The sequence below is a fragment of the Nelumbo nucifera genome, chromosome 7 (genome assembly GCF_055504915.1).
Source record: "Nelumbo nucifera cultivar China Antique chromosome 7, China Antique-T2T, whole genome shotgun sequence".
Taxonomy (NCBI): Eukaryota; Viridiplantae; Streptophyta; class Magnoliopsida; order Proteales; family Nelumbonaceae; genus Nelumbo; species Nelumbo nucifera.
In genome coordinates, this window is record NC_142655.1 from 3,286,350 (window position 1) to 3,394,348 (window position 107,999).

The following is a 107,999-nucleotide window of genomic DNA, read 5'->3' on the forward strand; positions in this document are numbered from 1 at the left end:
TCAAGGCGATTTAGGGTTTTGTACAGGTTGAGCGTCCCGCAAAAAGATGAAGGCATCTCTCAAATTTCGAGAGGATCAAAAGCCCCTTTTCAGGGCGAAGGTCCCTCTTAGTGTATTGGGGCTTCCTTTCCAATCCAGTATCTCGGCCGGCGACTCCAAGGAGCTCTGCTTGAACCTTGGTACTTTGTTTGAACGGGGGCCCTCCTTCAGGATCGCTTATCGCCCCAACGATTCATGGAACCCCTTCAGTATCGTCGTCAAGACCGGAATTGGAAGCTTCGGTTCTCCTATTTCTGCCCCCATGACAATGAGCGCCGAGTTTAATCTGCTTGGCCATGGTAATCCGAGTTTCTACATCCAGTTCAAGCCTCGGATCGGCGACTTCTCAATCAAGAAATCCACTAGTTCGCACATCTCTCTGTCGTCACAGCCTTCGGTTTTCGGCTCAAAAATCAAGCCAAACGGGATGAATGTCGACTCCGAAGTGGAAGACTCGGGTTTGGGCGGGGAGGTACCGATCGCGAACGGCACTTACAGGCCTGAAAATGGCGTCTTTTTTCACAAGAAGATAAATGGTTTGTTACCGGAAACTCATGCCACCAATGCGATCGACGGTCTGTTTTCGGGATTAGAGTTTAGCGCAAGCACCGTCCTGCCGGTGAGAAATCGAGCACTGCTGAAATTCCGGTGGGGCCTCAAGTTCCCGCCGGAGCTCAGGGCTGCATTCATCGAGGACGGGATCGCAAGCTTTACAGATCGGATTTCACTGCGCAAGTTTCCGTTCCTAGCTATGAAAAAAATCTCTATCGAACACGTGGCGGAAGATGATCGAAAGAATGCGACGAAGTGGGGTCCGGGTTCTCTCTTCCAGGCAAATGCTGATGTGACCGAATCGTGCTTCACTATAAAGCGTCAGCTCGAGGTGATGCAGGCAGAGAATCGCTCGTTAAGAAAGGCAATCGAAGACCTGCTATCGGAAGTCGGTGCCGGGAAGCAAGCCCCGGGTACTAGAATCCAGGAATCATTGAAGTACAGAGAGACGGAGAGGAGTGGGAGCGGGAAATCCTCGGGCGATAGAAATGAGCGACGGAAAGGGGAGAGAAAGATACCGGAATTTGGTGGTGGGTTCGTCACCGGCGATAAAGGGTTGGATGGGGATATCAATGCAGAATTGAAGAATATGGGTGGTGCAATCTGAGATCAGCGGCGGAGCAAGCATTCTCCACCATTACTATATAAGTAGGTTTCGTAAGCTAGATATACACAGTTATATAAATGGACTGTAATATGGTATAAGTTGCATTAGCTTGTGCGCATTGTGGATTGAAGAAATCAAATTTGTTATTCTTTTCTGGTAAAAAATGTTTTAAACTAGTAAAATATAAGATGTTTTATATTTGTTTACATGTATTTTCTAAAGTCTAAATTGTTGGCTTGGCTCCTCCCAAATTATTCAAATAGGAAATCAAGAGAGAGGCAGAGATCCAACATGTTAATAGTGCTCAAAAGATATTTGGAAAATAATTTCAGTTTCAGGGGAAAATTTTCAATTTCCGGTTCATTTGCCGTCTTCGTATTTACAATTTGAAAATAAAATTCTAAATGCAGAGTTTTAATTAGGGTTTAAACCTTTAGAGGTTATATTTCTCTTCTGAATCTGATTGTAAAAACTTTTGTTATTTGGGGTGGCTCGGTATTCATCGCTGGGATGGTCGATGTATTTGCTGGTCGGGTGGCAACTAGGATAGACCGGTCCATCAAAACTACTCTTCTGTCACATCAATCATCATCATCATCATCAAAACTCAACTAGTGTAGAGTAAAAAAAAAATCAAATTTTCTTAACCCGCCACAAATATCTTTTGCTTTCGTCCACTCTGGAGTCTGGAACTCGTCTCTCACACTCCCTCTGCTTTGTTTCGTCTCCCTCACCTCTGCTGCAATCAACCGCCGAACATTTTCAGCCCATAGAATATTTCCGCTGCCGCTCATTCCTCTCCCCTAAGATCACTTTCAAATTGTTGCTTGTTCCTCTCACCGAAGACCACTCTCAAGTCTCAACCTGTTCCTTTGCAACCACTAATTCACTTCCACAAACAGACTCTTCAGTCTTCAAGGATGATACGAGTTTGGGATTGAGGAAAAAAGTGTAGGAGATCCAGACCCCACTGCAAAACGGCATGTCCGCATCTCTATTTTGTCAAGTATGATGCTTGGGAGATTTTGGCATGGATGCCTATTGCCCAAGTAAAATTTGAACTTGGACTTAGTAGTCTCAGTTCTACCAAGCCTCTCCTTAGGTTGTAGCTTGCAGGTTGGTGGTGTTAAAACCTTTCTTAACGCAACACTAACCAAGAAACTTGCTTGGATAGGGAGTATTCTCTGCATAGTATGTCCTGCTAGGAGAAAAGGAGGTTGGGATCCTTTTCTTTGTCTCAATGTCTTCCCACTTAGCGAGGGAGTGGCGTACATCACACAAGTTCTGATCTCCATTTCTATCGTGTGAGCAAGTGATACAGAGTTTAATCTTCTCTGTCTACATCATTCCCTCCTCCTCTTCTTATTCTTTTTTCTCTTTCTCACCATTACTATTCACTGTTTGGTCGGAACCGATATGGTCCACTCCGGCCGCTTCAATGGACTAATCAACCATCCTTCTTTCTGCCTATTATCATGTCGCCAATCATTCTGTTCCGTGTCGGGCTCGAGGGCTATTGCAGTCTGCAGACATTCACTGCTGCATCTATGGAAGAGCAACTAATCCATTTCAGTTTTGACTTTGACTTTAGAGGCAAAACACCCATCCCCATTGAAAGAAACTCCATGTCCAACCACTTTTTTTAATTTGCTTACAAGTTGAATCAATGCATCGAATGAATGCATGGTATTCTGCGGGGATTTGGGATCCTTTGTCTCCCCATATTGACATTTTATTCTTCATGTTTCATTTCAATCAAGTGGAAAAATTATATCAACAGAATAATCGCTGAATCATTGGAAGTTGAGCTTAGATTTTCGACTCTTTAAATTAGGTTGACGTGCATGATAGAGAAAAATAGAGGAAAAGTTGAAGGGAAAGATCGAAGAGTATTTGCGGGGAATAGAAAAAAAAAAAAAAAAAGCGGAAGAGGGAATGAGGCAGAAGGGGAATTATCCAAATGTGAATTCGAATTTGATCCCCATTAAGGGAGATCCACATTAGATTCATTTATAATTGTATTAATTGTTAAATATGAATTCAACCCTACCCAATCATATATGCTCATATACATTGAAAATTTACAGTAGAGTTGATTTGAATATTGTATTTTTTTCCCCGTTTTCATAGCTTCAAGTTTCATATAAATAATTTTGTTCATAAAAATATAATATTAAAGTAATTTTTGTTCACTTTTATTTATATCATTTTTATTTTATTTATTTATACAATTCAATATCCCTACCATTATGGTTCCAATCTGGATCTACTATCCGATCCTATGGAATCCATTTGCAGAATTTGCAGCATGTGAATAACAAAGCAAGTCGTTTGTGCCCTGGTTAATGATCACAGGAAACCTGGTTGTGGCCAAATCACTTTAGCTAATATGGTATATGGTACATGCAGTAATTTTTGTTGTCTTACAAGGAGTGGGATCTGCTCAACAAAAATTGGAGATCAATTCAGCCCCCCACAAGATTGCCACCCACAACGTCCCACAGTACATTCCCGCCATGTATGGGAACATCTCCCGATGATAACATCAGAAATGATGATGTCATCATTGGTTAATATTCCCAATATATGGCAGGGATATGCTGTGAGACGTTGTAGGGGGCAATATCATCTATGCCCTACTCTGGATCTGCTACCCACCAAAACTCTATTTATACCTACTCACAAAACATCACACATAATAACATACATGCACAGGAAATGTTATGAGATGTATAGTGTTCCAACACAATTTATTTTGTTGGCACAAAGCCCCGTGTTTAGATCTTTTGCAGTAAAGTGCGGCTGAAGGCTGAAGCATCTTGAGGATGGAGTGAGTGTTGGTATAAGAGCGTAGATGGAGAGTCGTTTGTTTGTAGTGTGAAGAAATCAAAGAGTTGAACAAATTCAGGGCCTATTTGATACGTGGGAACAGGGGTCTGGAATTGGAATCAGAATGGGCTATTCTGATTCTAACTGTTTGATTGGGTGGAATTGGAATCCCATTCTTATTTCTGCTGGAATGATATTCCCATATTTGAGGGAATGGTCATTCTCTGCCCCTCGGAATGAAATCCCATTCTTATTCCTGTTGTAATGGTATTTCCCTATTTGAGGGAATGATCATTCTCTGCCCCTCTCTTGGGAATGAAATCCCATTCCTGCTGACTCTCATTTCTATTTCCATTCCTGTCTGAACCAAATACACTATGGGAATGGACCAATCCAATTCCAATTCCAAAGGATTTCGATTCTGATTCAGACTGCAAAACAAACGGGGCCTCATTATTTACTAGCATTTTTCTTAATGTGGTTATTAACTTGTTATTACTGTTTTTATAACAAACCACCTTCATATTGAAAAAAAAAAAAAAAAAAACTCCAGGCATGGATGTGTGTAAATATTCCAATATTAAGAGCTCTCTGAAATCAAGGAAAGCAATGCCATATTCGGATAAGCTTTTGTATTTATTCTTTTCACTTTCAAAAACAAAATCAGGCAATTAATAACATTGATAGGAAAAAAAATCAGGCAATTAATTTTTTTAATGGTTGGTAGTGAAAACAGTGATGGTTTTCCAAAGCACGAGTATAAAACAGAAGTCGTATAAAACACATTAAAAAACAGTGTACCAAAAAATAAAAACACATACTACATTTTACCCAGTAAAATAAACAAAGCAAACGCAAAACCCCATATTAAAAGTAAAAACCTAATTGATTAAAGGTCAGTTGAAGTTAAAACCCACAAGGGTATTTGGGGGTGGGTAGTCGCACTCGCACATATGCGTGGAAAGCAATTGCAACTGCTGAAGAACTGTGAAATACATTGCAAAACAAACCTACGTCTGTCCTAGAAGGAATGAATTGATAGAAAACGATTCAAATCTGAAAAATCGACCTCTTGTCATCCACACAAGATTTGAAAATTAAAACGACTGTTGCAGAGATCTACGCTGTGTTTGGAACCGTGGGCTGCCATCGTCACTTCAGCATTTAGCCCATCATGCTGATCTGTACATATAGAGACTTGCAAAAGCAGGCCTCCATTTCTGTAAGCGCCTACCATTGGTGGAAGCTTCATGATGAGGGTAAATTTGGCCCTCCAGTGAAATTGTGACATGTGGCACCTCGTGACAACTACGCAAATACCCAGGCAAACAACTTACCAAGTTGGTGTCCCACCCGGGCAACGGTCTGGCTGGCCTGGCGCGACCTGCACGCGGCCTACAGGCGGCCTGCACGCGGCCTGGCGCGGCCAGTGCGGCCTGCGCGTGACCTGGCCGGATCAGCCTGGCACATGATCCAACCTGGCTGACCTAGCAACCTATAAGACGCCCACCGAGAACCATTAACGTCATACCCCGTGAGCTCGGTAGCTCACCAAGGAGCTCGCTAAGGAGCTCGGTAGCTCACCAAAGAGCTCGCCAAGGAGCTAGGCAGCTCTCCAAGGAGCTCGCCACCAAGGAGCCAGGCAGCTCGGCATAGCTCCCCCGGGCTTCTCGCCACTTGTCGGGTAGCTCGGTACAGAAGAGTAGTTTGGCGTATCGAAGGAAGATCTCCTGCCTGACAACCTGGCCCAGACACCGACCCGCCGACTGACATAAGCGCCGACCTAGCAACCTAGCCCGGACACAGGCGCCGACTGACATAAGCACCGACCTAGCAACCTAGCCCGGACACAAGCGCCGACCTGATTACCTGGCCCAGACACCGACCCGCCGACTGACACCGGCGCCGACCTGGCAACCTGGCCCAGACACCGACCCGCCGACTGACACAGGCGCCGACCTGACAACCTGGCCCAGACGGCGACCTGGCCGCCTGACACAAGCGCCAGCCTAACAACCTCGAGGAGTTCATCACCGTACCCTGGTTCTGACGGGATATGACGAGTCTTACCGTTTGAAGGCTTTTCACCCACCTAACCCGCGAGGACACCACTATATAAGGACTCCGACCCAAAGCCAAGGGGGTGAAAAAGGCTTTTCACCCACCGTACCCTGCTCTCTAGCTCTCTCATTTCTCTCCAAGCTCTCTGTAATCAGAATGCTAACTTAGGCATCGGAGAGTCCCCGCCGAGAAAATACCCCCGGGTCCTCTGATTCAGTTCTCGCAGGTCCCTCAGCTCCTGCCGCCTACAAAGGAGAGGAAATCACCTCACACGGAGGGTAGTCAGGTTGCGCTGCACCAGAGAGCTCCACCATCCTCTGAGTTGCAAGCCACCTAGGAGCAAGTCAAGTGACGAGTCCACCAGGCAGTTCGCCACCAGGGAATTCGCCACCAGGCAGTTAACCACCAGGCAGTTAACCACCAGGTAGTTCGCCACCAGGCAGTTCGCCACCAGGCAGTTCGCCACCAGGGAGTTTGCCACCAGGCAGTTCGCCACCAAGCAATTCTCCCCCAGGCAGTTCGTCACCAAGTAGCTCTCCACCAAGGAGCTCGCCAACAGGCAGTTCGCCACCAGGGAGCTCGCCAACAGGCAGTTCGCCACCAGGGAGCTCGCCACCAAGTAGCTCGCCAACAGGCAGTTCGCCACCAGGGAGCTCGCCACCAGGCAGTTCACCACCAAGCAGTTCGTCACCAAGTAGCTCTCCACTAGGGAGTTCGCCACCAAGTAGTTCGTCACCAACTAGCTCTCCACCAGGTAGTTCTCCACCAAGGAGTTCGCCACCAAGTTGCTCATCACCAAGGCACGTCACCACCGGGTCAAATAACGAGGTACTTAGCCAAAAAAAAAAATTTATACATCACAAAAAATTGGTGCGTGACCAAAAACGGTTATATCACTTCACTTTAAATTTTCTCCCAATGGGTAGGTGTTTATTCACTGTTTGATGTGGTGCCTAATGGTGTCTAATTGTCAATAAACAGTTTCGTTATTGCTTTTCTCCGTTTTGCAAACAAATCAAACACAAAAGTTCAGTGAATAAACAATAGCTATACCAAATACATACCTAATTGCAGAAGAGTTAACTTGCCACACAACTAAGGCATTACTATCATTATCATAATAGTAACAGATTGGAGGCTGTACTTCCATTCACTCCAAGTGGAAGTGGTTGCCATTCAAATATGATCAACAACCAACCAGTGTGTTAGTAAGGTCTCCTGCTGGTCATAGAGACTTGGGATTGACTTCCGTCTACACCTGGGTTGGGGGATGCTAGGATGGGCTACCCCCGTTGTGTAGAATTCGATTTTTATTAGGGCAAGTTGGTGCTTGCACCGTTCGTGCAGTTCCTTGCAATACTGCATTAGAAATATTTTCCATTAAATAAATCACATAAGTACGGAGATATTCCTAACGTAAGGATGTAAAGGCTGTCAGAACGACCTTCGAGTGATTTTTGAACACTTCAGTGTTCTAAATGGGCACCAATTTGATTTGATATTTTGTCTTTTTCACCAAACAAAAGTGTATTCAAAATTCATTAGGGCATGAGTTGTTCTACAACCCCACTCGCAGGCAATGTTTTCTGTGACTGCTTGAAGTAAAAAGGTGGTGTAGTAATAGTTTTCCACTTGACATGTTGGACATGCCAAATCCAGAGCCAATTGTATATTGGGCTTATCAATCTGGATATCCGATCTTATTCTTTGGATCCACACTTAATATGTTTAGTTGACTCAAAAAATGGGCTTGGATTTGCTACCCACAATTTATTCTCATATCTCTACCGACAGGACATTACAATTGTTTATTGGGAATATGTCTCTTTTTACTCATAGGAGATGTTCCCAATACATAGTCGTGGTGTTCGATGGACAGAGATGTAGGAACATTTTGTGGGTAATGGATCGGGAGTGTCAAAAAAAATAGTTCTGCGTGAAATTATCGAATGGGAATTTGAGCATATACTTGTATCTAAATCCATCCATATGATTATGTAGGGAAATTTAGAGTTAAATCCATCTCAGGCTGCTTATTAGGTGATACATGCATAGGTGGCAAGGCCCAGGATGATGCCATGTGGCATCGGCGGGATGCAATCCTAGCTGTCCACTGCTAACCACTTCCAACTGCTCCGAGGGAAGGTCAAGTATAAATAGGGGTGCCCTTTCTAGGTAAAGCATCTTGTTCACTCTTGCTCTCTTACTTATTAGCTCTCGAGTGACCTCTAAGCCCTCGTATCTGGCCTCGTCCGACCCTTCCCATAAGTTTGACTAACTTGACCGTCGAAGTCTCCACCCCTGAGATAACACCCGAGGCCTGTGATGCATACTCTCTTACTCTCAAATTAGACACATCAACATCGACTAAGGAAATAGATTTACCTTGTAGCCCTCAGCCCCATCTTTAGCATCAACATTTGTGTTTGGGTTTTATTTACTAACACCTTCACCCATGATTTACCACCCCTTAGTTTTAATTAATTCCCTCACCAGTTACTATTCTAACTGCATAAGTTGGAACTATTCAAGAGAAAGAGGGAGAGTGAATGGCAACGAGTGGGGAACCTTGTCCTCGATTTCTCGGCCCAAGGTAACCATCTAAAGTTATATCTAATCCTAGGATATTTCTTTACCAAAAACAATCTCAGGATATTTACTAAAATACAAAATTTAGAAACATCTTAGAAATGGGAATTTAGGAGTATTTTAAAAATAGGATTATGACAAGATATTAGGATTTTGAGAATTTGGGAAAATTCAAGGATATTTTAGAAATTTATATTAAAACTAGGTTCGAGATGGATTCATGTTTTCTAAAAAAACAAGATGATTCATGAAATTTTATGCAAACCCCATTCCTATCCCATCTCCAATTTGGAGCTAAGATATTTTCTTGCCCCTGTTTAGGATCACAGAAAACTCGCCCATTTGAGATAGGATCCCAATTTTAAGGGAAAAATTATCGAGAGAGAGAGAGAAGTGAATTTTAAGGGAAGAGGTTTGCGAGTATGCTAAGTAGAGAAGTGAATTACACGGAACGAAATGCAAAAACTCAAGAATGGGCTTTCACCATTTTTGCTTGCAGGAAGCCAGCAACTACAAGGGTGAACAAATAAGTAGAGATCTGTGATCAATATTTATTAATGTTGGGGGAGATATGTTCGGTGGTTCGGTGGAGGAAGGATATAAATAGTGTTCCTACCCTTATTTGATATTTTTTTAAAAAAAGTTAGCATATTCTAGAAATTATGTTAAAAAGATTATTTTTAATGATATTAGGGTCCAAAAGTTTCCTTTACCTGATAGAATCCCTTTAATAAACCCCTATTGAATGTTGATGAGTAATTTTAAAATTAGAAAAATTTAGAAACTAATAAATATTAAGCAGACACATATAATATTTATTATATATAGTATTTTGTATTATATAAATTCTATCATACAATTTTTATGTAATATAAAATATTATTTATTTTATAAAATAAATTGGTCCCTTGCGCCCAATGCTCGGACAGGCCCATGTTCGCCTTTTTAGAAATTTTGCTTTTGGAGTCCAGATCTGCTCCTCACAAATTGCTTCTCATACCAACCTCACAAGACATTCCGGCTGCACATGGGTACTTGTCTATTATTTTCATGAAGAGATGTTCCCAATACATGATGGATATGTGCTATGAGGTAAGAGTGAGGTGCTCTATGTGAGAATCAATTCCGATTCTTGCTTTTGTTGCAAGGTTCAAAAATTCAAACCATGGTTTTCAAAACTAAACCGGACCGGACCGTCAAACCCAAAAAACCGGGAACCGGTCACCTAATTGGTTCCATTTTTCCCCAAAATTGCTTTTTCTTCCAAAACCGTTGATTTTGGTCAGCAAACCACTGAACCGATTGGTTAACCGTTCAAACGGTTTTGACCGTTTTCCAATTTTTTAATTTTTTAATTTTTTAATTTTTTAATTTTTTTTGTCAGAATGGGCCGGCTGTTTAGGTCAAACGGTCGGACGGTTCAAACCGGTAACTGGACCCCTGACCGGTTTGGTCACCGGTTCATTTTTAAAAACCATGATTCAAACAGCTCATTCTCAGTTTCAGATGCCGTTAAATAATACTCCTGGTTTTGAAAATCATTAAAAAAAAAGGCCTTTAGAAACAGAAAATCACATTTTCTCCTTATGGGGTCTTGCATTGCGTGATGACCTTTTTCAATATTTTGTGGAAACATCACCAATTAAAGATGGCGATGTGTGGCTGAAATTCACGATGAAGTAGAGGGTGTGCAGAGTAGTGGGCAGGAAATCTAGTTGGTATTTTGTGGAGCTATAACAAAACTTGAAATTTACAACAAGTGAAAATATGCCACGTGAAAATAGAATAAAAATAAATAAAATAAAAGAAAAGGCGATTTTGTGAATACCGGCACAATATTTTTTTTAAGAATGAAAATGAGCAACATAGGACATTTGTTAGTCTCAAAAGAATTTAGGAAAAAAATGTTTGGTTCATAGCAATATTTTCTCATTTTTCCTATTTTTACCCATTTTTTTCCATTTTAGAATTTCATATTGGGTAAGAACGAGAAAGAATGAGAATTGTACCAAACATGGCCTTAATCTCTTAGCATAAAGTCTCAAGGTACAAATATGTATCTTAAAAAAAAAAGAACTCCTAGGCCTTGTTTGGTTTGCATGAATAAGGGCCTAGAATTGGAACCGCAATGAGTTATTCTGATTCCAACTGTTTGATTAGACAAAATTGGAACTCCATTTCTATTCTTGGTGGAACGGAATTCCCCCATTTGAGGGAATAGCCTTTCCCTGCCCCTCCCTTGGGAATAAAATCTCATTCCCGTTGAATCCAATTTCCATTTCCATTTTTGTATGAACCAAACAGAATATGGGAATAAACCATTCTGATTCTGATTCTGATTCCGATTCCGATTCCGATTCCGATTCCGATTGTAAAACAAACAGACCCTTAATTTTCTATATTAAAATCTACCATTTCTTAAGAAAATTATTCTCAAATCTCTCACTCTCTCTCTCTCTCATATTCAATGTTTGTTACATCCCCTCCCCTCATTAAGGGTACATTTGGTTCACAGTCTCATAATAGTCCATTCCTATAGTTTGTTTGGTTCAGACATGAATGGGAATGTAAATGGGAGTCAGTAGGAATGAGATTTCATTCCCAAGGGAGGGTAGGAAATAATCATTTCCTCTATTGAGCGAATACCATTGAGATTCCGATTCTACCCAACCAAACAGTTGATATATATTTACCAATTGGCATAGATGCTTTATAAAAGTACTTTCGCAAAAGTGCTTTTATAAAAGTACATTCGTAAAATGCTTTTATAAAAGTACTTATGTAAAAGTGCTTTTATAAAAGTACTTTCATAAAAGTGTTTTAATAAAAGTACTTTCATAAAAATGCTTTTATGAAAGTTTTTGTAAAAGTGCTTTCGTAAAAATTCTTCCATAAAAGTGCTTTTGCAAAAGTAAACATATATGACAACAATTTTATAGGTAGAGTTTCCTTATAGAATGAAACTAGCAAGATAGGACATGATTATTTTTCATGCTATAGGCTAGTCAATTTTTGTGCTATGTGCTGATTTTTCATTCTAAAAAGAATGTGGTCTTTGGCAAGAATTTTGTAACCAAACACTCTAATGTTATTCATTCCTGCCCATTCATACTTAAAATGAGTAAAAATTAAGAGAATGAGGCCGAAAACAATAAATCAAACATGACCTAAAATGCTTAAATTTAATGTTTTTCTTTTCAACATACGAAAATTTATATTTCTAATTTTGACATGTAGAAAAGAGAAGAGGAGTGAGGCTAGTGGTGAGAGACTTTTTACTTCCCCACCCTGGAAAACGTCCAACACAATGATGGCCAAGAGATGACATGGCTGAGATTTCACAAGGTTCAAATATGTGCCAAACATATCCCACGTTTAAAACATAAACATATGGGCTATATTTTACGCAAGATCATCTCATCAATTATAATAAAGCCAGATATTTAATTACTCTTAAGTTTGCTTAGGGCTTGTTTTTCATAGACAATTAAACACTTTTCCGGTTTTTCAGGAATGTAGGCCCCACAAAAGTTAGCCTATTCCGATTCAGACCTCAGACCCCATTTCCACAAACCAAACGGGGCCTAAATTCCTCTACTTCCTTTTACATATCTATGAACCTCTTTTGACCCTCTCTAATAACACAATGGACATTGTCTAGAACCAAATTAATGTCATAATCCAAATTTGATAGTTTAGAGTAGATGGATGAAAAGATTCTTTTATTGCCTTTTGTCGTTGATAATTCCACTTGTTAGTGCCTATCTTTGTGGTAAATACAAAAGAATTTCCTTTTTAATGACCAATAACCCCAGGGTCAGGATTTGTAAGTTCAAAATACATTTGGGGTAGGTGTCAATTTAGAATTGATGTTAATTCACGGACGGGTATGGGTGCATAAATTGGTTTTTGAACCTTCTAAATGTTTATAACTTTGCAATGAGAATAAAAAATCTGCATTAAGCCTGTTCGTACTTTTCCATTATTTTTTTCAATTTTTTGCTTTATTTATTGGTGGGTTACGCTTTACATGGAATGTCTTATTTCTGCAATGTGGACGGATTATATGTCCAATTTTGCAAAACCAAATATTCTGGGACATGGAACAAAGCTGGTTTGGATAAGTGAGAAGTGAACATTTGAATTTGAATGACCCCAAAACATCATTTATTCAACATGGTGCTAACTCAGTTGGTAAGGAGTCCGTTTGAAAGCAATTCAGCTTTGATTGAGCTATGTTCATTGAGTTGCATTGAAAAAACTACTAAAATTAGCTTAATTCAAAGGTCAACTTATCAGCTAAGTTAAACGACATTTCACCAAACAAAACTTAATTTCTAATAGGAGTGCAATTTGGGCGGAATAGGGATGAGAAATTGTTAAAATTTGAATCAACTCCCCCCACCCAGTGTATTGTAAATTCTTCAAATCAGATATCCCATTTGCACTCCTAGTTTCTAGGCTTTTTATATGGGGGGTCCAACTTGCATGAATGTCCTCTCAAACGGGTATAAAGTCTGGTCACTGTTAGGTTGCTCGTCTTTTGCAGAGATTTGAGATCAAATTCCACATTCACCCGCCTCTGTAGGATTATGGGTTTGCGGGCTATATCCATCACGTAGGCCCAAATAAAAATAGAAGAAAATAAAGGAAAAATATCTTGTACTCAATGGTCAAAGAACACGAGGTGTAGTGCGAACTTGTGCGCAGCAATCTGGTTTGCTTCATGGAAGATATCATGGTCCATTTCCCAACAATTCATCAAAAGGGAAGGACCATTCTTTGTCTGGACATGTTGCAGAGTTGGAGCCCTACTTGCAATTTTGGGCCCTCATATCTTTTCGGACCCGCACCCACTGCCCATAAATCTTCGTGATGGGACTGTTTCAAAAGTGGGTGGGTCTAGATCTTCTGTATGTAAAACAAGTGACAAGTTATAGGGCTCGGATTAGCTGTATTTCTCATTCTCATATGTGGTCTCAGTCTCTAGACCAATTTTGATTCCACGCCCGATTCCTTGAGTAAATCCGAATCCAATTTAGATCCGTATATAGGGTCTGGGATTTGACATAATCCGATCCAAATTTGGGCCTTTTACATATTTAAGCTTTTAGGATGTAAATGATTTAATCGGATTTGAATTAAGATATATTTGAATCTTTATATTATAGATCCGATCTAATCATTTAATTTGAATTGGTATTCGATTTAATTTCTGAAAATTTTAAAAAATTATTAAAAAAAACATAACAATTTATATAAAAAAACAAGTATAAACATATTGACACAAGCTTCGGGCTTCTTATGATTATAAGTAGTATCGCTATGCATGTTATTAGTGTAAAGGATTATGAGCGATCAGAGTTGATCATGGGCGTTACATTATCCGATGCTGATGCAGACACACGATATCATCTTTTCCGTAAGTGCTGCCGTGCTGGCGCAATCCGCAACAAAAACGCTTAATTTAATATGTTCTCCTACACGGTTGCTGCGGACCCACAAAATGGGTGTTGATCATCTGATGTGAGACACGTGTTATGATGTTCCACTGAGAGAATACGGATCGTCTCTTTTTAAGAACCAACGAATGAGAAATTGAGGTCCCTCTCCCTCCGCCCTATCAAAATTAACAAAAAAGGGGAAATTCACGAGAACTGCGCCTTTGAATTATGCATGACTCAGAACGAGTCGTTTCGGCAACTCATGGACGAAGATTAGGTTTCCGCGTTCCCAAGTCCCAACTGAAGCGCACCTAATAAAAAAGGTAGAACGGCAAAATCTATTTAGGGTAATTTCGTCAAACTACCCGCAGGCGCTTGATGGAATATTTAAAATTTCAGGTAGAAGCTGTAGTTTCACAGATTCGTCCAGGGGTAATTGAGTAATAGCGCACTAGTTGGAGAAATCCAAGAATGAGTAGGTGCTGCAGAGTCGAGATCCATCCAACCCTTATATTACAAGCCCTGAAGCCCATCTCAGAGAGAGAGAGAGGAGAGAATGCGTATGTGTATATGTGCTTCTGCTGTGTGAAAAAAGAAAAGGGAAACACAGCCAAAATCCAAGAGAAATAAAAGGGAAGAAAGAAGACGAAAACAAAAAAGAAAAACCCTAGTTTTGAAAAAAAAGGGAGAAAAAGATGGCAAATTTGCAGAGTGGTTGAAAGAAGAGATGAGAAACCATGGCGAATAACGGGGTTACAGAGACGGAAACATGGGGTACTTGGGAGGAGCTATTGCTAGCATGCGCCGTTAACCGGCACGGGACCAATAGATGGGACTCCGTCGCCATAGAAATACAAAACCGAAGCTCTACCCTTCATCTACTAACCGCTCAGAACTGTAAACAGAAATATCACGACCTTAAACGTCGATTCACGTCGAAAGACGACAAAACCAACGAAAAAGAAGACGAATCTGAAACGAACGATAAGAAAGATGTCATGCCGTGGCTCGAAGAGTTGAGAAAACTTAGAGTCGCTGAGCTTAGACGTGAGGTTGAACGATACGATGTTTCGATCGTGTAAATTTCTTCTCATCATCTTTTGGTGCCATTTTTGTATACGTTAGATTTTCAAAGATCTGAATTAAAAATATCGGTTGTTTCCTATTTTCTCATTTTGGTTGTGCGTCGAGGGAAGGGATCTTTAGTTTTCATTATGATCTGAGATTTTTCTTTGCCGTTTCATTTTACAGGTCTCTGCAATTGAAAGTGAAAAGATTGAAAGAAGAGCGCGAATGGAGCTTGAGAGAGAAAGAGAATAGTGTAGAGAAACCAGATCTGGAAAAGGACTCGGAGAAATTCAGAGCTAAAGAGGAACAAAAGGAGAGAGATGATGAGCCGGAAAAATCCTCGCCGGAAAACGTCGACGGCGAACCTGTTACCGGCGAAGAATCCGACCGTGAAAACCAGTCGTTCAACGAATCCAATTCGACGGATCCGAAGGGTGGCACTCGCGATAACGGCGTTGAAGAGTCGGAGAAGAAACGGGAACCGGTGGAAACCATTACCGGAAGACCGGATCCAGTTTCTGGTGACTTAAAGCCTACCGGTGAGGGGTCTTGCAACGGTAGTTCGGATACAGTGCCGAAAGAATCTGCTGCCCCGCCAGTGGGGAAGTCGTTGGGATCAGTTAAGGCCAGGGAAGCGGGTGACTCGCCCGAGTTATGGGAATCGATGGCCGAGTCAAAAGGTGGCGGGGATGAGGAGACGAAAGAGAACAGTGACGTGCAGAGTTCGGCGAGTTTGTCGAAGAAGAATCGCCGGAAGGCGATTTCAGGCAGTAGTAGTGGGGACGAGCCGGAGACCGAAGAGGTTTCTCCCGCCATCAAACGGATTTCTGTTAAATCTGAACCGTTGATGTCTTTCCTCGAGATTATCCGGTCGCACAAATATGGCTCCGTATTCGAGCGCCGGCTCGACAGCCAGGTATTTGCACAACAAATTACAAAATATTTTTGTTCTTTTATTATTTTGTTTTGTTTGAATTTGTCGAAATACATAAATCTTGATCTTAAGGTGGAAAAGGTTCCAATAGGTAGCAATTTCATAGTCGTATCCTCACATCCATCAAGCAACGTTGCTCTAGTGGGGTCCTCTAGATCTTCGATCAAATGTGTTATAACACTTCCACCTACCATCACAAATTTGATGATTGATTGATAGACGGTTGGGAACGCTCCATGGAGGTACCCAACAAATTTTCCGTCGTGTCTTCGTCGCCCGTCGCTATTCCAGCGTCCCTTTCTCGCCCTCCACTCACAGTGGTAATCGCTCTCTGTATAAGCCGTTGGATCTGCTCTCCCTTTCTCGCCCTCCACTCACAATGGTGATCGTAATCTGTATAAGCCGTTGGATCTTCTCTTGAGATTTTTGCTGGTCAAGGTATTTCTTACAATTCTATCAATTATCACGAGGTTGGCCACGGACTTTCCCCGAGGTTTTCCAAACAATTCCCTCTTTAAGTATGCCGTTGGATGGCCCTCGGAATATACAATCAACGGTGGAAAGTAAAGGAACGCCATGATATCTTTCATAACTTTTGATTTGTTTTTTGATTTTAGGAATATATGCATATCTCTGTTCATATTATTGCATGTATGGTTTCCGTTTCACGTTCTCTCTATTCCACGATGAGGTTGGAGTAGTCTCTAACGTGTAAGGTGTATGTTTATCCCATCTCTGTCTCAAACGTGGCGCGTGTGGGTCCTGATGTTAGGTGTGGTTCCCGCAATCCTGATTGCATTGGATTGTATATATGGTTAATGGACGTCTGATCTCTGATCAATGACATTCTTTTGTACAGTTGTGTAGTCTAGGAGAACAGCTGCTCAACGGTTGGCCGCGGTCTGCTGGTCCCTCGGGGTGTCGGTTTGTCACATGACAGATCTTATCTAATGGCGGGTCCCGCTCTCTTCAGTTTACCTTGCCCGTAGGACCACCGTGAGATCGCGGTGGTTACAGTGTACCGTTCTCTATGGTAATATGAAGCCCAGTCACGGCCAGCGTTCTTTACATGCTTAAAAGTTAAAATGATAGATACTCGTTTGTTCACTCATAGATCATACATGATAGACCTCCCTCTTTAGAGAGATCCTATGATACTGTGGAACAGCAACCGGAGAAGGATCTCTACATCACAATCTAACGCCTCGTATGCGACGTGTCGCATTTCTTCTTGCCAGTTCCAAGAACGCCGTATGGCCGATAAAACGGGCCATTGAGTTTTTGGGTGCGGAACCATTCATAAATTGGTGGGACCCATTTCTCTTTCCAGCAACTTGTAATTTGTCAGACCGTCTTTTGCGTCTATGAAAGTCTCAGTAGTGTCACGGAGCTCTTAAACCACAACAGGACAAAATGTAACGTAGCGGCGTAGCGCCCGTTCTTGATTACTTGTGTTGAATAAAAACGAGAAGGAGAGAAACAGTGAGTCCCATGACATCCTTGCTTACGTGTAAAACTTTGCATCAATATGATGCGCCTTTTCTTTCCTCTCGATCGAAGACATTTGCAAGTTTGATTTTATTTGTAGTAGGTACTCCTGAATGGAGACCGCATCTGCTACTTACATATTGGCGCCTCACATAGACATCCTATCATGCATTAAGAATATCTCCCGCACTTATAAGTTATTATTCTCGGGAGATGTTTCCAATGCACGGTAGATGTGCACGTGAGGCGCCCAAGTGTGAGGAGCTGATCCCGTTCCCCCGGAATGCCGCTCGAAAACCACTTTGTGATTACTGATAAACTGCTTTATGACTTTGCAGGATACGACTAAGTATACGAGTTTAGTGCGGCAACACGTAGACCTCGAACTAGTGCAATCGCGGCTGGACGAAGGGCGGTATAACAGTTGCAGCAGCAAGTTCTTCCGCGATTTGTTGCTTCTCTTCAATAATGCCATCGTCTTCTTCGCCAAGTATTCCCCAGAATCTGTCGCTGCCATTGCATTAAGAGAGCTTGTCACTAAAGAGATGGCGAACAGAAATACTAAAAAACCAGATACATCAGCTGATGAACCACCCCAGCTACCACCCGTTCCTCTTCCAACTAAATTGAGTTCAGAACCGACGGATTCGTTGTTTGCAAAACCTAAATCAATTGGTCCCATCATTGCTTGCCGAAAACGCAGCTCCATATCAGCTAAGGCGTCCACGGCAGCTATCGATAGGAAAGGTGATCTAAAGCCGTCAACAATAGGAGCAACGGCAACGGCAGTGATTGATGAGAAGCCCCTTATCGATGCGAAGCAAGCCGATAATGTGGCCGACGAAAAAAAGCGGATGAGAGATAGATTGACAACGTCCGGTACTAGAAGCTTAAGAGCAGGCAATAAGAGCCGGGCAACCACTACTACCAGCAAAATTTTAAATGCGAATTCTAGCCAAAGCCCAGAACGTAGCTCGAGCCCTCCGTCGGGCAAAGGTGGTGTTGCTCCTGAAGACAGTCCAGAACCCAAGGTGGAGAAAAAAAACAATAACACAACCGCTGTTGCCAAGAAGCGTAGTGCGGCGAATTTTTTGAACAGGATGAAACGGAACTCTTCGTCTAACGGAACACTGTTAGAGACGTTGAAGAGTTCTGTAAATGGTTCGAACAATAACAAAGGAGTTGCAGGAGGAGTTGAACAAAAGAAAAATAGCGGAAAGAGTGATGGACGGAAAGATCAGTCTCCCCAACAAAGGTCTGGCGGCAAACATGCTAGAGAACAGAGGAATCCGGCGAAAAGAAGTGTCGGGCGTCCGCCTAAAAAAGCAATGAGACAGACATCTCTACCCCCTCCCGTACCATCAAAGCGGGTGAGAGAAACGGTAGAAACGGAGGCGATGACATCTAGGCAGGCGACGAAACGAAAGAGGAGGTGATGGCAGGTTCTGTAAATTATGTAGCGCTAAGGTTAATTAATTTTGTAACGATGTTATCTTTTTCGTTAACTTTTACCTCTTTTCTTCTGTTCTTTTTCATCCATTTGATATTACTGGTTTTCTTCATTGTTTTGCCTGTGATCATTTGTGATTACAGTTTATATGTTTTTATTTTTGGTAATAATTTGTGATTAAGTTCAGGTGGTTCAAAAAGTAATAATTTAACTGAGTTGGCGTTGGATTGGAATCAAAATTAAGAGATCACAGTTGCTCCCCACAAAGGGCGGATTATCCTGCCATCCGATCGTTTAGGATGTGGTGTTTGGAATGAATGAAAAAGGTGGAGAAAGCAAGGAATATAGGGTAAATTTTTAAATTATCCTTATGGTTTAGTTAATTTATTAAATGTATCATTAGTATTTGTTTTTGAAAATTCACAAACGCTATCTTCATAGTGAACTTTTCGTCTTCGTCCTCTTTCTTCTTCAACAGTGGGGGTACTCTGTTAAAAAGCCGAGTGTACCAATAAGGGCATCGGTAGTGACAACGACAACTGAGCGAACTGAGCAGGGGCGATGGGAGTGGCAATCCCCTTTGAACTTCGATCTTTCTTTTTCTCTCTCTTCTTCTTCTGGGTGACGGCAGTAGCAACTCTCTTTGAACTCCAATCTCTCCTCTCTCTTCTTCCTCTAGGTGACGACGGCAGCAACCCCCTCTGAACTCCGATCTCTCTCTTTCTCTCCCTCTAGGCAACAGTGGCGGCAACCCCTCTGAACTCTGGTCTCTCTTTTTCTCTTTCTTCTTCCTTTGGGCCACAGCGGCAACAACCCCCTCTGAACTCTAATCTGTCTTTCTCTCTCTCTCTTGACAACGGCGGCGGCATTGCTCTGTAGCTCCACCCTATGGCGAGATCACCCGACCATTCTCCCCTCTTCTTTCCTCCTCTCTCTATTCTCCTATGTTCCATCTCCCCTTTCCAATTGAAACTGACCATCCAAGTTGCAACGACAACTCTTGATTTCGTTGTTGACCAGTTGGCAAAGGACCACCTATGTTTGATTATTAGGGGCCCGAGATCGGAAAAAGACTTGAGAGATTCTGCCATGTTTTCATGGTCTTGTTGTAGGGTTATCTTTGAGCTCTGCATTTTTCAAGCTGTAAGGCTCTGGACGCCATTGCAAAATCGAATATTTTGGACCATAAAAGGGTAGTTTAGGCATTTTACAGTATTTTGAGAGATTAATGGAAATAATAGAGTTAGTCAATTGTCAAAAACAATAAAGAATAATATTAATCAATTTTCAGACAGTAAAGATATAATTAGTCAATTAACTAAACCATAAGAATAAGTTAAGAAATTCACCCAATAACCTATATGAAGTTCGTACAAATTTCCCTTCCTTTCTTATCTTTTCCTTATCCTTCACAACGAAGTAAATCTTTACGGCAAAGTCTATTAGGTAGTTAAACCTTATCTGAAATCAAATGTCCTTCCTCACTTTTGGCTTTGGGCTGTGCGAAGTTAGTAGCCCTCAATCTCCGCACTCGTTCTGGAGACTGGACCCATTGAGTTTACAAAGAACAAAAAAAAAAAAAAGTAAAAACCGTGCAATTTGTATAAAATGACACTAGAGAAGCTCTGGGCTGGCCAATTAAATTGCCACGTTTTGGATATCTGGAGTACGAGTATGGCAGGACAGCGAAGTCTGTGTTCGACGACTCCGGATGTTTTGTATGGGTAACCACTAACCAATGACCAGGAGTTGGCATAAAATAAAAGCAGGCAGAGTCCAAACTCCAAACTCGTTTTTTTTTTTTGTGTAATTTGACATGATTTGAGACTTTTGAGTAGTTCAAATCAGCCCCTTACAACGTTTTACAGCATATTCTTGCCGTATAGTGAACATTTTCCAATAATGATATCATCATTTCTGATATAGTCATCGAGAAATATTTTCAATACATGATTTGTATGTGCTTTAAAACGTTGTGGGAGCAATTTTGTACGAGGCTGATTTGAGACCAGAATTCTACATATGCAGCTAAGCTACGAGCCTACGAGCTGAGACATTAACGGCCGGTTGGAAGATGCTGTGTGGCATGAACTGGTGGCAATGTGGGAATCTTACCAACGTAGCTGGTGAGTAACGTGGAGACAGATATTTACGTGCATATTAGGCAGAAACAGGCGATCAACTAAATAGACCGTCTGGGATGAGTTCGGATCACTTATTAAGCCGCATTCATCCAGCCAGCCGCTTTTATATCACTGATTCCTGACTTCCACTAGCTGAATGTGAGCAGCAATATATTGTGATCAGCAGATCTCGACTTGGGTGATAAGGAGACTTGGGCCGACCAAGAAGACCATTACTCCTTTACCATTGCCATGGCTCTTCTTCTATATAAAGTCGCCTGATGCACGACACAACACATGAATACGAGACCGGATCTGCTCCTCATAGAGGGCGTTTCACATGTACATCCTATCATGTATTGAGAACATCTCCCATATTTTTAAGTTGTTATTTATGAGAGATATTCTCAATACATGAGGGATATGCATGTGAGGCACCCAAATGTGAGGAGCAGATCCCATCTTCATGAATACATGCAGGCTCATACTCTACACCGGGCCTTTCTTCTTTTTTATGTCCTTGTTTGACTTATGCATCAGAGGCTCTACGGTTCCACACAAGAGAAGAACTTTAGGCTCCTTTTGAAAAGAGTATAAATACAAATATGTAGAGTATAAAATGTTATATTTTGCATGATTTTTTTATATATTTGCATTTATACTCTTTTCAAACTGAGCCTTAGGGTTTCTGAACATCTTTCTATGATTATGGGTCATTGGAACATTAGGTTTTTTAATCATCCCCTTGTTGCAGAGATTTCCAAGTGCCTCTACTTGGAAGGCACTGTCAGAAAACCATGGTTTTTGAACTGCTGTTGATCAGGATGATCGGACCATTCAGCCTGGGAACTGCTTAAGAAACCAGTTTTGTTTTACTTCAAATCCATTCCTTGGCAAAAAACCCTTGAATCCGTCAATGACCTGTTGACTCAAGTGGTTGAACCGTCAATCCATTTAACAGGTTTTGACCATTTTATTTTAATTATATTTTTAATTTTTTGTGAGAACGGACCATACATTTGAACCAAACAGTCAAACTGTCAACATAGAAACCGATGCCAGAATGATTCCGTTCTAGATCGATTTTTAAAACATTACAGAAAACAAAAGAAACTCTGTGGCCTTTGACACCCTCTTTTTCTTTATTTTTTTCTTTTTCTTTTTCTTTTTTTTGTGATTACGGTTCTGGGATCTACAGTATTTTCGGTTATCTCCTCGTTAAAGATCCAAACAGCAACAATTTCTACTTATCAATGCAACATAGATTTTTCCTGATGCTACCGCCATCGACCTCGCGTCTGTTAGAAGATGTTGCCACCTCAACAGAGTTGCCTTTGTCGAGGCAAGACATTATCCTTGTTCATGCCAACCCAATGCCATTTCCACCACCAGAGAAATTCTTGGAGACAATCAAACTCTGTTTTCTGTGATTGGTTCATCCCGGATCAGCATTCGCCCTGCCAGTTAAATTCACAGTGGGTTGATTCTTTTTGACTGCAAATCAATTCCGCCAATTTAGCAACCTTACACCAGAAACTTTGAAATATTGTCGCGGCGTTATACTGGATTACTGAGAATTGCTGCGGCTGCTAAAGATAATGCTGTTATCGGGTTTAAAATGCTCCGGCTGCCCCTCATTTCGAATTTGCTTTCACATAATACACCTCACACTCAACCCCGCAGGCCACAGCACATTGCTGCCATTCATTGGGAATATCTCTTCTGATATGTTTTAAATAAGGATGTAATTCCGGTTGGCCAGAGTTAACAGTTTACGATGTTTTGTAATCAGCTAAAGTTGCAACCCTAGTTTTAAAGGGTAAATTGCTGAAACCTCCACTGAAGTGCCTAAGTTACATTGATAAAACATTAAAATATTCCCTGAACTCTGGTAATTACAATGACTTCTGCCGAAGCCTACGATACAGTGGGAAGTAGACTCTCCTTTGTTAGAATCCTCTAATAGGCGCTAAAATATCCAAAATATCCATATAGTTAGACCTCTGTATTATGGGTTAGTGACAAAGACTTCCCTATACATTTTTTTTTGTGGGAAAGACCCCCTGAACTTGGATCATTAGACAAAGACCCCCTAACTGTTAAATCAGATAACAAAATGATTCAAATTACCACAATAGGCATTTTAAGTTTTCTTTCTTTCTTTATTTTTTTTTGTCATTTTCTCTTAAACCTAATCTAAACTACATTCATGCATTAAATTACCAAAATCAGCCACAACAATGATTGATTTCCAGCATGAAGGAAATTGGCCCCTTCTTTTTTTTTTCGTGTTTTTTCTCTTTTCTTTTCTCCCCAGTTCCTCGCTTCTCTTGCTAGAAAATGTTTCCTCAATGGAAGTTTCCTGAGACGATTCATATCGCTGCCCAAGATAGGGTTGAGGGCAACAAAGGAAATTCATTGATGTCCGAGCCTGATGGATCCAACCTGTGAGTAGGAGAAGAGAACACGCCAAAGGCCCCAGGAGTTAGCCCAAGGGCGGATACTCCAATGGTCAAGTTAGTTAGGTGCTAAAGAAGAGTTGGACCATGTTTGAGATAAGGGCTCAAAGCTTACTCCTTAAAAGCTCGGAAGAAGTCTGTTGAGATTCCGAATGCAAGAGAGCAAGAGTGAATAATATGGCTTTACCTTGAGATGAACACCCCATTTTGTAACTGACCTTGCCACGGAGTAATTGGAGGCAATTAGAGATGGGCGGTCAAGATTCCATTTTGCCAATGCCACGTGGCACAATCCGGGGCCTACCATGTACACCTACAACAATTCAGTTGTAGAAACTGAGAATTGGTTAAGGTGTACTAGTTAACTACAAGTCAGATGAAATGAAATGAATTTGCGATTAAGAGAGGCATTTATAATTTTCATTGAATTGGAGATTAGGAGTGTTGGTCATATGGATGGTGAGCCACCGAAACCCATAAAGTATCAGGGTGCTCGTACATGACTGGGACATTCATGCATCCACCGAAACCTTATCCCTTTTCAAACTAAAATTGTTCTTTTTTTTCTTCCTTTTAAATTTGTTAATAGAAGAAACCTGTATCATACTGCTCAATCCGAGGTGGTGCACGAATTGAGAAGGGCAACCAAATAGTCCTTACTAATAGGGCGGAGCCGAAATTTAAGGACAATAATGCCCTTCAAGACCTATGATCAAGGATGAAGTCAGAGGTCCAAGGAGTTATCCCTGGGTAAGTACTCCGTCGCTCAAGTCATTAGGAGGTGGTAGATGGTCGGGCTGAGGTATAAGGGTGCTAGTCCGAGCTAAGTGGCAATATGGGTGTCAAAAGTTGGGAGATGCCTTACCTTGAGTATGGAATACCTTTTTATAGTCGGAGGGTCCGTATCCTGGTCGGAGTAGGGTTCCGGGGAAATAGGGATAGAGTTCCCCGTCGAGATTACAGGGGAGTAAAGTCCTATTCCTCGGCGGAGTTGTCTTCCCATCCCTATTCGCTAGGCGAGCTTATCCGTGAGGCACGTAGCTAACGTGGTCGGTGGGATTATGGTAATGCCATAACTTGGCCGGACTACGCCGACGTGGCCGAGTTGTAATAGGTAGCCGTGGGCCTCTGGGCCAACTAAGCCATGTCCCCGACATTACTCCCCCAGTTCCAAAGTCGAGGGACGAGGTCTTCTAGGTTCGTTGCCCAGCTGAGGAACTCTCAGGCATGCGTATTGTCCGCGCCGTGTTGGTCGTTGCCAAGGAATTCTCCGATTGTCGACTGCATAACTTAAACAAGAAACAAAATTTTGGTTCCCGAGCCACTCTTCCAATTCTGTTGTCGAGGAGTGGGAGTGCTTGACCAGACTACTACACGGCTCTGTAGCCTTAAGCGGCCTAGCCGAGGATTTGAGTGGCGTAGCTGAGGATCCATGTTAAACGCTGGACCGGTACTGCGGGTCTCTGTGTCGAAGGTTGGACCAGTATTGTAGTCGAACTGGCTTAATTAATGGGCGTAACCGCTGCTTGCCGTGGGTGCCACTTTGGTTTTCGAGGCTTCCCGTCGTACGTATTGGTTGCGTCAATTGGTCTTCCGAGGCGTTGTTAGAGGTGCTTCATCTGCACCATCGATCTCTCCTTGGTCTGTGCCCCTAATGGTTATAAAAGGGAAGACCGGGGGGCCCTATCCTCAGTATTGCTTGCAAAAAGGTGTTTGGACTTCACTGTTCGGCTGGTTTTTTGGCAGATAGTTCGGTAGATAGCTCGACAAATAGTTCGACAGATAGTTTGATGGCTTTCGCTCCTCAGCTCTGTAAATTTCCCAGTATGTCCTTTTCATCTCGTCAGTCCTCTTTGTCTTCTAGGTCATCTAGTAGTTCCGGTTCCAGCTCTTCTCACGACTCGAACTGCGCCTGAGTTGAGAGATTTTGTGGCTACTGAAGTTGAGGAGGCTGAGGCTGGTCCCTCCGGGATGGAGGCGGAGCTTCCTCTACGGGCACTTCAACAAAGGTAGGAGCGAACCGGTGTATAACCGGAAGTTCATCCTGAGACAGAAGAGCGGCCACGATCCGTAGATAGGGCGGCTCATCGGAAAAGGAGAGTCCAGCAGCGGAAGGCCGAGGAGGATGATGTCATCGTGGTTGACCTTGAAGGGCTTCATCGTCCCGTAGGTGCATTGGTAACTGAGACAGGCAGCAGCTCGGGCATGCACGTGCCGAGGTGGTCGATTCGTGTGAATGACAATCTGGAGACATCTGGGGTTCCCGAGTAATTACTGCGGGGAATCATGACAGTGTCAAAAGCTCGAGAATCGGTCAGGGTCGGCAGCGGAGCCTTGGAGTGTGCACTACTACGGTCTGTTGCCCAGGTAAGTCCCCTCCAGTTATTCCTTGTGTTTCGCTCTCTTTTTCGATATACTTATCATGTTCATCTGTAGAATGCTTGTGTGTCGGTTGCCCTGGTTGATCGTCTTCGAGACCTCCGGACATCGTACGAGCAGAAACACTACGAGTACCTACGACAGAATGCTCAGTTGGCCAAGCTTCAGGCTACTGGGGAGCGACCGGCCACGCAGGAGAGGGAGGTGGCCGAGCTGAAGGTGCAACTAGACGAGCAGGCCAGCCTAGTCTGGGGATTGAAAAGAGAGATCGCGGAACTTAGGGCGGAGCAAGACAGGTTGAGGTGGGAGACCGCTGAGGAGGCTGTCAGTGAGTATAAGGCGTCAGAGGAGATGCCGTTGCTAATGGACGAGTACGTCAAGGCTTCTTTTGTGGCTGGGTTCAATCTCTTCCGACGAAGGATCCTTCGCCGCCATCCGGAGTTGGCCGATGAGTCATAGGGTTGGAGTGCTTTCGACCCGAATTCTTCGCAAGGATCCGTCGAGGGAGCTGATGCTGAGGTTGAAGTCGTCGATGGTGCTACTGACTCTGCCACCGAGGATTGAGCGGCTGCCTTCTATATTATTTTTTTTGGGCTCGGTATGCTGAGCCTTAAACAATGTAATGAACGATTGAGTTGAATATTAGTGTTTCTTTGTCTGACCATATGTCGCTATACTTGTGCCTTTCTTTTTTAGCTGAACCATGTCTGGTCGAGCTGTTGTGTGTGCTGGGTTGGGCTATGTTTCTGCATCTTGTGCAATTTTCTTCTGTTGGCTGGGGTGTGGCCGGTCGGGCTACTGCATGGGTCAGGGCCGATTGTGCCTTGCATGGTCTTTTTGTACTTCTACGATCATTTGCCGAGGCATTGCCGGCTGGGCTATGCCTCGGCATCCCCAGTCTTCTGCCGACCGAGGTGTAGTTGGCCAAGGCATAGCCGGCCAGGCAATACTTTGGTGTCCCCAGTCTTGTGCCGACTGAGGTGTATTAGGCTGAGGCATAGCCAGTCGGGCTATGCCTCAACGTCCCCAGTCTTGTGCCAACCGAGGTGTAGTTGGCCGAGGCATAGCCGGCCAGGCTATACCTCGCCGTCCCCAGTCTTGTGCCGACCGAGGTGTGGTTGTCTGAGATCTTTCGGTTCCCGAGCTCTCAGCCATGGGATGCTTAGTTTCTGGTCTTAGGAGCCTTCGGGGCCCTTCTAGTGCTAGTCGTTTCCCAACTTGTTCAGTCATTAAGACGGTGGTTGGGCGGAGTTCCTCGATCGCCCTCAGGCCTTGGTAGGCAGGGACGTTCTTCCTCCACATTTGGGCTCAGTCGTTGTCAGCTGAGTCGGGTAGCTTGGTCATCGATACGCTGCCGAGCTGTGCGTGATGGACTTAGTCGTTTGGGGATCGGCGAAGTCAACTTGGTTGGCAGTTCGGCTTTCTTTTTTAGCCGAAGCATGTGCGTGTGTGGTGTGTGTGGTGGGCGTGTGCGCGCCTCGAGGACGAAAAATTAGCTTAAAAGAGAAGAGACATTTATTGCTTGTAGGTCTACTGGTAGTACATCCTAAGATTTTCCAAGTTCCAACTCCTTGGTATCAATCGGCCTTCGAGGTCTTCAAGTTTATAAGTACTCGTTCCAAGGACTCTGGTGATTCTGTACAACCCTTCCTTGTTCGGTATGAGCTTCCCTTCTCCTGGTGCGGGGACTATGACTCTACGCAGGACGAAGTCGCCTGTCTTGAATTTGCGTCTTTTCACCTTAGAATCGTAATGTCATGCCATCTTCTGTTGTTGTGAAACTATCTTCAAATATGCTCAGTCCCGAGTTTCTTCTACTAGGTCCAACTTCGCGCGTAGATCTTCGTCATTCTGCCCCTCATTGAAGAGTTTGGTCCAAATGGTTGGGGAACATATCTCCACGGGGGTCATGCCTTCGGCCCCATAGGTCAGACTGAAAGGGATCTCCCCAGTGGCAGTCCGCGAGGTTGTCCTGTAAGCCCAGAGAATGCTCGGCAGCTCCTCGACCCACTTTACCTTGGCTTGATCTAGGCGTGTTTTCAGGTCGTGTAGTAGGATGCGGTTGGTTACCTCGGTCTGTTCGTTGCTCTGGGGTCGGTGAACTGTGGTAGTCCGGTGATCGAACCTCAGGTCGGCACAGAGGGCCTCAAATTTCTTGTCGGTGAATTGTGTTCCGTTGTCTGTGATGAGCACACGCGGGATACCGAAGCGACAGACAATTTCCTGCCATAGCAAATTTCGGGTATTGTGGGCGGTGATGCATGCCAGGTCTTCGGCTTCTACCCACTTCGTGAAGTAGTCCACTTCGTAGCTAACTGGGCGGTGATGCGTGCCAGGGCCTCGAACTTCTTGTCGGTGAACTGTGTTCCGTTGTCGGTGACTGTGTTCCGTTGTCGGTGACTGTGTTCCGTTGTGGGCGGTGATGCATGCCAAGGCTTCGACACTAACCCACTTCGTGAAGTAGTCCACTGCTACGAGAAGGAACGTCTTCTGCGCAACCGCGGTGGGAAGGGGGCCAAGGATGTCCCTTCCCCATTGTGTGAACTACCATGGACTGGTGATCGGCTTCAGAGGGGTTGCAGGAGGGTGATGTAGATTAGAGTGACCCTATCAACTATCGCACTTCCGAATTAACTGGGCGGCATCCTGCTTCATCGTCGGCCAAAAGTAAAACTACCGGAGTGCCTTATGGGCTAGTGTGCGCACGCTGGGGTGATCTCCACAAATGCCCTCATGTATCTCCCTAAGAACGTAGTACGCTTTGGCTGGGGGGAAACACTTCAAGTATGGAAGCGTGTGGGAACGGTGGTAGAGTTGACCCTTTACGAAAGATGGGCCATGCTGCACTAGAAGGATGAGGATGGTTGTTGGTGCAATGCTCGACTGGGGTAGTGTGTCTAACCGGACGGCTGAGTAAAGGTCAGTTTGCGGCGAGCTAGCCAGCTTCGAAAGGGCGTTGGCTCGGGCGTTCTCGGCTCGAGGGATCTGCTGGATATCGAATTGCTCGAGCTCCTGGATGAGTTGCTGCACCTTTTGTAGGTAACTCTCCATAGAGGGAGTCCAAGCATCATACTATCCGTGGATTTGGTTGACCACAAGCTGCGAGTCACTGAAGGCCTTGATTCGTCGAGCCCTGAGGTCCAAAGTAAGGCGGAGCCCAGCAATTAGGACCTCAAATTTGGCCACATTGTAGGAGGCTTTGAACTCAAACCTAAGGGCGTGCTCCAACTCCATGTTGTCCGGGCCGAGGAGGATAACGTTGGCGCCACTGCCTTGATGCTTTGACGAGCCATCTACATAGAGAGTCCATACTAGGGACAGTGGGGCCGGCTCCTCGATTGTGAATGTACACTCTATGATGAAATCTACCAAGGCCTGGGCTTTGATCACCGGTCGGGGTGCGTACTCAATGTCGTATTCACTTAGCTCAACACTTCACTTGACTAGGCACTTGATACTCCATACTTTGTAGCACTTGCTTAAGGGGCTGGTTGGTGAGTACTCGAACGTTGTGGGCCTGGAAGTAGGGTCTAAGCTTTCTGGCCATGGTGACGAGGGCCAAAGCCAAATTTTCAAGATAGGAGTACCGGGTCTCTACGCCGCAGAGGACCTTACTGGTATAGTAGATCGGCCTCTATACCCGGTCCTCTTCTTTGACCATTACTGAGCTGACTACCTCATCTCCGGCCGAGAGGTAGAGCAATAGCTCATCCCCTGGGCTCGGCTTAGTGAGGAGGGGCAGCAAGCTCAGGTACTGTTTCAGTTCCTGGAAAGACTGCTCACACTCTTCTTTCCAATGGAAGTCCTTTGGCCATTTGAGAGCTTTGAGAAAAGGGAGGCACCGGTCCGCGGATTTGGACAAAAACCTACCAAGGACAACTATCATACGGTGAACCGTTGCACCTCTTTATGGGTCTGGGGGGATGGCATGTCAAGGATGGCCTTTATCTTCTTCGGATTTGCTTCAATTCCTCTCTATGTTACCATGAACCCCAAAAACTAGTTGGAGCCCACCCAGAAGCCGCACTTGGTTGGGTTTAACCTCATTTTGTACTTTCTGAGTGTGTCGAAAACTTCATGGAGGTCGGCTAGGTGATGTTCTGCCTTTTTGCTCTTCACGAGCATGTCGTTGACATATGCCTCAACGTTCCTATCGAGTTGTTATTTGAATACCTCATTCACCAGTCGTTGATATGTGGCGCTAGCGTTTTTGAGGCCAAAGGGCATTACCTTGTAGCAGTACAAACCGCAATCAGTGATAAAGGCCGTTCGCTCCTGATCATCCGAGTCCATCCAGATTTGGTTGTAGCCTGAGAAGGCGTCCATGAAGCTTAGGAGCTCATGTCCTGCTGTTACATCAACGACCTGGTCGACCAAATCGATCCTCGACAGGGGAAAATTGTCATTGGGACAGGCCATATTCAGGTCGGTAAAGTCGATGCAGATTCTCCACTTTCCGTTGGCCTTCTTCACCATTACTACGTTGGCCAGCCAATCGGGGTATTTGACTTCTCGAATGAAGCTGACGTTGAGCAGCTTCTGCACTTCATCGGCGATTACTTACCACCGCTCTATGGCGAAGTTTCTCTTCCTCTACTTCATAGGTTGGTAACGGGGGTCAACGTTTAGCCGATGTGTGATAACTTCGGGATCGATCCCAGGCATGTCCTCTACCGACCAAGCAAATACGTCGCCATTATTCCTCAATAGTTGCACAAGCTCCTCTCAGAGGTGGTCGCCTAGCAAGGGGCTGACTTGGACCGTCTTTTTGGGATTATCTTCAAATAGGGGGACCTAAACAAGGTCTTCCACAGGTCGGCCACGCTGCACCTTTACCTCGTCATGCTGGTCATATGCTTCCGCCATCAACGTCTCATTCATTAGACGCGGTCCTTGGCAAGATAGCTGATAGCAAAGTCGCATTATTTTCTGGTCTCCGCGTGCCACCCCAACGCCATACTTGTTTGAAAATTTCATGGCGAGGTGGTATGTTGAGACTATGGCTTGCAGAGCGTTGAGGGTCGACCAGCCGAAGATCACATTGTAAGAGGAGGGGCAATGCACCACGATGAAGTCTACCATGCCTGTCGCAGTAACATCGTCATCTCCGATCAAGAGGGGAAGAGTTATCCTCCCAATGGGCTGGAGGGACTCTCCCGAAAATCCCATCAAGGGAGTGCTAACTGGTGTAAGTCGTTCTCCAGCAATGCGGAGCTTTTCAAATGCATCTTCAAACAATACGTCGATAGAACTTCCTGTGTCAACTAGGATCTACCGCAACTCGAAGTTGGCCACTTTGGCTGTGATGACAAAAGCGTCGTCTTGTGGTGTTTGGACCCCTCGAAGTTCGTCGTCAGTAAAGGTGATAGATGTGTTGTGCCTCATCTCGTGACCTCGGCCGTCGATCCCACACAGTTAAGCATATCTTTTCTGACCCAAGCTGCTCTCCCCTCCGGCGGCGGCTACTCCTGATATAACGTGGTTGACGCCGGTTGGGGGGCCCCAGGGCGGTGGTTGTCGAGCTTCCTTCACTCTTCATTCCTCTTGGGCTGGCTTCTCCCTTTTGTCTATGAAGTCGCTAAGATAACTGCGCCAAATCAGATCTTCAATATGGTTGTGCAGGTCAAAGCAGTTCTCCGTGTCGTGATCGTGGTCCTTGTGGAACTCGCAATATTTGTCTCGGTTGCTCTTGTTACTTTGCGTCTTCATCTTCTTGGGCGGTCAGGGATTTGCATCAGGATTTCAGACCGCAAAATATTAGGCAGCGTGAAATTCCAATAGGTCGGCGGAGGGGTCTGAGGTCTATGGTCGGTCCGGCGATCCAGTCTCTTGTGATCTTTGTCCGACCTCTCGGAATTTCGCTCGTTGATCTCTCTCCTCTTTCTGTTGGGCTTCTCATCCTCATCTCTAAGTTGTGCCTGGGCCTCTTCAGCGTTGATATACTTTTGCGTGCGGCTTATTAGCGCGGCCAACATTTGTGGAGGATTTTTGGAGATGGAAAAGTAGAATGGGGAAGGGTGGAGTCCGTGTTGTATAGCCATCACCGCAACTGATTGATTTAAGTCCCTGACTTGGAATGCTTTTTGTTGAACATCGCTAGGTAATCTCTAAGGGACTCCGCCTTTTTCTGGCAAACCTGCATAAGACTGGCTGAAGTTTTCCAATGCTTCTGACTAGCGGTAAACTGTGCTACGAATTGGGTCTCCAGCTGGGCCCATGATGTTATGGAACTCGACAGCAGAGAGGAGTACCACGCCAAGGCTGGGCCCTATAGTGTGGTTACAAGGGCTTTGCACATTAGTCCCTCTGACGCGTCGTGTAGCATCATTTGGGCTTTGAGCACCGTGACATGGTCGAAAGGATCGGAATTCCTGCTGTACTTGTTGAATTGGGGGGCTCGCCATCCAGCAGGGGGTATCTCGTCTACGATGTCCTAGACAAAGGGCGGCTCCTTGGTGATATGCGCAGTGGCCTGCACAGGTTGGTCTACGGCGAGAGTTACGCTCTTGTGGGTCTGAGTGCGTTCTAGCTCTTCCAAACGTTGCCAGAGCTCTTTGATCTCGGCATCTCTGTTGTCCGGGGTCGTAGTATGTATGGCCTCCCTCTTGGGTCGTGCGGGGTGATCCTTGACCGAGCTTGACTCGGTGACAGAGACCACAAAGGGCGGTGTCCTTTTGCCGAGCCTTTCTTTGGCAGGGATGCACGCTGACGGGCATGTCTGGTTATGGTGGTCCTATCCACGGGAGCGGGCAGTAGAGGCGGGCCTTCGGGTAATGTCTTGCCTCATACACTCAGACCGCTCTCCCCTTACATTTGACCGTTGCGCTTTGGAATTCTTGATCCAAGGATTGTCATTCGTGCATGTCGGGGTGTGAGGGGGGACAACCCGGTTGGGTGGCACAGCGGACCCTAGTGTCTGCATGAACTCGAAGATCTTATCGACCTTCTCTTGCATGGCTCGAAATTGCACTGAATCTATTGCGGCCGAAGGTTGCAGGGCTTCTTGATGCGAGGAGTCGGTTCTCCCAAGATGGGGAACGACCTACAGATCGTTCAGAATGTTTCTTAGGGATCTTAATTGACTTTGAAGCTGCGTAGGAGGAATTTTTTGGGAGAACTTTTTGTAAGTTCCCACAGACGACGCTAGTTTGATGCTGCTCAATCCGATGTAATGTACGAACTGAGGAGGGCAACCAGATAGTCCTTGCTGGCAGGGCGGAGCCGAGCTTTAAGGACGAGGCCGCGCTTCAAGACTTGTGATCAAGGAAGAAGTCAGAGGTCTGAGGAGTTATCCCCGGGTAAGTACTCCAACGCTCAAGTGAGTAGAAGGTGGTGGATGGTCGGGCCGAGCTATAAGGGTGTTGGTCCCAGTTAAGTGGTAGTATGGGTGTCAGAAGTTGGGAGATGCCTTACCTTGAGCATGGAGTACCTTTTTATAGCCAAAGGGTCCGTATCTTGGACGGAGTAGAGTTCCAAGAAAATCGGGATAAAGTTCCCTGCCGAGGTTACAAGAGGGTAGAGTCCTACTCGACGGATTTTTCTTCTCATCTCTATCCACTAGGTGAGATTATCCGTATAACGCGTAGCTGACGTGGTCGGTGGGATTACGATAATGCCATAGCTCGGCCGGACTATGTCAACGTGGCCGAGCTGTGATAGGTGGCCGTGGGCCTCTGGGCCAAGCCATGTCCCCAACACTGTGTGATGCGCGAACTGATGTTAAAAAGATGCCCATATTCATGGCTGCAATACATTGAAGACCTTCTTGATTTAATTTCCATACGATTTGATAGAGACAGTTAAATCATAATAATTGGCATTTAGTAAAGTAACCCTCCTTCATTGTTGATTGTGTAGAATTGCAAAATGCAGTTGTAGTGTGCAATCCCTCTGTCTTTGAAAAGGAAAAGAGAGAGTGGAGCGAGCATGTATGGGCTGAGCACATTGAGCAAAGTAGCAGGGATGAGCACTTTCTTCTTCATCTTGTATTCCTACATTCTCTTCATCTGCATTCTATTCTTACACGCCCCTTTCACCTTCTCCATCCTCTGTAGACTTTTCCTCATTTCCGCTTTGTGTACGGAGAACATTAGATTAAACATAGATACGTTCCTTGCAGTTGCATTTGTCATATGCTTCAATACCAAGGCATTCTCTCACCAACTAACAGTTGCATTTGTCATATGCTTCAATACCTTGCAGTTGCATTAGATTAAACATAGATACGTTTCCAACTCTTTAACTCACCAACTAACAGCATTCTCTCTCTCTCTCCCGGAGAGGGATGGTCTCTGCTGAAACGTTGCTACCAGGGAAAACCCCCCTCTCCTTTGCTTTGAAGCTTGAACACATCCGAAAGAAGAAAACAGGAGATAACTCGGTAAGGCCATGTTTTAAAAGTGTATGAAGGGTAAAATGGTTTGAAAATGAAAAATTAAAAAAAAAGGGTAGTTTGAGTATTTAAAAATAATATAACTAAATGCTAATTTTTTCCGATGATAAATGAACGCTAATGCAGGGGGTCTTTATCTAACTGTCAAAATTTAGAGGGGTTTTTGTCACAAAAAAATAGGAAGGGGGTCTTTGTCACTGAACCCGTAATATGGGGGGGCGTATAATTTATCCCCAAGAAAAAAAGCAGAGAATTTGAAGTTGCATTTTTTAGGGTGTTTGGTTCCGTGGGCATTTATTCAATAAATGTTGCCACATAGGTGCCATTTCAATAGTTTCCATCTCATGCTCTTCCATATGCATCGAAAATAGCAAAAGGTGACTTCAGTTTCTATGCATACCTAACATTTGACAAAATTATTTTTTAAAGCTTCATCAAATGGTTAAGCATTTTTCACTGTTACGTTCATGTGGTGGTGCCTAGTGGCACCTAATTGTTATAAACGGTTGTAATTATTACCTTTTTCGGTTTTATAAGTAAATAAAGTATAAATGTTGAATGAAAAAACGTAAACAAAACTAAATATATTCTTTATCTTTGATTCATTGATTTAAAGGACAAATTTGAAAAATAAATCCATTTAAAAAAAAAGAGATAAAAAGAGTTTGGACTAACGAATCATATGAAGAAAAAATTTGAAAAATAAACATTGATTAAATGTAACTGCTTTGATATTTAAGGGGACGTTTCAACAATTTACCCTCTTTTAAAAGCCATTTTACACTGACACAATCGGTTGTTGATCGTCCATTAACTCTACATATTGCTGATGTGGATTTTTGGAATATATGTGGAATCGTTAGAACGAACATTTGACAATCCATTATGTTTCCGTGTTCTACTTTCGAATGTATAATGTCAGAAATCAGAATGGCTTTATAGAAAGTTGCAGGTTGCAATACCCCAGGATTCTCAAAAAGAAAAAAAAAAAAAAAAGTCAAAAATGTGATTTCGTTGCATTGCTTTTCTATAGTAAACAGTAAACACTTTCATTTTAAGCTGTTTCTTCAACATGCCAATGTGGCAAATTGATGCAAGAACAACATTGTATAAAACGCAGCCACGCTAAGAGTACAAATAGAAATATGTACAGTACACCAATCCATTTCCATGCCAAAACTTACCCGGATTTACAATATTGATAACTTTGAGTTGTTCAACCTCCTTATCAACACGCGGAGAAAGTTGTCAAAATATTACTCGATAAAATAATGAAACATAAGCTAATCCTTATATTTTCACCAATCTTTTAAAAACTGACCCGAAATTGGAACTGAAGAGGGCGGATTTGGCCCTCCAATGATATTGTGACATGTGGCGCCTCGGAACAATTAGGTGGTGTCCCACCTGGCGGCCTGGCCCTGGCGTGACCTGGCAGCCTGACACAAGCGGCGACTTGCAATATGTGCTCGTCGACGAATTCGGCATGCATATTCAAACACTCCCACGATCCTTGGAAGTTGGCCCATATACCGAACGATCCAGAGGGTGGTCAATGTGCATGGTGGTTACCTCAAGGAATCTCGAACCACTTGAACGACTTCTCAGAAATCTCGGATATAATGCATGAAACCCACGCCAAACAACGCCTATATAAAGACTCCAACCGCAACGACATGGGGTAAAGTAAGCATATTCTAGCTCTCATACTTTATGATTTTTAGCTTGCAGTCTACTATGAGAGTACTAACTTCAGCATCGGAGCAACCTCGCCGGGTTAGCCACCCCGGGTCCTCTGACATTGGTTCCTCGCAGGTCTCTAAAGAGCTACGAAGCTCAACAATTAATCCAGCTCGACACTTTGGTCAACTCGGCACCTAATAAGCAGCTCGACACTCTAGTCAACTCGTCACCTAACCTGCCTAGCTCGGCCCAATCAGCTCGTCACCTAACCTGCCTAGCTCAGCTCAGTCAGCTCGTCACCTAACCTATCTAGCTCGGCCCAGTCAGTTCGACACCTAACCTACCTAGCTCGGCTCAGTTAACTCGGCACCTAATCTGCCCCCAGCTCGTCCTAGTCAACTCGACATCCAGGTCCTCATCCAGCAAAAGTTCACTTTAGCCTCTGAGTCATCGGCCACTTGGAAACAGACCAAATGACGAGGTACTTGGCACAAAAAATTGATACATCAGAAACCACTTTGTCCAACAATTTTTGGATCAGCAGTTTGATTGTACGGTTCGAATGAATGGCTTGTTCCAATAAAAATAAAAAATAAAAACGATCAAAAACCATTATCAGAATTAAATGGGCCAGCAGTTTAAGCACCCAGATCAGTGGGTCATTGACTAATCAATAGTTTTTAGACAATAAACGGGTTAAGGGTGAAATAGAAATGGTTGCTTGGATGATTCCTATACTGAACAATCTAACCGTCCAGGTCAACAACGGTTCAGGAACACTGATTTGCACTATGCATATTTATATTTATATTCATTTACTAAAGGGAATGGTTGGACCCATCTTATTATATCTCGATTTAATCAGTTGGATTTACGTTTTTCCTGGATTGCAGCTGATCAATTTCTAGTGCCAATCATCTCGCATTTATCTCTGGAACTGTTATTTGTTTTGTGGCTTGTGGGTTTGTACAGTGAAATGGAATGAGATGTTGATTCTGATACAGGGCTGTGTTTTTGAAAAATAAGATCATACACACATTGGCAAACACACCCTATTCGATAAAAGATTTTTTTGGGGGGGATAACAAGCTTCTGTGTTGAATCTGGTTAATATATTCGGCTAATAGGCTTCTCTCCTTAAAGCTTTCATAAGAGATTTTTTTTGGGGGAATTACAAGTTTCTGTGTTATAATATATATAAATTAATAAGGAAGCATATAGATATAGCCGAAAGGGGGTATTCATCACAACTCTTCACGCAGCATTCAAAGCTACCATGCATAAAAAATTCCTTCCCTCAGTTTTAATGGCAAACCCCCATGTTATCATTCCTCCTTGTGTTGATTCCCAATTAACAGCTTATTGGCAGTTGCGCTTGCAAACAAACAGTAAACTGCTATCGAGAGCAGACTTGTTTTGTTCATCCTTATTTTTTCTAGCATATTGTACATCCTCTGTAGAGTTTAAAGCCTGGCTCCTCTGGTCCTTTCTCTTGTTTGTTCTTTCACAACCTTCAAGGAAAGCCACATGAACAATTTGGTTTAGAAGGATTTATCAAACAAAAAGAATATAATCAACCTCAAATACAACAATGCACCAGTGAGTGCCAGAATTCTGCATGGTGCCTTTTTGGAGCCAAAAGTTTATTAATCTGGAAATTTGTGGAATTTTGGGGTCATAAATTCCCTTCCCTGATTCCTTTGCCTCCCTAACCCAAATGCAGCCTTAAAGCTTGTGGGTGGAAATTTTGACCCAACAGCTAGCTCTGCTTCCAAACTTATCTTATAATACAGGCTATTTCTGTGTAATAGGTTGGATAAATTTGATAAGAGGAAACCTTACCCATGACCTGAAAGCATCCAAGTCATCAACTGAGGCATTCCAAGCTGGGAAAAGAGACGCACACCGTGAAATGCAGGGTGTGTTATACGCAGTGTTGTCAAGAACTGCAACAGACAATGATAACAATACAGCATACCTTTAAAAAAAACAATAGAAAAGGAGAACTTAATCACCAAACAAGTCCATATTATTTCCAATGACATGGGACCAAAGATATTACAGTAGCAACCGAGGAATGAATGACTTACAGAGAGAGGACCTGGTGAAAAATTCAAATAAGGTTGGTACTTGGTAACCATTCTTGATGCCATCCGTGACAATGTATGTATCACACTGACTCGAAACATCCTTTTCTTCTCATATCTGCATAAAGCATACAATCCAGGCATGTTTCATTCACAAGCAACTCACAGAAGAAAATATAACAAGATACAAACTTTGGACAGAGACCTTTTGGTTCAGCCATCAACAGAATGGTCATCCAGCAGTTGCATCCATTGGATCTTGATTTGCAATTCACTGGGTACAAATTGGGAGGCCCCTAATACTAAACTGACTCTATTGGACAGTACTACCCAAACATGTGACTGCTTGGACCAATTGATAGAACATTCTTCTGGTTTACCAGTACCAGGATTCTATACAAGATGAATTCATTCTACTTTTACTACTTTGTTACCAACATGAACTATACCTTTTAAGTGCAGAAGCAATTTCTTCAAACACTTGAGCGTCATTGATATGCTCAAAAACCTTCTCAAGCTCAAGTATAAGTTGGTAGCAGTCCTGAAAAAGATTATTATGGTCATTGTTATCTTATTTCTTTCTCAATTCAGAATTAATCACATGCACAGAACTAAATAGGGTAATAATGTCACACACCTCAATTGCCATGCAACCCCCCTGGCCAAGATTTGGCTGCATTGGATGGGCAGCATCACCTAACAAAGTCACACGCCCTCTTCCCCAGGAGTAAATCATGTCTCTATCATAGACGTCTCTTCTTAGTATCATATGTTCTTGTGTTTCTGATATTAGAGTGGTGACTTCATCACACCAGCTCCCAAACAATTGAAGAAGCCTCTTTTTCTTGCCTGTATCATTTAAGGAAATGCATCTTCTTAATGGGGCTATCCAATTCTGGTTCATGGGCCATTTAGTTAATCACATAACCTTGGGTTTTAGGGCAAGAGGAGCTTGCCTCGGGGAGGATCAGTGTTCCCAGGATGTTCCTTATGGAACCCGTACCATTGCATGTTCCCATCTCCAACGTCTGAAGCAACAAAATATTGGTCCAAGCCCAAGAACACCCGATACCTTCACCAGAAAACATCAAACATGAAAGCAAGTATTGAATTAACATGGGGCACAATTCTGTAAAGATATTTCAGATCACATACCCAACAGTGTTAATATAGGGAGGAACATAGTTCACTAATCCACTGTAGCATGTATAATTTGAATATTTTGCCTCTTGCCCCCCAAATAATTTTGCACGTACCTAACAGAGTGAAAGAAAAGATAAGAGAGGGGCTTCAAAGTAAACATATAATGATTGATAACCAAGTGAAATGATATAGGAGAAAAGTAACTTACTGTTGACCACATTCCATCTGCCCCAACTAAAATGTCACCTTCATGCTGCCGGCCATCTTTAAGAATTACAGTAACCTGATGTTCCATGAAAAGTATGCAGCTAAGAACATTTTGAGCTTAACTGAAAAATGACTGAGTAGACTGGCTTCAAACCTTATCAGAGTCTTCCACAAAGTCCACAACATTAGATCTGTTAGAAACTATATCTGACCCCACGGCATCCAGTAATATGTCTTGCAGTGTCATTCTGCAGATTACTTGAGTAACAGGGAGACCCCTCTCTACAGCAGGGGTCAGTAGATCAAACTTGGTAAACCTGAGGCAAGAAAAAGAAAAGAAGCCAATGAAATTCTACTTTCCAGTTGCAAAGAGTTATTCATTCTTAGCCACAGTTATTGATGCACTGGTACTATTATTAGTCTGAAAATCATTCTTTTCTCACAGTGGTTTCAGGAAAAAAAAGTAAAAACGTTTAGTCCTTTTTCCTTCATCCAGTTCATCTTTGAGTCAACTCCAGTTAGCAAAAACTTGGCCTTGATAATAATCTCCATGCGCAATATTTTCAAACATCCAAGTTTAGTAAGAAACTGAGAATTCTGGTCCTGAAAACGTTCGCTAAGGTTGCAGTTTCATATGTTTCTATTAAATTATCCTGACATTTTCTTTATGACAAGATCAGTGAAATTTTCCATGAAAAGGAAAAGTTTACAATGAACAAATTCTTCCTCATAAGTTTTCTTTTCCCTATTAATACTGGGAGCAAAGAAGAGAAGACATTTGGGAAAGAAGAATTAGGATTGATGATATCTTTCAGAAGTTAGAATACACCATCAGATCACGTGATACCTTTTGGGCTTTTACATGTTTAAAAGCATGCATGATTAGGAACAGGAACCAAAGACTGTTCCAATGTTTCTCACTCTGAAAACCAGAGTTTTAACTAAATACAACCTAAGCAATTTGAAAATTTGCTTTCATACATTGCCTCTTCCAAAATAAATGATCAACTTTAATCTAAGCAACTTAGATAACAGACTATCGTGTTGACATTTTATAGAGATACAAACTATCAACAACAGCAAGCCTGGCTAAGAGTTGATATTTCCTTATGATTTTAAATAGTATCTTTCACAAGGGAGTATAATTTATAAATATATTTTTATTACTAGAAGCATAAAATCGATATAGCTTCAAATGAGAAAAATATATAAATAAGCAGCATTATGTGAGAGTCAAAATTACAAATACGCAATGGAACACTGGTCAAGCCTCACCAAATAAATCTTCTGGATATTTTTTTTTTTATAAGACGTGCCCAACTATCTGGGCATCCCTGGCATTGATTTGAATTTGACATTTGAGTGGTCAGTTTACAAGCATCCACATAACAGTCTATATGATAAATGGTTCAGAAAAATCAAGTAATCACTTAGGCTGAGCTCATCAAAATGGTGTTCTGGTACCCCGCCCTCGGTACATGTAAAAAGGTTGAAAAACCAAAGAATATAGTTTCATTTACAGTAGAATTTCAGTTCTGCTCCGAATCTGAAACCCCAAAAATAATCTTCTCAACTAATCTATATTTGACCCTTTTGATTCCCTAAAGAAAAAATGGAAATCCTGTCTGTAATAAGATCTATTAATAGTAATGTTTGAGATGGTTTGCAGCAGAGTCTGAAAACAGAAATATACCATTCACCTGAGAGGCCATCCGCAAGGCCATTGATCCGATCACCAGTGACGCAACCAATTTCCATGATTTTCTTTGCGACATCCTTATCTATGGCTTCCAGCACTGCCAACGCATTGCTCAGGAGCTGAATTGGGCCTCGATGCTGACCCTCCCCTCTCACCGCACTCAAATTCTTCTCAAACACCTTGACATCAAATCCTCTGTTTTTGGCTGCTAGAGCCAGGACTAACCCGCCAATACCACCGCCGGCTATCATAATGCGAAGCTTCTTCTTTCCATTCTTCCCTCCGTCCAGACTCGGCGATCCTCCTTCACACCGGAAGACGCAGTTTCTGAAACCAAATCTTTTCGATCTAAATTCAGGAGTTCTAATGAAAATCTGATATTGATTGCAGAAACAAACACCTTGCAGAGACGTCATGGAGCAAAAGTGCGTATGGAAATATAAAATATAGGTACTTCGACTACAGGAAGAAAATACCAAGAACGCTAATAGCTGGTTTTAAACTTATAATCAGCAGAAATATAAGCTAACACTAGACGAATTGAAGAAACGAGGAAAAAGGGACGTGCCCGTAGGGTCGAAATCGTGAAGCCGTCGATGAATATAGAGCAAAGTAAATGGGATGATCATAGCAGAAAAGGAGAATTTTTTCTAGAACTACAGAGAAATGCAGAAAAAAATGTGCAGATTATGGTGAAATCACGACAAAGAGGGAAAGAATTGTTTGATGTAGAGATTTAGAAAAAATGAACCAAATCAGGGATTAAACTGAAAAAAAAAAAAAAAAAAAGAGTAGATAACGGGTTCCATTCAAGTGAAGAAAGCAAATCCTGGAGAGCAGTTCTAACAGAAACAGCCAACGGAAACTCATTATCACTGAAGTGGAGCGGAATTGTTTGATGTAGAGATGTTGAGCATGTAGCTCTCTCTCTCTCTCTCTGTGAAGAGTGTAGCCATCAATGGGGACTCGACAGATAGCGATGGAAGCGCTCTGTAGCCATTACCAAGAACAGTACACCATATCAATCGCTGGTCATTTTCTACAGTTAACAATATTTTATGTTTAAAATGTAGAACAACTTTTCATCTTACAAATCTGATTGTACACGTATATGATGATATCTAAAAGATCTTATAGTGGACATACACGTGCAAGCAATAGATCTTTCAACTTTAGTATATAATATTTGTACGGTCCTGATTGGTGCTTAATGGGATTCTACAATCTACACTAGTTTACAGAGCTTTATTTATTATTTAATAAAGATTCTATACGTAGATCTCTTATGTTTAGCCCCTTTTTTCAATTAAATCGAGAAAAATAGTATTATCAGTTATAATGAAAAGCCGAGAATAGCCCTGACAGTTTGTAGATTCCCATTAGCTCTCGAGTTCAGATTGGCGCCCCACATGCCTTTAAACGTAATTTGGGATTTGGGAACATCTCCCGATTCTTTGGTTCTCGAATTGGGATCTGCTGTTCATATATCGCGCTTCACACCGACCTCACGGGTACATCCCACGTTGTATTGGGAATATCTCCTTATAAATAATATTGGATATATTCTCGATGTACAGCTTAAACATGCTGTAAGGTCGGTGTGAGACACGTTGTGTGAGGAATAGATTCGAACTTATGGTTCCCATCTGAATCCTTTAACTCCCACAATCACCCCCACTACCCTAGTCCAAGACAATTAGGGCCGTTGATCAAATTCATCAAACCGATTAATCCAATCCAATTTGACTTGAATTGATCAATTTTTAGTATTTTTTTATTGGTTTCCGTTTAGTTATTATATTAATTTTAGAGGTTGGATCAGTTTTAGTTTTATATTTTAAATTTAATTTTTTTAATATGAAAAAATAGAAAATTATTCATATTTTTTAATTTAAAATATTTTATACTATTAATTTAGAATTTTTAATAATATAACTATATTTAAATTTAAATCTTTTGAATCAATTAATCAAGTCGATATAATCCAAATTAATGGGGGATAATTCAGCGATTGAGATACGAAGGATACGTGGGCAAGAGGGAGAAAACTTTGGCTGTTTACAGAAAACAGCTCAGGCTGTTTGATTTTCTCTATATGTGACACACGTATTTACCACCAAACGTTAAAAAAAGTTTAATATACATTTTTAATTATGAATAAACAAAAAAAATAAAAAGAATAAATAGACTGTACTCCCTCTCAAAAGTCTGAAATTACAGTCTCCTCCTAATTTAATCATAGAATTAATTGCACGTTTGACAGTAAATACGTGATTTTCTCTCTATATGTGACACGTATTCACCACCAAACGTTAAAAAAAGTTTAATATACCTTTTTAATTATGAATAAACAAAAAATAAATAAAAAGAATAAATAACCAAACCAGTTGATTCGAAGGTACCGTTTGATTTCAATTAATCAATATAAAAAACGACAGTTAACTAAACCGATTAGCATACATGCTTTTCTAAAAGATGATAGTACCGGTTCCGGTTCAATTCCGATTACCAGTTTTCCAAAAGATGATAGCACCGGTTTGATTCACAAAAAAGGCTAGAACTCTTCATACGACTCCAATTCGGTCATCACTGTTGCTGCTTAGACGGGAATGGATCACTGGCGGCCCTACTCATTGCTGCCCTTCTCGTTAGACAATACACCAACCAGTCTTGTTGGATGAGAAATAAAAGGTCTGATCAAATAAATTAAAAAAAGGGTAATTTAGGCATTTATAAAATTTTAAACAGTTAAATAAGAATTTTTTATTAAGTTAATTGACTGAACGTTAATGGAGGGGTTTTTGTCTAACGGTCAGGGGCCTTTGTTGTAAATTAAATTTCATGAGGAGGGTATTTGTCACTAATCCCATAGTACAGGAGGTCTGTATAATTTACTCAAGAAAGTAAAAAATGCGACAAAAAAGGGTGAAACCGGAAAAGAAGATTCAGGAAACATCCAATCCAAATGTATCAACAACTCTCGTCGCCCTGATCCGACAAACTCTATTCTCTTCTCTATTTGCCTTGGCATACTTTGCTCATGGTCATGGAGTTAATATTTCAAAAAAAATAAAATAAAAATTCATACTTTATTTACAGTTAGGGATATTGATGATGGCCTATCAGACCATGATCGAAAAACAGTAACGTCTGCCTCTCTCTCTCTCTCTCCCCTCCTGCCCTCCTCCTTCCTTGCCTGTCTGGAAGGCGGTAATATCTGCTTCTCTCTCTCCCCGTTGTTCTTCAGCCCCATTCTCTCTCTCAATGACGAGGAGTTGTTATGTGGAATCCTGCACGGTTGAAACCAACGATGGAATTAAGCTCCACACGCGACTGTTCAAGCCAAGAGAGGAGATGAAGGACAATCTGGTAATTGTCCTCGTCCATCCGTACTCCATTATGGGTGGTTGTCAAGGCCTGATGAGAGGAATCGCAAGTGGGTTAGCAGGGAGAGGTTACAGGGCCGTTACCTTCGACATGAGAGGGGTTGGCAAATCAACTGGAAGACCTTCTCTCATGGGGTTTTCTGAAATCCGTGATGTTGTTGCTGTGTGCAAATGGGTCACCGAGAACTTGTCTGGTGACAGGGTTTTGTTGGTGGGTTCTTCTGCAGGTATGACTTTCGGACGAATTTTCTGGAGGGTTTCTTTTTTTATTATGTTGTTTGTATCTTTGATTATAATGGATGAATCCTGAGTTCTATGAAATGATTATTTCTATAGCAGAAGTAGTAATCTAGCTTATATTCTTTTGTGTGAACAGATTGCATTTTTGCTCGACCCTTGAGCTGAAATTTTTTATTTGATGGATTTTTTTGTCCATTTCCGTCACTTTTTAGTGTTGGGACATGATCAACTTTGTATGATTTACAAGGAGTTGAGTAGCCATGCCCTTTTTTTCCTTCTAATTTCATTCTTCCTTACTATTCATGTAGATCTGCTTTGTTGATCTTTCTCTTCTTTATTGTTTTAATCTTTATTTATATGCTCTGTGGGTTCGTGTGATTTGGGGTTGATAGTCAAGCTTGAGATCTTGCTCCGATGATATCGATTAAAAAATTAGGACTTGGATGATATGCTGTATATCAAAATCCTTGTTATATATTTGTTAGTACAGAGAGAGCCCCTCAACAGACGCCTAAGCTCATGATTGTTGTGTATGTTCTAGTTTTATGATTCAGGACATTTACTTGTATGATCAAAAAAATATTACCGATTACTTTAGGAGATGATGAAGGTTGCAGTGTTATGAATCTGTGCAAATACTGGTATGGGCTATTATAATCCTGAAAAGAATAATGACATCTCAGTTAAGCACGTTGACGAAGCGCTTCTGTTTTTTGTAGTTTTGGGTCTATATATTTATCTGGTGTAAGAAGAAAATAGATTTTAGTTGTAGAATATTCTAGCTTGATTTCTTTGAATGTTAATATGCAAGAACCAGTAATTCTGAATTCTGTAAAGCGGAGTTGTAGTGGTGGAATTAAGAAAGTCTTTTATTTCATGGAACCTTAATATGTTGCACACTGAACCTCAATCGAACTTCATGGAAGTCAGATTGTTTACACTCAAATGGTGTTGGATAGACCATTGTAGCACCAATCCTACAGCTCCCCCTTGCCTCTGTATACCAAATTCTATTTGTGGTGCATTTTCTTGTTTAGATTGGTATTACAGGTTTGGCATTAGCACGAAAGATATCCTAATGCCTCTACATTGGTGGCGCTTTGTCTCAGGCATTGTAATTTTTAATGTAAATAACGTGTCCCTTACATTACCCTGGCATGCCCTTGCTGTATCCAGAAATCATAGTCAGCCATTTGCAGATAGGGAGATGGATCGGTAGAGGTCGAGGCTTTCAATAGATTTGAAGAGGTGGAAGCCTTTGATAGATTTTGAAAAGGGGAGAAAGGTTATTAATTGAATTGGAGTGTGGAGTGAAAAAAACATATGGAACTTTGTAGCTGTAATCACTAGGCATGGATATTTTGTTACCTGAAAGCTTTGATGATGAAGTTTTGCTCAAAACTTGGTTTGGGGAAAACAATGTAGGAAAATTATTTGGAGAACAAATATACTTAGGGTCCACAATTAGATGTTCAATGGATATGGCTGCTGTAGGCTTTGGAAGGCCATCTTTGGAGTGATCCATTCGGCTAACGCAAATGGCTTGTGGACATGAAATCTGGTTTTGTAATGGTTCACTGATTGAAGTTGCTTCTTAATTCCCAAGAGGTGGCCCTCTTGGATGGATTTTAGTCTGAAGCTTCTTGGGAGTTGATGCCTTGATTATTGCATAAATAACACCACACAGAGGTGTGGACACTTGATTTTTGTATACAGGGGCAAATCATTTTGTACATTAAATTGTTCTAGTCCTTTGACTATTTTTGTATAGGTCATGTATACACCTTTTTACCTTTCATGTGTCCACTTTTCCTTTAGGTGGCGGAACAAACCAATTGATTTTATGCTAAACTAGTTTTTGGTTCTGTCTACAGTATGTAAATGCATGCTTCGTATGAACCAGACTGGTATGTGAGCATGGTCACATCCATGCAAACAGGAATTATTCTGGCTTAGCCATGCGGTAGCAGCTTCTCAGTAGGGTGACTTGGCCAGATGTCTTGTGCATGAGCTCCTTCATATTTCCTACTAATATTCTCCAATGACAAACACTGTCATTGAATGGTTGCTAGGAAGGAGTAGATAGACCTTGCATTTGAATGGGGATCTCCATGCCCAGGATCAAGGCCCTGCGGTAGTGTTTTTTTTTTCATTTAACTTGCTATTGCAGTGTCCTCTGTTTCTTGAACATTTCCCGGGGCAGGGTCGCCTTTATGACTACATTTTTTTTATCATCTATAAAATGTTTTGATAATATCAGTGCTTAATTATATTATTCGAGGATTAGCACATAATTGTTAACAATAAACCCTCTTATGCAGTTGCTTTGGCACAGGTGCTCCGATTTCGGGCTCTGCAGTTGATCTGATAGAACAAGTCGTGGGCTATGTGAGTTTGGGATATCCTTTTGGTTTGACTGCCTCAATCCTGTTCGGGCGACACCATAAGTCCATCTTACAGTCCCCAAAACCAAAATTATTCGTTATGGGCACCAAGGATGGGTTTACAAGCGTGAAACAATTAGAGAACAAGCTCAAATCTGCGGCTGGGCGTGTTGAAACTCATCTAATTGAGGGAGTGAGCCATTTCCAAATGGAGGGGCCTGATTATGATGCTCAAATGGTAGATCTTATTCTCAAATTTACTGCATCATTGTAGTTGTAGGCCCAACTCTCTTTCACCCATCCTTAAAATGCTAGTAAGAAAACAAACAAGGCATTGTCTTATACATGGTATGGTAAGTTGGTAACCCGGTAGGATTGATTGATTGACTATTGGGCGATTGATTGGCCTGGCCTGGTCCGACGCAGCAGCATGGCTTGTTTGGCTGTTTTTCACGATTGTGTTTGTTCAAGCACTAGAAAACTAAAAACCCACCTACCCATAGGATTCTTACTGGTTAGTGATTGACTGGTTGTACACCTACACCTATACTGCATGCGGGGAAGAAACATTATAACAGATAAGAAGCGGCCCCACACCATGTTGCTTTTGTTCGTCCTGTGGCATGCAAATGCATTGGTTTGTATGCATTATATGCACCATGAGGTCCATGACAATGAAATTCTGGTCTGGAGGTGGTTGGCAATTGGCATATAAACAAGGATGGATTTTCCAACTCAATAATCAAATAAAAATCAATAATCTTGTAATTGCAACCTACAAAAAACAAAAACCAACCATTTTATCAGACACTTGTTAAAGTTACATTTGCTGCTGCTTAAATAATTTTACATAAGCGTCCCAACCTTCCATTTTTTACTAGCATCATCATCATCAATGATAAAAAGATTACACCCATCCATGCGCTCTCCGCCATGATGTTCATAAAATTAAATGATGAGGATGATGATGATGATGATGATTCATGTAATATACAAGGGGGAGGAGGGCCTTTCTCGTTGTACAAACCCTGGAACGCCAAACATTTAGATTTCATCATCACCATCTTGCTGGTCATCACCATCACCAACGATGCGATGATCCCTCTCATCGCCCCTGCCATCTGCAGCCATTTCATCATCAAAGTCGGAAGCGCGCTGGTTACCACCATAATGCCGATTTCTCCACCCTCGTTCTCGGTCCATTGAATGCCCATGGGAGAATTGGTGCTCACCGTCATCTGTTTTGAGGCAAAAGGTTAAAGGACCACATCCAATCAAACTAATTCTTCAGAAGCCTTTTTGTATATTCTTTTTTTTTGGGTAATTTTATTTCGGAAAATATAAAAAATAAAACATGCCAAAAATTTTCACAAATTAAAAGGTTCCACACAGGGCTGCAACGAGCCCTAGCCACTCACAAAAGCATAGTTATTCACATAAGTAGTTAATTTTAGCAAAAATGCCAAAGGGCATTTCATAACAGGTTAAATAAGAACATTGAGAAATTGGTAGGGGAAAGGAAAAACTGATAAGAATCTGATTTGAAGACCCTTTTTTCAGTGAATTTGATCTGAGACATTTAATCAAATGCAATACAAAAAGACACAACTTATACAAATTACCGTGGACCTGATCTGACGATTTTATACAAAGCCAAAGGTAGGTAATCTCAAAGCTTTTGAGAGGAGGAAAAGAAGGGTGTAAAATACAACATGGCAAAGAGTCAATTTTTAATTACCACTTTCACCATCAGATGCGTCTGCGAGCCTTGCAATGGCATCAATCAGCGCTTGTTCATGTTCCTGCCATTTGTGGGGGAATCAAGTTCGTATTCCTAAAGGACAATAAAAATATTAACATCATGATAAGATGCATTGCGTCCTTACTTTCAGCACTTTCTTTGCCTTCTCAATCTCAATAGGATCTGGATGAGTTGCACCAAAAACCCTCTCCACCTGTCCAAAACCATCAGAGAAACAAAGTCAACATTTAGCATTTCATTAAGGAGCTCTTGTTGTTTGCCCATACCTCTTTAATTAGAGTTTCTGTATGGAGTATTTCAATATCATCAGAACTCTTTTTCCCAATGCCATTTTGCGATGGTGGAAAATCTTTCTTGGGTGGAACCTTTGTTGTCCCTCTCCCTCTTACTGCACCCGGAACAACACCACCACGGCCAATGGACTTCTTAACCCCACGACCTGGTCCACCACGGCCAGATCGACTAATTATTCCTGGATCCTCACCTTCCCATCGGATATCTTCAGGTGAAATCTGGCATTGATAGATATGCAGTAAATCAACCACTTGTTTAACTTCCAAATTTGAAACAAATTAACTAAATCCCAAGAAAAAAAACAATCATATAACTCATGGTCTACAGAATTCCTGCAACTACCATCTCCAGTTGATCATACTGTAAGTAATTTATTAGATATTAATCATTTTTTAATTACTAGAGACTAGAGAGATGAACAATTGCAACTTCATATTAAATAGAATTTCTTTTGTAAAATGCGTAGAAGATTGAAAGCTCAAAAACTCTTAAGACCATGGTTTGATAAAGACAGTTTTGAACTAACAATACTCCTGTTTTTTATTGTTTTGATTTGACAGTTTGATAAAGACAAACTGTTCGATAGCAGCTATTAACTATCTAATAGTTTAAAATATCAAATTCTTAAGAAACAACATATTGATACTTTAACTTTTCTCAAGGAAAAGGATATGTAGATTACTTGCTAAAGGAGATATGATGCCTGGTGGTGGTGGTGGTGGTGGTGGTGGTGTGGGGGGGAGGGATGAAACAAGTACACGTTAACAAAAAAAAAAACTTAAGAAGCAGGCTAAATTAACCAGGTTTTATGCATATAACACTCTCGTGTTGCCTGGCCTCATTTTAATACCTTGACAACTATGGTCACTTCAAAAAAAAAAAAAATGAAATGCTCCACACAAGTGAAGAACGTGTTCATGCACAATCACCCACTGTCCCTTGATTTTCCTTGCAAAAAGATCTGTTTGAAGGGGATCCTCCCTGTACCACTTCCTCCCAAAACTCATTCTGTTTCATTTCCCACACCTAGGAACTTACTTTGACTAAAATTATTGCACACCTCAGGAATACCTAGGCTCATTTTGCGGGGTGTTGCCAGAATTGACCTACCTACCATTCTCATTGCCATGTTTTGATGAATAAATCTTCAATTTGATGCTTGAATAGGTAACTTATTGTATTATAGGTTGTAGCTTATGACTGTTAAAGTTTAAACATTTTAGCCTATGCAAGACTTGGAACCTACAAATTTCTAGGAACCCTTGCACTTAAATTCAAGTCAACATTCCTCGCTTCATTCAAGAATGTGCATGCCTTGCTTTGCACAGTTGCGCCCAAAGCTCTGGGGACCCCTTCCACTTTTGCTTTTTTAGATTGGTAAAAAGCTTTTATAAATTATGATAAAAGAATGTTGTACAAGAGTTTGAATCTGTTAAACAACATAAAATAGCTCTGGTACTATGTCAACCAACATAAAATAAAATAGCAACTCAAAGGTTCGGCTTGGTAGCCTACATACTCAGGAGAAGAGGAAACATATCCACTGTGAGAACAAGAGACAGAACTCTCTCTCTCTCTCTCTCTCTCTCTCTCTCACACACACACACACATCTTACTCTCTTCTTCACTCGCTCTTCCTCACTCCCTAATCTCACACAGCCACTTGCTTATTAAATAAGCAAAAGGCCAAAATACATCAGAATTACACATAAGCCTGTTTTTCTAACATAAATACATATAGGTCCCCATAACTTATCAATATTACAAATACAACCAAATACAATATATCTCTCAACAGAATCCATGCCCAACAGCCCAGCACCCCTTTCTGACAGGTTATCTCTTGTTACCTGTCCCTTTTGTTACCTCTATAAGATATATATACTGTAGAATGGAGTGAACTATTCTCATTTCTCAATATATTTGTCTTGGACAGTGGGCTACTAATGGGTAGTTATTTCTTATCATGTTTAATCTTTTGAAGGCACTAATGCATTACACCCCTCACCCCCAAAACAAAAAAAAAAAGAGTGTAAACCAAATTCAAGCCAAATAGCCAGTTCTCATTCCTGCTCGGGCTTGAGTCTCAAAATAATGCCCATTGTGACAGTAGGTTGTTAACTAGTAGAAACAAATTTAAAAAAGTAGTTTATGCTTCCTTGAACTCCTTGCACGTGGGCATCCTTTCTTTTTTTTTTTTTGTATTACTTGAGACTTTTAGGTTCTTCCAGAAGTTTTTCCAATATCCATCCTTGCAGTTTTCCCAATAATCAGAGTCAAATTGGTCTCTATACAGAAGCACATTTGCATGACAACTTGCCTATTTAATTTGCTTTGCACAATTGAACCATGACAGAGACACACAACAAATGTAGATGCATAATCAGGACAGATGTGAACCACTCAAGGAGAAAAATAATGAAACAAAAGATAGAAAACAGGGAAAAGAAGATGGAACTAGTGCTCTAACAAGTAACACCATGTTAGAATTAGAAGCCAAAAAATGCATTTAAGTATATTTGTAAATCTACATGAACAACAAGCAAATGCAGACACACTAACATCACACATGCATGCAAGCAATGATATCTAATAAATGAAATAGGATAAAGCATATTAATTCAAGCCTTACCTCTTTGAGGTTAACCCATTCCCATGTCTCATTTGTTGTATTTATATCATAGACCAAAGCATGTCTTCCCTAATAAAACAGAAATTGTAAGATTAATTACATACTCCACTAAGGTTAAAATCAATTCAACAACCAAATATACCTTTTTTTGAAGGTAAAAATAAAATTTATTAAATGGAAAAAAGAAATTACAAGAAAGGTGACCAGTAGTCACCAGAAAGAGAAAAGAAAACAAACTCTGAACCCCACCAAAACCCTTAAACAGCTCGACCAACTAAGAAAAACCAAGAACACCCTCAACAGCCAAATATACCTCAACAGGGTTATAGTCAGTTATAACAGCCTCATAGAAGTTGTTATCTTCAGGCCACCTTGTCAGCACTTTCCGCCCAATTAATGGATCAAATGTTGCTGCTTCAGCAGGTTCATTTGCTACAAGGGCACCGGAGGAACCCCGATTAGCAACTTGACCCCTTCCAGCTGCACCTGTGGAAGTGTATTGCATGGACTTGATTGAAGATACACCAGGCAATGCCTGACCCTGTTAGAGGAAAAAAGCAAAGAAAAAGTGACATTAATTATGATCTTTCCACAATAAATATAACCCAAAATGCTTTTAACTTACTGATTTAGACTTCTTGCCCCTGGCTCCTGCTGCAGCCCCTCGTTTTGCAGCCGATGATGATGGCTGCATGGACACAGCTACCGCTTGAGGGTGTAAAGCTGGGGATGGTGCATTCAAGGACAAAGGAGGTACCGATTGTGATGTTTTCTGTTTCTTGCGTGATGCTGAGATACTAGGGCTGGGCATTGAATCATGAACAGGTTGAGCAGTACTGAGAAAACCAGGTTGAAGTCCACCAGCCTGTCTCCACTCCCTAATGGCATTACCAAGTACAGCTTCCAATTAAAAGATAGAAGTTTCCAAAAGTAGTTGTGTATCAAATAAATATGACCCCATAAAATCAAAAAAGCATATTCCATAACATTATTAGACCTTATCCGCCTAATGATGTCATCTGCATTGACTTTGCTCAGAAGCTCTCTGTGTTCCTCATTTGATACTCTGAGCTCCTTCCTAAGTTCTGTTATTAAACCTTCCTTCTCCTGTAAGAAAATGAAATTTCAAGCAATCTTAATTCTAGTCAACAGAAAGCATAATGAACTTAACATGATTTTGCACAGACAAGGCAATTTTAGATACCCAGGTAATGGCATCTGATTGAGCTTTGAATGCTCTCAACACTGAGCTATATGCTTCCTGCTCAAGGAGGTGGATCTGAGTCTCCATATCTGTATGCATCCTCGGGTATGGGACAGAACCTAAAACAGATGATCTTCCATTTCCTGCAACACGACCTCCTCTAGGAACTCCTCTGTTCTGATGTGATGGAGGAAGATCATCATCAGTTCCTGTGGCCATTTAAGAAATAAATATAACATGAGTAAAAGCATGGAAAAACAGTATGGATAATAAACTCAAGAAAATGCCACATTTAATCATAATTGAATGATCTTCTCATTCAATTGAGGAACATTCATGGAACACTGACGAAACAACCATTTTCATGTCATAGATGATGACGTTGCGACAACAAGTGGCGGTAACAAGATGAACCTAAAAGAAAAGCCTAGATAAGAAGATGATGGACTCAAAGAGTTCATATTGCATCTAAAAAAAGCTATAGAAAACTATAACCTACAGAAAGGTTTAAACTCTTTGTTCCTATATATAGGCAAAAAGAATTCATATTAAGAAGACAATCCAACACCAGGAACATTTACTTGCTTTCTCTTGAGGATAAAGAAAAGTTAAGATACAGAAACATTTACTCTTTTAGTTCCCATATGAACACAAAAGAATTCAAATTAACCTTCAGTTCAAAGTGTACTGCATCCGCCATCCAGTCTCTTTCCCTTGTATTACTTTAAGACTAGACATAGGTGATGCCTTGTTTATAGCAACAAGGCACCCATCTAGGTGACTAGGCGGCCACCTAGGTGATAAGGCACCTTCCTAGGCAAGGCGTACATACATACATACATAAGTTTTGAGAAGGAAAAAGGAAAGAAAGAATAGAAATGTAAACGTTTTTTACTACTCTCTTTCTTACATTAAATAAAACAGCAGCTCCACCCTTGCTATTTTTCTCTTTTACTTACTCTCTCCTAAATTTTATCATATAAAATAAAAATATATTCTTCTTTAGTTGCAAGTTTGATAACTTTCTTTTTGGATGGGTACATTTTAAATGAAATTGCTCTATTAAATACTTAGTATATCATAATCATTTTTTAATGTACTGAAATTATTAAAATTGAAATGCTATTATCCTAGGAAAAAATGGAAGAAAGAAAAGAAATTTCAGAAAATAGAAGGGCTGAGCCTCTATTTTTGTCCGAGGAAAGGAAGAAAATAAAAGTAAGGATGAAAGAAGAATATAAAAGGATGAAACGAAATTTTGAGTTCCTTCATGCTTATTTGTCCAAGTTTTAAAGTTTTCAAGGGTTTAAGACAGTAATACATCTTGATTGAACCCTAACAAATACGAAAAATAATAAAAAAGAAGGCCAACTTAAACATACCGTCAGTTTTCACAAATTGACTTAAACATACCCTATGTTTTTAAGTTGGATTTAAATATACCTTGTAGACTGACCCCACTGTACTTAAATATACCCTCTATGAGTAGAATGTTAAGAAACATTAACACGGGACATTACCTGATCAATTTAAATTTTCAACAACCCTGTTTTGCCCTACAAAAACCCATTGGTTGATAACATGTCATGTTTCATTGAAGGGTTAAAAGAAAGTGTTGTGACCATGGGAACTCATTGCTCCACATGTTAAGTTATCTTTGTATGTTTTACATTGTCAAAGTAAGGCGGTGAACCCTAGACGCATAGTTTTCTAGGCATCAAAGCGAGGCCAGGTGATGGGTTTTTCTGAATAAAAGCCATGATCCTAAGGTAATTCCTTGGGTTTGCAAGCAACAACCATCTTCACTATTAATTATCTATAATCTTCATAAAAAATTTATAAGTTTCATTTAGAACATAGAAAATCAACATATTCATGAAAATGGAAGAAAGAAAAGAAATTTCAGAAAATAGAGGGGCTAAGTGTGATCTAAGGTATCGACACACCTTTGTGTATCAACAGGAGTATATCGGTACTTTAATCCATGCACATTTTTTAGCTTTTTTTTCAAATTTTCATTTTTATAAACATTTTTATATTATTTAATAAATAAAATAAAGGGTTTCCTGAAAACACCTTTAAACAGGTGTATCAGAACCCCCACGATACGATAAAACATGATACACCCAATACGGGGCATATCATATTGATACTTTGAACCTTAGATAAGCCTCTATTTTTGTCATAGGAAAAGAAGAAAAGAAAAGAAAGGAAGAAAGAAGAAGATTATGAAAACAATCAATATGTTTTGATTGGATAAAATTTTGAGTTATTCCATGCTTATTCATTCAAATTCATAAGTCTTTGAGGGTTCAAAGCAGTATACATGTTGGTTGAACCCTAACAAATAAGAAAAATAATAATGCATTTTTTATTATTATAATCTCAAAAGGTTAAGAATATAAAAGTATCCAAAAGCAACGTGTCAAAAATATATTGGTGATTAAGCGTGGCGACCCTTCATGAATGCCTTATCACCTAGGCGCCCACCTAAGCACCGCCTTGACAACTAGATGCTATGATACTTTTAAATAAGAAACAACATAACTCAAAATGTTTACAAATACAGACACATAATAAACATGCATGTCAAACACCAAATGCAATTTCTTGTTTTTTTATCAATAACACCAAATGCAATTTCTCCAAACTTCTATTCAAATTTCCTTCAGAAATTCCTATTTTAAGTTACCATAAATAAATAACTTCAGCTAAAATAGCATCAGCATTTGCCCTATACCTCTCAAATATGGTTACTTTGCAAAGTTTCAATAAAAATCAAGATAATATCCAAAATAAGACTCCTTTCTATGTTTAAAAATAAGATAAACTTGACTCAAGTTATCCATCCACTTCTTTACACTTCCTCTTGTTGATAAGTTTAGGTCCAAATGACCAATGAATGGTTTCACCCATTGTTGATAATTTTTTCTCAATAGAAATCTGGTAAGGAAGCAAAAGAAAGACTCAGCACATCCAAGGGCCCAAAACTACTAACCAAAACCACCCAAAGGCCATCATCACCCACTGAGGAAAAGGATAAAACTGTCACCTGGGGGTTGACCATCCAAAGTTATTGTTGCATGGACAAAGACATGGGATTCAAGGTCTGATGCATCTCTGGAGATTGACTCGGTAAGATGGGAAAAAAAAAACAACTAACAGAATCTATATAGAAGTATAAACTATCATGATAGTCTATGTTTTTAATTTAAACCATGGACATGTTTGCCCATATTTAGAGGTTTGAATGAGTGGCTGGCCTCTCAACAAGAAGAAATCTAAGACAAGTACAATAGAGCCCTCCTAGTACTCATCTCATAAAGCTGAATTTCAACATGTTGCATTGCAAATTAAGGCCCTTCAGGGAGGGGGAGAGCTTTTAGATATGCATATGGGCACCTAGCAGAGTTTTCAGATCCATCTGGATATGGGAAGTCAATAAGGGTGGAGATGTTAGCTCTAATTCAAGAAATAAAAGTGAGCAAATCATTGAACCTTATTTTGGGTATTGGAAATAGTTTGGCTGATGGTTTGTCCAAACAGGGGTAAACAGAGAACACTTGGGCAGATGTCCAAGTCTCTAAAACCTATAGAAAAAAGGTCCAAAGTTGAGCTTTGTTAATTTAGCATTTTATAAGAAAAATAGCATTTATTGCATGCATTAGCCATTCATTTATTGTCAAATAAACAAGGAGAGAAAGGAAATATGTTATGTACAAGAGGGAGGATCATGAAAGCTCCTTCATTACTCAATCGAAGCTCAAGTTCATTGGATTACAAGAGAAACTGAATATTATGGCTGACAGTCTAGCAAAGGCTGGGGTGCATAGGAGTCATCTGTTTAACAGCCATTTGTTACCCTGATTTTTGCTGGGCTGGGCACCCCCTCTATTTTTTGTCTTAGTGTACATCCTCTCATGTACATCTTTTGTGCTTTATAATGGAAGTTAACCATTTTCTCAAAAAGCATATGTTATATAGAAGTGTCCCTCAAGAAACCATGGAGAGCTGGAATCTGATGTATGTCCATATAGACACTTCACCCATTTAGGAGAGTGCATGCAACTCTGTCCAGAATGCAGTAATCCTCCCAATTACTTCCCTGGAAGACTATTAGTGGCAGACCTAGAAATTGATTCAAACATGATATTCCACTAAAAGACAGCAGTTTCACCTTCTTGACACAATGATGCATGATACCACACCCTTCAGGTTTTTAAATATTAGAAGTGCAAGAGGTTCCTAGAGCAAGGCACAAGGCAACGCATGCACCTAAACAAAGTGAAATGCCACTTTTGAAAAAAAAAATCAAAAGAAAAACTTAAAATGTAAGAATATATAAATCCAAAATCTGAAAGAAATAAAGCACTCCAAAAAGAAATATTAACCCAATTGCTTAGAAAACCAAGCTATTAACACAAAAATTGTAGCACTTATATTCAAGCCCTTAGACCCATATAGGCTGAACTATTTAAACTATATATATCATAGATATAATAGTAAATTACCTATTCAACAATCAATAACAAATTCAAGTTTGTTTTATCAAAACTCATCTACAAGCCAATTGAGGCACCCATGGGTTCAGGTTGGGTACACACCACAAAATGAGCCACATCTCTAATGTCTAGGTTAGAGCATAATGTTAACATGAAGTTTAGGCCTTGTATGTTTTAGTCTTTCATAGGCTAAGCTATTTGAACTCTAAGCATCAAATGAAAAACCAACAACATAGTAAATCACTAATCAACATAAATTTCAAGGTTAACTCATCAACCATTCTAGCAAGAAACCAGGTGAATCACATTAAGTTCAGGTTAAGCACACCCACAAAACGAACCTAACCTATGAGCCATACTTCACAGTACCCTAAGGCTTTAGGCAAGTAGTTCAACTGCTCATTCAGCTGAATGCACAGCTGATTCATTCACTGGAAGTAGGGTAGGGAACCAACAGTTTGAATGGGGAGCATCAAAATTCATGTCCACTGACAAGACTGTAAATTTGGCATATATTTATAGCACAGTGTGTATTCTTGTTTGCTCAAGATCATGCTGTTTTCTATATCCATTGTAATTCCTGTTATTAGATAGTAAGAGCTTGTTTACCATTTCATCATTAAGTCTTTACCCGTTTGTTATTGATAAAAAAATATTCATAGCTTTACACTATTGTTATAAAAAGGCTTCTTTCTATATAGGACAAACAAATAATATATCAAGCCAACCAAACCTCATCTAACCTGTTTAAAGACCTCTAAACTATTCCATTCCACCATTTAACTCTACTCCGATCCACATTTTTACAGAACATCAGTCCTAATGTTGTTTCTTACATCCTTTAGAGCCCCAACTTGTAGCAAAAAATTCCCTCTTTTTTTATCAGTAACAGATAAATGAATTTTATTAATTATGTAAAAAGAATAGATCATGTAAAAGTGCCATGCACCCCAGACTTGGTCATACCATGGCCAACCACTCTCTTTACAGGCAAGAAAATTGTCTTCAATGCACATCATTCAACCACATTTTTTTATAGATCCATACTAACAAATTCTAAGGTTAAACGTTAGTAGATCTAGCATGACCTGTACTAATATCATTCTGTTATCTTTATAGTGATGCAGTATGTTTCATTTGAACTATACCAACTTCTTTCCTGCTGTGTTGGTCCATTATGTGCACATAAACCATATGCATATAACTTAATAATCAAAAGAAGTGCTAATTCACAATAACAAGCAATTTTTTTTGGAAAGGATAAATATGATGTATTTCATACACATGGCAAGCAGTATTTTTGCTCCCCCAAACTTCCAGTAGTTGTTGTAAATGGTTGTCTCATGTACTACAATAGTATTTTAATTTAGAGAGTGTAATCATGTCTTTTGACATTTCTAGAAGTTCATAAAAAAAATTCTGTTTTCTCCAACCATTTCTTGGGTTAGAAAAATAGTTAGCCATCATAAACTGTAAAAATTACAACAAATATGTTTTACTTTCTTAAGGATCACAAATTTCCTCACAGTCAAAGTTGGGAAACCAACTTCTCTGCAATGTACATGATAAATGGTTTACAAATGGTGCATTAACAAAGGCAATTGGGACCTTGTCCAAAGCTACTCTCCATATGAAGTATCCTATACATGAATATTTGTTATGGAAGTTCAGATACTCGTCTTCTTTACAAAATCTATACTATTATAAAAAGTACGAATGAGGACTTGGAACTTTTCATGACTAAAATGCCCACACTTTTTATTTAGTCCATCTCTAATTATATATATATGAAGGTTGAAATGTAATTTCAATTAATGCTTTTCATCTCATTTAATCCCCTCTCATTAACTCTTGTATTTAAGGCATTAATTCCCATTTTCTCTTATTAAATCCCATATTTAAGTTATTTTTTTTACTAATAAATGCTACTAATTAGATCTATGTCCAATACTTTTAACAATATAAACCCATATATTTTGAAATTTTCTCAAAAACAAAGTTATTCTTTATCTAAGTGATTAGGGGTGTTCATTCGGTCGGTTCGGTTCGAATCGTTTGGAAATAGAACCTAACCGACATTTCGGTTATGTCATTTTCATGAACTGAACCTAATTTAAATCGGTTCAGTTTGGTTTTAATTCGGTTAACTCATTTAGTTAAAATATAAATGTACTTTATATTTTTATTAATGATTATTATTAAAATATAACAACATTTATAATTAAAATACATATTATATATTATTAATGTAAATAGTAATGTTAATATAATACTAATGCTAATATTAATATGAATATTTATAATTAAAATCTAAACATATGTGTATATTTTGGTTAATTTGGTTTTCAGTTCGGTTTCGGTTGCATTTTTTCTCAAACCGAACCTAAAACCTAAAACCGAAAACCAAAAATTTTAAAATCTTGAAACTGAACTGAATCGAAAATTGAAACAACCAAACCGAATTGAATTATTCGGTTCAGTTCTTGGTTTGATAACCGAATTTGAACACCCCTACAAGTGATGACTAAGCAATTCAACTATCCAAATCAAATTGGCCAACCCATGAAGTTATAGTTAGATAATAAAATTTTTAAATAGAAATAAATATAGAAAATTACAAAAATGTAGAAAAAATAGGCACATTTATTATATTTTTTATTAATCAAATTAAAGAAAAAAGTGTAATAAACAAGAATTATTTTTATTGATTATGAAAATGAAATGAATAATCTAAAACTAACAAAAAATGAAATTATTTTCCTATTTGGCAGAGACCAATAGTTCAACTTTTGGGCAAATCTATCAACCTTTAATGTCATAAGTAAATAATAAAAATTAATAAAATATAAAAAATACATAAATAAAAATACATAAATTTTACAAAAAATCATTTGGTAAATAACAATATTATTTTTATGCACATAGAAATAAAAAAAAAAATATAGAAAAAATTGAACACACCTATAACTCCATATTTACACTACTATTAAAAATATAAATAAAATTGTGAAACTTTTTTTGACTAAAATACCCATTTTTTGAATTTTATCCCTATTTAATTGTGAGGTTTAAAATGTAGTTTGAACTACAATTTTCACTTCATTCAATTCTCCCTCTTTAAATCTTATTTTTTTGTTCGATAAATAAACAAAAAATATATACACTAAGAAGGTCAAACATTACAAAAAGAAGAGTCCAACCAAATAGGTAGGCTTGCCAATGATACCCAAAACTTTGTATCCCAATATGAGGTGCTTACATAATGAGATCCAGATATTGTAGTCTGCATCTGAATAATAGTTAAAAACAAAAAATATAAAATGCATGCATTTTATAGAAAATTTTGGATACATTATTCCTATCATTATCATCATCTAGAATTGCCATGTGCAAATCAAGTGCACACTTACTAGTAGCTACTATAAGTGTGCATCCTATGATTATGATGGTTTGTTGGTGTTGTTTTTTCTTTTTCCAAGTTCACGTTTCTCCTCATTTTGATGGTGAATCCTTTTTTTTTCCTCTTCTAAGTTGTGCATGGGCAAAGAAATAGGTTGAGACGTGGAGTGCAGGCAAAATTTAAAGATTGGCACCCAGTCTGCAAGGGTCTTGGCTAAAAGATGAAGGCCACAATGCCACATAACAAGTCCCTTCAGTTGAAATCATACGTTCAGACTCGAAAGTTGCCTCGTCTAAAGGAAATAAAGAAACAAGATAAAGAAACTTTATGTCGCTTTTACCATAGAAGCGGATACAGAAAACTCAAGAAACAGACAAGGAAGAATGAGAACCAGCTTGACAATGATCAATAACTCCCTGCACAACTCACTTCCCTCGTGAAACTCAGATCTTAGCCTCTTACATGTAATCCTAGAGATGGTGATGGTTGTGAGTTAATTAGGGAACCTCTATTTTTGTGCTTAAGATTAGCACAACAACTCAACCCAAAATACAGAAGTTTGGTTTCCTATGGAACCCAAAAGCACCCCAAATACTATCATGATTAATAAATAATCAATGTCCCCAGGTTAAAACGGCATAAGAAAAGAAAATGTTGAAAAAACAGAAACCCTAGCATTTTCGGTGCTTGGAACCGATTTCAACTCAATTGGGTAAAGCTGGCTGTCGAAGTCTAGTAGAAATTAAAACAAAAATGTTCCCAAAACAGGAAAGCTCCAGCTCAAAACCACAAATTTCATATCGATGGATCAAACTCTAAACCCTAATTCTCTTTCGCTACTACATACGCCTGCTATATAACGCCGTTTCTCAGCTCCAGCAAGAGAATATCACCGAAACAATAATGTCAGGAAAATTCTCTATATTCTAATCAGAAGAAAGAGAAAATTTTGCACCAGAAGCTGCTCAAAGATGGCAAAACGCGTCAAAAGATAGGATCTTGAAGTAACTCACCGCTGCTGTCGGAAAGCCCGTAGTCCATAACAACGTTATATTCCAACTGGGTATCTCTGCTCGAACAGAATCGACTCCAGACTTCCAGGAAAGCTAAAGAGAGAGAAGGAAAATTCAGAAGCAGACGTTCCAATCGACCACAAAAAAGAAGTTTGCGATCTTCTTGCGCGTTCTTATTCGAACCATAGCGGAGAAGCGATTACTTGGATTGCAAAGCGAGGGTTCGAGCGGGAATTCGAGGGTCGAGTGGGAGATTTCGCTGCGAGTGTTTTAAATCAGTGAAATAAACAGAGGGGGAGAGAGAGAGAGAGAGAGAGAGAGAGCAAGAGAAGGGAGCGAGGTCGACCACAGTCGGGGGCTACGAGAGGAAATGCGGGGAAAAACACGGACTTGAAATAAGTTTTATAGCGCCCTCTTTTTTTTAATTTGTAGTTGGGTTTGAGGTCCGGCCCCGCTCGCTTCGCTTAGATTCTGCCATTCTGGCGTGTGCGTCTAGGGCTTTCAGAAGTTCGGGTTTCTCCAAATTATAGCGGGGCACCTTTGCTTTAAATAGGCAAAATCTGGACATAAAAATGGAAGTTGAACCAAAGAACCAGTGACACGTAATCGAACGTCTGAACCCGACCGGACCGGATTGATGTACTAAATGAACCGGTCATTCCTAAATCCTAACCTTACTGAGTGCCTGAGTCAGTATTTGGTGTCAAGTATGTGTTACTAGGGTCTCTAGTGTGGAACGGGATCTGCTCCTCACAGGCACATCTACCGTGCATTGGGAACATCTCCCATGAATAATAAGTATGGGAGATGTTCCCAATGCATGGTAGGATGTGCATGTGAGCCCTGTGTGAGGAGCAGATCTGGTCTCCTCTAGTCTAGGGTGAGGTGAGGATACATCTCCTACTAGCAAAAACCACATGAATATAACATGTAGCTGCACCTTAAAAGAATATATATCTTGTACATACATATTAAATTCACGGTGAAATATTTTCAATGCATGATTGGATGCTTGTATTTTGCTTTCAGGAGACCCCATTTATTAGTGCGGGGTGCCCTTAAAGCCTATTGATCATACCATAGAGAACATGCAATGCAATAGGGTTGATCTCATCTCCACCTTCCAAAGTGATCTATAATTAATATTGATGCAAATGAAAAGTGTATAAACAATACATTCAAATAATGTGTGTGGAAATAAATGTATATAACAAAATAGATGAGTGTGGAAAAAACTAGAAAGATAATGTTGAAAATGAAATCATTCAAAATACCCTATGAATAGTCTCGATATATGTTAAGACTTAAGATGAGAAAAAAAATAGGCTAAGATGATTTGATCATATGCATAAAAGACCATTTACAACACTCCTAGGAAGAAGTAATTGGCCGATCTTTTTATTACAAGCTATCGAAGAAAAGCAGAAGTGACCATATATAGGTGAAAACTCATTTTTAAACTAACAAGGTACACATAATTTATAATTAGAACTTGTGTCATTAATGTAACACATAATAATAAACTTTATAAAATTAATCCATGAAAACATCATGTTGTTTTTATTGTATTTTTTAAGGGAATATTCAAAATACATGTATTTGTCTCTATCTCATTTTTTGTTGGTCTTTGTGTCATTGTCCTTGCTCTCAACTTGGTTTGTTTTCTTTTCTTTGCACTTTATATTAATATTATCTTGTGAACAACATTTTTGCTTAACTTCTCACAATAGGAGAGGCTACTAGATGCTTGAAACTCCCTTTTATCATTTTTAGTAATATGTTTTATTTAATTTTGTTCATGTTTTAAGTTAATTATAATCATTGTTTTAAATTGTGGGTTCTTCATCCTTGTTTCTCTTTGAAGTTTTTTTTTTTTCTTTTTGTTTAATAGAGATATTTCCTTTGGTTTATGTGTACTTGAGTGATTGATCAACCTTCATACATAAGTGATCATTTGAATGACACACATCTCTCTATTCTATGAATTATGATGAGGAGAATTGGCAAGGGAGTACTTGTCTACGAGAAAACAAAAACTGTGAACTATTTCTTCTTATAAATGGGGTTGGAGGTGTGTTTTTAACATGCTCCACCAAGCCGAGTTGGGCCATATGCTTGTGTGCATATACATGTATGTAACACACTTTATCCTTTTATTGTTATTTTTAATTTAATTTTATTCACATTTTCAGTTTGGTTACAGCCCTTGTTTTAAACGTATGGGTTTCTTCTTCCTTGTGTCTATGTAAACATGTTTTGCAACTTTGTTTAAGAGAGATATTTCCTTTGGTTTATGTTTGTTCAAGTGATTAGTCAAATTTCATAAATAGGGCCGGATCATTTGACTGAGACACCTATTCTACATATTCTCTTAGGCCATGTTTGGGAGTGCTTAAAAATAAGTGCTTATTTGAGTTGGGATCACACCATTGAGCACTTATTGGTGTTTGAGAAATAAGCCTGAATTAAGTGTTTATTGTATAAGAACTTATTCAATTTTTTCTTCCAAAATTATCCCTAATTGAATTTTAAAATTCCATTTATAAATTTATCTCTAGTTGAATTTTATAAAAGTACTTTCATAAAAGTTTTTTGTATAAAAGTGCTTTCGTAAAAGGTGCTTTATAAAAGTGCTTTTGTAAAAGTATTTTTATTAAAGTACTTTCATAAAAGTGCATTCAAAAATTTGCTTCCATAAAAGTGTTTTCGTAAAAGTGTTTTTATAAGAGTACTTTTACAAAGTGTTTTCATAAGAGTACTTTCATAAAAGTGTTTTTTATAAAAGTAAGTTAATAAAGGGAAAATTCCCGATCAATACCCCGCACTTTGGCTTGAGTGACAATTTGGTCCTCGAACTTAAAAATGCAACAATCTGGTACCTAAACTTTCAAAATGCAACGATCTAGTACCTGTCGCTAACCAGTCGTTTAAGTGGCATGCGAAAAGACACAAATACCCTTAAAGTGTTATCTAATTTTCTTTATCAACCATCTGCTAAAATCAGAACCAACTGTCAAATACAAGTTTTTGGACTTTGATATGGATTTGTATAGAGGAAATGCACTACTTTGCAATACCCAAACGAAAAAGCTCCTCTTTCTGGATCTTTTCTATGGGTTACAGCTAAAGAACATGCTTCTTCCATAACACAAAAATGAGAAAGTAAGACTTTTCTTTTGTTATGGTTTGGATTGCAACAATAGCCCTGAATCAAGAACAGAGAAAAACACATTAATATACATATGCTTCAACATTGCAGTCGAGCTAGTCCTTGAACACCTCGTTCATTAGTCAATAATAGGTGGCGCCAGCGTTCTTGAGGCCAAAGGGCATTGCCTTGTAACAGTAGAGTCCCTGGTCGGTGATGAAGGCAGTATTCTCCTGGTCGTTTGGGTGCATCTGGATCTAGTTATAGCCTGAAAACGCGTCCATGAAGCTCAGGAGTTCGTGCCTGGACATTACGTCGATGAGCTGGTCAATCCTCGACAGGGGAAAGCTATCTTTGGGGCAGGCTTTGTTCAGGTCAGTGAAGTCAATGCAGATTCTCCACTTTCCGTTGGCCTTCTTCACCATCACTACATTGGTCAGCCAGTCTAGGTACTTTACTTCCCAGATGAAGCCAGCGTCGAGCAACTTCTGGACCTCCTCGTTGATCACTTGCCACCGTTCTGCAACAAAGCTTCTCTTCTTTTGCCTGATGGGTTGGTAGTGTGGGTCGGCGTTCAAGCGGTGGGTGATGACCTTGGGGTCGATCCCCAGCATGTCCGCTGCCGACCAAGCAAACACGTCGGCATGGTCCTTCAATAGTTGTATGAGATCTTCCCGAATATGATCTTCTAGGAGGGATCTGACTTGGACCATCTTTTCGAGGTCTTCTTCGGAGAGAGGCACTTGTATCAAGTCTTCGATGGGCTGACCGCGCTGCGTCTTCAGCTCATCCCGCAGGTCTATGCTCTTTGTTGTCAGGGTTTCTACAGCTTGGCGTTTTCCTCAGTAGGACATCAGGTAACATTGTCGTGCTGCCCTCTGGTCCCCACATGCTACTCCCACTCCATATGGGGTTGGGAATTTCATGGTGAGGTGGAATGTGGAGACAGAGGCCCGTAGAGCATTCAAGGTCGGCCGACCGAGGATTTGGTTGTATGATGAGAGGCATCGGACGACGATGAAGTCTATCATTGTTGTGGTTGTTATGTCACCATCTCCGATCAATAAGGGTAGTGTAATCTTCCCTTTAGGCATGAGGGATTCTTCAGAGAAACCCATCAGGGGATGTTAACTAGAGTGAGGTGGTCTTTGCCGATGCCGAGCTGTTCGAAAGCTTCTTCAAAGAGGATGTCGGCTGAGCTTCCTGTGTCTACTAGGATGTGTCAAACTTTGAAGTTTGTGATATTAGCTATGATCATTAGGGCGTCGTCATGCGGGGTCTAGACCCCCTTGAGGTTGTCGTCGATAAAAGTGATCGAGTCCTCTTGTCTTCTTTTCTGCTCTCCTATCGTCGATCTTGAGCAACCGCGCATATGCTTTTCGGCCTGAGTTGCTCTCCCCTCTGGAGGCCATCCCTCTTGAGATCACAGAGATGACTCCGGCTGGGCGAGCTCGGCCTGGGGGTCTGGGGTGCAGTTCCTCCTTCAGCTTGTCCTCCTTGATGTCAATGAATCCCCCGAGGTATCCACTACTGATCAAGTCCTCGAGGTGGTGCTTTAGATCATGATAGTTGTTTGTCTCGTGGTCGTGGTCCAAATGGAACTCGCAGTACTTGTCCCAGTTCCTCTTGTTGTTCTGGGACTTCATCTTCTTGGGCCATTTGATGTAGTTGCAATCACGAATCTGCACCAGAATTTCAAACTGCGGTGCATTTAGCAACGTGAAATTTCTATAGGTCAAAGGCAAAGTCCTCTGTTTTTGGTATGGTCAGTGGTCTTGTCTCTTGTTGTCGCAGTCCGCCCTCTTTGTTTTACATTCGCTAGGAACTCTTCTCTTTCTGTCGTGTTGTTCTTCCTCATCTTTCAATTGTGCTTGTGCTTCTTCCGTGTTGATGTACTTCTAGGCGTGGGTCATCAGTGTGGCTATAGTTTGAGGAGGATTCTTTGAGATCGAGAAGTTAAACAGAGAGAGGCGCAGGTCGTGTTGGGTAGCTGTGATGGCCACTGACTGGTTCAATGATCGGACTTGTAGGGCATCGGAATTGAATCTGGCCAGGTACTCTCTAGAGTGATTCTCCAGCGTTTTCTGGTTGGCTATGAATTGTGCCAGGAACTGGCTCTCCAGCTACTCCCAAGAAGAGATAGAGTGCAGGGGAAGGGAATACTACCACGTCAGAGCTACTCCTTTGAGAGCCACCACGAACGCTTTGCACATCAGGCCTTCAGACAAGCCATGCAGCATCATCTGAGCTTTGAAGGCTTCGATGTGGTCACTGGGGTTTGTGGATCCATCATACCTTTTGAATTGTGGGGCTCTTCAACCGGCTAGGGGGAGCTCGTCCACGATGCCTTGTGTGAAGGCCGACTCCTTGATGGGCTGGTTACTGGGCTTTGCTGGTCGGACCATGGGAGGGGCTGCGCTTCTTTTAGCTTGGCTGCGTTCCAACTTGGTCAAACGCTGCCTGAGTTCTCTGATCTCCGCGTCCTTATTGTCCGGTGCCGGATGCACAGTCCATTCTTTCTTGGGTGCCGCTGGGCGATCCTTGACCGAACTAGATTCGGCGATGGAGACCGGCGGCTGCTGAGTTCTTTTTTCGAGCCTTTCTTTTACCGGAACCCGAGAAGATTGGTGTGCTCGGCTGTGATCATCACGTTCATGGGGCCAGGATGAGGAGCCTGATCTTCTTGATGTCTGTTGCCTTTCTTGATCAGACCGTGCCTTATCCTTGTTCAACCGACGCTTTTTTGGGTCCTCAGGGCAAGGATTGGTCGTAGTAAGCATCGGGGGTAGGAGGAGGGATGACCTGAGGAGGTTGTGTCAAGGATCACAGCGTCTGCATCATCGTCAGGATTTGGTCGACCTTTTGTTGCATCGCCTGAAATTGGGCAGGGCTGATCGTGGTTTACAGTTGAGGTTGTTGCTAAGTTTCACAACGTGGAGGACTGAGGTGAGAGCGGGATCCCCGAGGTGGGGATCAACTTGCAAAGCGATCGGATACGTTTCTTGGCATATTTCTTGATTGCGCAGAAAGAGGGTTTGGAAAGGCTTTTTGTGTGTTTCCCACAGATGACTCCAATCTAATGCTGCTCGATCCAGGGTGTTTATTGAACCGAGGTTGCAGTCAGATAATCCTGCCAACTGGGCGGAGCCGAGGTGGAAGGACGAAGCTGCGCAACAATATTTGAAACCAAGAACAGAGTCAGAGGCCCGAGGAGTTATTCCCCATGTAGGTACTCCGATGTTCAAGTTAATCGAGAACGGTGGGTGTCGGGCCAAGCAGTTGAGAGAACAGTGTTGGTCCAAGTAGAATAACAGTATGGATGCTAGAGGTCAGAAGTCCCTTATCTCGAGCGGGGATTACCTACTTATAGTTGAAGATTCGTGTTCAATTCAGATGAGGGTTCCGGGGTTGTCGAGATGAGGTTGTCTGCCGAGGTCTTCGGGATAAGACCTAATCCCTGATAGAGCTGTCCTCCTTATCCGTATGACGCTGTCCTGTTTTGGTCACGCTTATTTGATGATGTGGTGCCGACGTGGCCAAAGTGATAAAGCGGTCATGGAGGAGACACATGGCACCTTAGGCCAGCTCAACTATAAGCCAAACAGGCGGAAGACATTAACGATTACAAATTTAGAACAAAATCTTTTAAAATTCTCAAATCTTCAATCAAAAGCGTAAGTCATATGCAAATAGACTTTTCTTTTATCTTCAACCTTTAGTTAAGGCTACAAGTCTCACGTTGTTTGAAGCTAATTTTCTAGTTTCAGTCAAGGACAAGTTACCAAAAGAAGAAGAGAAATCATTTTCTCTTATGCAAATCATTGATCAATAGAACCCCTATTTCAAAATATTATTTTCACACAAATGCTTTTTTCTTATGCAAATCCTTCATCAATTGAACTCCCAGCTTCAAAATACTTCCTAAATCTTAAGTTGTCTCTTCTTATTTTTCCTCCATCGATTGAATAATCCAAACTATATTATTTATTTAACATTTTAGGTTTTTAATTTTAAAATATAAAAAAGTAAGAAATTAACGGAGGGTTAACAGGACCCTCATACCTATCGCAGGAGATCTGGAGTTCTAGACTCATATTTTAGGGCTTTCTGCTACATGAAGGAATTGGGAAATGTTCCGCGCGCCTCACGCCGATCTCACAGTCACATCCTAGCCTGTATTAGAAATATCTCTCCATGAATCATTGATATAACTATGGGAGATATTCCTAATTTGCGGCCAAGACACACGTCAATGTGAGGCGCGCAATGTGAGAAGGCAGATCTGGACTCACATGAAAGCCCTTCTAAACGGGCACGATGCAGTCGAGCTTTTTCTAACATCTGTCACGTATTGCTCGGCTTTGGACGCACGCTCACACTCACACTTTTATCCGTTGGACCGACAAAAGTGGACTTGTTTCTGAGAGAGAGAGGGGGGATTTTACACAAACAATCAATGCCCCTCCTATTCTTTTCTATTTTTTGATCAATACTCCTCTCTTCTATTCCGCCATATTGTGTTCGTCTCCCGAAATCATCACTTTTTCTTTATCCGGCCAGTTTTTACAGGCATTTCACGATTTCTCCGGCCGGCCTCCTGAGATCCACTATTGCATGCGAGGCTGGAGGGCATTTCTCTACTGGTGTTTCAATGGATTCGTCTCCAAGAAGCGGGAACTTGTCCGTGGAGTCGGTGACGGATGATCTTAGAAAGAGCTTGGGGAACGATAAGGTTCGCCTGAAGCTTGAAGATCTGAATTGGGACCACTCGTTTGTGAGAGAGTTGCCCGAAGATCTAATTACTGACACCATTCCACGAGAGGTGAGCTTCTCTAGGGTCTGTTTTTTGTGCGTCGGCATCTTAATGAACTATAGGGTTTTAAATAAGGTTTTTGGTTTGTTTGGTTCTGGAATGAAGAATTCCGTGGTAGATCAGATATAAATCATTTAAATGCGAGATGGTTTTAAATAAGGTTGTTGGTAAACTGGTTATTTAATTATTTCCTAATGAACCATATATGTTTTGTCATTATAACAACAGTTTTTTTTTTTTTTTTTTTTTTTCTGAATGAGTGCCAGCATTTCGGTCTTTCAAATTCTTTTAGTCCCATTTGTCGGTTAAAGGTTGAAACATGGATTTTGAACAGAGTAATACTTCAGCCACCACCTTTATACTATTTGATGATATTGAGATGTTGAAGGTGAAAGCTAATCTAATTCTAAGCTTGTAAAATCTGTGCACTCATCTGTGTTTGATACCCGTCTATTAGATGAGTGATGATATTATGAGAACACTCTCATTCAGTAAGTCGTGAGAACCCTGCCGATTTAATCATTTGTTGGCTCCAAAATTCAGAGAATCTAATGATAGTAAACTTTGCATGTCTTCCAGCTAATTAATGATAAACACGGTAGGATTCTCACATGCCACAGTATTAAAGCGTTGTCAATTGATGATCAGTCCTATTGGATATAGTTATAGACCATAAAAGTTATAATGTATCTTAGTGGAAACAGAGCTGCTGAACCTATTCTTAAAAGAAATTGGACGCCTCGAATTGTTAAAAATCAAGTGCCATACATCTTAACATATAACACTTATCCACCATGGCTTGGCAAAATAGTGCCATTTATGTCTTAATTTGTTCAGATCCCACTTTGAATGGCTATGGGGGTTCATTTTCAGCTTCATTTTTAGATGGGTTGTTGCTGAAGTGGTCACCGTTGTTTGCAAGTATATTGTTGCCGGTGACTAATACATATATTTGGTTATCCTGTTTCTCCCTCTTGCAATTTGTGCCTATTTATCGCTTCTTGTTCTTGTAGAGTGAAATATAGAAATTTATTGCAGATAAACATTAGCATTACCAAAATTGCAATAGGTACTTAGGCTACTTTTCCAAAATTTACTATTAACATACTTTTTCTTAATGCTTTATTTTTTTTTTCAACCTAAAGGGGATGAAAAGTTTCTTTTTTTTTTCTAAAATATTTTCTTCTTCTATGATGAAAACAAGGTTTTCTGCTCCCTTTGTTGACATTATTTATCTAGAGAACACTGAAAAGGAAGAAAGAAGAGGACACGTGAATAAGAATGAAGAAATCAAGGAAGACCAACAAAATTCCTAAAAAAAAGATAAACTCCTCTTTTCCACCTTTTCAACTTTTAAAATTTTCCCTCATAAAAATGTTTTCTCTTTCCCATATTGTTTACATTTCCGTTCTTTCCATAAATAAAAGAAGGAAAATCAAGAATGGAGAGGAAATAAAGAAACTACTAGTCAAAACTAAAGTTCACAAGATTGAATTATAAGAGAAAGAAGATAGAAGAAAGGGGCATATATATCTGCAATGACAAGTATGAAATGCCAGTTAAGGTCTGAGTGGGAAAAATGCAGGAGGTTAGGTCTGAATCCTGTCTATCCCTCACAAAACCCCAGATAGGTAGGACCAACATTAGGTAATGGCCCTTTAGAAAATAAGTTGTTTAAGAAGGATGGAACCTGATCAATTTACTTTTTATATTATAACTTCCCCCCCTCCCCCCCCACCCCCACCCCCCCCCCAAAAAAAAAAAAAAAAAAAAACTTTGATGGTCAAAGTGTGCATAAGGGATGGGTCTCATGGGTCTCAAGTGCTTTTTCATGCAAAATGTGTAATCCTTTAAGTTTTTTTTTGGTCTCCGGATGCATTGCAAATGGGCACACAATATTGAAGATGAGTTCTAAATGAGAGAAGAAACATGGCCAATTGCAAGAATGGACCCATTTCCTGCTACTGGTTTAGCTTAAAGGGCTAGCGTTCACACTTTCCCTTTTATGCAATTTCTTATTTGATGTGTTTTTTTTTCCTGGCAATAGCTTATTTGACTACAATAGACCTCTTTTTTCTTTTCTTCTGATGACCTTTCTGTATGTTGGTGCACAGTCAGCTCAGAGAACTAGTGTCATTTGGAACTCTGAAAGCCAATTAGATCTTATTGGGATGTCTAACGATATGTGTCTGAATTCTAATTAGACTATCATGTCAAAGTTGTTGAACTGAGTGACTATTTGCAGTTTCTCCTTTTTTTGGACATGAATATGAAGGGGAATTCTTGTTTATGAAAATTTTACAATGTTATAAGAGTAAAGACAACACATGTTGTTATGTGCCTTAGGAGAACTCACCCCTAAAAGCTAGCTGTTAGAGGGAGGAAACCCAAACACATATATACCCCACAACAGCATCCCATACTACCGATGTGGGATACCTCACATTAGCATCCCATACTACCAACATGGGACAAATGGATCATAACACGTTCTCAACTAATAAGTGATAAGTGGTGACATGATTACTTGCATTCTGTTTGTTTGCAGTTCAATTTTCATTTGCACTGGTGTAAATGCATGGGAATGCAAACTTTTGTTTTACTTATGTTCATATTTTTCTTTGTTTGGTGGAGTAAAATTAAAACTAAATAATGCAGTCCCTACTTTATATGGGGGAGAATGAAGGTGGGAGGAAAGGATGCAAATTTTTATCACTTTTTGGGTTGCAAAATTTGCATGGCTAAAAGGTTCCAAAACATGCGAAAGTGCAAATTTCACCCCAGGTAGGGATGCAAATTCATCATCTTCTTCATCCCAATTATATGGGGTCGGCTACATGAATCCTGTTTTGCCAATCCGTTCTATTCAACTCCATATCCACTGTTAAATTATTAGCTAGGGGTGCAAATTGACATGTCAAACTAACATTTGCAAATTTGAACCAAGTGCAATATTTGTACCTGGTTTAGATTTTCTTTTAACAAGCAAAGGGGGCCTCGTTGTCCAGAGAAAAATTTCAGATTTAAGTGGACCCGTCAGAGGTGTAACCTTATATGATTAGTTTAGACATAATGGCTATATTTCAAACTTGCAGATTCCATGTCCTCATTTTGCTACAAATTGCCTTTTTATCTGTGTGCATCTAGTCATCCTGGATGTGAATTGGGAATGAATGATATGGTGCAGGTTAGTTTGTTACTTATGATTATGACATTCACATCTTGATGATGCATTTACTGTTTATTTTGGTTTGCAGGTATTACATGCTTGCTATACAAAGGTATCCCCTTCTGCTGAAGTGGAGAACCCCAAACTTGTTACATGGTCAGAGTCAGTTGCTGAGTTAATTGATTTGGATCCCAAAGAGTGAGTATCTCTTATCTCTCTTTTTTCTTTTATGTGTAATTCAAGTGTTTTTTTTGCCTTTTCCAAATTCAATTTAAAAGGAATTCAGATCTCCCTGTTACAACTGAAAGTAACCGGAGTCTCCCAAGTATTTTGGATTACCCAGAACCTTATATTTTACTGGAATGGATTTGGTTTCAGTTATTCAATTATTGCAGTTGGGTTTTGCATCAAATGTTTTGTTGTCTCTTATTAAAAAGTATTGCAAAACATTGCGACAGACAAGTATCCCATTTTATTCTATTTTTGTTCACTGTAGAAAGAGCATGCTTGCACTTCCTATCTTTAACAATTATGTGGATCCTGATAGCTAATGGCAATTCAGTAATCCTCCTAGGTTAATCTTGAATTTGTTTAGATTTTCCATGGACAGGTTTAGTTCTTTCTCATGCATGGGACATAATTTAATATGGGGCTAACAACACCTTATGTTGGAATCTCAGATTTGAAAGGTCAGACTTCCCACTCGTATTCTCAGGGGCATCCCCCTTGGTGGGAGTGTAAGTGTCATAAGCATTAACCTGTTGTTTATTATCTTTTTTTTTTAGTACCTTAAATTGCCTTTTTCTTTGATAAGGGGTAATTATTCATGACTCATTCTGTTCATTAATAATTCATTTATAGGATGCCATATGCTCAATGCTATGGTGGACACCAATTTGGCATGTGGGCTGGTCAGTTGGGTGATGGTCGTGCTTTAACTCTTGGGGAGATTCTGAATTCTCGATCTGAAAGGTGGGAACTACAGCTTAAAGGTGCTGGTAAGACTCCTTACAGCCGTTCTGAAGATGGTCTTGCAGTTCTGCGCAGCAGCATCAGGGAATTCCTTTGTAGTGAAGCAATGAACAGTTTAGGAATTCCGACGACCCGTGCACTTTGTCTTGTTACAACAGGCAAATATGTCACCCGGGATATGTTTTATGAGTATGTAGGGCAGAATCTAAATTATGAAAAACCACTAGGTGAATCATGATATACGTTAGTTCTAATTCTATTTGTACCACAATTGTTTTACATCCACCCTTATATTTTATTTAAAAATTCTAAAATTGAAACAGATTTAAATGAGTTTTTGATTGAAGGAGATTGCAAATGCTATAAGACGGGTAAGGACTTCAGTACAGGCCCTTGGAAGCTTAGAGATCAGAATGCTTTTAAGTTGACATAACATTTTGAGATTGATAGCAAGGGGGTGGTTGAATGTTATTGCTGACGACTTGACAAAATAATGGATTTAGGGGAAAGAATATATGGCTTGTTCTTGCTTGCATAGTGTTATTAGAAAGCCCTTACTTCCACAGTGAAAAGCCAATATATATAGCTTTGAAGATGAGCATACTAGTTTTTGATTGATGTCCATCTTGTACATCATTTTCTTTTACCTCCTCTATATTGTTAATTTTGGTCTATTTTGATTATTTACCATTCAGAGAAAAACAAATCTCACAAATAATTGAGATACCAAAGAAGATCCCATTGCATGCTTGCTGCTTCTGTAGCCCTAGTGTTATGGAATTCAGTAATATTTCCTATTGTAATTTTTCTATTGTTTTTCTATTATTTTCCTTTTCACTGTTACCTAAAATTATTCAATTTATTTATTGTCAACCTTTGGATTTTCTTGTGCAGTGGCAATCCAAAGGAGGAACCTGGTGCAATTGTTTGCAGAGTTGCTCAATCTTTTCTTCGCTTTGGTTCATTCCAAATACATGCCTCTAGAGGCAAAGAAGACTTGGATATTGTTAAAGCCTTGGCAGACTATACTATCCGCCACCACTTTCCTCATATTGAGAAGATAAGCAAGACTGAGAGCTTATCCTTCAACACAGGAGAGGAGGGATCTTTGATTGTGGATTTGACATCCAATAAATATGCAGGTGTTTTTTTTTTTTTTTTTTTTTTTTACATCTTGATTATATGGCTAGCTTGGAGTTATTTCAGTAAATTCTGAATCCAGATATATAGATCATAGTGGAAGTCTTTATGCAAGTAGCAGATCGATATGTGCAAGAACTCTGTTGCATACCTTTAATTTTCAGATTGACTGTCTAGGGGAACATTATCTGTTGATAAGATAGAAGTATGCTCATCTAACCAGTTCTATATTGTGCTCTAGAGCTGTTCTACACCAGGATGATTGAGTAGTTTTTTCCTTGTATAATTTGTTCATGTGTGAATAAAGGTTATGTGACATTTATAGGATGTATGTCTATTACTGTTCCAGACTGTTGTCCAGTTCCCACTCCTGTCCTTTTATTCCGACAATCATCCATTTCCCCCCTTGCATGCACAAATTACACAAAATGTATGTATGTTCTGGGCAGTGTAGTTTGTTAACAATCTTCAGTAACTTATCTTTTATGTTTTCAATTGAACTAGCTTGGGCAGTTGAGGTTGCTGAGCGTACTGCTTCCTTGGTTGCAAGATGGCAGGGGGTTGGATTCATTCATGGTGTGCTTGACACTGATAACACGAGTGTTTTGGGTCTCACCATTGATTATGGTCCCTATGGATTTTTGGATGCTTTTGATCCAAGTTACACTCCAAATACCACCGACTTGCCAGGGAGAAGGTATTGCTTTGGTAATCAACCAGATATTTGCTTATGGAATATTAAACAGTTCACTGCAACTCTTTCAGCTGCTCAGATGATCAATGATAAAGAGGCAAACTATGCCATGGAAAGGTATATTTGGAAATTTTGATTCTTTCATGTAGGAATTTGTCAGAAATAAAGTTGTCAATTTATGACAAAGCTTAATATCCTTCACTTTTAACAGATATGGAACTAAGTTTATGGATGATTATCAATCTATAATGACACGGAAACTTGGTCTTCCAAAATACAATAAACAGTTGATCAGTAAACTTCTCAACAACATGGCAGTTGATAAAGTTGACTATACAAATTTCTTCCGGCTGCTTTCCAATATCAAAGCGGACCCTAGCATCTCAAAAGATAAGCTCCTTGTTCCTCTTAAGGCTGCTTTACTAGATATAGGCACGGAGCGCAAAGAGGCATGGATCAGTTGGGTGCAGGTCTATATAGAAGAGGTATAATATAATAGCAATTTTACTTTCTTTCATTTCCTTTGTAACTTTATATGCATATTTATAATAGGTGTGATAATAAATGTTTAATTTTTTACTCTTTCGCCCCCTTCCTTTGTTTCTTAAATGGTACTTCTACCTACCTCAGAGATCAAGGATTTATTTATTTTTTGTTTTTTGTGCACTTGCATGTCATCATGCTTTGAGCTAGATATTTTAGTATGGGAGGTTCGCTTTTTTGGAATTATTTTCCTTTTCTCACTTCCAAGTTCTAATGCCAGAGAATATGATTAATTGTGCTACAAAAAAGCTGCAAGTGATCTCATACCAATTCTATTTATTTGATGGAGCTATAGCCTATACTTACCATCCACGGCATGGATGCAGTTTACTGAAAAATTAAGTGTGCATCCTTTGAAACCTTTAGGAAATTGCCTAGTAGTTCAATGTTTCTATTGTCTCAATTCCATTTCCTAAAGGATTAAATGAGTTAGGGTGTCATCTGTTCCACACTATGGAATACGTATTTTGTTATTCATAACTTCAATCCTCTCACATGTATCTCTTTTACTGCTCCTGAAGCTTGTTGCTAGTGGTATTCCTGATGATCAAAGGCAGGCTCAGATGAACTCTATCAACCCCAAATTCATTTTACGGAACTATTTGTGCCAGAGTGCCATAGATGCGGCTGAACAAGGTGATTATGAAGAGGTTCGGAGGCTGCTTAAAGTCATGGAACGACCATATGATGAACAGCCAGGGATGGAGAAATATGCACGCTTGCCCCCTGCATGGGCCTATCGGCCAGGTGTTGGCATGCTTTCTTCTTCTTCCTGAGGAACATGGGCTTCAGGAGAAATTCCAGAAGATGTGTATAATAGTTGCATCCAGTTATAGGCAATAATAATAATAGAATACAAAAAGTTTTTTTTCCTCAATAAAATACATTAAATTGTACTCCTATTTTTGGAGTTCTGCATGTAGTTGTCAGTTATACGTTACAGATAAACATGGGGTTTTTTGTGCCTTGTGACGAGAAAGGTGCTAGGTTGTTATTTATTTCTTCTTTAGTTCTGGAAATCATACTGAAAACGGAACTTAACATTAATTTTTCTATCACCGGGCAATGAGATTGCCTTGTGTTTTAGTACTCTAAAGTTGAATTATCTGAAGTTGCAGAGGCATGTAATGGAACGCTGACTGATTAAGTAGGTCTGTGGATGGTTCTTTCGAAACTCATCTAAGCTGTCAATACATTAATGGCTTCATCTTGTGAAATAAAGGAAGTTGACTAATTGAGGCGGGAGTCTGCCAAATTTTCATGGCGTGAGACAAATCATAACTCATAAGTGGTGTGGATCAGTTGATTCCAGAGATTCCGGAGGTTTTCATACCTTTGGCATCATCAGGGTTGTCAACGGGTCGGAATCAGGTAGAACCTGAGTCGGAACCGGGTAGAACTGGTCCCGGAATTGTTAAAGATAACCCACGGACCCGGAACCGACCTAAACCCTATAGGGTCTGTGACTTTGGACCTAAAACAGTAAAACCCAACAGATCGGTTCTTGGGACAATCGGGTTCAATCCGATGGACCCGATTATGAATTCCTTCCTTGCTTTCGTATTTGCATCAGTACCAGATTCTTAAAATTTGCAACTCGAGACGTAGACTCAGACCTTGTGTGACGCATGTACTAAAAGTAGGATCAGTTCAGACTTCAGACCAGTCGGGAACTAGGAGGCAAATGCTTCTTGCTCACACCTAGTCATAGTCATAGAAGTGAATTTTTTTTTCTTGTTTCTTTTCCAATTTCTGTTCTCTTTTTTCATGGTGTTCACGGTCTTAGGCTTTTTTTCCCATATGTTTGAATATCACAAAAATTTATAAGAAATGCAATTTTCATAATAACTCATTAACTCCATAAACAAGATGAACACCCACCCATTAAAAATCCAACGTGCAACATTTCAATTTTTTTGACACTCAAAAAATAATCAACATTATAAAAAAATCAAAATGTTTAAATGGAGGAAGACCAAAGATTTTACAATAAAAAATCAACACTTCAGACTTTCAGTTTGTCATTGATCGTTGGGTAACAAAGGGAGTGGGAGTTACTCCTTACTGACTTACTGTTGACGGACGGCCGAGCAGATGGTCTCCAGACGGATGAACTAGACGGTGAGACGATGTGCTTCCAGCTGGTAGGGTAGCCTCCACTCTCCCCTCTAGACGATGAGACCATTGAGACGGACCAGCCAGCAGCTTCCGATTGATGTGCTTCAAGTTTCGATTTTCGAGTGAGAGAACTGAGAAGAGATATGATTCAGCCTTAGACAAAGAGTAACTAAGGTGGTGTTTGAAAGCATTTTTCAAACGTTTGAGGTTTGAAAGCGTTCCTTTTCAGACCTCAGACCTGTTTGGTGTCTTTTGTTTTTAGATCTAAAAATGATAGTGTGTGGATGGCTCTTAACGTGCTTAGACACATTTTAGAGCTGGTGCATGGTCGAAATTACTCTTCAACTCTTTTCGTAATGATGCGCTTTGCCTCTGCTTAATCCCAACCAAAAAAATCTAGGTCATTCGTGGTTTCACTCTCAAGGACGGGAAAGAAGAATGTCGCTCGTGAACCTAAGCTTCAGGTAGGTTTTCATGGCCGTAGTTTATCACCTTTTTCTTCTTTTCGACCTCTCTCTCTCTCTCTCTTGTCTTCCTGCCACCGCCACTACAACTTGTAGCGGCGATGGTTGAGTAATAATTATAAATTATTAATTATCTTAATATTTTTTATTAATTTAACTTGTGTTATTTATTATTTATTATAATTTTATTAACTAGTAATTTTAATTATTTCATTAATTTTTAAAAATTATTTTAATTTTTATTAGTGTAAAATATTAATTATTTTAATATTTTTATAATCATTAATTATTTTTTAAATTTTATTCGTTTTATTTATTAATTAGTAACTTTTAATTAATAATTTATTATTTTTTATTTGTATTGTTTCAATATTATTTTAAAGTTGAAAATTATTTTTTATGAGATATAATGTGAATTGAACTCAACATTTCCAAATAGTATGTTTTATGGGTAAAATAGTAAAACCAGTGAATTTCAGATAGTAAAGGGTTGATCCAATACAAACGAACTTATGGATTCAAAGCCTCTAAAAAGTAGAAAAGCACCTATGCTTCTTTTCAGATTTCAGACACAAATAATGCCTTTTTAACTTTTCAGATTTCAGATTTATCAAACGCCATGTAAGAGAAACTGTGAAAGAAAAATTCTTCAAAGAGACAAAAACGAAAAGGGTTAACTGGTTAGGGGGGTCAGCATTTCGGTAGGGTTTTAAAAGAAACCCCACCCCACCGAAATGACACCTTTAGCCTCACCTTATTTAAATATGACATAGCATAAATCATATATCTATTTAATCCAAATCAATTCGTGACAAGGTGGACCTGGATCTGAGCCGATAATAATCAGGATCTTTTAAGACCTAGAACCGACCCATCGGGACAAATTCTGAAACCAAAAGCGATCCAATTGGTCCAGGTCCATCGGGTCTGACCCGACCCATTGACAGCCCTAGCCATCATAGCTTTTTGCCCCAAAATAAAAGTCAAAGTAGTCATGATAATCGTTCATGGTATTTTTGTCTTATCAAAGTTGGTCTATTGTTCTCTAGTCTAGGATGGGAAAGTAAATTATTCACCTCTGATGTGGGAAAGATTTTCCCAGGTAAATAGCCAAATTATATACTTTGTTCCATGGGTCTAAGTGTAAACGAACGGGGAATATAAACGAACGGGGCCCAAGTGTAATATTATCTAAAGAAGAAAGAAGAAAAAGGTGGCACCATTCCCTTCTTCCCTAGCTCCTACAAGAAACTGAAAATTAAAAGAACAAAAAAAAAAGAAGCAAAAGTAAATGAAAAGAATGAATAGCATGAAACACAGACCAACAAATGTAAAGAAGGATTAAATTACTTGAAAAAACTAGTGATAAAAAAAGATTCATTTCTTAATTGGCAAACCTAGGGATTTGTTTGAGCGAGGTATTCAATTTGGAGTTTGAATACCCTATAGCTCTACTTTGTAATACTGGCTAATCACAATATGCCATATCAGTTCCATTCACATGTCAAGATGATCTGATGCATCATGAATGCCGAATATCCTCTGATTCCCATAGAGAATTTAAACTAGTTTCCACCTTTATATTTGGCTAAGTCTAATTGATTATAATCGAGTAGGTGACATTCTATCATGTCAATCATTATCATCATCATCACTTAAGCCTTATCGGTTACATGAATCTTGTTTCACCATTCCAGCACTTAAATTAGTTAGCCCTTCTTTAGTCCCTTCAACTTGTCATTGATCGATTCGATTCTGTTGACGGATGCTGTAAGTGGTCTCTTATGGCCGTAATCAAAATAATATCCAAGTTTACTTCTCATTCACAGGCCTATACTCTATAGGGTATGGAAAATCTGTATGCATAGAATCTATGAGCATCTTCTATAAAATATGAACATGTTCTGGTTTGATGCAACAACATTCTTTGAAGAAGTACGATTGTTTACAAAACAAGGTTGATTAATGGAGTTCAAATTTGTTGTTATAATGGCCGCATCACTTTCTTATAAAACCCCAAACGAAACATAAATAAAACACGGCTGCCTTTTTATTAATAATACCCACAACGTACAGATGTGTGCTCTAGCTACTACTCTCAAGTCTCAATTCCAACAACAGTAAATTAATTAATTTTGCACAATGAAACGATCATATATAGAAATATTTTTAATTTTAGTTACAAGTTAAAGACTATTTGTTGATTTATACAAGCATTACTACTTGACATTTTTATTCCTACTACTACTACTACCAGTAGGCAGCAGTAGCTAATTAACACTATTAGGCATGACATGAATTTGAAATTTAAATTAAAAAGGAATAAGGAAACTAGGAAAGGTTCATCTGGTAACAATAATAATAATAATAAACGTATTAAAGACAAAGGGACTAAGGGAGTGGTGCACATCGTCTTACACTCTGGCAAGCTCACCATTCTTGCACCCTCTCTACGATTAACTCCGTAGAATCAGCGTAGACGTGACAACTGTCTGTATCCTCTCAGCATGCAACTTTATTCATAATTACTATGGCCTAATCCTTTTGGAAGGAAGAGAGAGAGAAGAGTGATCTGTTCCTTAATCCTGCCCTACCTCGTCGTATTCCCTAAATTTGAGACTTCTTCAGTCTTGAGAGACTACAAATGTGCAATCCCATACCATTCGTCCTCCCACTCCCACTCCCACTCCCACCCCACCAAACCCAAAAACTACACCAGAGAAATTAACTAGTCTATAAAACCCCATCTCTATTTCCTCTTTCAACCATTATATTCCTCTCTTCACTCGCTCTACCTACCTAGCTAGTGCACTCCCTTTGGTGATTGGTCCTACACCACCAACCCTTAAGTCTCTCTCAAGTCTCACCTGAGATCGATGTGGATCAGAAAGAGATGTCCTCCCCGCTCTCCCCCTTCTCCTCCTCTTCCACCCATTGCTAGGTCATCAATGGGGATTCCCGCAGCCAGAGCACCGCAAGGGTTGCACTCTGGCAGGAGTTTCGCAGTAGTAGAAGAGAACAGGCGCATTGGTTGGTCTTGCATTAATCTACCAAGAAATAATCCTCTCCACCATCTGGGGATCAATGATCCACTCCCTCTTCATCTGTCACAGACGATTACCATGGGGACGAAGCAGCGAGATGAAGTTGAAAAAGATGCCGCTGAGAAGACATTGATGATTCCAAACGCCGACTGTGGAATGTAAGCGCCCGCCCTAGTTCTATATATCTGCGCATGCAAGCATGTATATGTATATCTCTATTTCATCCCACCACGTGCACATACCCACATGCTTATCTCACACATCATCTCATCATCGATCAGTATGATAAAGATTCCTGTTTGCAGTTACGTACAAGAATTTCATTGTGATTTTACTTTAGATTTAAGAGCACAAATTCATCGATCGTTCAGGGTTTTGAGAAATGAACCCATTTTCATTTTTGTCTTTCACGAGAAGAATCAACTACTGGGTCTTTGTTTTTGTTTATCAAGTATATATAAAACTGCACGAAATCACTGATTTGTTTGGTTTTGTTTATCAAGCATAACCGCACCAAGTCCCTGATTTATCTGGTTCTTAGTTCTTACAGGCAACAGAAAACTGCTCTGCTTGCATTGCCTTTCGATTCCACTCCCCAAGGTACGAATCTTAGTTTTACTTTCATAGTGTGGGTCTCGGCCTCTCAGCCTCTCAGCCTTGAGTTGAGGTGCATCTCCGCTCTGAGCAACCAAACGGAGCGGGTGGCAATTCTTAACCCTACCTGAAGCCAACACGACCACTTTCCTTTCCGGGGCTTCTCACCCATCACGGAATTAATGGAAATATATATCCAGATAGATCCAGACTGGGCATTCCAAAACCCAACCGATCTTGAGTCTTGACCTGCTCAAGTCCGAACTATTCATGGCTTTATTCCATCCTATGGCCTATGGGGCCATGACTACGAGATGGGCAGTCAATCAAAATGTTGAGATGGTCAAGAACTCTCACTTTGAGAGTTTCAGTATATATAAAAAAAAAAAACGTTTCTAATCAATGCCTTCATCACTTACAGAGAAAAAGTCATTTGTCTTGTTCTGTTTAGGGTTCTCGGGTTTTGTTGATGCGGAGCGGGAGACAGAGATGGAGATTATTCCACCCAAGAAGAGAAAAGGAACGTATTGCTTGGTAGCAGAAGAAGAAGAGACAGTGAGAGAGCCAGTAACGTTGCCGACAATAGTGAAAGATGAGACAGCAGGCGGGAAGGGCAACAAACCAGATAACCATGGCGTGCCACTATTAGTTGAGAGTGAGACAATGGACGACTCCGTTCGAGAATTCAAAGAAGAGACGACAGTAATAGATGAGGGAAGAGAGACGGTTGCTGAAACAGTCGACAAGGGCACTCAGACTGATTTCAACGGTGATGCCGGTGGTAAAAGCAACGGCATCAAGAAGGAAACCAATGGGGAGGAGAATTATCCGAAAAAGAGGCGAAAGAGAGGAACAGTGTTGCTGGAGGGATCGAGATGCAGTCGTGTAAATGGAAGAGGATGGAGGTGTCGCCAGATGACAATGGTGGGGTATTCACTTTGTCAACATCACCTGGGGAAGGGAAGGATTAAGAGCATAGACAGCATCGGCAGCACTGACGTCTCTGTGACATCTGGCCCCAAGAAGGGTGCCAACAACCAGCTACCTTGCGACTCGTCGTTGGTCATGAAGTATCTTCATCACCTAGAATTCTCAGGTGATCATCAGGGAGAAGAGAAGCCAAGGGGAGGTGGTCGCCGTGGCCGGAGCCGATGCCGATGCCGATGCCGATGCCGATGCTGAGGAGGATGAGATGGATTCATCCACGCTACCATTACTGCCATTTGAGTATAAGCTTCATACATACAATAATAAATGACAACAATAAATATGTAATAATAATTCGCCGAGCTCCCTGCAGTTTTTTTTATGAAATTCGGGTTACTGGTAAAAAGGGGATGCATGCCAATACATTATACATGGGTGCGTGCCTCCGCACATGTTCCCACCCAGCAGCTGGAGGGATTGAATCTTGAGGAGATGCCCTAACAGATGAACCCATGAAATTAAGGGCCGTTTGGTTCACAGGAATAGGAGTATTGAATCTATCGGCCATTCCAATTCCAACTCTTTGGATGGATGAAATCTAAATCCATTCTCATTCTTAGTGGAATGGCATTCTCCCTCTCCCATTTGAGGGAATGTCAATTTCCTCCCCCTCCCTTCAAAATTAAATCTCACTCCACCAGTTGATTTCAATTTCAATTTTGATTCCTATCTGAACCAAACAGACAATGGGAACATGCCATTTTGATTTTGATTCCAATAGATTTCAATTCCAATTCTGATTCATGACTGTGAACCAATCAGATCATGACATATAGCTAGGTGTTGGATTGCTTCGACCTCTATAGCTCCAGGACCCATACTTATCCGGTATTGGACAAAATCCTTCAATGTCCTTGAATGTATAGGTTTTTATTCTCTAATAGATTGTATCCCTTGCGGGAAAATCCATCAGACTTGAAGCGGCGACAAGCATAGGCCTATCCATAGGGGAAAGGAAGATAGAACACTAGACTTAAAAAGCTTAGGCTGTGTTAGGTGAAAAAGTTTTCATTCTCTTAACACCAACAAATTTGACATCGTTTATTGTGTTTAAACTTGCAAAATTGGTGGAAAGAATTTTGGTAAAGGACTTCTCCTGTATCCACTCAACTTTTAGTATAATAAAACAAATTCAAATTAGATTGTGGTAAGAAATTAAATGCTAATGCGGTTCAGGTTAAAGTATCAAAACAATCCAATCAACCAATTTGATTGTACAAAAGCACAACTTACTGGTTTAAAAACTGTCCCCCATACACTCCTGGTTTTGGAAAATGGATTAAACAATCACAAGTGTCTCAATGTGCATAAACCTCCAATCATAGATTTAGTACCGATAACATGAATATATAAGCGAAAGGATGTAACATAAACTTATCTGTATATAGGCTGAGATAAATTATATATTCACTAACATTAACCAGAATCCCTCCCCACCAGGAAACTTCTAAACCTTGCCTTTTGGGTTGGGTCGGTCTGGGCCTTGGAGGCTAGAACCCTAGGGCATCAGAACTTTCAAGTAAGACAGTAATGGATTTAGATTGGATCCAATCAAATTCAAATCTGATCTGAATATTAAGATTTAAATTCGAATCTGATATGAAATCTAAAATATGGGATTGCATATTGGATTCAGACTTAATCTGCCTCCACTTTATTGTCAATTAGTGCGGGGGGGTATTATACTATGCACCAGTGCAAGTAGAAGTAAAGATATATTAATAATGGGTTCGATTATGATATGAAAAAGATATAATACCGAAAAAACAACTGATCAATAAACTGAAATCACATATATGATGACAAATAAGGTGTTATTTATCAAAATTCATGAGTGGTTTTGATTAGTCAAAACTCTACATATTATATTTTTTTTTGCATCATAGATTTACTCATTAATAAGATACTATTAAGATACTATCAAATTTAACTTTTTATGATCTGCACCAAAATCAAGATAAATATTCACTTTATAATAATATAATAATTAATTATTTTTTGATAAAAATAGAAAGAGCTACACAAGAGGGGCATCTTAACCCCACAAATCACCCGAGATTAGCACCACAAAGAGAAAAAGACATATTTGGATGGGAGACAGCTTCCTTGACCGAAAAGCTTTGCTGGTGAATTTTAATAAAAACCCACTTGATTAGTTTCCAATTTTATGATGTTGATTGATTGGTATCTTGTTTTTCCAACACCATAGTCGATCGGGTATTGAATTTTAAATTTCGTTGACAAAGTATAACCTGAAAATGTACTACAGAAGACCATTTTATTTATTCTCTCCACACAGATGCATGACTGCCATTACTTAAGCACGGTGTACTCAGCTCTATAGATATGCGGTCCATATATCAGGCTGATGTGTTGTATCGTGAGTGGTCCATATACAGGTGTTGCATGGCATTGTATTAGGAGTAGGAGGGATGACTGCCACATGGCGAATGGTTTTCTTGAGCTTCCTCAGTCACTGATATATCATTTTGTCAATCTAAATTTATGCAGTGTACACCAATGAGGTGTAATATAGACCATCTTTTTTGTTTTTATTTGTCCACTAAATATGATGCAAAAACTATACATCTGTCGTCCGGTGATGGCCCTGAGATACCCGAGTACATTTGTGTTTGTGTTCTTCCTTTTCCTTTTCCAGTACTCATAGGACCGGTACCAGAGAGCACAAAAAACAAAACAACAATTCGGATACCCATACATTGCATTCTTTCATTCTTTACCCCCCTGAAACTGAAAGAACCAACATGGAAAACAATCTGATAGCCCATCTAACCATAGTGAAAGCGCGAATAAAATAATGATCAACACCTGCTTGCTGACTTTCCAATAAATAAATACTTTGGAGTTAGAAACCAGCCCATCCAGCAGGCAGAGAAGCTTGCTTCCTTTCCACGCTCTTTGAGTCAGCAACGAGCTGAAAATTGAGCACTTGACCATATTGTGTTACCTGAGTACTGGAGGGAAATTCCTTGAAACTATTTGGTTCAAAATTCCATGTCTCGGGACCATGTCGCCCACTAGGTGCTTGTTTATTCTGGTGGCCATTTGTTGTCCGAACCGATCTGGGACTGCTACTCTTTGGCGGAGTTTGCGGTTTGGTTTCATCAAAGAATGCCCGCCATGGCTTTGAGTCTGGGATAGGAGAACTGCTGGCAAGAATCCCTTGCTGGAGTTCCCGCACTGTTCCTTCGATCTTCTCCCTTTGCTATCAAAATGAATCAAGCATCACTCATTAGGACGTGAAAAGAAATAAAAAATAAATAACATTTTCCACTGAAGAACAATATCCATCACACAAGAACTGAAGTAAAGAATCATTACTGGAGGATTGCTAGACTGGCAGTTTCCAAAAGAATTTTGATTCTTCGAGGCTTCTTTATTTGGTACAGTTTTAGCAGCCAGAGCTTGCCTTAGCTCCTGAATCTCATGTTGCTGAGAACGGCAAATGGCAGAAAGCTTTTCATATTTGGATTTTATTTCAGCCTTTTCTGTGTTAGCTTGCTTTAACTGCTCCTTCAGCCTATCAACTTCAGCCTCAAATGCTTCTTCCTTCCCTGGTTTCTTCTTATTCTTATTACCACTATTTCCCAAGTCAAGTTTATTGGTATCAAATTCAGCAACAAAAGTGTTGAATGCCTCATCTTGGAAGGTAATTACATTACTGGAATTTGATACTTTTGTTGTTTTGGGCTCATGGCCTGTATCTTCCGAGAAAAATCTTATTTCAAAGTCCTTGGAAGGGACATCATCAAACCTCTTGAGGGAGACTCCACGTGGATTCCTGACAGAGCAGGTGCGGATGTTCTGCACTTTTGCAGGGCTAAAATTCTCAGCATGATGAAGTTTATCTGGATTCTGTCGGCCATGACTCATTGTTCTTTGAATATTTGATTCTACATGAATGGTCGGTTTACTCCTGTTCGCAGAAACATGTGAATCCTTTGCGTGCTGAGTGGTCCAGAATGACCCTAATGAAGACCCACCTCCACTTGCTGTGGAACTGAGGGATAAACCGGATAGTGGTGATACATTCTGAACCTGTTCTCTGGATGAAGGAGGGGGTGGAGGACTCCTCCGAGGCATTGCAGGAACCCTGTTTGTGTTTGTAGTATTTGAAATCCCTACTAACAACAGAATACATCAGACTGTGTGAACCAAGAAAAAACTATATTCTACAAATCAATTTAAATTTTAAAGCTCTCTTATTTGTGTGCATGCGTGTGTGAAAGAGGCTCTGCAGATTTATGAAGGTCCGCTCTCACCCTCACCATGGTTGGCAACAGTTGGTTGATGCATGCTAGGTGGTCTGTCTGGTAATGATTTCTGCAACTCTACAGGTAACTGCTGGTTAACACGAAACCAAACCTGCGACAAGGTAAAATACTTGTTTTCAATAAGCAAAAAAATATATATATATATATATCTAGAACTAACCTAATACTACCATGGACACAAATAATCTAGAACTAACCTAGGTTCATGGAGATGAATGGGCAATCAAGCAAAGCCCTTGCCTGCGTGATGTCGGGTCTGGCATCTGGAGAAGATTGAAGCATGTCTTCGATCAGGCCTGTGATGGACGAGCTATACTTTGGTAAATCTGGAATGCGGTAATTTCCATTTAAAATTTGGAGCTTTGATTCACCATCGAATGCAAATTTGAAATAACAGATCCGGTAAAGGAGGCACCCAAGAGCCTGCAAAAAGAAAGATAACTTCAGTTCTCAATTATGTCTACAGATCTCAAGTTAACAGGAGAGCCACGGAGATCTAATTATTACCAGATTAATTTTGCACCAAAGTGAGGTCTATATGACTTACCCAAATGTCTACTTTCTCATTTATGAGTTCTCTTCGGAACAAATCCCACATCTAACATCATACAAAAAGGAAAACATAGTTGTCATTTCACATTACCATAGCTTAGTATTAAATTACAAAGTTGGTCATCATTCAACCTCAGGAGCTCTGTAGGCAGGTGTCGTGTACTTTCTTATATTGTCTTCTTCAATGCCCATTTCTTCAGGCCTTTCAAAGCGCTTATGATTGGTTGACGTGCTGCCAAAATCACATAACTTCCACATGCCATTGGGCCCCAAAAGAAGATTCTCAGCTTTTAAGTCTCTGACAAATTCAATGAAGATAAATAAGTGGGAGCAAATTTCTTGGAAAAAAAGATTAAAGAAAGAAAAATCACAACTTGAAAGTTCTTTTTCCTTTGAAATGACTACAAATGAAAAAAAGCACAAAACAGCAACATGGAAACAACCTAGCACCAAGAGTAGGAATTAAGTATATTTAACTTACCTCTATTTTGCTGAAAATTGAAATAAAAAAAGGAAAAAAGTAGTTCAATATATAGCTAACTTCTTCAGCTCTCCTATATAAGGGTCATTTCTTGGTGCAATGTGATGAAAATTTTCTTCCACATATAAAACAATAAAAAAAGAGAGGATTACTGGTTTTTAGTTTTTATAGACAAGTTATCCCTCACCCAACTTGATTCCACCTGCCATATGCATAGAATATTTATCCTTCATTATAAGGATTACTGGTTTTTGGTTTTTACAGTCTTTGAATGAACTAAAACCCAATTCCATATTTCTCTCTGCCATGCCTTCTGTTTTTGAACTCAAAATAAATTCTTTCTTTAATTCGTTCTCAAAGTTTCTTTGTAGGAGGGAAAAAAAGGAGATTGCCTTTATTTCTAATGACAAATGAAGACTTGTCCTGTCACAATCAAACATGATTTCAGAATTCACCCAAATAATATCAATACCTAAAAATGACTGTAGTAAAGTAATTATATAGTTCCTGCAGATTTATAGCTTATAAGGTGGATGGATTTAGCCAAGGAAAGCCCTTGACCCTTAAGCTGAGAGAGGCTAAGGCCATAAATGCCCTCTTGAACAGCTTGTTCAGATGGATCCTGTGGTCAGCTAATGCATTGGCTGCCTTTCTAGATAGAGGAGGAACTGGAAGACAGGTTCTTGAGTGAGGGGCCCCAGGTCCAGGGTGACAGCTATAAGGGGCAAAGGACTTCTTTTTATTCCCATAGTACTTGTCATCTATTGCTATTGTATTGTCCACTGCTATTAGACTATTTTAATAGCAAGGGCCTCTTTCTTTCTCAATGATTCTAATAAAGCCCTTTTGATCATTCATTACTATAGAAATTTAGTGTTTACACAAAAGGCCGTTAAACAAATTATTTCATATGAATTACCTATAACCAGTGTTGTTGGGACCTAGGCCACTCACAAGTCATAAGTTACAGCCTGTAAAGGGGGACGGACTGGGTCATGGATCAATGGTCAGACCACTGGATTGACCCAGTGACAAGTGATACCATAATAAAAATTGATAACATACAATTATGTATTGCATTATTTTATAAGTTATAATTATATGTAGTTTACATACATTTTATGGTTTGTTATGTTTAAGGTGGGGCTATTAGCTTTAATGGCAGAACAATCAAGAGGTAATTTATGGCCATATCTGCTGTACAAGGGGTGCAATTTGCAAACCAGCTGGGGGTACAGCACCTAACAATCGAGGGGGATTCCAAAGTGGTGGTGGGTTGGTTGAAAAATCCTGAAGAGGCTATGTGGCGTTACAAGAATGAAATGAAGAAATATAGTTGGTTGACAAGGAATATGTTGGTCACTGTACAGTGGGTGGGGAGATCAGCAAATACTTTGTCAGATGTGTTAGCTAAGCAAGGGGTAAATAGGGAAGAGTTGTTTTGAGCTCAGTTGTGATTCTTGCTTTTCTTTCCTAGTTTACTTGTAAGATTCAAGGAGGGGCTGCAGCTCGCGCCTCTCCCTGGGATGTTGTATGAACTCACTCTAAATCTGCTTCTGAATTAATAAATTTATTATCATTCATCAAAAAAAAAAAATTATGGCCATATCTGTGACCATGTAACTCTTCTGTGGTTCAAGTGCCAAACCCAAAAAAGGGTAAAAAGTAGGCAATATAGACCATAGTTGTGAAACTCACCAACTACTTCTTAACCATACAACACAATACTAGGTTGTCAATCAAACAGAATGGTGCATCGAATGTATAAACAGTAAGAAAAACCATACAACATCTAATACTGAAGGAAATAAAAATTTGAAGTAAGAAACTATTACCTATGAGCAATGGGTGGGGTTTGGCAGTGCATTGCAAATACAGCATTGCACACATCTCTGAAAATGGAAAAAATCTGTTTCTCCTCAAAATATCCACCTCCTCTGCTCTCCAATACATTAACCAGAGACTTTTCACAGAACTCCATAACAAGGAATGCTTCTTTTGTGCGGCCCATATCTAAAATAGTATGAGCCAGAAGTGCAACAACATTTGGATGTCCTCTGAGTGATTTCATCACCGAGATCTCCTTCATCACCAGCTCAATAGATTCGTCATCATTACATATAATGTGCTTCAATGCGTACTGCTTTGAAGAATGAATGGCATCACGAGCAAGGTAAACACAAGAGAATCCACCTTCTGCAATTGCATTCCGGATTTGAACCTTTATGTTGCCAACATCAATAGCACGGCCTTCCAGCCCAGTATGTTCCCTTGGCATAAACTGTTTGAACCTCCACATGATTGAGATGGTGAAGACAACCCTGCATTTTGGCCAGAGCATTAAAAATTCGAAGGAAGAATTTAAGACTTACTAGATAAATTTATGGAGTAGATATAGAGGAACTATTCCTCTTAAGAACTTATCATAATAATGTTCTGTAAGTAAAGCCCTCATTGCGTATATACATACTCAAACCGACACTTAGAACCTCAAAAACGGAGATATTATTCTACGTGCAACTGCGAAATCTAAGGATATTATTCTAATATCTAATTGATATGTAAATCAAAGGAAAACGAGAAACTATAATTTCATAAGAAGAACTGATAAGCAATCAACAATCGATCGCTGGATAGCCAAGATCCTAACTTCTGATAAACTTCAAGATCTGATAACAGCATTTGGTTCGTAAGATCACAGGTAGAATTCGGCCATTTACAGATCCGAAATATTACAAAAAAAACTACAATTTCTGGGAAAATAAATAAGAACTTGGAAGCTCGGAACATCGTCTCAAAGCGTGGATTAAAAAGGAATAAAATAAGCAAAAAAAAAAAAGATCTTTATGAAAATAGAAACATACACTATATCTACCGGAGCTAGAAAGCTCTGGTTCGGGTAATTAACCGCCTTCGTGATTTCAAGAAAAGAATATAGCATAATTCGACAATCTATAGATCTAGATCATGATTAAACACACAATTCCTTAAATGCAGCAATGACAACATAGTAACAGCTCGAATCTTCACCTCAAAATGAAAACTTCAATAAAAAACCCGCGAAAATAAACATAGTAGAGAAGCAGAGTTCGTACCTTAAGGATCTAAAATCAGAACAACAGGAGAACCGAGAGAGAGAGGCAAACAAAAAGCAAAAAATGCGGCATTGAAGAAGCTGCAATGCTTGCTGGAAAGGCAAGATCCGGGCCTTTACGTGATCCAAAAGCCAGACTTTTGAGCTCTTTGATTCGCAGTCTGGGATGAAGAAAGGAGGAAAACGAAGACGTGTCCTGAGAAATATGGAGACAGAGAGAGAGAGAGTGGCAAAGACAAATGGAAGGGCGAGTATTTATAGTTAGCGTGAGGACGAGAGCTACGAAGAGTAGAGCGGGGTCGCAGACTCACACGAGCACGACGCGACGCGACCTTCCTGATGTCGCCGTGTCCCCCTTTTTTGACACTTCTATGGTCTATTGTTTGTTTTCTTCTTTAATACAAAAACATAACACTAAAAAACAGTTTCAAAGAAAGAGTTAGAATATGAAAAAAAACAGAGAGGGTTTCGGGTTTCGGGTTTCCCAAAAAGAACGAGAAATCGAGAGATTGAGAAATGAACAAAAAGCTTGTATGGTTCGCTTGGGAAGAAGTCTTGCAGTTTAATTAATAGATAAATAAAGAGAGAGAGATGGTGATGGGCCGGACACCTCGTAACACTTGGGCTAAGAACCAAAGAAATATTGGTTCATATATAGCTGGCCCATGTTCTAACATGGGCCTTCTTGGGACCGGATCCTGCGAAAAGCTTGTAAGGTTCGCTTGGGAAGAAGTCTTGCAGTTTAATTAATAGATAAATAAAGAGAGAGAGAGAGAGAGATGGTGATGGGCCGGACACCTCGTAACACTTGGGCTAAGAACCAAAGAAATATTGGTTCATATATAGCTGGGCCTTCTTGGGACCGGATCCTGCGAGGTACTGGGGCCATAGGGGGGACCATGGCTCCCTTTGGTCCCCTAGCTCCACACTTGGAATTGATCGAATCAATTATATCAGAAATTCTGTGATTTTGTCTTCATTAATAATGCATTCTGATTTTTCTTACTCCGAATCAACACTTGAATTATTAATATATAAATAATTTACTATTTACGATCATTTTTAAGTTGTTATTAACATAGAATCGGGTCATATCTGATTGTTCAGATTAATAATTAAGATGGTTTTGAATCTATGATTTTATCCTGATTAATAATGGAGATGGAACTAATAAATTCTGTCTCAAACCAGATCCAACCCGTTTGACAACCCTAGTTGAATGTTCACCGGTTCATAGATTTTCAGTTGTTCAGAAGCGCTCGAGATGTTGCAGTTTGGACCATTCGGTCAGTGAAATGGTTTATTGGAATTTAGGCTGAATTTGAAAAGAGTACAGATGCAAATATATAAAGTGTAAAATCTTATATATTTTGTATGTATTTACGTTATATATTTGCATTTGTACTGCTTCCAAACTGAACAATGGTTCCGTGTATTATGATGTTAAATTGGGCTGGGCCCTTTTATAGTAAATACTCGAAAGCCATGATTAGATAGGCCCATTAAGAGGCTATAACATTATAGAATTATAGATGACATCTCTACAAATGTTGCGACCCCCAGTTTAAATACGGGCACGTCAGTCCTTTGTTAATTATAAAACATCACGTGTTCTGATTTTCTATTTTCATCATTAGCGTGCCCATTATTTAATTCGGGTTCACAAGAAGGAAGTGTGAATTCTAAGGCTGTATTTGGTTTATAAATAAAAAAAAAGAAAGAAAGAAACAGAAAGCCTGAGGGAAAAATCTTAAAGAATAAAGCAAACACAGGCACACAGCCTAAAAGAGAATAACATGATCTATTAAGACCATTTGATTCACGTTTAATTTTTTGAGTCTTCATAAAACATTTAACCTTTATCCAAATATATGTATTAAAGGCTTAAAAACATATTTATTATGGATAAAAATCCAAATTGATTTTGGCTCAGTTGTAGGATCCACTGAATGATGGTTTTGTTTGTAGCACTAGAGGTGATCATGGCCTGACTGGGCTTTGGGTCTGTAAACATTATAAGAAAAGGACCTAAAAAATGCTTATTGGGCCTCTATTTTACCGGTTTCACTTACAGGTCCAATCCGAATCTGACAACACTGTTTTCTTTATAATTTAATTTTAAAGGTCGTTTTTTTTATATGCTTTACTAAAACCAAATTTGAAGTCAACAGACAAGAGGTATCACCGGTTGAACGAGTCTCTTTCACATATCAATGGTCTAATTATTATAAGTGGCTAAATGGGTGGGTGTGGCGGGTTTACTCATACGAGTCATCAGAATGCAAGTGACCCAAACCACATAAATGGGAGGGTGCGGTGGGTCAACCTTCCCATGTGTTTTATAGGTTCTACTTCTACTAGTATTTTATTTTACTTTTTAGGGGGTCCAATTTTATAGTCAAGTTTATTTACCTACTTCATATTAGAAGATAATGATGCTACTAATAAAGTCAGATTTCTCCCCATCACGCTATGTTTGGTTTGAAGGAGAGAGTAGGGAAAGGAAGAAAAATGCAGGGAAATTTATACAAGATTTATAAAAGTTTTTTTTCCTTTCCTCACTTTTTTCTTCAAACCAAATATAACCTTAATGTGGTGGTTGGTGCATCGCTCATCCTAAGCATAAAAGGAGACTGGGTTTAACTCACAAAAAAAGTAAAGTCTTCCATGGTTGACTCTTGATTGGCTGGAGACCGGATCTACTCTTAGCGAAAACCATGCCAACACATTACAATATGATCTGTGTTGAACAGTCGACACATCTCAGATTTGATGGATTTCAGTCTTATGGTGAGATGTATGGGTATAGATCATATTAGGAAGTGAATTTTAATTAGCTAAAAGTAGGCTGTGGAACCAATGATAATAACCCATGCCATGGTAAAATATATGTGGCTTAGTATTGTCTTCAAGTATTCTTATTGTTTTTGACAATTGTCTAAAATCTCCCTTATTGACTATCGTTATACTTGATCACATATGACATCACATGACCAATTTTTTTTTCAAAAATCTCAAAAATACCCTTAGAATCTTTCTCTTTTCCTCACACTCTCTCCTAATTTCCTTCACACAAGGTGGACTGTCAAATGTCAACTAAGCCATTGACGCCATTGCAACCTTAGGCAGTGGTTATTCTCTCTCATCTCTAGCTTGATTCTCCCCCTATCTCTCTCTCCGGAAACAGAGCATTCTCCCTCCCCCATTCTCTCTCTCTCTCTCTCCAACTGGGGTTTGGCACAACCGTTGTCGGACTCCAACTGGAGTACATCGTGGCCTTTCTACAAAGCCTACTAGGACTACGAGGTCTGACGATTGGGGACGTTCTTAGGAGCAAACCTGAGGATTTCTCCAGCAGAGGGGTTATCGAGAGTAGTAGGCTGGGGCTAGTTTTCATCTTTTCTTTCGGATTCTATATTTTTATCTTTGTATGTATATTCTGTCGTTATTCACCTTCGAGAATTTTTTTTAATCATCTACCAATAAAAAAAAGCAAGTAAAAAATAAAAAAGAAATAAATAGTCTTAGAGAAAGGTTGCAATGTCTAATGCATCTATAAATGAATTATTTTGCAAATCCATTGCATGTAGAAAAAGAAAACCTCATTTGTACAATACGAAAGTGGAATTCCCAGGTCAGATTGAAGACTTCTTACGCAGGAAATAGGAATTCCACCGCAATGCAACAAATAAGACCCTCCGTGGTGAAATTCGTAATAAGGTGATGATAATATAGAGAAAAAGAATTCAGAACAAACTCCAACAGAAAAAAAAGGGTTAAAAACAAACCCAATATTGTTAGATGAAGTTGATAAACTCGAGTCCACCTAGAGAAGAATCCCATCACACCATGAAGTGTATTCATAATTACCTCCAATTGGCTTCAAATTCACAGAATGAAAAAGAGAAAAACACAAGTTTACCTCAATCACAATATTTAAGATAAAGTCGTGCCTTTAGAGACAAATTTCACAGAAGATTTCGAAGCAACCAAACCGAATTCAGTATAGGCAACCCAAAAATCATCACCCTAAGAACTGAATCACATTTCTCCATCCAAACTCTCCAGAATGAGTTGCTACGATAAAGGCAGAATGCCCAGAACAGTTGAGGAATTAACTATTTAATTGCTTAATCTTTTCTAAGATCGTAAGAAGTAATTAAGAATTCTTTAAGAAAGAAAAGATCAACTGTCTGGATGCTCGTTTCGCTTGAGATTGAGAACAAAACAAATCTGAGCAGCAGTTGTTACTGTGATGCAGTGAAGATCGATAAAAGGGGACCAACGATGATTTAGGAGCCTAAATGTTGAATTGATATAAGTGTGGGGAGGGCAAAACAGATCCGAGGAAATGGTGAAAAATCATTGGGAATTTGATGAAAAACAGAATGAATGTCACCGCCATGAGATCCCCTCCATGGCTGATTCGAGTTCAGGATTTGAAATGACCTGAGAATGACGCTGGTAGGAAATAGGAAGGGAAGAAGAAGGAGAAGAAGAAGAGAGAAAGGGGAAAGGGGAAAGAAAGTCAAAACGAAAAGAGGGACAGAGGGAGAATAGGAGAGAGGGGGAAGATTGAAACCAAAATCACTACCTCTTGGTGTTGGGAGGAAGAATAAAGTGAAAAGTGCGATGAAATTCAGGTGTCTTCGCATGGGCAAAAATATATTTTCGTGTGTTTACAATTTAAGACAATACTGATACAATAGGGGTACTTTAAGGCAATACTGAAACAGTAAAGATAGAATTAGTCAATTTTCTAAACCTTAAAGATAGTTTAAGAAATCTACCCTAAGTTAAATGGTTATAAGTTCTATATAAATGATGAGGAAAGTTATTGTTGTTTTCGGAGCATGTTGAACAGCTATGCATTTAGCTAATTCTTACAAACCAACTGAAGTGTAGGTCAGTTAGTGTATTGGATGATTTGTCCCAATGGTGGTGGGATTTTGAATCCCGTTATTATCATCTTTATAAGAAAAAGAGTTGTATAATTACTTGAGGTTGTTGATATGATATTGTATTATTCACCTAAAAGAATATGGTCGTCTATGGGGTATCATGCAGTAATTAATACTCTTCATATTTATATTTATACTCCTTGCAAACTGAGATTTATGGGTAAGACTAAGAGATATGAGCTCAAGAGTTGGTCTAGAGACAATTTCCTAACAAATCAATGGAATACACATCAAGAAAGGTTTGTTTTTCAAAAAGATAAAGATTAGAGTAAAAATATGTTTTTTTTTGGTTACACAACCTGCTCCAACTTCACAAAAAGAAAGACAAATGATAAATGGAATACATATGGTTTGTATCAAATGGTTTGATATGGTTATGACTTTTTTTTTTGAATTTCTTCGGTGGATATTTATGCTTTTTAATTCGAAATTTTTACATCTACCTATTCAATAAACAAATGGCTTAGTTGATCTAAAGAATTGTAAGCTCTCTTATAAGCTACCAGAAATGAGTCATGAACACAATTATAGGGGTTCTGGACGTCTTCTATGGTTCTAAAGTTAGGAACTGAAAATCATTGAATGGAGGAATACTATAGATTAGTTTTATTGGATAGGCCCATTGGGCCTATATGAGCAATTTAAAGGAAAAAGGAAGTCCAATCTCATGAAAGATGAAACGAAACGGTGCTCCTCAGACCGTTCAATAGATGCCAATGCAATCTGGAAACGGATGGTACAGTTTTTGTCAAGATAGCATGCATGTTTCTATCTGCTGACCACGACACATCGTTGGTCAACAACCACGCGGCCGCATATCAAGAAGACAAGAACATCTGTTGATATGTTGTAAAATTTGTAATAATGCATTGGAGATGTTCCTGATGTGCGGATATGTGGACGTAGTCAACGATGTGTTGTGGTTGTATCTCTCATGATTGTTTGCAAAACAAGCCTTTAGTTGTAAACCTCATGGCCTTGTTCGTTTTTTTTTGTTAAAGATGACCTTAAGTTGGTGGGTCTCGTGTAAAAAAAAAATCATATTTATTTGTTATATTGGAGTCCATGGAAAATAAATTTGTCCGAGAGTATTATTTACTTGGATAACTGATACTCTCTTGGGGGAGTCGGGATTTCTTGCCCACAAGAACTCTGCTCACACCCACCTACATAACATCACAATTTACCATCAAGAGCATCTCATCCTCTTATTAATATTATGTTGGGATAGATGTTTCCAATGGCCAGAGGTAGTGTGTTGTGGATAAATGTGGGCAAAGTCCTTGTGGGCAGGAGATCCAGATTCTTCCCTGAGGGTCTGTCAAAAAGTCAATAATGCTTGTACCATTCCTTGGGAAATATATTACGTGGGTTCTGAAAAAATGAAGGAAGAATGACGGTTCAGCCCAAGGTCAGAATTTTTAGGCCCAAAATATTGTTGGGGTAGGTGCCACCTTCAAATTCATAGGTGGGCATTGGTGCATAGAATGTGGATATTTAAAATTTTTAATGTTTATAGATCTGCAGTAGCATTCAAAAATCTGCATTAGACCCGTACTTTTCCAAAAAATGAATGAGTATTGTACCTCCCCTGGAATTGAATTTGCTCTTTATAGAGCGTGACTTACATCAACCTCGCAGCACATCACACCTTTGCATTTTTATGAATGATAAAATCAAGTATAGGAGATGTTTTCAATGGCTTAATGCAGGGCTGAGAGATTCGCCTGCTCCCCCCCCACCCAAAAAAAAAAAAAATCAAATTGGTTGATTAGGCTTTATTTGGTTCATATTTACTTTAATTTGCTTCACATTTTATTTCATGTGAATTTCAAATACACAAAACTTTTCTCAACTGATCCGGGCAAGAATAAAAATGAAATCCCAAGAAGTTTCGCTACCAACTTTATTACAAAGTATTAATAAACCAAAAATAAGAGAACCCAACAAGACTTTAATAAAGGGGGCCAGATCGGCTCACAACAAAATACTTTTGTAACAAGTTCTAACATAATAATGTGTCCACATATCTTACCATGAGACTAAGATATGCAGACACATATCATGTTGAAACTTATTGGAAAAGTATTTTATTGTAAGCAGATCCCAATTCCTAATAAAATTTCATTTCTCGTAAAAAAAGCAAAAAAAGTTGATGGAATAAAGGCTCAATTTGGAAAGAGTACAGATACAAATATGTATAATATAAATGCATATAAAATAATACAAAATATAAGATTTTATACTCTACAAATTTATATTTATACTCATTCCAAACATAGCTGAAGGAACAAAATTGTTAACTGCAAAAACACGTCCCTCCACTTCTTAACAGTCTATAACACAAACACTACCGAAAGAGAAAAAAAAAGGAAAAGCTCAATTGGCTGGTCTCTACAACTTCCAACGCTTTAGCAGCTAAACTCATGAAACATGATATGTCAGACTTTGGTTCAACCTGAGTCTCTACTGTTTCACACTACATCTCAGATATTGAAATTTTCACTTAGGCTATATTTGGTTCGAAGGAAAAGGCAGGGAAAATAAGGGAAAGGTAAGAAAATCTGTATAAAGATTTTCATACATTTTCCTTCTTTTTCCTTCAAACCAAATATAACCTTAAGGCTTATAATTAAATTTGATCTTTTTTTCATTTTTTTCTTAAAATACATGTTCATTCGATTTGCATTAAAATTTAATTAATTATAATGAGAAAAAGGGATTTAACAATAAACCACTTGATTAAATAGGCTTCGACACATATCATGGAATCATTCAACTTTAAAAGCTTAATCTGTTAAAAAGGCCAATTTATCACGAAATAAGCCCATAATTAAAGTCAATCTCTAACACCATACAGTTGTACCTCATGGTGACATATTGGAGTGGTTATGTTGTTACATGCATGCATGTGCTGAGAGGGGGCTTACTTGTTTCACTTTTCTGTCTTGGCTCGGAAGAAAAATTCAAATTTTGTTTATATAATTTCTTATCTTCTTAAATAAGATTTTGTTAAGCTAAAAAACAAAATAAGATAGAGATGTAGTGGATAAGGCAGAATGCTACAGGTGTAAATTAATAGATGATGAAATTTAGGTTTTTGAATAGTAGGGCATGTTTGGTTTAATTCTAAAATAGAAAAGAATAGGTAAAAATAGGTAGAATGAGAAAATATTGCTATGAATCAAACACTTTTTTCTTAAAAATGAATTTATTTCAGATTAACAAGTGTCCTATGTTACTCATTTTCATTCTTCAAAAAAAAAAAAAAAAGTGCCAGTATTCACAAACTGCCAGCCTAGGTTAATAGTCAATGTTTACTACTTTCGTAAAGGTGCTTTTATAAAATTATTTTCATAAAAATGCTTTTATAAAAGTACTTTCCTAAAGTGCTTTTGTACTTTCATAAAAGTACTTTGTAAAAGTGCTTTTATAAAGTACTTTTGTAAAGTGCTTTTATAAAAGCACTTTTGTAAAAGTGCTTTTATAAAAGTACTTCCATAAATGTGCTTTTATAAAAGTCCTTTCGTAAAAGAGCTTTTATAAAATTACTTTCGTAAAAGAGCTTTTATAAAATTGCTTTCGTAAAAGTGCTTTTGTAAAAATGCTTTTATAAAAGTACTTTCGTAAAATTGTTTTTCATAAAAGTACCTTCGTAAAAGTGCTTTAGTAATGTACTTTTATAAAAGTGCTTTTATAAAAGTTTTCATAAAAGTACTTCCGTAAAAGTGCTTTTATAAAAGTACTTCCATAAAGTGCTTTCATAAAAGTACTTCTGTAAAAGTGCTTTCGTAAAAGTACTTTTGTAAAAGTGCTTTAATGTAAAAGTTCTTTTGTTAAAGTGCTTTCGTAAAAGTACTTTTGCAAAAGTAAACATCTATGCCAACAGTTTTATAGGTAGAGTTTCCTTATAGAATGAAATGAGCAAGATGGGGCATGATTATTTTTCATGCTGCACGCTAGTCAATTTTTGTGCTATGGGGCTGATTTTTCATTGTAAAAAGAATGTGGCCCTGGGCAAGAATTTTGTAACCAAACACTCTAATGTTATTCATTCTTACCTATTCTTGCCTAGAATGAGCAGGAATTAAAAGAATAAGGCACAAAGCAGTGAATATGTTGGAGGGAGATTCAAAATTTCAAGAATCTTCCCTCTCCCTCCCTTTTGTTTTGGTTTTGCCTTTTCTATCTTTCCCTCCTATTGCATGTAGGAGACTCTTGTCCCACATTGCTTGGGAAAAGAATTAGCTTTGAGTATATTACTAGGATTGCTCTCTCTATGGGAAGGGGTCCATAGGAGCAGAGCAATATATATCTCTACATGCATGTGAGTGGGGTTGGGGGTATTCCTCATATGTACGTGTCGAGCCAAGCTGGGTCAAGTACAGGTATGCATGCATTACACTAGATCACTTTTTGCCTTTGGCCGGTTTAAACCGTTTTGATTTTTGAATTTCAAAGTTAGTTTGAAATGTTTTTTATCTTCTTCTTGTGTCTTGTTGCACTGTTCTAGAGAGACACTTCTCTTTGTAAAGACACATCTGTATTCATTCGGGTGACTGAGAACACTCTATAAATAGAATGGTGGTTGACCCAGTGTTACACCAACAAATTCACTGTTTTGTTTGTCTCTTTCTTGAGCATAATTTCTAAGTGGTTCACGGAGGTCTAGTAAGCATGTGCACGTCTACCAGTGGCCTGTGAGCAGTTTTATCTTGGTGATCGATTTGCAATCACCCAAATGCACCATAGGGGGAAATGCGGTTTTAAGGAGAGTGACCAAGTGGCACGACTCAACCCGCCATTCATTATAACCCTTTGCTTTGCCTTCACAGTTCTGTAACATTATTGACATTTTGTTTGGAAAGCTTTTATCGATAAGTTCCATTTTGCTTTATTTGCATTATTTATCCAACAATCTTAAACCACATTTATGGAACCTATCTCTACTAACCCCATCATGAGAAACCAGATACTGTCAACAGTTCCCGATTTCTCAAAGATTGAACCATTCAATAGAACCAATTAGAACCGTCGGAGGCAATGCCTTCTGTTTGCCTTAGAACAGTTAGGGGTAGCTTGCTTTGACTAAACCAAACCCACTGAACATGGAAGAACCAACCTGTTTTGTTATTGCAGAGCATTGGATCACTGCCAATCACTTCTACAAGAACCACATTTTGAATTGCTTGTCCAATGAATTGTACAATGTCTACTGCTCCTACAACCTTGCCTATGAAATTTGGAATGCTCTAGACAACAAATATGCTTTGGAAAATGCTGGAAACAAAAAATATGTCATTGCCAATTTCTACATTTTACCATGAAAGGAGACATAGATGTGACTATCCAAATAGATGAGTTTCAGGTGCTTATGGAAGAACTAGCAGAGGAAGGCAAGATACTATTGGATGAGTTTATTGCCAGTTCTCTCATAGAGAAATTGCCACATACATGGAATGATTTCAAAATAAGTATGACGCACAAAAGAAATGACACTACTTTGGATCAAGTAGTGGTCTAAAGCAAAATAGAAGAAAAGAATAGAAAGAAAGATGAAGATGAGAAAAATCAGATTTTCAAAACCAATCTAGTAGATGAAATGGCTACAAAATTAAAAAAGAATCTAAATGTGAAAAATATCAGAAATTCAAGAAGTAACAAAAGAAAGGAAAATCTATGTATGTGGCAAACTCGGGTATTACAAGAAGGATTGTCGTTACCGAAAGAAGAAAGACTTTGGGAAACTAAAGGTCAACTTAACTAAAGATGTCATTGCAACAATGATTACCGAGGCAAACTTGGTAGATAAACAGAAAGAGTGGGTATTGGATACTGGTGCTACCAAGAACACATGTGGAGACCGCGACTCCTTCTACGAGTACACAACTCTGATTGAAGGAGAGCAAGTCTCCATGGAAAACTTACAAACTTCGAAGGCCATTGGCAAAGGAAATGTGCCCCTAAAATTGATTTCGGGAAAGATCTTGATACTGAATGATGTGCTGCATGTTTTAAAAAATTAGGAGAAACTTGGTATCGGGTGCACTCTCAACAAAGTAGGACTAAAACTCACATTTGAATCAAACAAAGCCATGTTAACTAAAAATAATGTATTCATTAGAAAAATATATAATGTTGATGGATTGTTTGTACTAAACATTTATGATATTATTATAAGAATGATTCTTCTTCTACTTATATTGTTCAATCTTTTGATATTTGACATGTTAGGCTAGGACATCGTAGTGCTCCTTATTTAAAACAACTATGCAAATTAGGAGTTTTGAATGTTGTTATTAATTTTAAAAGTAAAAAATATCAAGTATGTGTAAAAGCAAAATTCACTAAAAAATCTCATAAAAGTATAAAAAGAGAAATTGAATTATTACAACTTATACACAATGATCTAAGAGATTTTACGTTTCATGAAGCTAGAGGAGGAAAAAGATGCTATATAACATTCATAGATGACTTCTCTAGATATGTAAAAGTTGTTTTACTTAAATCAAAAGATGAGGTTGAACAAGCTTTTATAACATGTAAGACTGAAGTAGAAAATCAGTTGGAAAAGGAAATAAAAAAACTTAGAACAGATAGAGGGATTGAGTATGATAAAGAAACCACAAGGAAATTCATTGAAGAAAATGGAATTATACATGAAACCATATCCCCTTACCAACCCGAATCTAATGAAGTTGCAGAAAGACTCAACAAAACATTAAAAGAAATGATGAATGCTATGCTAATTAATTCAAGTGCACTTCTAAACTTGTGGAGGGAAAGCAATCCTAACGGTTTATCGCCTGTATAATAGAATATCACCTAAGAAGAAAGGGCAAGTACCTTTTGAATTTTGGCATAACAGGAAACCCAGTTTAAACTACTTAAAAGTTTGGGGCTGTTTAACAAAGGTTGGAATACCTAATCTTAAAAGAAAGAAATTGAGACCGAAAACTTGTGATTGTGTATGCATTGGATATGCGCAAAATAGTACAACTTATCGGTTCCTTGTAATTAAAACTATTGATAATGTTGTAGAGTGTAACATAATAATTGAATCCTGAGATATAGAATTCTTTAAACATATTTTCTATGGAGAAAAGAGATAATAAATAGAGAACCTCCCTAAGTTCATAATAGAAACCAAGAACAAGAGTTGAATGCTCAAGGAATCAATACTTCAAACAAAAGACCTAGACTTAAGGAGAAGTAAAAGACAAAGGAAAGAAACAAACTTGGGTGATGGAATGTTCACATTTCTGGTGGACAAAGACCTAGTAACTAGGGGTAACTACAATATATTCGACCTCGACTCAGCTCGGTTTGAACCAAGCTGGAATGCTCACATGTCTGATAGTCACCACTATTGCAGGAAGAAAGAGCAGTAGCAGGTAAATTATGGTGAGGTATCTATAAATAGTAGATGCTGTTATGCAACTCTCCTTCACTCATCACATTGTGAGATACTGGGTCCTGCATCACACAATATTCAAAAGAGAATGATACTGTACAATGTAGTTGAGATGCTAATTAGCTGATAGATAACAAATTGTGTTTGGCACATAAAGAACATCCATGATGATCAAACCGGATTGAAGGAGCAAAGAACCTTTGTGAGTAGCATTCAAGGTTGATCCATCAGGTAAATGTATTAAAGGTTGCATAGTCAGTGGTTCAGGATTTAGTAGCAGATCCTTGTTGGAGGTCATGTGATTAGACTCTCCACTGTCCAAGATCCAAGTGTTCAAATAGTTAAGGGAGGAATTCTTACCAGCCATATTAACCACGGCCAAATGTGCCTTGGCGGAGTTACTGGTGAGAATCCTCAAAAGTTGAGCATACTGCTCCTAAAGGAGGTCTACTATTGAAGTTGATTTTGTGCATGTGAGAGGGTCAGATTGAACACAATTTGTTGTAGATTGATTTTTGGGTGTTTTTGCCTTTGTTCCACCCTCCAGATAACCGATTAACTTGTAGCAACGTTCTTTGGTGTGACCTTGTTTCTTGCAGTGATCACATTTATACTTTGATTTGGAATTGTTACGAGTATTTGGTTGTTTCAATGAAGTATGGAAGGCAATAGCACGATTTATGCTTGGCAAGGGATCAGAAGCAAGAATACTAGATTGAACATTGTTGAAATTGTCACTCAAGCCCATCAAGAATTAATTCAACTTATCTCTTTCACGGTCTGAAATTATTTCCTTAGCAACACCGTAGGTACAATTGGGAATTTGTGCCAATGTCGCGAAGTTGTTCCAGAGCCCTTTCAACTTCGTAAAATAAGAGGCCACTAAGTCTTCTCCTTGGTGAAGAAATGAAAGATTTCTTTTCAACTCATAGATTCACAGGGCATTGCTCTGAGTGAATCTTTCTTAAAGATCAGACTAGATCTCTCTTGCACGTTTAGTGTAGGCCACGCTCTGGTGTAGCTCACGAGCAAGAGATTTAAAGATCCAGGAGATGACCATGGAATTGCATTTTGACCATGATCGATCTTCCACTGGACCAGGAGTAGGTCTCTAGAGTGACCCATCCACAAAACCATACTTATTCTTTGCCTTCAAAGCATTCCTCATGGCTCATTGCCATGTAGAATAATTGTCCCCAATTAAGGGACACGATACTAGAATCGCCCCAGGATGGTTTGAGGGATGCAAATAGTATGGTGAACTTGGATCTTGATGATCAGACATAATGAGATTTGTAGAAGAATTTGACAAGAATTCAAGTAGTAATCAGGAACAGAGACAAGGAAGTGGGGGCTTACAGCAGAGACTCCACACAGAGGCTTGGAATTGGTGTTCGGTGAGTTTGAGTTTTGGCACCACAGTGGGGTGCGATGAGTTTTGGCACCATCGTGGAGTGCAATGAGTTTTGGTATTGACATGCGATGAGGAAACTCAACTGGTGTGGAAGTGCGATAAGACACAGGCGACTGTAAGGACCGTGTGCTTTGATACCATGCAAATAGTATGGTGAACTTGGATCTTGATGATCAGACATAATGAGATTTGTAGGGGAATTTGACAAGAATTCAAGTAGTAATCAGTAACAGAGACAAGGAAGTGGGGGCTTACAGCAAAGACTCCACACAGAGGCTTGGAATTGGCGTTCGGTGAGTTTGAGTTTTGGCACCACGGTGGGGTGCGATGAGTTTTGGCACCACCGTGGAGTGCAATGAGTTTTGGTACTGATATGCAATGAGGAAACTCAACTGGTGTGGAAGTGCGATAAGACACATGCAACTGTGAGAACCGCGCACTTTGATACCATGACAAAATGAGACAAACGGACAAACTGGAATGAAAGAGGATTTCATACTTCCTTTGTTTTCCAATATATATATATATATATTACAGTCGGTGGTAGTGTAACCACTTGTCAATTTATTTGCCATATGGGCAAGATTAGTTACAACTGAATTGTCTTTCCTAACATAGGGGGAAGGGGAGGGGGACTAGACCCTAAAAACCCCTAATTTTGATTGCTATAACTTGTCTTGTACGTCTGAACTGAATTTTGTCATTTGTCTATTTGAAGTATGATAGTTATTTCTCTTTTGGAGATGCAAATCGGTCAAGTTCATGTAGAGATATTCTTTGAATCTTTGATGGAGTATGGCGTGGGGAGAGAGATGCGACTTTTTATCATATAAATAAATGAAAAAAGTTAGATAAATTACAAAGACCCTTTGATTTAGGTGGTAGGGTAACCACTTGTCAAATAGACAAATGACAAAATTCAGTTCAGACGTACAAGACAAGTTATATTAATTAAAATTAGGGGATTTTATGGTTCAGTTTCCCGTACCCCCTCCCCCTCTCCCTCCCCCTCTATTAGGAAAAATAAATCAATTGTAACTAATCTTTCCCATGGGGCAAACAAATTGACAAGTGGTTACCCCACCATGGAAAAACTTTATCTGTTTGGGGCCAACAACCTAGGCTGTGGAGAGAATTTTTGAGAATGCCATACTACCATCAGAATGGGTAAATTAGTAAATACATGTTAATTTATTTTTACTAAAAATCAAAGCATGGACATGAATAGGTGAACTGCGCCAAAGTTAATCCACTACCACTGTCGATTTGTTTGCCACGTGGGCAAGATTAGTTACAATTGATTTGTCTTTCCTAACATAGGGCGAAGGGGTAGGGGAGACTGAACCATAAAACCCCTATTTTTGATTGCTATAACTTGTTTTATACATCTGGAATGAATTTTGCCATTTGTCTATTTGATGTATGATAGTTATTTCTCTATTTGAGATGCAAATTGACCAAGTTCACGCGGAGGTATTGTTTGAATCTTTGATGGAATATGGCGTGGGGAGAGAGATATGACTTTTTATCATATGGGTCAGTGACAATTATGTTTTAACTTACAACCTTCATTTTGCAACAAAGACCTCCTCCATTAGAGTTTCACCAACTTAAAAAAAGATTCTGATTTTTTTGTTTAATTTTTTTTAAATCCTCAAAATATCCTTTTATTATTTATTTGAAGAATTTATGATTCGATTAATTTTCTAAATATAATACTAAAGTACTTTTAATTACTCTTAATTATTCTAATAGATTATTGTGGATTTTGGTTGGATTTAATATTTAGATGAAATGGTTGAAGTTTATTTTTTATAAATATAAATTTAAAGTTTCATTTGGTTTTTCTTGATTTATTGGAGAAAAGAGTGAATACTTTTTATCATGGTTTTCAAAATTGGATTGGATCAGACGGTCGGACCGGAAAACCAGGAACCGGTCATTTGATCGGTTCCGTTTTTCCCCAAAATTGGAAATTTCCCAAAAACCACTAATTTTGGTCAGCAAACCACTGACCCTGGCGGTTAACCGTTCGAACAGTTTTGATCGTTT

At 39.4% G+C, this 107,999-nt stretch overlaps 8 protein-coding genes and 1 long non-coding RNA gene across 16 annotated transcripts in view; 5 read left to right on the forward strand and 4 right to left on the reverse strand.

Annotated features, from left to right (window-relative positions):
• Positions 1-1,404, forward strand: part of LOC104597767 (uncharacterized) — a 1,529-nt gene extending 125 nt beyond the window's left edge. Inside the window, exon 1 of the mRNA XM_010259491.2 lies at positions 1-1,404. This exon is cut by the window's left edge and continues 125 nt beyond it. Coding sequence (XP_010257793.1) covers positions 47-1,198 — 1,152 coding nt within the window. The 5' untranslated portion in view covers positions 1-46 and the 3' untranslated portion in view covers positions 1,199-1,404.
• A 13,221-nt stretch (positions 1,405-14,625) lies between these two features.
• Positions 14,626-19,267, forward strand: LOC104597551 (uncharacterized). The gene is made up of 3 exons (XM_010259160.2): positions 14,626-15,199; positions 15,373-16,105; positions 17,950-19,267. The coding sequence occupies exons 1-3, from the start codon at positions 14,859-14,861 to the stop codon at positions 19,045-19,047; spliced, it is 2,172 nt and encodes a 723-aa protein (XP_010257462.1). The 5' UTR covers positions 14,626-14,858; the 3' UTR covers positions 19,048-19,267.
• Positions 19,268-37,398: 18,131 nt separating this feature from the next.
• LOC104597550 (zeaxanthin epoxidase, chloroplastic-like) lies at positions 37,399-42,267 on the reverse strand. 5 transcript variants are annotated; one of them, XM_010259157.3, is made up of 11 exons: positions 42,081-42,267; positions 41,228-41,560; positions 39,689-39,851; positions 39,536-39,610; positions 39,340-39,440; positions 39,141-39,256; positions 38,822-39,033; positions 38,634-38,725; positions 38,188-38,302; positions 37,940-38,043; positions 37,399-37,608 (listed from the first exon to the last, which is right to left on the reverse strand). In XM_010259157.3, exons 1-11 carry the CDS (start codon positions 42,101-42,103, stop codon positions 37,602-37,604), a joined length of 1,341 nt encoding a protein of 446 aa, XP_010257459.1. In that variant the 5' UTR covers positions 42,104-42,267; the 3' UTR covers positions 37,399-37,601. The 5 variants fall into 5 exon arrangements, 4 of the variants coding, with proteins under 4 accessions (XP_010257459.1, XP_010257461.1, XP_088747834.1 ...); XM_010259159.3 differs by having other exon boundaries at positions 41,634-42,174; XM_088891708.1 differs by having other exon boundaries at positions 41,802-42,150.
• Positions 42,268-44,238: 1,971 nt separating this feature from the next.
• On the forward strand, positions 44,239-47,696 carry LOC104597549 (uncharacterized). Its single transcript, XM_010259155.3, has 2 exons — positions 44,239-44,846; positions 47,195-47,696. The coding sequence occupies exons 1-2, from the start codon at positions 44,498-44,500 to the stop codon at positions 47,515-47,517; spliced, it is 672 nt and encodes a 223-aa protein (XP_010257457.1). The 5' UTR covers positions 44,239-44,497; the 3' UTR covers positions 47,518-47,696.
• Positions 47,697-47,969: 273 nt separating this feature from the next.
• On the reverse strand, positions 47,970-62,546 carry LOC104597548 (protein EMSY-LIKE 3). Its single transcript, XM_010259153.3, has 10 exons — positions 62,051-62,546; positions 53,136-53,344; positions 52,929-53,038; positions 52,557-52,809; positions 52,245-52,472; positions 51,932-52,000; positions 49,272-49,517; positions 49,130-49,198; positions 48,982-49,045; positions 47,970-48,481 (listed from the first exon to the last, which is right to left on the reverse strand). The coding sequence occupies exons 1-10, from the start codon at positions 62,076-62,078 to the stop codon at positions 48,288-48,290; spliced, it is 1,470 nt and encodes a 489-aa protein (XP_010257455.1). The 5' UTR covers positions 62,079-62,546; the 3' UTR covers positions 47,970-48,287.
• A 7,029-nt stretch (positions 62,547-69,575) lies between these two features.
• LOC104597547 (uncharacterized) lies at positions 69,576-77,634 on the forward strand. The gene is made up of 8 exons (XM_010259151.3): positions 69,576-70,020; positions 73,269-73,378; positions 73,861-73,917; positions 74,042-74,341; positions 75,047-75,294; positions 75,797-76,103; positions 76,198-76,471; positions 77,051-77,634. Exons 1-8 carry the CDS (start codon positions 69,850-69,852, stop codon positions 77,303-77,305), a joined length of 1,722 nt encoding a protein of 573 aa, XP_010257453.1. The 5' UTR covers positions 69,576-69,849; the 3' UTR covers positions 77,306-77,634.
• Positions 77,635-81,866: 4,232 nt separating this feature from the next.
• LOC104597546 (uncharacterized) lies at positions 81,867-84,057 on the forward strand. The gene is made up of 3 exons (XM_010259150.3): positions 81,867-82,313; positions 82,706-82,755; positions 83,201-84,057. The coding sequence occupies exons 1-3, from the start codon at positions 81,988-81,990 to the stop codon at positions 83,929-83,931; spliced, it is 1,107 nt and encodes a 368-aa protein (XP_010257452.1). The 5' UTR covers positions 81,867-81,987; the 3' UTR covers positions 83,932-84,057.
• Positions 84,058-86,262: 2,205 nt separating this feature from the next.
• Positions 86,263-92,381, reverse strand: LOC104597544 (uncharacterized). 4 transcript variants are annotated; one of them, XM_019197779.2, is made up of 8 exons: positions 92,160-92,381; positions 90,900-91,385; positions 88,716-88,881; positions 88,579-88,629; positions 88,272-88,454; positions 88,026-88,122; positions 87,079-87,878; positions 86,263-86,962 (listed from the first exon to the last, which is right to left on the reverse strand). In XM_019197779.2, exons 2-8 carry the CDS (start codon positions 91,361-91,363, stop codon positions 86,603-86,605), a joined length of 2,121 nt encoding a protein of 706 aa, XP_019053324.1. In that variant the 5' UTR covers positions 91,364-91,385; positions 92,160-92,381; the 3' UTR covers positions 86,263-86,602. The 4 variants fall into 4 exon arrangements, with proteins under 4 accessions (XP_019053324.1, XP_010257450.1, XP_010257449.1 ...); XM_010259148.3 differs by having other exon boundaries at positions 87,079-87,881; positions 92,160-92,380; XM_010259147.3 differs by having other exon boundaries at positions 88,020-88,122; positions 92,160-92,380.
• Positions 92,382-104,194: 11,813 nt separating this feature from the next.
• LOC148790101 (uncharacterized) lies at positions 104,195-106,454 on the reverse strand. Its single transcript, XR_016078722.1, has 2 exons — positions 105,893-106,454; positions 104,195-104,595 (listed from the first exon to the last, which is right to left on the reverse strand). It is a non-coding gene; the product is annotated as an uncharacterized LOC148790101 (long non-coding RNA).
• Between the last annotated feature and the right edge of the window lie 1,545 nt (positions 106,455-107,999).

Excerpts from the sequence above, each read along its gene's own strand:
- LOC104597549 (XM_010259155.3), top strand. The coding sequence starts at position 44,498 with ATGACGAGGAGTTGTTATGTGGAATCCTGCACGGTTGAAACCAACGAT. Across the intron at positions 44,847-47,194 it reads GTTGGTGGGTTCTTCTGCAG|GTGCTCCGATTTCGGGCTCT; the intron begins GTATGACTTTCG and ends GCTTTGGCACAG.
- LOC104597551 (XM_010259160.2), top strand. The coding sequence starts at position 14,859 with ATGGCGAATAACGGGGTTACAGAGACGGAAACATGGGGTACTTGGGAG. Across the intron at positions 15,200-15,372 it reads CGATACGATGTTTCGATCGT|GTCTCTGCAATTGAAAGTGA; the intron begins GTAAATTTCTTC and ends TTCATTTTACAG. Across the intron at positions 16,106-17,949 it reads AGCGCCGGCTCGACAGCCAG|GATACGACTAAGTATACGAG; the intron begins GTATTTGCACAA and ends ATGACTTTGCAG.
- LOC104597548 (XM_010259153.3), bottom strand. The coding sequence starts at position 62,078 with ATGGACTACGGGCTTTCCGACAGCAGCG. Across the intron at positions 53,039-53,135 it reads AATCAGATGCCATTACCTGG|GAGAAGGAAGGTTTAATAAC; the intron begins GTATCTAAAATT and ends ATTTTCTTACAG. Across the intron at positions 52,810-52,928 it reads GACATCATTAGGCGGATAAG|GGAGTGGAGACAGGCTGGTG; the intron begins GTCTAATAATGT and ends TAATGCCATTAG.
- LOC104597544 (XM_010259146.3), bottom strand. The coding sequence starts at position 91,363 with ATGTGGAGGTTCAAACAGTTTATGCCAAGGGAACATACTGGGCTGGAA. Across the intron at positions 88,882-90,899 it reads ACCCCACCCATTGCTCATAG|AGACTTAAAAGCTGAGAATC; the intron begins GTAATAGTTTCT and ends TGAATTTGTCAG. Across the intron at positions 88,123-88,271 it reads CCAGACCCGACATCACGCAG|GTTTGGTTTCGTGTTAACCA; the intron begins GCAAGGGCTTTG and ends ACCTTGTCGCAG.
- LOC104597546 (XM_010259150.3), top strand. The coding sequence starts at position 81,988 with ATGTGGATCAGAAAGAGATGTCCTCCCCGCTCTCCCCCTTCTCCTCCT. Across the intron at positions 82,314-82,705 it reads CCAAACGCCGACTGTGGAAT|GCAACAGAAAACTGCTCTGC; the intron begins GTAAGCGCCCGC and ends TAGTTCTTACAG. Across the intron at positions 82,756-83,200 it reads TTTCGATTCCACTCCCCAAG|GGTTCTCGGGTTTTGTTGAT; the intron begins GTACGAATCTTA and ends TGTTCTGTTTAG.
- LOC104597550 (XM_010259156.3), bottom strand. The coding sequence starts at position 41,649 with ATGACGTCTCTGCAAGGTGTTTGTTTCTGCAATCAATATCAGATTTTC. Across the intron at positions 39,852-41,227 it reads GATGGCCTCTCAGGTGAATG|GTTTACCAAGTTTGATCTAC; the intron begins GTATATTTCTGT and ends TTCTTGCCTCAG. Across the intron at positions 39,257-39,339 it reads CCCTATATTAACACTGTTGG|GTATCGGGTGTTCTTGGGCT; the intron begins GTATGTGATCTG and ends TTTCTGGTGAAG.
- LOC104597547 (XM_010259151.3), top strand. The coding sequence starts at position 69,850 with ATGGATTCGTCTCCAAGAAGCGGGAACTTGTCCGTGGAGTCGGTGACG. Across the intron at positions 73,918-74,041 it reads GCATCCCCCTTGGTGGGAGT|GATGCCATATGCTCAATGCT; the intron begins GTAAGTGTCATA and ends ATTCATTTATAG. Across the intron at positions 74,342-75,046 it reads ACCCGGGATATGTTTTATGA|TGGCAATCCAAAGGAGGAAC; the intron begins GTATGTAGGGCA and ends TTTCTTGTGCAG.